This window comes from Ceratotherium simum, chromosome 1, assembly GCF_057802395.1.
Source record: "Ceratotherium simum simum isolate JZ-2026a chromosome 1, ASM5780239v1, whole genome shotgun sequence".
Classification (NCBI taxonomy): domain Eukaryota; kingdom Metazoa; phylum Chordata; class Mammalia; order Perissodactyla; family Rhinocerotidae; genus Ceratotherium; species Ceratotherium simum.
The window spans coordinates 7,543,470-7,687,648 of record NC_141900.1 but is presented as its reverse complement, the minus strand read 5'-3'; the positions used below and the strand labels follow the sequence as shown (position 1 = coordinate 7,687,648).

Sequence of the window (144,179 nt, the reverse complement as noted above, 5' to 3'; positions counted from 1 at the left end):
GGCCGAATGACTTACCCAAGTTGGTCTACAGAAGCCAAAAGGAATGTGCCATCTCCCCTGGAATACAAATCCTATACTAAAACTTTTCTTATATATTCACTTGAATTAAATCTTCAATTTTATGTGACATAATGATTAATACTTTTCTAGAAATTGTTATTTTTAGTACTACAAATCTGCAAGTCCCAATAGTTTTGGATGAGAAAACCAATCTTTCGAGGGGCCAAGAATTATAACCTCAATTTTAAAAAGAAAATATTCTATTAACCTCTGTGGATATTGCATGTTTGGGAGTACAGCAATAATCGGATGGCATATACCTTTAGGAAACATAGGCCTGGGTAATTTTTCTACCTGAGTCCAGAATTTAATAGCTGTAACATTCACTTTTTGGGAACATCTAATTCTATTAACAGGGCAGGAATTGGTAGAATCTTAGCTGTATCTATGATGAGGAGTTTAGGCTGCCTGGAGGCAGAGTGACTGTGGGATACATTTCCCATCCTAACAAAACCTTTGCCGTCTGGATTTCAGATCCAAGCCTTAGTGTGTTTCTCTTGTAGATATTATTGTAGTAAGCAGTCAGCAATTGCTCATGGAGGATGCTAATATTGGGAAATGTTTATTGTTGAACACCATGAGAAGGTAGTGATTTTCTTGTTTGCATAGGAGTTAACTATTGAGTACCTCATCAACATTCTTGAAGTCAAACCTGTAGAAGGCAACTAAGTTAGGTAAGACACACCCACAGCACCATGGTCAGTTCAGACCGCCATGGTTTAGAGAAGACCATGACAGTGGGGGGAAGGAATTATCTGTGGGCCTCGGATGCAGAAATTGGCAGATCATGTCAGCAAATACTACAGGGGGAACTCACCTCCTGCAGTTAGCTAGCTTTTCATCCAGGGATAAATACCACATTGAAGAAGTCAAGCACAGCTTCCCAGAGAGGAGACCACTGTGCTGGAGAGTCCAGAAGAAAGACTCACAGAACCTGGGAGGCCTAATGTGGAATGGATTGGCTCAGGGGTCTTCACGGATCTAAAGGGCTGTCACGTGGAAGTACAGGAGGGGGCACACGTTCACTCAGCCTAAAGCTGAGTTTGAACGCTAAGAGTCCAGGAGGTGAAGAATCGCCTTCCAGAGCAGTGACTGACTTTTCTCAGGACCACTCAAACTGCAGTATCAGGGCCGGTGTGTAGACAAGGATCATATTCGACTTTTGCACGACTCCACTAGGAGATAGTCCAGCCCTTCATCCCACTAACATCTCTGGCAAGAAGATTATATCTACAAAATAATGTATCTTGTGCTGGGACTTTTTAAACCTACAATTTGTTTTTTAAGAAGTCAACATTTGTGGTAGAATATTTAGTGGTTGTAATTAACAAATATTTCAAGTCAAGACTTCTATTTTTTTATCTCAAATTTCCGATCTCCCTCAGGAATATGATTATAGAATTGATTTTTACAAGCAATATTGTATTGAAATCATAGATCTCATCCAGTTACAGTTCTGTCTCTTATGTTCCGTGTGACCTGAGATATAAATCACTTAATGTTATTTGTAATTTGGAAATAATTATTCACGATTTGCCTAGTATTTTAAAAACTAAGAGCTATAAAAATTTTTTAAATATTATTTTAAGGTGTGAAATGATAGGTGTAAAACTACTTTTCCCCTTTCAGCAGCATAGCATTGAGAAAAAGTATTTGAGCACTTGCATAAAAGTGCACACTTCCAGTGAATGTGCAGAGACTTCGCCATCACAGACTTCAAAGCTCAAAGAAGCCAGGAAAGCAATGTTTTCAAATACTTGCAGTAAGTAAAATCCCTTTGGGAGAATCTGGATCAGATTTCACTTTTCTTTTTTCAAAGAATGACAGTTATAGTATACAACATTTCAGCAGGAAAAAAAGAAAGACAAAAATTTTGGTCTCTTAAGAAGAATCAGGACTCTTAAATGAATGGAACCCAGCCTGGAAATATACAAGGGTTTTTAGCAGAATCTGTGAGCTGATTATTTAGTGATTGTCCAGGATCTACAAACAAGATTAAACTTGGAACCAAAGGCAGGTGACGCAAAGCAGTGGTGTTACATTTATCTTGACCGGAATTTAGCATCATAGGAAAAGACATGTTTCTGGAGGCTCCCTGTGTGAAATAAAGCCACGAGAGGAGTTACAGAGGAGAACTCACACTCAGATTCTAAGAGAAGAACCAAGGATCCATTATTTATAGCAACTTAAACACAGGCAGAAATGAGGTGCTGGCTGCAGGCAGTGAGTGTATGCAAATTATTTCAGGGCAATTAAGACAGAGTCAGGCAGAAAAACTGGGGTCGTAGATTGGAGCGGCATTGAGTTTGTTCTATAATAATAAAAAAGGCCAGTGTTTACATGATTAGATCTCCAGAGAGCTCTGTTTCAATTTTTAGAACAAAATACAGTAAATGCAAAATGAAGGAGTTAGAATTCCACCCAAATTGGCTAAAAGTTTCCCAAGTTGCTCATTCTTTTAAATATTGTTTTTTGTATCTTTCAGTTTGAACAGAAATTTGGATTTACATATATTTATGTCATACAAAACAAATGGTGTGGACCTCTTATTTCTCATTTTAACACCATGTAAGATGCATGGCTTTAGCCTCACATATGTCACTGTCATTTGGCCCCAGACACACCAAATTTCAGACACTGTGCTCTCAGAGATTTCTAATTTCCAGGGGTTTTGCCCTACCATTCCACTTATTTCTGGCACAAACGGGAACTCCTGTAGCCATTCCTCTTTCAGGACACTTACAACTCTCTCCCTTATGGTAGTCATTTAGTCCACAACCAGCCTCCCCAAGGCTGGACACTGAGATAGGTGTACAAGGTTCACACATAGGGAAGGCACTCTCTTTCCCTCCTCAACGATTTAGTGGGGGAAGATGAATTTCTAAGCAGATAATTAAAATGTCAAAGTGAGAAGTATTATTATTTTTAAGATAATATTAAGTATTATGAGAGCACAGGGAGGAGAGGTCAAACTTTTTAAAGCAGGATGAGTAAAAATAAAATATGAGGGAATAACAATTAAACAGGATGATATAAATACCAGAAAAAAAATAAGTAAGGTGCATCAGATGCCTGGCAGGAGAGCCTACATATGCGAAGAGCTGACACAGTTAAAGAGCATTGCCCATTTCATCCTGGCAAGTACTTTGGTGTGACTTGAGCTCACTGAGTATTATCAAGAGCAAAAGGCAGAAAACACAGTTTGAAACATAAGTTTTGTCCAGTGCTAAGAACAGTGGAAACAGGGAGTAAAGGAAGCATTTTCAGCAAAATATCGACCCAATCAGAATAGTATTTTAGAAAGATGGAGTGAAGGATTGTGTGCCTGGAGGAAAGTAAACCAAACAGGAAACTATCATCATGGTTTGGGCAGTGAGACTTAGAAACATTGGCAATGGGAAAAAGAAGGAATGGATTCTGCAAATGTGATGTGAAGAACGTTAAAGAATTGGGTGTAAGAAGAAGGCAAGGAGAGCTTCTGAGTTTCTAAAGAGGCAATTTGCTGGGGAGGTATACCTTAATATCTCCCGCGCAGGGCCAGCAGCAGGGAGGGGTGAGCGCAAAACTCCCCTTGGGTACAAAATTTAAGAGGGCATTAAAAACTCAATAACAAAGATATATAATACTTTATGTAACATTTTTTAAATCAATATTAAGGCAAAAATCCATGATAAATGTATTAGTCAGGGTTCTCCAGAGAACCAATTGGATATATAGAGTGAGAAAAAGAGATTCATTATAAGGAATTGGCTCACATGATGATTATGGAGGATGAGAAGTCCTAACATCTGCAGTCAGCAAGCTGGAGATCTAAGAGAACCAATGATGTAGATCCAGTCTGAACTGGCTGGCTTGAGATTCAGGAAGAGCCAGTGTTTCAGTTTGAGGCCAAAGGCAGAATAAAGCTGATGTCCCATTTTGAAGGCAGTTCTATTCACTTCTATTCAAGCCTTCAACTGACTGGATGAGGCCCGCTCACATTAGGGAGGCCAATCTGTTTTACTGAATCTATTAATGCAGCAGTTAATCTCATCCAAAAACACCCTCACAGAAACAACTAGAATAATGTTTGAACAAATATCTGGGCACCCTGTGGCCCAGTCAAGTTGACACATAAAATTAACCATCACAATAAACAAAATGTAAAAATTTAAAATAAAGACAGTGTCACTATTACTGAATTTTCTTTTGACTCAGGCTCCAATATGGCTTGGTATGGCACTGCTCCTGTGTCTTTTAATATCTCCTACTTGTCACAATGTCTCTTGAAGGCAAGTACCATGCAATATTAACTCTATTCCCCAATGATTGCAACGTGTCACATACAAAGAAAGAGTTCAATAAGTGTATATTCAACACATAGTGATACAAGTAAATTTGTGTGGGAAAGGAAGACTTTCCATCATGGCATTAGCCATACAAATTTAATACCAGTAATCCAGAATCACCTTAAATATTCCCTTTGGATGTTTCATCCAAAATGCATTTACCGGAGGAAGTCAAGATGGTGGCGTAGGCAGACCCTGAACTCACCTCCTCCCGTGGACACAGCCAATTTACAACTACTCGTGGAAAAATTACCCCTGAGACAGAACTGAAAACTGGATAAGAGGAGCTCCTGCAACAACAGACAAGCCTAACTGAGGTGGAAGAGGCAGAAACTCCCTTCTGGAGAGGAAAAACGCCACCTTCACAAGCCGCCAGCTTCACGGTGGCCGGGAGCAGCGCACAGGTACGCAGCCTCCCTGGAGGCACGGGGCCCCGAGCCGGGAGCGCCCCCGCTGTGGGTATTTTGTGGACCCAGCACAATCGAGATGAGTGGCATAATACGTGACTTTGCCTGCTACTAAAACATTGGGGAGTACCCTCAGAAAAGCTGTTCACAAAGACATTAAAACCGGCTCTTAACAGGCCCACGCGCAAACTCACCCGTTTCAGAAAGCAACCTAAAATCACCAGAAAGAAAGGTGCACAGTACTTTGGTGAAAAGAGACTCAACTGATAGGCCCTGTGTGCATCTCAGTGAGAGGTGAGACCTCTCCAGGGACTGGGACATTGGCGGCGGCCATGGTTGTGGCCTGGTGTGGGCATGCGGACACAGACACCATTGGAGTTCTCCCTGAGGCCTGCTAGCCCAGGGTCTGCCCCACCTGCTAGAGCACCAATAAAATCCAGCTCAGCCAGGGCAGGCAGCCCACCCTAGGGACTGGCCCCACCCAACAACAAGCCCTCAGGCAACTTGTGGGCCTGCATAGTTGGTGACTGGATTCTCTGCAGCCTGGCAACGGAGCCCACTTCAGTGGGGCAGAGCGTGCACAAGGAGCAGGTGGAGAGTGTGGGGCTCCCGCCGTGGAGAGACTGGGTCCGCTTCGGGAGGTCGGGGCGCGCACACGAGGAAGGACTGTGTTGACTGTGTGTGTGGACCTGTGGGCAACAGGGCTTGTCAGCTGCAGAAGACTTGTGCTTCTCAAAGACCCACATAGGAGGTTTGCCCCACCTTCCAAAGCCTGAAACAATTGGGTGCTTCCATGCCTGAGGCCAGCCCCACCCAGCTGCAATCCTCAGAGAGCTGACAAGAGACCTAAAGGCTGGAGGCTATAACAATTGTAAGGCCCTGAGCCCAACAACCTGCCACGCTGGGGGCCTACTCACTTAAAAGAAATACTGCAACACAAATGTGGTATTAGAACTTGCAGCCAACTGTGCTGGGGCTCCCCACACCTGATAAAGAGACTGAAGGGCCCACAACAACTACAAGCAGCTGAGCATTACAACAGCTGGCCAGGAGCATAACTCAGCCTCCCTGGGAGCCTACAGGGAGAGCAAACAGGCCACAACAGAAGGACACACATAGCCCACAGAGCGGTCACCCCTGGAACATTGAGAACTGAGGGAAGCACACTGCAGGCCTCCTAAGGCATCACTTATATAAGGTCACCTATCCAAGAGCACAAGACGTAGCTGACCTACCTAATACGTAGACACAAGCACAGGGAAAGAGGCAAAATGAGGAGGCAAAGGAATACATTCCAAGTAAGGGAACAGGACAAAACCCCAGAAAAGGAACTAAGTGAAACAGAAATGAGCAACCTACCCGACAGAGAGTTCAAACAAAGAGTGTTAAGGATGTTCACTGATCTGGGGAGAAGAATAGATGAACTCAGTGAGAATGTCAACAAAGAAATGGAAGATATAAAAAAGAACCAATCAGAAATGAAGAATACAATACTGGAAATGAAAAATTCACTAGAGGGACTCAAAAGCAGAGTAGAGGATACAGAAGAACGGATCTGTGAGCTGGACGAAAGACTAGAAAAAATTACCCAAGCTGAACTGGTAAAAGAGAAAAGAATTGAAAAGAGTGAGGACAGTCTAATGGACCTCTGGGACAACATCAAGCACACTAACATCCATGTTATAGGTGTCCCAGAAGGAGAAGAGCGAGACAAGGGGGCAGAGAATCTATTTCAAGAAATAATAGATGAAAACTTCCCTAACCTAAGGAAGGAAACAGACATCCAGGTACAGGAAGCACAGAGAGCCCCAAACAAGATTAACCCAAAGAGGCCCACACCAAGACACATCATAATCAAAATGTCCAGAATTAAAGATAAAGAGAGAATCCTAAAAGCTGCAAGAGAAAGTCAAGTTACATACAAAGGTAACCTCATAAGGCTATCAGCTGACTTCTCAGCAGAAACCTTACAGGCTAGAAGAGAATGGCATGATATATTTAAAGTGCTAAAAGCAAAAAACTTACCGCCAAGAATACTCTACCCAGCAAGGTTATCATTCAAAATGGAAGGAGAGATCAAAAATTTCCCAGACAAGCAAAAATTAAAGGAGTTTGTCACCAAGAAACCAGTGCTACAAGAAAAGTTAAAGGGACTGATTTAAGGGGAAAAGAGAAGACCACAAATAGGAAAAATTATCTATTTAAATGATAAGAGGGTAATGGATACAAATGCACAAAAAAGAGGTTAGATATGATATAAAAAACATAAAAAGAGGGAGGAGGGGAGTTAAAGAGCAGAGCTTTCAGACAGAGGTCAAACTAAAGAGACCATCAATTCTGTATAGAAGGAGAGAGGAACAGAGAAGGACTACTAAAACACTGAGAAAAAAAAGTTAAAAAAATGGCAGTAAGTACATACTTATCAATAACTACTTTAAATGTCAGTGGACTATATGCTCCAATTAAAAGGCATAGGGTGGCTGATTGGATAAAAAAACAAGACCCATATATATGCTGCATACAAAAGACACACTTCAGACCTAAAGACACTCACAAACTGAAAGTGAAGGGATGGAAAAAGGTACTCCATGCAAATGGCAATGAAAAGAAAGCTGGGGTAGCAGTACTCATATCAGACAAAATAGACTTTAAAACAAAAACTGTAAAAAGAGACAAAGAAGGGCATTATGTAATGATCAAGGGAACAATCCAACAAGAGGATATAACACTCATAAATATCTACGTACCCAATGTAGCTGCACCTAAATATATAAAGCAATTAGTAACAGACATAAAAACAGAAATAGACAGTAACACAATAATAGTAGGGGACTTTAACACTCCACTTACACCAACGGATAGATCATCCAAACAGAAGATCAATAAGGAAACATTGGCCTTAAATGACACACTAGAACAGATGGACCTAGTAGATATATACAGAGCATTCCATCCAAAAACCGAAGAATACATGTTCTTTTCAAATGCACATGGAACATTGTCCAGGATTGATCACATATTAGGCCACAAAACTAGTCTCCATAAATTTAAAAAGATTGAAATAATACCAAGCATCTTTTCTGACCACAACAGTATGAAACTAGAAATCAACTTTAGGAAGAAAATCAGAAAAGCCACAAATATGTGGAGATTAAACAAAATGCTACTGAACAACGACTGGGTCAATGAAGAAATCAAAGAAGAAATCAAAAAATACCCGGAGACAAATGAAAACGAAAATACAACATGGCAGAATTTATGGGATGCAGCAAAAGCGGTTCTAAGAGGGAAGTTTATAGCAATACAGGCCTATCTCAACAAATAAGAAAAATCTCAAATAAACAATCTAACAATGCACCTAAAGGAACTGGAAAAAGAAGAACAAACAAAGCCCAAAATCAGTAGAAGAAGGGAAATAATAAAAATCAGAGCAGAAATAAATGAAATAGAGACCGAAAAAACAATAGAAAAAATTAATAAAGCCAAGAGCTGGTTCTTTGAAAAGATCAACAAAATTGACAAACCTTTAGCTAGACTCACCAAGAAAAAAAGAGAGAAGGCACAAATAAGTAAAATCAGAAATGAAAGAGGAGAAACTACAACAGACACCTCAGAAATACAAAAGATTATAAGAGAATACTATGAAAAGATATATGCCAACCAATTCGACAATCTGGAAGAAATGGATAAATTCTTAGACTCATACAACCTTCCAAAACTGGATCAAGAAGAAGTAGAGAATTTGAATAGACCAATCGCCAGTAAGAGATAGAAACAGTAATCAAAAACCTCCCCAAAAATAAAAGTCCAGGACCAGATGGCTTCCCTGGTGAATTCTACCAAACATTCAAAGAAGACTTAATACCTATCCTTCTCAAACTCTTCCAAAAAATTGAGGAGGGGGGTAAGCTCCCTAACTCATTCTACGAAGCTGACATTACTCTGATACCACAACCAGACAAGGACAACACAAAAAAAGAAAATTACAGGCCAATATCACTGATGAACGTCGATGCAAAAATCCTCAATAAAATACTAGCAAATCGCATACAACAATATGTTAAAAAGATTATACACCATGATCAAGTGGGATTTATTCCAGGTATGCAGGGATGGTTTAACATTTGCAAATCAATCAACATGATACACCACATCAATCAAATGAAGAAGAAAAATCACATGATCATCTCAATAGATGTAGAGAAAGCATTTGACAAGATACAGCATCCATTTATGATAAAAACTCTGAATAAAATGGATATAGAAGGAAAGTACCTCAACATAATAAAGGCCATAGATGACAAACCCACAGCTAATATCATCCTCAATGGTGAAAAACTGAAAGCTATCCGTCTAAGAACAGGAACCAGACAAGGATGCCCACTGTCACCACTCCTATTTAACATAGTACTGGAAGTCCTAGCCAGAGCAATCAGGCAAGAGAAAGAAATAAAAGGGATCCAAATTGGAGAAGTGAAACTGACACTATTTGCAGATGACATGATTTTATGTATAGAAAACCCTAAAGAATCCACCAGAAAACTTTTAGAAGTAATAAATAAATATGGTAAAGTAGTAGGATACAAAATCAACATACAAAAATCAGTTGCATTTCTATACACTAACAACGAAGTAAGAAAAGGAGAAATTAAGAATACAATCCCATTTACAATTGCAACAAAAAGAATAAAATACCAAGGAATAAACTTAACCAAAGAGGTGAAAGATCTGTGCACCGAAAACTATAAAACATTGCTGAAAGAAATTGAAGAAGACACAAAGAAATAGAAAGATATTCCGTGCTCTTGGATTGGAAGAATTAACATAGTTAAGATGTCCATACTTCCTAAAGCAATCTATAGATTCAATGCAATCCCTATCAAAGTTCCAACAACATTTTTCACAGAAATAGAACAAAGAATCCTAAAATTTATATGGAACAACCAAAGACCCTGAATAGCTAAAGGAATCCTGAGGAAAAAGAACAAAGCTGGAGGTATCACACTCCCTGATTTCAAAATATACTACAAAGATATAGTAGCCAAAACAGCATGGTACTGGCACAAAAACAGACACACAGATCAATGGAATAGAACCGAAAGCCCAGAAATAAACCCACACATCTATGGACAGCTAATCTTTGACAAAGGAGCCAAGAACATACAACGGAGAAAAGAAAGTCTCTTCAATAAATGGTGTTGGGAAAACTGGATAGCCACATGCAAAAGAATGAAAGTAGACCCTTACCTTACACCATACACAAAAGTTAACTCCAAATGGATTAAAGACTTGAATGTAAGACCTGAAAATATGAAACTTCTAGAAGAAAACATAGGCGGTACGCTCTTCGACATTGGTCTTAGCAACAGATTTTCAAGCACCATGTCTGACCGGGCAAGAGAAACAACAGAAAAAATAAACAAATGGGACTACATCAAACTAAAAAGCTTCTGCACAGCAAAGGAAACCATCAACAAAACGAAAAGACAACCTAACAATTGGGAGAAGATATTTGCAAACCATACTTCTGATAAGGGCTTAATCTCCAAAATATATAAAGAACTCATGCATTTCAACAACAAAAAAACTACCAACCCGATTAAAAAATGGGCAAAAGACCTGAACAGACTTTTCTCCAAAGAAGATATACAGATAGCCAACAGACATATGAAAAGATGTTCAAAATCATTAACTATCAGGAAAATGCAAATCAAAACTACAATGAGATATCACCTCACGACCGTCAGAGTGGCTATAATTAACAAGACAGGAAACAACATGTGTTGGAGAGGATGTGGAGAGAAGGGAACTCTCATACACTGCTGGTGGGAGTGCAAACTGATGCAGCCACTATGGAAAACAGTATGGAGATTCCTCAAAAAATCAAGGATAGAACTACCATATGATCCAGCTATTCCACTGCTGGGTATTTATCCAAAGTACTTGAAAACACCAATGCGTAAAGATACATGCACCCCTGTGTTCACTGCAGCATTATTCACAATAGCCCAGACTTGGAAGCACTCTAAGTGCCCATCAAGGGACGAATGGATAAAGAAGCTGTGGTAGATATACACAATGGAATACTACTCAGCCATAAGAAACGATGAAATCCAGCCATTTGTGACAACATGGATGGACATTGAGGGTATTATGCAAAGTGAGATAAGTCAGAGGGAGAAGGTCAAATACCATATGATTTCCTTCATTAAGTAGTAGATAATAACAACAATAAACAAACACATAGAGACAGAGATTGGATTGGTGGTTACCAGAGGGGAAGGGGGGAGGGAGGAGGGCAAAAGGGATAATTCAGCACATGTGTGTGGTGATGGGTTGTAATTAGTATTTGGCTGGTGAAACTGATGTAATCTATGCAGAAATAGAAGTATAATGATGTACACCTGAAATTTATACAATGTTATAAACCAATGTTACTGCAATAAACAAAAAATTTAAAAATAATAAAAAAACAAAATGCATTTACCTTCTCTTATATTTTAACCATTAATACTAGGTTTGCAAATGAATAGAGGCTAGTTATTTTCTCTGGATGTAATTTCAGTAGCTGTAACCACAGAAATGGCAGTCCAGGTGACTAGAAACAGATTCCCAGCAGATTCCTGTACTTGTTACTACATGCTATTAAAATTTTTATCTGTGCCGTATAGATTAGAAAACTAAGGCTCAAAGATTTTAATTAACTTGGTCTTGATTGCATATTCAGTGAGTGATGTTAACATGACACGCCCCTAGATTGTCCAACTCCCAACCTTAGGATATTTCCATTACTGCCTCCCTGATAATCTCCTGAAACATGTAAAACAGAAAGAAACCACCCAACATTATTTTCTTGAAATGTAAATACACATTTGCTTTCAAGAAGTCTGTAAACTGTATACAACTAATTTCTAATTTTGATTTGTATACCTACACTATAATGCAACAGCAATAATGATTTAAAAAAATATCTGGATGCAAATCAAGTGCCTTTCCCTAATAAATTAAATGTTACCTGAAGTCAACTTAAAATAACCAATTATTCAACAGCACTGTTCCAGGAAAAGTAACCATAGCAACATAATTATTAACTTTCACAGTTCCTCATCCCTCCATTTTGATTCTGAAAAGGCAATTTGGTTTAATTACTTGTTTACGTATTTTTTACAATCTGGCTTTCTATTGATCTGAGCTTCTTATTCAAGTCAGATATCTTTTCCCCCAATCACACATATTCTGAAGTGAAATGTAAAAATCAAATCTCTCTCCAATCAGTCCTCTCCCTTCTTTTCCATGACTCTGACTGCCTGACAGATAATTTTGTAAGCTTTGTCTCTTCACATGTACACATGGGGACAAAAATGTATCAGCGTAAAATTTTGGAATATCAACTGATATGTTTTTCTGCAGAATTTCCTGCTACCCTGTGACCTTGCTCTATTCAACAACTAGACCATGAGGCACCCCTTGCTTCAAGGAAATGTTTTTTACAAAATTAACAATAAAGTAATAAATAAAATAGGCAAATATTTGGCTTTAAACTTTCCAAAGCTGAGATTCAGGCATGAGATATGAAGGATGAGATGTGACCCACGTGAATCACCTCCCAGGGACTGACAAAGAGCCAGGATGATTTAGAGGATTTCGGCTCAGAAAAGAGATGATGAAGCCCCTGCTCCAACAAACAAACATCACTCTCCAGAGCCTGAACACAGACTTGGCTAAAGGCTGTGGTGGGGGCTGGGAAGCAGTTCAGCTCAGTGTCATGAATTTACCCAACCAACTGAGACTACATCTCCAATACTAGTGGGAGGGATTCAAAGGATATTGAGAATAAGTGTGGAACACATAAAGTAACATTTCTTACATATCTACACTTGTGGCCTGAGACTTGCATCTGCTATAACAAAAATACCTCTAACAGATCATTGTGAAGATGAAGTGAAATAAAAAGTAAGACCTTTTTAATTTTCGTTAAGGACAAATATCCATAATTCTGGTTTCCACCATAGTTTGTATTCACAGTTGAAACTATCTTTTCATTGGTTCTTGTTTCCAGCCTCATAGCCCTCATACAATGGGCCAGAGTGCCATTTCTAAAATGCACTAACCTTATCACTCTTCCCCTTAAAATATTCAAGATAAAGTCTAATAAGAAGACTCCTATATTCCTATCCTGCCACCACATGGAGCATGCACCAAGACACTGAATGTCTTGCCATTGCCCTGATCCACGATTTCACACCTAGCTGCCTTTGCACGTTTGTCTCTGTCTGCCAATACTGCCCCACCACCACCACACATGAACCACTCATTTACATGGTGATACTCTTCCATGCCTTAGCATTCCTCTCAAATATCATCTCCCCTGAGCTTCCGTGAACAAAACGCCTTCCTCCAAGATGGACGTTTCTCTGTGCTATTGGAGGACCAATGTTGTCTTCTCTTACAAGCTGTTAAAATACTGTGCTGCTATTTTAATGACTCCTTCACCAGATTATAAACTTCATGAGAATAAAGAAAAAAAGTTTAGACTTTTCTATACCTCCTGTAACTAGCACAATGTCGGACCTACAATAAGTTCTCAGAAAAATGTTTTTTAAATCAATTTCATTAAAATGTTTTGAATAAAGCAGAAAACTGCAATTGTTTCCAATGCTAGATTTTTTAAATTAGGGAGGCTACAGGAAAAATTAATGACTGTAAAATATAATCTATCCTACCCTCAGAAATGTTTTCACAAGTTTAATTTTATATACGTGACTGCAGCATTTACAACAGTCATCCTTAGGTGAGTTTAATGATTCAATGTTCAAGTTATCACAAACATTAACGTGGATTCCTAAGTGAGTTCCAATGATAAAAAGATTTTGAAAATTTCCCAACTTTAATTCTATAAAGAGATCACCCCGTTTGGAATCCTTCCATCTCATCAGTCCCCACCCTTCATAACCACCCTGTTCTGTCTCTCTCTACCCATCCTGCAGGATCTCCACTGTAACACAAAGGATACTGATAAGATATGCAAGGTTTGGGACCCACATATGGCTTCACCATTGAAGCAGAAATAAAAAGAAGCAGAGCATCTGGTGGCTGTAACTGGAAGGCTTTAATTCTTTCAAATAATTTGGAGCACAACAACATTTATGATGTTATCATTTAGTTCCTGTATCTCTGATCTTCCATCTAGACTTATTTGCCTTCAGTCTAAAGAACACCCTTTATTTTGTGTCAAAGAGTGATAAATTATCTTAGTTTTTGTTTTCCTGGAATTTTCTTTATTTTACCATAATTTTGAAGGATATCATCACTGCATTTGAATTCTATATTGAGTTGTTTTCTTTCTACACCTGAAAAATGTGATTTCATTTTCTTTCGCCTTGCATAATTTATCTTGCGAAGTTTGCTCTAAAACACTTTTGCTCTATTACACCTTTGAATTGTTTTTTCTTTCTAACTGCCTGTAAAAACTTCTCTTTTACCTTTGTTTTTATGGAGTTTTACTGTAATGTATGTCAGGTTTTGTTTTGTTTTGTTTTTAATTCTGCATGAGTTCTGTAGTAAGCCTTGAATCTGTGAGTTGATATATTTCTGTACTTTGTGAAAATACTCGGCCTTCATCTCTTCAAATGTTGTCACTGCCATCTGAGACTCCATTTACACATATATTGGACCTCTTAACTAGGGTCCATATCTTTTGTACATTCTTTTTCCATATTTTCTATTTTTTTCTTTTTCATGCTTCAGTCTGGGAATTTTCTGTTAACTTATCTTCTAGTTCTGTAATTTTCTCTTCAGCTTTATCTAATATGCTATTAAAATCATCTGTTGTGTTCCTAATTTCAGTTATTATATGTTTAATTTGTAGAATTCACATTTAATGTTTTTTCATAGGTTTCAGATATCTAATGAAACTATCTTATATCTATACTCTTGAACAGATTAATCACAGTTATTTTAAAATCTGTGTCTTGTATCATATTTGGATCATCTATGGGTTTGATTCTATTGTAGAATCTGTCTTCTGGTCCTGTTTCTACACTTTTTATGAAATACCAGACATTGTGTATAAAAAATTGTAGTTACTCCAAACAATCTTGTCTTCCTCCACAGAACATTCTCTCTATTCCCTGGGCAGGCAGCTGGAGTTGGGGCAGATCACCTTGACCCTATCAGGGACTCTCTTGGCCTAAGATCAGTTTTCAGATTGTTAATGGTTCACCCTACTTCTGTTTCAACCCTGCTTTTAAAGCATAGCCCTCTAGAGGTCCTAAGAGATAGTCTGGGGTGTGTATCAGGACCTCTCTTCTCTGGATAGTCCTGAAATCTAATTTCATTTTCTCAGAACCATGAGATTTTCAAAATCTCTAATTAGATCTTTTAGCAGCATTCTACTAGATTTTTTAGTCTCTCACTCAGTGTAGATAAATAATCAGCAAATCTATCAAGAGGAGACAAGTTCAAAAGATGCCAGATTTACTCATAACAAGAGAAATACAAATGCAAATTACACTTAGAAGCAATTATCATCTATCAGATCAGCAAAACTTCCAGAAGATAGACAAAACTCACGGTAAGGCTGTGATGAAACAGCTACAGCCACATATTGCATAATGGAATAAACCCTATAGAGGATATTTTGGCAATATCTATAAAAATTACACACACACACTTACACTCATTCTCTCTCTCACACACACACACATCACATACACAGAAACTCTTTGACCCAGAAATCCTCCTTCTAGGAATCTACCCCAATGGTAAATCTCATAAACATGAAGCATTATATGAACAAGGTTATGTTCTATGACATGGTCTACAAAGCAGAAGATAGAAAACAACTCAAATGTCTTTAAGCAAGGGACTGCTTGTATACTTGGTATATTCACACAATGGTGTGTTATTCAGCTGTAAGAAAAAATGAATCTCTATGTAATAATATGAAGAGAGTTCCAGGATATATTTTCCAGTGAAAAAGCCAGGGGCCAAACATCGACTATCTAATCCTTTCTGTGTTGTAATAGAAAGAAAACTATAAATATACCTATCTGTTTATTTTTGCAAAAAAAATAAATTCTAGGTGGATAAAGAAGAAAGTAATAATGGGAGTTAGAATGGAGTGGAGAGGAAAGGGATGGAAATGAGGCTTCTCAGAATATACCATTTTTATATTTTTGAGTTTTGAATGGAGTGAATATTTTACATAATAAAAAAAGTTGAAATCAAAAAGAGAAAAAAGAAAAACCTAAAACTGAAACAGACTGAAACAAATGATTCTACATATGTTAAGTTGGTAACAATCACACAAGAAAGAATTATTTCAAGATATTTTGTAATACAATGCTCTGATGCAGTCTTACATTCCTGGTGGGATATGTTCACTATACAAAGAGAACTACAAATAAATCTAAAATCTCATTGGATGATTTTGTTGATAGTAGCATTATTGTTATAATTTTTAAATACGTATACTGTGAGGAAAAGTAATAGTGCCAAATTGTGAGGAACTCAAATTTTTTAGCGTAGAAGAAACATAAATATAAAATCAAAGAAATTGCACAAATGTACACTACAGTGTTAAAATTGAGTTAGGAATATGGATATGAATACATTATTTTTCTACTATATATATTTCTTAGCTCTAACCACAGCATAGGCCCAGAAGCAATGTCACTTCAGTATCAGTGAACCCCCAAACATGCAGATCTTGGTTTCTAAATAACATTCCACACTAAAAAGAACCATGTCTGGGCAGAAAAAGTACAAGGTAAACTTTGCATATCTTGGACCAGAAATCAAGAAAGTACTCAAAGAGAAAAATGAGTATGTCCAAAGGATAACCTATTACTCCCTACCTTCTCATATAATACAAAATGCAATTTATAGCATGAACAACACAATTTCTTTGCCAAAAAATTTTTGAGTCTAATATGGTCTTTAGAGCTAACTTACAGTTTACGGGAAATAGACAACATGTAAGAAAAAACAAATGACAACCCAAGTAATATATACACACAAAGAGAATAAGGCAAATACAGCAAAATATTAACAATTGTTGAATTTAGGTGGTAAGTAAATGAGTGTTCTTACTATTATTCCTTCAACTTTTTTGCATTTTGGAAAATTCTTCTAATAAACATTTGGGAAACATAAATAGGTTGTCCTGGAATTATCTGCTGGTGATTTGGGCTCATTATGATATGCAGTAGAAGTTGCTGACTACTGCTCTGGTGTTGCAAAAGTGAAAGAGACACTGTAACATCTCAAGCACAACTGTTCCAGTGGTGGAGAACTGGGAGCCCCACATCAACTTCCTTTTCCATAGTCCAGGCCCAAGTCACATCTTCACTACCTAAACAGAAATCATCCTGGCATATATATCCACACAGCAATCCTTCCAAGGATCCCCATCACCTACAGAATAAAGCCCAAATCTGGAAGTGAAACAGAATCCAGTTCTCAGATTACACTTCTCCTCCCTTGTGGCCACACTCTCCGCACAATGGACCATGCTATAACCAATGACTAAGAGTCTCCCTTTTCCCTAAAACACCCTGCGCCTTCGTACAGCAGTGGCTCTGCTCATGCTTTCTAATCTGGTAAAAAGTCCTTTCTTATCCCCAATGGATTATCTCTCTACAATATCTAAAATTCATTGAGAATGTTTCTGCCTTGATTTTGTGTGCCCATTAGAAAGCACTTTTATTTACAATTAACAATAAGTCTCTCTCTCTACTTCCTAAATAATAACCTCTTCCAAAGTAAGGACTTTTTATTCTTTATATCTAGTATTAAGTATGGTACATAAATGTCCATTGCTTTCATTCTATTATATTGAACAAATATTTACCTAGCAGGTGGCAGACAAGCAGTAGGCTAGTCATTGGCAACTGTCAACAACAGTGAATGAATGAATGAATGAATGAATGAATGAATGGAGAAAATGCCCTCAAACCTGGCTCAGAAAGTCACATTTGGAATCCTATACGATGGGGCTGGCCCCATCGTATAGTGCTTGAGTTTGACGCATTCCACTTCAGCAGCCTGGGTTCACAGGTTCGGAACCCAGGCACAGACCTACACCACTCATCAGCCACACTGTGGCAGTGACCTACATATAAAGTAGAGGAAAATTGGCATAGATGTTAGCTGAGGGCTAATCTTCCTTAGCAAAAATTAAAATAAGAAAAGAAAGTCACATACCGCCCCATGGAACTTTGTGAGTGTACAATGCCTCAGTTCTTTAAGACACTCGTAGTTGTCATATCCATAATTTCTCAACTACATGTGAGAGTCATATGCAGATGACTCAAGTGCAACAGTGAATGATGATCTGAAATCAATACACCTAGTCAAAATGGCATACCAAGCTCCTCCAATGGAATGTTTGTTTCCCCAAAGAAAAGCCTTCCCTTAGCAGCACTGTTGACTTGTACAGGGATAGTGCTTCCATCCAGAACGCAGAAAATGAAAACCGTGCTTATTATTTAACAAACACAATTGGCATTGAAAATGCATATATGTAACATAGTTTTGGCCTTGTTTTTCTAATAATATCCTTTCCTTCCTGCAATGTCTGGAGCATAGCTATTTTCATTGTTCTTACCAGAATATTTCAGCATTTTTTTGCTACATTTCCCCTCACACTATCCAGCTGGCATTTTCCCAGCTCATCATTTCTACTCATCTCTTTGGATGTTCCCTTTGCATTGTAGGGTGAAAAGGTCTTCTGTTGCAGGAGAGCAGGATCGGGAAGGACAGGCACAAAACTATAAAACAAAGGCTAAATGATAGTTTTCTATGTTTGTTTATTTCAATTCAAAACAACTTTTTGAAAATCCACTTAAAGCCTCAATCTTTATAAAACATGATGCTGTGAAACGAAAAAAGAAGAGCAAGGTGTGGCTCCTGTCCCCTATTCTGGAAACAACCACATGGCAGTAGGAAAAAAAAGGAGACAACAGATAGATAATAGATAGATAGATGATAGACGATAAACAGACAGCTGGAAAATTGGAGAGAGAGAGCTGACACAAGGTGGACTGTAATGAAAGATCTAATATAGGATTATGAACAAGCTATCGAAATAGAAGAAAGGACTAACTCAGCAAGGAGACATTATAGAAGGCTTTCAAGATTTTTTTTTTGTGCCTCCCTATGTTCCATTTAATAAGATCTAACCTGTGGAAACAGTATAAATATAAGAAGACTATTGTAATAAGGAGGCTGATTCTGAAATGTTTAGAAGGAATTGGGTATTTTAGGACCACTCACAGGCCAAATCTCCTTCTGGGCCTACTCCAACTGCAGAATTGCCAAAACGTTGCATGAAAACAGTTAACAGAGAATCAAATGCCATTCTCTAATTTGAAAATAACAAAGCAATTATTAGAAACAATGAACCAAAAAGAGGTCTGGTTTTTTTGGCTACTTTTGTTTTGTTTTGATTTCCAATGATAGTGCCACAACTTAAAACATCCAAAAAGAAAATGGGCCTAATTCTCATAATTGGACCCATAAACTACAGAAGCCAGTATTGAACCTAGAATTGTTGTGTGCTGAAGCAAGGATTCTTGTGAAGCTTTTGTTTTGAGGTTGGCCTAGTTCACCTCCCCACCTGCCCCCCGCCCACACTTGAGCAGCCAGCCCCAGGGGACAACCCAGTGCATGTTGGAAAGGTCTAGGGAAAATTGGTTCAGCGTCAGAGAACAGGGGAGGGAGTCGTCTTCCTTGCTGGTCTCATTCTTCATAAATGAAGTTCTGGCAGGTAAAAACAGGAAATTGAAGACAGCTTCCAAATTCTGAGATCCAAGAGAAGCTGAAAATATGTCTAGTAGTCTAAAAGAGAAAAAGATAAAGAAATAAAGAGGATAACTTGGGCAGAAAAGCAGATTGGAGGCTCCAACTCTGATAAACCAAGAATGATCATTCCTTAGTAACAAAAAAATTATCATTAATAACAAAATAATAAAAGTTGCCAAGTTTTTTAATGCCTTTTTAGTTCCAGCTACTATTCCTTAATCTTTGAAGGAAAGTATTATTAAACCCACATTCCATACGAGAAACACTGAGGTGCAGAGTTTAAGTCACGTGCCAAAGGTCACCCAGCTGGCAAATGCAGAGCAAGGATTCAGTCTCAGATCTAGCTCCACAGTTCCTTCATGGTCTTTCTCTTATGAAACTCTGCATCTTATGAAATTATGTGTGAATGTATGTGCATGCACATGTATGAAGATTTACTTACACTTGCATACACACAGGCATATGCATTTCAATCAGTGTGTTAACATGTGAATAAATCAAACTCCAGATAAATGATTTACAGAGAGAGACTGAATTGCCATAGAATAATTGTTAAGAGAGCAGGATATAGAGTCCAGTTCTCATTTTTGCCACTTAATGGTTGTGCTATCTCAAGGAAGTCATTTAACCTCTCTTTGATTCAGTTTTTTTTTGTTTTGTTTTTGTGAGGAAGATTAGCCCTGAGGTAACATCGGATGCCAATCTTCCTCTTTTTTGCTGAGGAAGATTGGCCCTGGGCTAACATCCATGCCCATCCTCCTCTACTTTATATGGGATGCCGCCACAGCACGGCTTGACAAGAGGTGTATCAGTGAGCGCCCAGGATCCAAACCTGTGAACCCTGTGCTGCCGAAGCAGAGCCAGCGCAGTTAATGGCTGCACCATCTGGCTGCCCCCTGTGACTCAGTTTTATCGTCTGTAAAATGAAAATAGTGTTAGTACCAATCTCACAGGCTTTTCTGATTAAATGAGCTTTTGTATCTAAAATGCTTACAACATTCCCTGGCACCTTATAATTGTTATATAATCGTTAGCTATTGTTATCATTGTTGTTATTGTTGATATGTTTCATTGAAAACTGGTTTTCTGCTTCCTTTTTTCTTAGCTTTTCTTGTTTAGCTGTTTTATTTAGTTCCCTGTTTTAATTTCCATAAGGAAACTCCTGCAGGTTTTATAAACTAAATTTATGTGAAACAGTGATGGATTCAACTACCTCCCAGGATAAAAATCTCTGTTACATTGCCCAGAATAAGACCTCTTCACAACTGGCAGACCACACAATAGGGTAACGTAATTGACATAGTGCTGCATGATTATGCCATTGTGGGCTTTTTTTGATTCACCAAAGAATGGGTGGTGGTCACAAGAAAGAGGAGGGTCTGTCCGTGCAGTGTCTGCAGTGGTCATCTCAGAACATGCACTCAGCACATCTTCCCAAGGCCCCTGGCCGGACTCACAATTGACTCATAGCAGTCACAGGCACTGAGCTGAGTTTGAACAATATAAATACGCGCATGTATTATTCCAGAGTCCAGTCTATCAACTTTTATCTCCCGCTCATAAAACCTGCCAAATCTATTTTCTACTCAAGTAACTATTTACTATTTTCAGTTTCCCAATAATCCAACATATCTCAACAACCTCCTCTCAATATTTTCGACACGTGCATTCAAACAGCAGGATCTCTGGCAATCTGAGAAAGATTTGCTGAAAACTCACAATAAATTGATTTCAGCTTTACAGCATTAGAATAAGTCTCAGAAAGTGGAAAACCATGTTCTCAGCAAAAGTAGCTTTCATGATTTTCAGAATGAAAACTACTTTTAGATAAAGCAACCAGATCCAGGTGCTTAGAAGAATGCCATAAATTGGCTAAGTGTAGTACAAGGCAAAAAAAAAGGCAATTAACTGAGTTAAATTGTCCAGTCTGCCTTGAAGCTCAACCACTCTTTCCCTTGTGAAAAGGCCAACTTGATGTCCTCTGCATGCAATAAGCATAAGGCAGCCTTGATAGGTGTTAGAAGTGCATTCCTAACTACAGCCAACACACACACACAATGCACACACAGAAAGGCATGTGCCTACACACATGAACATGCATGCACATACATGTGCACACACCATTAGAGAGGGGACAGTAGAACCTACACCCTTCCCTGCTTTCCCACAATGATTTCCCAGGACGTGCTGCTTAGTCATAGTTTCTTATTTTTCCAGGGTTCCTCTTTCTCCTTCTCCCATCTCCTCTCTTGTAGTTGTAGAAAAAGTCTCAAAGACAATTTTCACATCTTTCTTTGAGGCCCAAGTTATTAATAGGTTGGACCATGTAAAAATTGCCATTTTGTAGCTAAAAATGGTTGAAAATAAGCAATTTCCACATATTATGTTGCTTACTTTCAAATATTGAAATAAAATTTACATATAGTAAAATGCACAACTATTAAGCCTACAGTTTGATGAGCTTTAACAAATGTGTAATCTGTGCAGCTAAGATATGTCAGTATGTAAAACTATTCCATCACCTCAAAAAATGTCTTTGTGCCTCTTGAGAGTCAATCTCCTGCCCTCCACAGCCACCAGTATGATTTTTATCAACAGTATTGAGCTTTGCCTGTTCTAGGGCTTCACATAAATGAAATAGCATGGATTCCTTTATATCTGGCTTCTTTTCTTCAGCATAATATTTCTGAGATCCATCAATGTTGTTGTATGTGTTACTAGCCTTTCCTGTTATTGCTGAGTAATATTCCACGGAATGGACAAACTATAGTTTTTATTCTTCTACCATTGGATGTCTAGATTGTTCACAGTTTGGGGCTATTGTACAAAAATAATAGATAAATAAAAACTGCTGCAAACATTCTTGAATAAATATGTAGATATATGCCATAATTTTTCTTGCACAAATACCCAGGTATAGAAGGGCTGAATTAAGTTTATAAGAAACTGCCTATTTCCCAAAGCAGTGACATCAGTTTCCTGAAATGTTTTGACATTCTCATTAGCACTGTGTTCAAGTTGCAGTTGCTGTACATCCACACCAACATTAAGTATTGTCAGTCTTTATAACTATAGTCATTCTTGTGGGTGTAAAGTGGTACCTCATTGCATTTCCTTCATGAATAATGATATGAACACTACTCATGTGTATATTGGGCATTTATATTTTTTCTTATATTCCATTTAATTGAGATTCAAAAAATAGCTCATTGGTTTCTGCAAATGACTAAATTAGTAATATGCAAATTCAGGAGCTGAAAGTGGAATAAAAATGGCTAAATAGTGGAAGAATCACTATTTCTACACGTGAATTGAGACTAATCAAACGGTGGTCTGCAGAGCAAAATGAATAAAGCGGGAAGTCGGCAACACTGCAGGGATGCTGACCTGACAATTATGTATTAGATTCCATTCCTGAGTGCCAGTTGTTTTCCTGAATGTGTTTTCTGTTCCACAATAAGCTTCCTTTAGTTGCTTAAACAAGCTCAAATTATTTTCTGTTACGTTCAATCAAAAGCAACTTAAATAATGCCAAAATTGTTTGACTATTAAATTTTTAGCATATACAAGTATTCATCTCTTTTATTTTCTGTGTACTGGGAGTTGCAGAAAGGATCTTTCCCTGAATATTTTACCTATCCTAATTTAATAGCAGGTTCCCTTTACTGAAAATAAATTAAACCTACATGTATGGCCACACACTCCTCAGTAATATTCCAATTATTTTTGAGGACATATCCAATGATATCTCTTTTGCAGATTTTTAGGAAAAAAAAATAATTGGTCCAAACAGAAATAGATTGAAAAATAATGATCGAAAATATTTTCAGTTCCTGAATTTTTGTGTATTTTGTTCATTTTTTATTTGTAATTGGCCATTTTATTATGTCATGGGATAGTTATGCAAATTTAATTATTTTTTGTTTAATCTTTCAATCATCTGCTAGCAAAAACAGTTTTATTTCTTCCTTCCCAATTTGTATACTTTTTATTTCCTTTCCTTGTCTAATTGCATTGGCTAGGATTGCCAGTATGATGTTGAATAGGGGTGGTGAGAGACAACACCCCTACCTTGTTCCTGATCTTAGGGGGAAAGTATCTCACCATTAGCAAGATGTTAGCTGAAGGGTTTTTTTAAGATGTTCTTTATCAAGTTCAGGAAGTTTCCTTCTATCCCTAGTTTGCTTAGAAATTTTTTCATGAATGACTGTTGGATTTTGTCAAATTTTTTCTACACCTATTAATATGATCATATGATTTTTCTTCTTTTGTCCATTGATGTAATGAATTACAATAATTGATTTTCTAATGTTGAACCAAACTTGCGTACCTGGATTAAATCCCACTTGGTCATGGTGTATATTTTTATATATATATTGTTGGATTTGATTTACTAATATTTTGTTGGAGAATTTTTCCATCTAAGTTCACAAGAGATATTGGTCTTTAGTTTTCCTTTCTTGTAATGTCTTTGTCTAGTTTTAGTATTAAGGTAAAGCCTCATATAATGAGTTAGGAAGTATTCCCTTTGCTTCTATTTTCTTTGTACATTATAGACAATTGGTACCATTTTCTCTTTAAATGTTTGGTAGACTTCCCCAATGAAAACATATGGGCTTGGTACTTTCTGTTTTGGAAGCTTATTAATTTTTGATTCAATTTATTTAACAAATATAAGCCTATTCAGATATTAGTAATTTGTGTTTTCTCTTTTTCTTGTTTGCCCTGGCTAGGTTTTTATAAATTGTATTGATCTTTTCAAGAGCCAGTTTCGGGTTGCACTAACTTTCTCTGTTGTACTCCCATTTTCAATTTTATTGATTTCTACTCTGATTTTTGTTTTTTATTCTGTTTACTTAGGATTTAATTTGCTCTTCTTTTTCTAGTTTCCTAAGGTGGAAGCTTAGATTACTGATTTCAGATCTTTTTTCTTTTCTAACATTTACATTCAAAGCTATAAATTTCCTTCTTAGCACTGCTTTCACAACATCCCACACATTTTGATAGGTTGTATTTTTGTTTTCATTTATTCAAAATATTTTTTATTTCTCTTGAGACTTCATTGTTGATCTACATGTTATTTAGAAGTGTGTTTTTTAATCTCCCAACATTTGGGGATTTTTCTTCTATACTTGTTTATTAATTTCCAGTTTAATACCATTGAGGTCGGAAAGCACACTTTACATGATTTCTGTTCTTTTACAATTGTTGTGTGTCATGAATGTGATCTATAACGGAGAATGTTCCATGTAAGCCTGAGAAGCATGTGTATTCTGCTTCTGTCAGAGGAAGTACTCTATAAATGTCAGCTAGATCCAGTTGATTGATGGCACCGTTCAGCTCAACTATGTCCTTACTGATTTTCTATCTATTGGATCTGTCAATTACTGATAGAGGGGTGTTGAAGTCTCCAACTCTAATAGTGAATTCATGTATTTCTATGCAGTCCTATCAGCTTTTGCCTCACGTTTTGACCCCTTAATCATTATGTAATTCTCCTCTTTATCCCTGACAATATTCCCTGCTCTGACATCTGCTTTGACTGAAATTAATATACCTACCTCAGCTTTTTCTTGTTTAGTGATAGCATGGCATACTTAACTCTATCCCTTTACCTTTTTTTTTTTTTAAAGATTTTATTTATTATTTTTCCCCCCAAAGCCCCAGTAGATAGTTGTATGTCATAGCTGCACATCCTTCTAGTTGCTGTATGTGGGACGCGGCCTCAGCATGGCCAGAGAAGCGGTGCGTCAGTGCACGCCCAGGATCTGAACCCGGGCCACCAGCAGTGGAGCGCGAGCACTTAACTGATAAGCCACGGGGCCGGCCCTCCATCCCTTTACTTTTAATCTGTGGCATTACATTTAAAGTGGATTTCTTACAGATAACATACAGGTGTCTTTTTTAAATCCACTCTGACAGTCTTTGTCTTTTAATTCATGTATTTAGACCATTGATGTTTAAAGTGATTATTGATATAGTTAGATTAATATCTACTATATATAGAACTGTTTTTTTTAATTCATTTCCCTTGTTTTTTGTTTTTTGGGGGGGAGTGTTTTTGTTTTTGTCTTCTACTCTTCTTCTGTTTTCTCTGGTTTTAGTTGAGCATTTTATGTGATTCCATTTTCTCTCCAACCTTAGCCTATTAATTATACTACTTTTTAAAATTTTCTTAGTGATAGCCCTAGAGTTTGCAATTCTACATTTATGACTAACCCAAGTCCACTTTCAAATAACATGATACCACTAAACTGGTAGTTCAAGTACATTATAACAAAGTATTCCCAATTCCTCCTTCCATCCCTTATAACGTTGTAGTTCATTTCATTTTTCCATATATTATAGTACATGTATATATATATACATTGATGCTATTATTTTTAGAACAAACTTCTATCTATTAGCTCAATTAAGAATAAAGAAAATAAAAGATGTTTTTAGTCTCCACTTATTCCTTCTCTAATGCTCTTCCTTTTTGTACATCTGAGTACCTGACCTATATCATCGTCCTTCTCTCTGAAGAACTTCTAACATTTCTCACAAGGCAGATCTATTGGCAACAAATTTTCTAAATTTTTATTTGTATGAGAAAGTCTTTATCTCTCCTTCACTTTTGAAAGATAATTTTTTTGGATACAGAATTTTAAGTTGTTGTTGTTGTTGCTTTTCTCAACGTTTTAAATATTTTACTCCACTCTCTTCTTGCTTGCATTGTTTCTGACCGGATGTTCAATTTAATCTTTCTCCTTGCTCTTTTATAGGTAAGGTTTTTTTGCCCTCTAGCTTCTTTCAAGATTTTCTCTTTGTCTTCAATTTTCTACAGTTTGAATATGATATAGCCACGTGCTGATTGTTAGTGTTTATTCTGCTTGATATTCTGTTGGATCCATGTTTTGGTGTCTGTCAGTAATTTTGGAAAAATCCCAACCATTATTACTTCAAGTATTTTTTCTGTTCTTTTCTCTCTTTCTTCTCTTTCTGGTAAGCCTATTACACATACATTATACCTTCTGTAATTGTCCAACAGTTCTTGGACATTCTGTTCTATTTTGTTCTTTTTTCTTTTTGCATTTCAGTTTTGGAAGTTCTATCGACACATCTTCAAGCTCACTGACTCTTTTCCTGGACGTTCTTGCATGTTGTCCACTTGTTCCATTAGAGTCCTTAATCATCATTATTTCATATTCCTGGTTTGATAATTCCAAAACTCCGCCACCCTAGAGTCCCTTCTAGGGTGCTTGTTTTTGTTACTCTATTATCTTTGGGTGTACTCAGAGACTCCTTAAATAGGGTCTGAGGCTTGCAATTCTTTTAGCTATAATCCTGTGTTATCACACGGGAGCCCATTGACGTGGTAGTAAGGTTTGGGGGGAGGAGAGAAGCACTCTGTAGTCCTATATTAGGCCTAATGAGTTACTACCATTTTTAATGAGCCTGAATTGGGTATTTTTCACCCCCCATGTTAAAGGCTACATGGAGCTGGATTTGAGTATTTACTTTTGCTAAGGTAGGTTAGGCTCTAGTCAAATAGTTTCCCATGGGGGCAGGCCTTGTTAAGGAAAGCAGAAAGTCTGGGTGTATTTAAAATTGATTACTTTCCTCCTCCTCCTCCTCCTCCTCCTGCCTGAAGCTCCAGGGAATTTTCTTCTGATCATCACTGTGAGAACCTGGTAGGGATTCTGGAGGTAAACTAAGGAAAGTGGGGGCCCCATAAGACTGTGCCCCTTTGGAGTTTTTAACTCTCATCCACACTGATCCTCCAGTGATTTGGGAATCATAGTTTAAAGTGTTCCTGCAGATTCTGGCTTTCACTGGGGGCTCTGCTTCTGGACTTCTCCTCCCCATATGTCGTAATTTGCTGCATCTTCCTGTCTGTCTTTCCAGTTTTCAGGGCAGCAATTTTCCCTGTGACCTCAATTCTCTGATGGATCTAAAATAAAAATAAGTTGTTGATTTTCAGTTTGCTCAGCTTTCTTCTCGTTGTGCGGATAGGAGAGACAGCTTCTAAGCACCTTCCACGTAGGTGGAACCACAAAGTTCCCTGTTTTCAATCAAATACCTAGAGCTATGTCTAGTAGCGCCCAGAAATTTTTTCCTGAGTTAGCATTTCTGATGATCTTTTCAGTAAGTTGACTCTACTCTCAGGTAAGATTGCTGCACCAGCCTCAAAACCAGGTCTGCCATTCCCTAAGCCAGTTCTATTTCTTCTCTTCATGCACCCAGCCCTGCTGAGAATATAGAATTAAATCTTAGAAACCAACCATTATATTGAGATGTTGGGTCAAATGCAAGTGCCAGTGGAGTAAATGCTTTATTTCTGATCAAGCAGCACATATCACTAGGGTGCTATTATGTGCAATGCATACACTCATGCAGGATCTGATGGAATGTCTCATGCAGTAAAATTAGAACGATGCCTGCAACCTATCACGATAAAGTAAGAGTGCCTCCTATTATTCACAGCCACTGTATATCCCAGACGATATTCCAGAAATTGCAACAGCAATTCACAGCACCTCGGTTTTTGCAGCACCTTTCTTTGGAAGGGGAAAATTAGGAAGGGATGAATTGACACAATAAACTGTTATTATTCATAGCCACTGTACATCCCAGAGGTCCCTGAGCAGATTTTTAGTAGAGTAGAGAAGGTATTGTTAGCTTTATCAATGTGGAGAGTTGAGGAAGAATACAAGTTATCAATCCCAAAGCGGACATATGCCTCTCAGCCAAAGTGAGCTGAAGCAGGTATACACAGCATTTACTATCCACTCTCAGAAACCTTACTCACTCTGCAACCAGGGGTCCTATGCGGGGGTCCGTGGATGAGCTTCAGGAGTCCTTGAACCCCTAGAAATTTTTGCAAACATTTTGCATGTACATGTATTTATACAAGAAGAGCCATGACTTTCATTAGCTGCTGAGATGATTATGTGATGTAGAAGAGTATAACAGTACAAGAAGCAGGGAAATGCCCCAAGAACTTGTCCCCACCTGCAAAAGTTCCCCTTCTTCCAGTGAGTAGATACAAGATATCAGAGAATATATACTCTGAGAAGAGAGACAGACAGACAGACTGACCTGCACAGATCTCATGCTGAGCACCAGGGAGCCTCACACCTTCATCTTCACAGCCTGACTCTTGAGGAGGATGGAGAACAGACACAATAATTAGCAGAGGAAGTTTTTTAGGTTTAAGTCTGTTTGAGATCTATCATTAGCTTCCTTTTACATAACAGATGATCAATTCTTCCATTTTTATTTTGACACAAAGTATCTATTTAATGTATTAAATTGTCATCAACTAATGAGTAGTCCTTGTCATTAAACAGCTGCATCACAGAGATAATAGAGAGAAAAATTCAAAATCTACAAAATTTTTATTTTCATCATAGCTGACTTAGGGACTCCTCTATGGATCCTAGCTCTGTGGTATTTTCAGTAACATTTCATGGAGGCTGATTCCTCCCTGCTTTCTTGCTCCCCCACAATTTCTCACACTCCCTTTTCTTTCCTCTTACTCTCCGGGGCAAAAAAGGCCAAAATCTCTTGACTCCTTTCACTTAGAAAGGGCAAGACAGCAAAGAGAACCAGATATAACAGACTTGAGCATACTGCTCAAGGCACTAGGAGAGGTGTTTTTGCAAAGTTAGAAGGAGGTGGGAAATCCTTATACCAGGAAAGGTCAGTGGCATCCTTAACCATGGCAGCCAAATGTTGGCTCACTAATTGGACCATTTACCTCCCAGAACTGTGACAAGGTTGCTCCTCTGCAGCTCTCAGACCTTTAAACACCTCAACTGATCAGGTGGCTTAAAAACTGAGAGATTCTGTTAATTAGTGCTAATTGATTGCACCTGACTTTACATTTAACCATCTACAGGATGCCCTCCCTCTTGACCGGTGAGGAGTGTGTTGTATATTTGGTAGGTAGCAAAAAAGCCCTGAATTAATTAGGGAGAAAAACACATGATTTTAGCAGGAAAAACTAGTGCCCATGGACTTTTTGTCTGTTGCTCTGACTCCCTGAATTTCAGTCTTTTGTTGGAACAGTTTCTCCATGTACGCCTATGAGAAGTTGTCAGGTGAAGCTAACGTCTCTTCCCAAAAGGGGAGGGGGAACCACAGAGCTTGTCGGAAAGCTTCAGCCACCATGGTCTTTGACTATTAGGCAATGTTGTTTCCTGGGAAATTAAGGTGCATATGCTATGCATATCGTATATTATTACGCATTATATATCTTTCACTCTGAACATAATATTTGTAAATTAACAGTTCAGTACATGTTATAAAACTCCAGCTCATCACAATGCTTGTTTCTCCCTCATATATGATTGAAGGCATAAGTACCATATTCTATTTCCTTGTTCTAATTCTCATATTCATTAACAGCAGTTTTGCCCACAGCAAGATATTTCACATGAGTAGAATGAATTTTGTGTATTTGGCAAATGTATCCCTCTAGCATAACTAGAAATACTTGTAGAGAACATCATGAGTGAATAGCATTTGAATAGATATTCTAGAGAAAAATAATGTAGAGATAAGTTCTCATACCTACATTTAAGAAGGCTAAAAACTCATTAGGGATCTAGACTTGTCAAAAAAACCCCACCCAGTATCCTATTATGCTGCTGATGGTCTCAGACGTAGGCAATGGCTACTCATTCATGGGGTTTGAAGTCTTCCTCTTAGTGATTTGGGGTTGAGTTGCTGTGCAGAAGCATCTTAAGGTATCTTTGGGAAATTTTTTTTTGTAAGGGCCAATTATACAAAAAGTTGCAGATTACACTCTCTTAAAAGTTTTTAAGAAGCATAAATGGACACATCTTTCTGGAAGGCAATTGACAGCAAATATCAAAATTCTATGTATGTGTATTCTCTATATATGTATCCATCTGTTTCTTTCAGTGGGTATAACTTTACCACTCAAATATATATTTTTTATATTATAATTATTTCATATTATACATTCATTATATAATACATATTAACATATGTAATATATATTATACACACACACATTCACATGTATGTGAGTGTGTGCATACTTTTGACCTAGAGAAGCCACTTGCAGGAGTTTTTCCTATAGTAGTAATTGGACAAACATGCACAGACAGATACAGAAAAAAAGTTTACTGAGGCTGTTATAATCATGCATAACTGGAAATCACTGTCCATCAACGGAAATAAATAAATCATGGTGCATCTATCCAAAAGAAAAATCTTCATCCACCAGTAATGATGACTCAGACTTATTTATTCACATGAAGAGATATCCAGAAAATTTGTTTGAGAGAGAAAAAAAGATCAAAATTCATCATGTATCATAACACAGTGCTGCATATGTTGAGAGAGAAAATATCTGAAAGAACTTTATTGAAATGTCAATCTCTGGATGGAGATTGTTTTAACTCCTAATATTTAATGTTTTTGAATTTTATTTATAATCATAAGACAATAAATCTATTTCCATTTTAGAGAAGAAATCCCCACATAAGAAGTACATAGAGCTCAAAATAGCAAAACGATGGAAAATAATGGGCAACAGAAGATTTGAAATGCTACCTACCCTTGGACGCTGCCAGCCTCACAGGCTGCAGTGTGCAAAGGCCTTTCCAGTCCTGGGCAAACAGGGGTTCTCACAGTGTGTCGTTTCTTCCCCTGCACTAAGCAAGTCAACGCGCTCCCGGAGCTGCTTAGTCGTCACATTTCTTTTGAGGTTTACAGCTTAGCAACCACTCTGCTCAGTGATTTTTCCCTTCACATTTCGACCGTGGGAAGTGACTCTCACTCCACACCTGGGTAGTGTTCCCTGTTTCCATACAGAAAGTTACACCCACCGAAAGAGACGGATGCATTATGATAAAGAACCTTCCAGGTAAGATAGCAAAGTAGGCACAGGCCTAATTCCTGCTCTCTCAGATACCTATTGAGATAACAGAAGATGAAGAGAGAGGAAACCTTCACGGATGCTGGAAACCCGGGAAGTGAGACAGGCCCCACGAGGAAATGGAAGACATTTCTGCCGCAGGCAGTGGAGACGGGGCAGAAGTGAAGAAGAAAGAGAGCAGCTTCCCGGAAGGAAACAGAGGAGACGTGGCAGAAGCCCAGTAACATCCCTGCTGGGAGAGGCCAGAGCTGGAAGTGAGGAGCCCCGGGAGCACGTCTGGACCCAGGAACAATCCGAGAGCGCTCAGCCTGGGCTACAGCGAGGTGGCCCAGAGGTCGTCCTGATGACTCTACGCGGAAAAGACTACGTCCCTACCTAACTTGGTGGTACCCTACCAAAGACACAAAGAGAATTCACAGAAATGAAGAATCTAAACAGAAAGTTCAGTTTACAGTAAGTTTAAACTTTTCCCTGTGAATAAGCAATGTGGAGAGACTCCATGTGTCCCTGTTTGAAGAGCACAGACATTCCTCCCTAGAGGTATGCCTTAAAAAGGGCCAGCCATGAAAGAAGGGGCATGTTGAGAAGCTGCTACTGAGCTCTCTGTAGATTTGCTCTGAGAAACAAGAGGAAATGTGACCCACTCTGAATCACCTTCCACATCATTCAGGCTGTGGTGTGTATGAAACCGTCACAGACAGTCATGAAGGTGGCGCAATCTGAGCTCAAGAAAGATCCAGTGGAAACGACAAGGTCTAGCTGCCAAATGTGAAGCTGCAGTGCGGGCAGGAATTCTTGACTGGATACTCAGAGGCTGAGTTAGGAAAGTAGAATACAAGTGTAAGAAATCACACTACAGCTCAGGATAAGGGTCTAAAAAGCTTCACATGTGCAAGTAGACGTATAAATATACAAAATAAACAAGAAGGACACAGCCAGAAAAGCCATCCTCAACATAATAGGAAGAAGTAGAGAAAAAAGAAAAAACAATCATCAAAACAATGAGTGCCACTCCCCTGATCCACAGCGTTCCAGTGACTTCTCCTCTCAGAGGAAGAGCCAAAGCCCCAGCCCAGCCCACAGGCATGGGCTGAGAGGTCCCACCTCCTCCCCGACCTGTCTCCCTCCTTCGCTCACTGGGCCCCAGTGCAATGGCACTTTCCCTCCTGGAGCTCCTCGAGCACGTCCCTTCTGGGGACTCCGTGTTGCTCATGCTCAGACCCTCACCTGACCCACCGCCTCTCTTCCTCCTGGCCCCTCAGACTCTGAGCTCCTGCAAGAGCACATCTTCCCGCTTTCCAGGAACCCTCTAGCCCACTGGCCTGCTCTGTGTGTCTTCACAGCACCGCTCTCAGAGAACACATGATGTACTAATGTGTTTGCTTATTTTATGTCTCGTCTCAATTCCCCCATGAGGGTAGGCATGTTATCTGTTTTGTTCCCTAGTGTAGTGGTTCTCAATTGGGTACAACTTTGCCCCCAGAGGGATATCAGGCAATGTATGGAAACAGTTTTGGTTGACACAACTTGCAGGGATGGGGGTACTATTCGCATCTAGTTGATGGGGGCCAGAAACACTACTAAACATCCTACAGTACACAGGACAGCCCCCAACAATGATAAATTATCTAGTCCAAAATATCCATAGTGCTGAGGTTGAGAAACTCTGACCCATGACATCTACAGCACCTAGACGTAATAGACATAGAGTAAATATTGTTGAATTAATGGATGGATGGATAGATGGATGGATGGATGGATGAATTGAAGATAACTTTCCTGAGCTGAATATAGCCTATGGAGATTGAAAAAGATAACAAACTATTAACTTAAAATAATGGGGGAAAAAATATACTTCCATAGATTTTCTGGCACTTTTAAATTCCAAATTTTAAATAATTATAGGCACTGAGGTAGGGGGAAAAGTTACCAGTAGATAAACAGACAAACAAGTAAGATGAGTTTCAGATTCCTCCACAACACGACTGTCAAATGACAGCTTGTAGATGTCTACAGTTTGGTGGGAAAGGACTGGGAGCAACCTAGGTTACTCCCAGGTGAGGCCACATAGGTAGGGATAAAATGCTTTAACTTTCCAAAAGAGTCAATTCTCAAAGGTGTGCTCTGGTTAAATGAGAAATAAGTCAAACCAAATCATTCAAGATTAGAAAGTACTGGCACAGAAGAATGTCCCAGAACAATGATATCTGTTAAGTATGGAGTTGTATGACTAAGTATTGTTAACATGTAAATGCAACTTAATACCGAATAAAAAGCAACCCTTGAACAGGAAAAATAGACAAAATCTGGAACAAAATCTGTGTATGAGATTATAGCAACAAAACAGGGATTGAAATCATTTAAATATAACAAACATTACGAAAGTCAGAAGAAAATATGGTCAATATTTAACAGATCTTAGGTAAGAAACAGCTTTCTAAATATCAATAGAAGCAAAAGAATTAAAAAGGAAAAAAGTGACAAACCCAACTAGACAAAATTTTAGGACCTACATGTAAGTAAATATTATAAGAATAAAAGGCAAATTACAAACTAGAAAATACATTAGCCACATATGGGTATGTGTGTGTATTTGTGACGATATGCTAATATCCCTTAAACATTAGAAACAAACCTCTTAAAAATAAATAAGGAAAAGATGAGCATGTCAGAAGAAAGCTGAACAGAGGAAATAAATGCACACATAAATTCAAATGGCCAATAAATATTCTTAAAATGCTCAACATCTACGAGTAATAATTACACCATTTTCTCATACTATTTTTCCTACATAAATGGAAACTTTTATAACAATCGCAATAATAATTATTCTCAGTATTGTGGAGTATAAGGAAATGGGCACTCCATACTCTTTCTATAAAATACAATTTGGGACAAACTGCCTGGAAAGCAATTAGGCCGCACCAGGAGAAAGCCTCAAAAAACAGCATATACTTTGATGAAGGAGTTTTATTTCTACCAATTTGTTCTAAGGAATCAATCACAGATGTTTAAAAAGATGCATGAGCAATGCTGCTCTTTGCAGCATAATTTATAATAGTGAAAAATTGGAACCAATCTAAATGGTTGCCAATAAGAAATTGGTTTTTAAAATATGGAACATATAAACTATGATGAAATTCAAGAGAATGATTAGCAGTCATGTACAAGGATATCAAATGAAATAGGGAAATGATCAGTGAGAGAAATAGGCTCAAAATAATGTACAGTGTGACCTAAATTTGGTGAAAACATAATGCTAATTTTTCATATGTATAAAATATGTGCAAGGAAAAGGGCTGAAATTAAATATAACATTAGGTTATTGGAGACTCTCTAAGTCAACTTTGCAAAAGAAGAGCAAAGTGGAAGGACCTTACCAGCCAAATGTCAATATATTACGATGTCTTGGTAAAATACATACATTTACTGGCCTTCAAGAACAGTCTGTAGGGCAATGGAATCGGGTGGAGATGCAGAAATAGACTGATTTGCTTACGAAAATTTAACATTTGATAAAAATGCCACCAGAATTAAACAGAAAAAGTATGAGTGGTCTAAGATAAGGTTGAGAAAATTGGTTCATTGAAGGGAGAAAAATAAAAATGGTTTCCTACCTAATGTCATACATAAAAGTGGACTCTGGCGAAAGACTTAAATGTAAAAGTAAATTTTCAAAGTTAATAGGAAGTGTTGTAGAACACTTTTCTGACATAGAGAGGAGGAAGGCTTATCAAGGAAAACTTCAAAGGTATACACCATAACAAAGAAAATGGTGAATTTCACTATAAAGCTTAATGAGCTGTCTTCATTTTTAACAGCTTCACTGAATATAATTGATGTACAAAGAACTGCACATGTTAAATGTGTACGCTTTGAAGAATTAGGACATGTGCAAATGCCCATGATACCATCGCCACCATAAGGGTAACAGACATCCAACATTCCCAGAGTTCTCATGTCCCTTTGTTTTTGTTTCGTTTTTTGCCTTTATTTTTGTTCTGTGGTAAGAAAACTTAACATGAGATTTATCTTCTTAAAAAATTTTGAAGTGCACAATACCTTATTGTTAACTATAGACACTATGTTGTACAGTAGATCTCTACAACTTACTCTTTTAGTACAACTGAAACTTCATACCCATTCAACAAAGTTTATAGAAAAATGTGGAATTGGGAGAAGATATTTGTAATACCCAAATGAAAGAGATTAATCTCTAGAATAGGCAATAAAATCTTGCAAATAATGAAAAAAATTACTCTAATTTTAGAAAGGGTAAAGATTATGAAGTTAATTCACAGACAAGTAAATCTAAAAGCCTATAAAAATATGAAAAGATGCTCAGATTGAATAGTAATCAGACAAATACACATTACAGCAAAAATGACATAGCACTATACACAAATTAGATCTGGAAACTCAGAAAGCTGGAAAATGCCAGTCTCAGCAGGAACGCAGGTACAAACAAGCAAGCTGCCATACTCTGCTGGGAGAATGTAGACCGGTGAAGATGTTCCAGAAAACAGTTTGGCAGCACTGAGTCAAGTTAAAAATATTTATAACGTAATCTACAATTGCTACTGTGTATAATTCCTAAAGATACTCTCACATAAATGGATAAGAAAAATATGTAATAAAGCTAGGAAAGGGCTTTACCAAGTTGCCAAGTACAGTCATACAATTGTACAAAATGTTTACAAGTAAAATTATTGAGAAATATTCAGGCAAAGGCCAACAAAAGAATGCTATTGGAGCAATATTCATGACAGACAAAAGAGAATTTAAGACAAAACGCATTTCTAGTCATAAAGGGTCAATACACAATGATAAAAGCTTCATAGAATGGTTAGATAAATGTAAACGTGTATGCATGGAGTAATATATCATCAAAATATACAAAAAAAAATCACAGAATTACAAGGAGAAATTGACAAATTAACCTATAAGGAAACGTTTTAACACATCTCCTTTAGTATTTTATAAATCAAGCAAGCATACAAACAAAAAATGCTGGAAGGCTGTAGAAGATTGGAACAACATTAACAAGTTTGATCTAACTGACGTAGGTAGAAAATTGCAGCCAGCAGGTAAAGAATATGCATCACTTCCAGGCACACACGCAATATTTACCAAAAATATGACCAACCACCAGGACATAGACCAAGCCTCAGCCAAATAAGTCCAAAAAACTACAAGGAAAAAAGGATAAAAACGAGAGACAAAATAAATAATATAGACTGGATTAGATTAGATATATTATATTTTGTATTATTTAATATATAACATATAAAGAATATATTACATATTAATATCAAATATATAGTTACATATTATATATTATAAATTTAGGTTTTTATAACAAATTTTTATTGAATATTACAGAATATCTAATATTATAGAGTAGATTACAGAAGAATGATAAGTAAAAATTTGTCCTTTGAAATAAAAAGCATAAAATTCTAGTAAGAACGATTAAGCAAAAGATCTCAGCAAAAATGAACAATATTAGAAAAAAATCTATAAATGCTGTGGTGAAAAACATAAGAGGGTATTATTGTGAGGAAAGAGTGTGCCCAGCAGATCTGCTTTTCTCAACCCTTGCCTCTCTCTGGGGACACCTGGAGCCTTGGCACTGTCCCTTGGTCAAGTCTGACAACTTCATTCCTGGACTGTTCAAGCAGTCAGTGATTAGGACTTGACTCTGTATGCCCAAGGCAGTGGATCGGGATGTCTCGGGCTGGCAGCATCATTTAAAGTAATCACCAAGTGCGTGTGGTTGGGGATCAACACCATGACTGGTCAAAGAGCTACTTTATAAGAACCTTGAACCCTAAGATCTGACTGGGCTTCCCTGGGTGGAAACATCTCACACCTGTCTCTGTGGCTTGCAGCTGGAAAGAAAAGCAACCCTCGCAGGGAGGGACTGCACACTTAGAAGCCCGCACCTGACCTTCTAGCCCGCACGTATGTATGTGTTTCTCTTGCTGTTCCTATAGGCATCCTTTGCTGTAATAAATCCTACTGTGAGTATAACTTCATGTTGAGGCATGTGAGTCCTTCCGGTGAATCACTGAACTAGTGGATGGCCCTGAGACTCCTGAAACAATTCTATATAACTTTATGACGACAAATAGGAAACCCTAGAAGAAATAAACTCTTAGACAATATAGTTTTGAAAAACCTGACTCAAAAAGAAATAGAAAACCAAAACAGTCATGTAACAATTAAAGAATTTGAATCTGTAATTCTTCCTACAAATAAAACACTGACCTGGATGATTTTACAAGTTTACAAAGCTTCAAGGAAAAGATAAATTGAGAGCCTAGAAAAGTGGGAACATCCCAAATTATTTTATGTCATACGCAACAAAGCATATGGATGTGGTGAAGCCAGACTTAAGTTATTCCAAATCTACCAAGTGATAGGTTTGTAACTCTGGAGTCATTTACTTAACCTGTAATAGTTTCCTCATCATCCACTCAACAAAGATTTATTTGGCATCTACTATGTGCCAGACACATTTCTAGGAAGTGGAGGTACACGAGGGAGCGAAACAGACAAAAGCCGTTTGCTTCACAGAGATGCTGAAGCAGCATCCTGAGGATGTCAGGGAGTGACCATTCAGGCAGAGGCCACATGTGTACAAGCCCCCGGAGGAGGCAGGGCAGACACAGACATGGACACATACAGGAATGGCAAAACAGTGTTAGGAGGTGAGGTCAGGCAGGTTACAGGGGCCCAGGCTGTGTTCGGCCTTGTTCAGTAGGAGTGACAAAAAGGAGACAATGATGATTCCAAGGTTCTTGACATGAGCAAATGGAGTAGCTTTTAAGTCATGGGGAGGATAGTGAGAGGAGCAGTTTAAGGAAATGGTCTGAAACTGTATTGTGAACATTTTGAGATGCCTAATACACATTCAAGTGGAGATCTGAGTTGACTCTTAGATACAGAATTCTAATATAAATTTGAAATGTCATCTGTATCTAGTACAGATGTGTATCACTTAACAATGGGGACACATTCTGAGAAATGTGTCATTAGGCAATTTTGTCATTGTATGAACATCATAGAGTGTACTTACACAAACCCAAATGGTATAGCCTACTACATACCTAGGCTGTATGGTACTAATCCTATGGGACCACCGTCTTACATGCCATCCACTGTTGACCGAAATGTCATCACACGGTGCATGACTGTACTTACAGATGGTACTTAAAGCCATGAGGCTCTGTGAGATCACTGAGGAGGTGAATATAACTGATGAGAGAAGGAACCCAATGACCAAGCCCTAGGGTACGCCAGCATTTAGAGGTCAGGTGATGAACAGGAAGCACTTAACTCGGTCCTAATTCAACAGACCACTAAGGTAGGAAGAAAACCAAGTGCACACAGCGTTGAGGCCAAATAATAATAAACTGAAAGATAGTGATAGCATCTAATTCAAAGAATTCTGAATTCCATAAAACATGGAAAGTAAATTATGGGTTTCTCTCCCTCTTTTATTTCATTTATGTCCCTACACAGAGATTGAGTTTGCATTCTTTCTGTATGCTTTTGTTTGTCTCTATATGACAAGGCATCCTGTTTTAGCAACAAGATGAAAGGTAAGTACTGTTTACAACTACTTTACAAATTACTATGATTCACTGACAGTATTTATCTAGAAAAATAAAACTATTCATACCTTTGAATAAGTAATTCCACCTGTCAAAAATAACTCCTGTTACAGAGAATAACTATATGTACAATATCCTCATTTCAGTATTATATATCATCATGTAAAATTGGAAAGAAAACAAAGGAAAAAATAAAGGAATGCTTAAATAAGTTAAGGATATTCACTCAGAATTAAAAATGATGATTGTAAAGACTGTACCGTAAGGGAAAAATTGGCTCAATAGAAAATGTAAAAAGCCTGGAAATACAGAAAGAATTGCCATGATGATTACCATTAAATAAAAAAATAGAGACAAGAGGCATAGAAAGAAGTTGAATGGTATTTCTGTTACCATAGTGTAAACATGGCTGGCTGTTTTTGCGTCTCCCTCCTTTAGTAATTTATCAAGCTGTATCTCTACAACTGAAATACAATCTCACAATGCTCAAATTACAATACATATTAGTTAACGCAATAAAATTCCATGCTCAAGAGACGTTTTCAGTGATGATGTGGCGTAACGGTTGAGCCTGGGTCACACCTCGCAGGAAAAGCTGTATAATGAAGTCACTGAATACAAGGTGAAAATACTTTGTTCATAAACCGGTATAAAAGTCAGACTGTGGTGTTTCAACTCTCCAAAGTCAGGAATATGCAAGCAGCACCGAAGGCCCAAAGGACATAATAGCTTATGCATGGCAACACCTCCTGCACAGTCATGTTCAGGTGAGCAATCAGGTGCAGGAGGTGCTCTGTCTCCAGGCTGACGGTCTCCTCTGTTGTCACCTCCAAGCCCGCTGGAAAGCTGGGGCAAAACCTCAACAATTTATGTTTCCAATAAAAAATCAAATTGACTTAAGATGCTAACATATTTTTAGCCAAATAAAAGGTAGACTTTCTAATTTACTTACATAAGTAATTCAAAATATAATAGTTCCAAGAAGGACAGAAGAGGATGAAACAGAAAAATAAAGAGAGAAGGCGAGCGACTTTCATACTGGTGTTGTCAGAAGCACTAATGACCTCTAAAACAGGTCTGAATTGACAGCACTTCTCCTACCGTAACTGAAAATGGCAATCCTAAAAAATCCAAGATAAATTCAAGCAAAAATACAATAGAGCCCACATATGACTTGAAATCTTTCAGTGGGGTAACAACTCAATAATTCTTCTTAAATCCACAGCTTATTTTCAAGTAAGCTCTGGCTTAGTGGATGGAGAGTTATTTTATGAAATAGGAGTTTGAATAAGAAACAGGAGACAGTACATAATAAGGGCATGTTCTAGAAGTGGGTTTGCCAGAATCAATGTTTCCAGATTGGAAGGTGATCATCACAGTGAATTCCCCTAGAATGTTGTATGACTCTGCTTTCTACTTCCCATACTCCTTTTCTTCCTATTTAAGTATCTAGGAATGGAAGACTAAAGTAATAACAAGTGAAAAAAATGATAAAAATGACTTCAAGAAGACTTGCATTAGATTTTTTAAACAAAGGAAATTTAAAGATTTTTCTTAAATTAGTATAGACAGCCATTAGTCGAGTATGATAGTTAACATTTGAGGCTTATTAGGAAAGCATTATAATATTAGAATTTGCTCCCCTGATCAAACCTCTGTATCTTGAGTAACTGGAGAAAAACAATTCTAGCTAATGTAATTCGATAAGGAATCTTTGGGAGGCTATCAAGTTCAAACAGAATCAAGAAGAATGGTAAAAAATCATCTACCATCTAGAATCACAGAAGAACAGAAATCAGGGTGGCTTCAAGAATCTTGAGAGTAAGAATTTAATAATAATAGCAACAATAACAATAGTAATAATAGCTTTTATCTATTGAGAGAATACTATGTAACAGGTTTTATGCTAAGCATTCTGCATGTATTAAGTCATTTAATTCTCATAATTACCCTATGAGATAGTTACTATTATTCCATTTTGAGATGACAAAACTGAGACATAATAAGGTCCCTACTAAAAGTTCAACAGCTTGTAAGTGGCAGAAAGTGACACTCCAGAGCCATTGTTGTTACCCACAGGGACTCAGTTTCTTTTGATGATAGGAGCTAAGGCATTAATTGACTCCAACCATTTTCTTCATTTCACCACTGCATTCAAGGCTCCACAGCCCAGGGGGACACTGGATTCTGGAGTGCAGGGAGCATGCCCCTAAATAGGGTCTAGGGTCTACTCTACTTTCATGCCTACCTTATGAGGTTACATCAAACCTGATACACATACGATTAATTGGCCTAAGCAGCTCCCTTGGTTAGAATAATGTATTAATGTGTTCAAGATAATAGATTTATTCTTCACTGAAGAAATTCGATTTCACTCATGCACACACAGAGCAGGTAAGTTGTGCTCACCAACCCGTAACCCCATCTGGCTCTGCCCAGAATGTGACCAATGAGAGATAAAGCAATGAGTTAAGGAAGTGCAACTAGGGTTCACCAGGTGCCTTGTCTACCAAGCACTGAGCATTGCGCTTCACAAAGACATTTTCATTCTGCACTCAGAAGACCTGGGAACATAGCTATGATTAACTCCATTTTACAGCTGAGGACATCCTATTTAGAGAGACTAAGAAGCTGCCCAGGATGACACAGCCAGTCAGTGGCCTCAGCATGATTTCCACCTGGCGTTCTCTGCTTCCAAAGCTCACACTTCGTTGCCCAGGTATAGCAGTGTGTGCATCTGTCAGCAGTCATAGAAAATTAATGCCACACACTACTGGTGGGACACTGGGTCACCTTCTATGAGAGAGCTGAAGCTCCAATCCTAACTTACCATTTTAATTTCCTCTACACAGAGAGAAGTTGATGAAGTCATCACAGAGTCTCAATGCTTAACCCAGATGGTCCTAGAAAAAGTCAGTGGAATTGTGCAGAGCAAGCAAATTGGAGCCAACTAGTTTTAGTGAACAAATACAGTTTAATTATCCTGGAAATAACAAGTATAACTCTATTCCTCCAGCCTCCTGTCTTTTCCCTTGGTGCTCAACACTTGCTCTGTCACTGTGCACTTTGATTACTTCTGAGACTTCTGGGCTATATTTGAATTTATCTCTCAATTCTATTTGTGGCACTCCTTTTAGATTACAGGGTGTTGACACAGACACAAGCTTAAAACCAAATTCAAGCCAAAAAATTGCATATGTAAAGGCTTCTGCATCAAAGATCCCACGGAGGTAAAGAAGGATGTGCAATTAAGGACTTAATTCACAGGGTAACTCCAGCTGAGAGTGAGGAGGAGGGAAAGGCAGTGGAGGGCTTCAGAGGAAGTGTCTGAGTGGATTCCACATGGCCAACAATGAAAGCAAAATAAGCCAAAGCCGCCATCTGCACTTGAGAGAACCATACCGACCTCAAGCCGCGAGAGGAAAAAATGGCAATAAAGTGTTGAAACCGTAGAAGTAAACATTTAAATTGAGCTTATAAACCAAACTGCATTAGGTCTAAAGTGCATCTTTCTCTCTCTTCTCAATTTCACTCTCCCTCTGGCCTTCCACTTGGGCTTTTTAAATTTAACCATAATTAGATATTTTCACTACATTTTTCTGTAATCTAATTTTTCCACAGTTCTTTAGAGCTCTTAAAAAGAATGTTTTACTCTGCAGTTTAAAGAGAAAAGTGCATACAACCTCTTCCACATGCTGATAAAGGCTCCACCAGGCAGGGTGCAAACCGTTCAGCTAGGACCTGTGGCAGGAATGTTGGGGAAGAGAGCTTGCACATGACACACCGCTGGAATTTCGCATGTGGAGTCCCCGGGGCGACTGTGGGTGGAATGGTGTACCCCGTGTCGCCTCCACCCCTCCGCGCCTCTTCAGTGGATCTTACCTACCGCTAACACGCTCATTTTCAAGGTAAACCAGATCCATCCAACACAGGACTCTCCACAACATACTTGTGATCCTGCAACATGACAAGTACTGTAGCTCACTCTGATTCAGCGAGAGAGAAACAAACTGCCCTCCCTGCACTGCAGGGCCACACCTTCCCCTCAGCTGATGTCAATGCAATTACTTGTCAGCATTTTTCCAATCATCCCTTCAAACATCTAGCCTCTCTCCTCTTTCTAGTCTCTTCTTTGCAATCCCCTTTACACATTTGGTTATTCCAGAACATTCTCTCAGCTTATTCCCTAGTTTGTAGAGAGTTCTGATCAGTTTTCATCATTGGGGATTTGTCTAAATAAATGGCATAATCATTTCTGGTCATAAATGTGGCTATTTCAACTACGGTCACAAGACGTATTAGATGGATTTGGAGAGGAAAAAAATGGAAAACCACTTATTAAGTTCCTAAAACACAGTATTTGCCTTACAATAGTTTCATACATATTGATAGTTCAAATTAAAAAAAGTATTCATGGACAGTCTTTGCCTGACACAGTTTCGCCTGGTGACTCTCATTATCCAGCAGCCAGCGCTGTGTGTTCTCAGTGAGAGGAGATTCCATGTTGAGAAAGAATCCACCCAATTCCCAGCAGAAGCACCTTATGTTGAGGGCCCTGTCTTTTTCCTTCATGAGAAAAATGCATACTCATCTTCGTAAACTCCTCCCTCCACCTCACAATACCACTGCGTCTCCATCAGCTCAGTGACTACCCAGGATTAGGGTCTCTGTTCCCTCCAAAGGCCAGCACTCCCAGAATCCTTGCTCTCATATGGCCTATGCTCTGGCCCTATCAGCTTCTCTATCCCTTTCTCACAACTTCAATCTGAGTCCCTCTAATATTTTTCAGGTGTTTCTTTCCTTCTCAAACACCTTTTGATATAAGTGGTTCTCTAGAAGGTCACTGACAGCCAGTGGGCTTCCTCTCAGCCTTGATGTACTTTCACCTTGCTTACCAAGTGTGCTCCCATATCCCCAGAGCCTTATGGAGTCCCAGCATATAGTAGGTGCTCAATAAATAGCTCTGCAATGAGTCAATGACTAAATGGATAAATGATTGAACGAATGAACAGTAGTCTTACGAGATACTCAACAATAAAAAGTTCTGTGGACAAGTGATTTGGGGACTATCCCTACCACTCCATCTTAGGACAATGCACACTGGCAAGCTGAAGAACCAGAGCAGGCCATCCCAGTCTGGTGTGCCTCCAACAGAAGCTATTGGGACCAAGACATAAGGATGCTGCAGGGTCTTAAACATGGTAAGGGCTGAACCAGCGAGTTTTCAGTGCTGCATTCACAGGGAGTCCACACTGTCCTCCACACTGCTGTGAGAACACAGAGGTATATCATGTCTCTTCCCTCCTCAGAAATCGTCCTTGTCTCCCTAGAGCCCACAGGAGAAACTCCAACCCACCTGCAAGTTGGTTTCAAGGCCTCTGGTGTCTATCGGGCCCATGTGGTAAGGCAGGACACGTGGAGGATCCGTTGTGCTGAGTGTGAAAGCTCCAGTGTTCCCAGATTTGCCTTCAGGTCAACAGCTGACTCAGGGCCCAGAGGGCCAAATGCAGAGGATGAGGCATGTTCGTACTTGGAAGGTCTGGGTATGAAAGAATTAATTAGTCTTTTCTCTCATGAGAATAAGTAGTCTACATGCATAGTACATATATCAAATAGCACATTACATAATATATATGGTATGTCCATGTACATATAAACATACATGTGTATCTGGTACATATATGTGTTCACATATATACTACATATTTTAAAAACAGATCCATGATTAACATTCTTGTTATTCCATGATTATTTCCATTTCCAAGACTAGCCAGTCCTTTTGACATTAGCAGGAGTCCTAATAGATGCTATTTTAAAAGAAACTGAAAACAGGAAAATTTGATTTTACCACACTATGATTTAATTTTTTCTCAGACAAAGGTTCTATTGATTTCAGTCTATGCAATGAACTGAACAATTCTAATATGCAGTTGGTATGGAAAGCATTGAAGGAATATACAGAAAAGTGCGAGAAGTTAGATCAATTTCAAACAAGAAGCTAAGCACTATAAGAAGACTGTGGGAAGATCAGGTGTGCCATAGTTCCTTTCTCTCCGAGAGACAGATGAGGCAAGGGAGGGTCGTTTTTTTTTAGGATTTAATTTGTAAATCAAAATATAAATATTTTTAATGTTTTCTGCTATAATCTCTGATTATGACCAACGACTGCAATAGTATCCCTATCAGGAGATAAGGAATGAGACGGTTGAGGGAGGTAGTCTGGGAAAAAAATATAGGAAAAAAAGAGAGATAGGGACAAGGAAAAGAAGATGGGGAGAGTGAGAAGCTTTCGGGAAGGAGAAACTGCACATTTTCCGTCTTGATAAAATGCTGTAGTCACTCTCAGGAAATAAAGACTATGATGATATGATCAAGACAAAAGATTTTAAACAATATCACGAAACTTTGTTGTGGAACACAGCTCAGTATGATGCTAGCTTAAAACAAAATGAGGGAGAAAGTAAATTTATTTTTATCGTGATGTACTTTAACTCTTTCAATTAATGATTTGAAGGACAGTTGTGGATAACTAATGAGCTACAGATTTCCAACTCCAAAATTGCAAGCAAGAAAAACATAGCTTATCGGTTCTTTTTGAGAAAAGGTAGGAGTTTATCTCCTCTTCTTTTCTCATAAACTCGCTGTCTTTGTGAAATATCTCCAGCTCCATCCTCAGAGAAGTAGTGTGTGTGCAGCTTTGAGAGAGAGACTGATCTGTGAAAGCCCAGACTGGTTTATCACAGCAACTCCATGCCCCGCCTCCCTCCACGAGGTGGACTCAATTCCTGGAGTGCTGAGACGGCAAGAAACAGACTTTCTTTCCTAACTACAGTTTTCTATGCTGAAATTATTCATGCCAGTTGATAATATATTTCTTTCAGGGACAAATGCACAAGCTATTTGGAAAGGAATTGTGTAGCGGGGATATTGTTGGACCATGGGCACGCCTTCAGAGTTTACCAGAGGGTTTTAGAGGGAAAAAAAAAAGCAAGCAAGAGTGGGTGGATGGTAACTCAAAGTGCTAGACTACCTTTGGATGGCTATTAATCCTCTTTGAATGCCGGAGGCTGAAAATCAAGGAGCCCACCCGGATTCAGAATTAGAAAGCTTCAACCGAACATTCTAACCAACATGCGGTTCAGAGAATGCAGCAGTGGCCACTGAAGGACCTGCTCCAGCACAGATGAACGACCAGCAGCAGTGGGAGTGCCAGTGTCCCTCAGAGGAGGCGATTTGGCTGACATCTTGACGGCCTGCGGCCTTCAGTCAGCCTTGCAAAATATCCACAGGAATCCACAGGAATTAGGATTTTTGAGACAGAGGGTACGGTGTTGTTCAAGGTCAAACAATAAAGAGAATAGAAATCTAGGTGTTCTTTTCCCCTCATGAGGCCAACATGGAAACAGATTAAAACTGTTAAATTCAGAATTACGAGGATAGCGTGACTTTTAGTGGTGCCTCGTATAACAGACCAGGGGACTTTTACAGGAGATCTTTAAAAAGCCATCCCACCGTGATTCACCAGACACTCACAGGAGATAATGAAAGTGCCTGAATGCCTTACTATTTCCAATAAACGAAATTCAAATCCAAGAGAGTCAATACTTACATTATTTATGCTTTTCAATAAAAACTAATTAAAGCTACTTAAGTTTGTAGCGATGGGCCTGGGAACGTAATTGAGCAAGTTCAGGTTTAGCAGGCCATTAATTGAGTTCTCGATAAGGACCTGAATGAAGAGTGAATCCATTGCCTCTGGATTTGAGCTGTGTGGCCCCACTATCTACAAACTGACAGGGAGGGAAGCCTAAGGTTCTGTCTTCTCCCTGTCTTCTTATCTCTCAGCCCCTGGGAGACGGAAAAACAACATTCTTTCAGAGGCATTGCTGGGAGATCTCAGAGATGGCACTTAGATTAGGTTTGTTTTTAATTTTTCAGCTGGGTCATTATTTCTTGAGAATGTGAAGGACGGCAAACGCCAATCACAGAAATTGAAAAAAGGGAAGAATTAGTCACAAGATGTTTAGGTCACTTTTAGCTCCACTTTTTTTTTTTTTTTTTTCCTCTAATGCTGCCTAGAAAACACTCCAGCTCTATTTTAAAGATATCTTTGCATTCACAAAACGCTGTGGCACATGCTTGCTGCTGGCTGCTGTGAAGGAAAATTCAATTTCTGGCAAACTGCTGCTTTCACCTGGGCCTTGAACAAAGAAGCTATTTTGCAATTCTTATTGCATCTGGGGGGAAATAAGACATACCCCAAAATTGAGAAAATAAATTTAGCTTATTGCCTAACATTCTGCGTGGAACAGCTAAACGTCCCCAGGGAAAAGGTGGAGTCTCTGTACCAACACAACATCCTAGAATTAAGATGATACATAGATCAAAAGCAGTATCTCTCTAGTGAAGCTGTGCTTGCTGGTCCAGGAAACCACGCTCTCCAGCTCTTGCCGAATGAGCACCAGCGGTCCTAACTACTCAGTGCAACGCTGGGAGTGGGGGCACCAATTGAATTGCACAGTAGTGCCCTTCAGCTCTACTTCAGGATATTCCCCCAACTAACCCAGCCTCTCCTACAGGAAAAATGCACTTAGACTCAGATCAAAACGATCTTTCCTCCCTAATTGTCCATTTTTACTCCTGCTCCATAAACAAGCACCATTGAGGACACGTCTTGCCCCTGGTAACGCCCTGTTTTCCTTGGCCCAGGAGAATGCCCTGCTCATCTGAACGCACCGGCCTCGCTATGCATCCCTCTCATTTGGAAGAACCACGTGATGACTGGTGATGTTACTTACACCGCCTTACAATTGTTAGCAACGTGCAATGCTAAGGACATCCCCACCCGCACACTTAATTGCGTGTTCAACGTCCATCCGTCCCACTGGATGGAAACAGGGAAGGAAAGGGACAGTGAACATCCTGCTTGGTGCATTATCCGCAGAGCCGAACACATTGTAGGAAAGCAAAAAATGCTGGTTGAATTTATAGAGAAGTAACTCATGAAGCTAGTGTTTACCCCATGTTTACATGTGCAATGTAGTATCCTTGAGATTACAACTATATGTAATAGCTTGTATAACTTTGTTTTATTTTTCCAAACCAGTACAATATTTTGTAATATCATGTGCCCAGAAAGTGATTTTGATTGGCTATTTAATCAAAATTATTTCTCCCATGTGATTCTGCAATTTTTTTTTTCTAAAATGGTTGTTCCAATACAGTAGTTTTTGGTGTTATAAATTCCCTCTATTTGGCAGCAACCCTAATCGTCCACAGTATTTACAATGAGAAAATGTTGTAAAGGCACAAATTTAATCTCAGTGTCTAGGAAACAGTGAGCAAATGTAGTCAACAGCCCAGTGTTCACATCTCAACATGGTTTTGTTTTTCTTATTTGATATAGATCCTCATCTAATCATCACGACAAACGTAGAGAATACAAACTAAGTGATGTTTGCAAGTCTGTTCTTGAAGATCTGAAAATATCAAGGTTCTAGTTCAGTTTGCCTCAAATGTAACCAGATGCAAAAAACTACATTCTTCAGTGCCTAACTGTTTGCAGCTCTTTTCTATGATATAGACACGTTTTGATTATTTTTCTCACTTTCAAAGAACATAAAACATGGCATACATGCAGTTGTAGTGACAAACATTGCTCAAACTAAAATAGAGTGGACATTTGTACTGTTGTACACATTTAAATAGGTAAGTCTCAAAGGGAAAAAATCCCTCTGGCTCATTAATGTATATTAATGTATATTGAATGTATAATTTAGATAATTCTGATATATGTGGTTGACCCGCTTTAGTGCAGAGTTTCTCAACCACGACACTACTGACATTTTGGGCCCAATAGTTCTTTGTTATGGGGTTTGTCATATTCCTTGTGGGATAGTTAGCAGCATCTCTGGCCCATACCCACTAGATACCAGTACCACCCTGCCCACCCACCTCGTGACAACCAGAAATGTCTCCAGACATTGCCAAGTGGCTCCTGGTGAGATGGGCAAAATCACTCTGTTTGAAAACCACTGCTTTAGTGCTGTCTTGTAGAAAGGATGCAAAACAAACTATGGCCCTGAAAAAGCAGACAGCTGTGCTAAGTATCTTATAAGTGTTACTGCCATTATACTCTATCATCCTGCTACAACTAGTTAGCAAAGAAAGCTTTAAGACCATTCCGTGGCAGACTTCTTCCAGAAGAGAAGTTGCACCTAACAGGAACAAAGTTACGTTTTTAATAGCCCATGGTTAAAACTTTTTCCTAAGCCACACTAGAACACTCAACGGTCATCACACAGTGACTACATTGCTACACTCTGTGGTGCCCTTAAAGCATTTTATTTAATTCTCTCAAAGAACTTGCAAAGAAAATAACATCAATCCCTATTTATAAATGGAAAAAAAAGTCTTGGAGAGGCTAGGATTTGTCCTTGGTCACACAACTAGAGCATGACAAGAGGGACTTAGGGTTCTGTACTGTCTGGTTTCAGATTTTGTGTTCTGTCGTTTCCATCATGTGATCTCTGTTAATCTGCAGTTGACCAAACAGGATTAAATTTATGGACACAGGTCTTGAAATTCAGTCAAGAAGATGGTGGTGAAAGCCAAGGTGTATGGCAGGACAGAGGCAGGGACATCTTTCCCCTAAAGTAGGCCATTTCTCCTTCCATCTCTCCACATGTCTGGTGGCTGCCAGATCCAGGGACTCTTCTGCTACACCCTCACCTGCCTGGAGCCTGTGCCCCTGTTTTCCTCTATGTTTTTTCTCAGGAGAAACAGCATTGGATGGTAGAAAATCATAGTCTGTAAGTTGAAACCCTGACTGTACCGGGGGAAGCGAGGAGACCTTGGGCCCTTCATTCAACCTCTTCTCCCCAGGCTCATGACAGGGCTTCTCCCCTGAAGGACAGGAGGACACTCTTGGCTCCAGAGATGCGCAGCCAGGTCAATTTCCTGATGGAAGGAAGGATTTTCTCAGTCCTTTACACTGAGTAGTTAATAACTGCTGGTGCCTGGTTTCCCACCCTAACCTTCCGTAATTCGAGTTAATGGGTATTCCTACTTTAATTTAGTGCAGTATCATCTGAATTCTAGAATGTTGTGCTAGTACAGGGACTCTACCTTTTCCCTGGGGATATTAGCTGTTCATGTAGGATATTAGGCAATAAGCTAAATTTACTTTCTAAATGTTGGGATATGTCCCCTACGGATAGTACCTGCGGAGACACAGGGACTACTAAGGAGCCCTCTTTCCAGCACCCCCAACTGCTCTGTCCCCTCAACCTTGCTCACTGCCTTGAGTTTCCCCTTTATTAGCATTTTTCTTCTTTTCACATAACTTGGATCCATTAGCTAAAGATCAAAGCAGGACTTTTTCTATTAGGACCAGATGAGGGTCTTGTCACTGTCCCCTAGGGAGGCACTGGTCTACTGAGTATCAGGGCATTGGGGTCAGACAGGCTTTGCAGCCCTGAGGAAAGCTCCCCAGAACCCGGTTCCTCCCCTGAAAGTGAGGAGGCTGGGCTTTGTCAACCACAGTACTTTCGAGTTCTGAAATTATGTCTGCAGCCCATCAGGCTCTGCTCATCGTGCTAATTAGAGTAAGCATCCCAACACAATCTGTCTGGCTAATGATGTTATGTGAGATGGACAGAGAAATCAGGTCATGAAAGGAGCTTATTAATGATCATTAGCATATGTGCCTGCAGCTGTGTACCTGTTTTAGCTGAATGCAGACCAGCTTGTGCTTCTCTCTCCATTACCTGAGCGCTGAGGGCTGCAGAGAACTCCATTAGCACTGAGTCCACACAGGCATTTAGATCGCCATAATGGGTTTAGTTCTGTTATTGCCCTTCAATCTGAGTATCTCTTGCAAATCTTTCTCCTCATCCTATGGCTGTTCTTGGAAGAGTGTAGGGCCTGGCTACTCAGAGTATACCCCTGGAGCATTGCCCTAGAGCTTGTTAGAAATGCAGACTCTCAGCCCCACCCCAGAAGTACCTCATCAGGGTCTACATTTTAGCAATGTCTGTCAGTTCATGCAAACGTCAGAGTTTGGTTCAGGCCACATGGCAGGCACATTGTGGAGTGGGGGCATGCTGTCTGTGAGATTTCAGTGGCCTTAATGCCATTTAATTCCCAATGGAAACAGTTATTATAGGGGAATTGCAATCCTCAAAAGCTCATGTAGTGAAGTCCTAACCCCCAGTATCTAAGAATGTGGACTTATCTGCAAAGGGGGTTGGTCACAACAGGTGTAATTAGTGAAGATGAGGTCATCCTAGAGTAGGGTGAGAGCAGGGTGTGCTTATAAAAAGGGAAAATTTGGAGACAGTCAGGAACACAATGAGATCACCATGTAAAGATGAAGGCCAAGATCAAGGCAATGTTTCCACAATCCAGGAACCCCAAGGACTGACAGCAAACCACCAGAAGCTCGGGAAGAGGCCTGGGACAGATTCTCAGTGCCCTCAGAAGGAATCAACCCTCCTGACACCTTGATCTCAGACTTTCAGTCTCCAGACTGTGACAGCATAAAATCTGCCGCTTAAGCCATCCGGTCTGTGGTCCTTTGTTACAGCAGCCCCTGCAAACTCATCCCACAGTGCAGGGCATTGAGTTAGAAAGTTTGAGCAAGACACAGCTTCTCTAGGCCATGATTTCCTCTCTTAAAAATAGGGACCAGAGGTTTCTTTTCCCGGGTTGCTGTGGACTTAGAGGAAGAATGTATAGAGACCTGGCCAGGTGCCTGCACACAAGACAACCCCGTGTATGGTATCTGTAATTTCTTCGCAAGCTGGACTTCTCTGGGGCAAAATCAGAACAGATGACCATTGCCTCCTGTTTGAGAATGGCAGTCTGGGGAGCAATTCCTAAGAAATCAGCTGTTCACCAAAATGTTTTCAGGCTAAAATCAACGAGTATGAATGTTAACATGTATTCATAACAGAGAGAGTTAATATCAAAACACGATAACTGTCCAGGCAAGTGAGACTATCTTTACACTCTCCAACCCGAAAGGCTCCAGGGGCCTTAACAACATCATCAAATAAAATCACCGACATGTTGTTCAACTGTGTGCAAATTCTTTTTCTGCTGATTCCTCCAGGAACTGTTTAGAACACTGGGACTGCCCTTCTCTCCGTTCAACCACCAGCACAGAGTTGCACAACTCTTTCCATAACCTGAGGGGTTTCCCAGGATGCAGGACTGCCAGTACTAAACCTGGGAGAATCTCAGGCAAAATGGAATAAATTGGTCACTGTTATGAGTGAATTGTGTCCCCCCCTCAAATTCACGTGACGAAGACCTAACTCTCAGTCCCCAAGAATGTGAATTTATTTGAAGATAGGGTTGTTGCAGATGTAATTAGTTAACATGAGTCGTCCTGGAGTAGGGTGGGCCCCTAACGTGACATGACAGGTGTCTTAATATAAACGGGACATTTGGAGACAGTCATGCACACAGGGAGAATGCCATGTGAAGAGTGGAGTTACACTGCTGCAGGCTAAGGAATTACTAGAAGCAAGGAGAGAGGCCTGGAACAGATTCTCCCTCACAGCCTCAGAAGGAACCAACCCTGCTGACACCTTGATCTTAAACTTCTAGCCTCCAGACTGAGACATTAAATTTCTGTTGGTTAAGCCTTCCAGTTTGTGGCACTTTGTTGCAGCAGCCCCCATAACCCAATGTCATCACTCTAATTGCTATAGACTCCAGAAGTCTGAGAGAGTCAAAACTTATAAACTTTTTCTCAGCAGTGCTGTACTCCATGAGTATCAGAGAGAAAATAAGAAAAAAAAATTCAAATAAAAAAAAGAAGAACAAAGCTTTCTTTCTACCGTACATTCCGAGAACCCTGTGGTCAGATGGGCTCCTTCTGAGGTCCTTCTTTGCGGTCTCCTCTCACTCCTTTCCTTCTTAGAGGTTGTGTAGGAGCTGTACTTGTCTTTCTACATTTTCCAAATTCTCATAAAGACCATTGCGACTTCAGCAGGTTGGAGCTGGAGTGGAATGATACCTGCACTAACTGTACAATATAAAGATATAATTTCACAGCCCAGGACACGCTGGCAGAACCAGACTGCATTAAAACAGGCAGCTCTATATGGTGAAGAACCTCTAATTTTACATCCCCAGCAGAGGTGCATTTTTTGCTGTGTACTCTTTCACAGTGACTCAGACCCTAATTTACTATTTATGTGGTTGGAAAGGTGCCAGCTGTTTGTCATTTTGAAACAAGAATTGTTGCATACCAGTATTGTGCTGGAGACTTTAAATATATGAAAAAAATTAATCCTTTAAATAAATCTACAAATCTATTTTTATACCCTTTTAAGACATGAGGAATTGAAGATCAATAAAGGTAAGTGAACTGCCTAGAGTCCTGGAGCAAGTGCGAAAACTTTTTGTTGCATATTTTCTTTCCCCGCCTTGTTCAAGTACTTTTGTGTACTCGTCCTAGCATCATTCTTTGCTCGCAGAAGGCACCCAGTAAAATAGGGGTCAAGTTCATAAAAATCAATGGATAACATCTAAAGGAGTAAGTGTTGCCTCCCGCATCCCTTCCAAGCCCTAGGAATGACAAACTCTCACAACTCTTGCAAGGAATGGAACGGAAGGGGACCCAGCAGTGGCGCACCTGCCATGTGGCCTGTAGGCAGATGTGGCAGTTCTGGGTCACCAGCAGCAGTAACAGCCTCAAGGGCTTTGGCTTTGGGTAGTTTTAACAAGTGACAATGAATGCCTGGACAGCAATGGGGTGGGGTTCAGAGTCAGAGGCAGCCAGGCCCCACACTGCAGGGGTCTGTCTCCTTGATTGAGGCTCCTTCTCTCTCTCTCTCCTGGAGCGAGGTGGGAGGGGGCAGGGGTTAAAGGCACAGACTTTGGCATTCCAGACCTGGCTTCAAACCTGGCTCTGTTGATATCCTAACTCTTCTGTGCCTCAGTTTCCTGGTGCGTAAAATGAAGCTACAGTGGTATCTGCATCTCAAAGTTCTTCTGAGGATTAAATTGAGAGCCTTGCAAGGAGCCTGGCCCACCGTAAGCACTCAGGCATTAGCAGTCCCCCTTTCTCCTTCTCCTTCTCCGGAGCCCCTGCCAGGACTGCCTCCTATTGGGAGGGAATTTTGGGGTCCTAGCCCCTGAGAAATTACCCCTCAGCACCCTTCCCTGGGTGCCCTGAATGCACTACACATCCTATATCTGAGGGCTTAGATCCCACTGGCTCTTAAAGAATTTAAAACTTTAATTAGAAACCCAACCTTTGGTTCACTGTGTATTGGTGATCATTTTCGCAGAGACCTTGAGGATCCAGACTCCCTAAATACCCCAACACCCCAGCCTGTTGGGCTCCACTGCCTCTCCAGCCTGGCCACATCAGGCCAGCCAGTGCCATGGGCTGCACTTCAATGGCTGTGTTTTCTCCCTACTCCTTCCAATGACCTTGAGATGTGTTCCGTTACTGAAACGTACAGAGAAGAAATGACTTATCGCCATGCTTATTACATAAATTACCACAAGCTAGAGTTCCAGTTCCTGCAAGCATTCTCTGTCGTACATATTTGACATCAGGAAACTCATTCTTCTCTTTCCCTAATAATTCACCAGCCAAAACAGGTGAGAGGCCCATGTTCATGTGGGCCTTGTGGGAGCCTTGTGTATGGTGGCCAGCAGTGCAAAAGTCTGATTTTCAAGGAGCAATGGGCAGTTGGTTTCTTAGAAAACCAATGTAATTTGTAGCATTGTTCTGGGGACCGGATTTAAATCCAAACAAAAATATAGGTGCACTTCTGAATAACTGTTGGAAGAAAACAGTGTGTTCTTTCAGATTTCTAAATCTTTGGGCATCCAGACACCAGTGTGCCCTGAGAGTGGATCAAGTACTAACTTCTCACTCACAGTATAACGCAACAATTTTTTTTTTTAATCCCCTTCTCTAAAAGAGAATTTCAATGTCAGGGTAGGATATTCATATTTATGCTTTGTAGTTACGTTTTTTATAGAACTTGTTTCCTTAGCACAGGAACATGAACTGTCGAGGCATAAAGACTCTTCTTAAGTAAAATGGCAAAAGAGAGCGTGAATCAAAATCGCCTTGACTGTTTGCCGTCTTTCATCACGGCACGTTCAGAAAACATTTTTCTTCATAGAATATATTTAAGCTTGTCAGTGGAGGGATTCTAGCAATACTAGGTATTATTGGGTTTTCCAAGTAGACGATAACTTAAGCGGAGCCAAAATTTATATCCTTTGGCTCAGCTCTAGCTGACCTGCAAAAAGTCCTTGTGTAAAAGAACAATGGTCCGTAAGATCAGATGTGTCTTTCGAAAGATCAGTTAGAACAGGCAGCCTATCTCCCCATAGTAAAATCTGTTCTCTGTGCCATATTTAGGGCTCCCTGCCCCCGTGGAAGGAGCTGCTGAACCCCAAGTTCTGGGTGCTCCGCTCTGCACCATAATCTTTACTCTGTCTCAGAAAGTGTTCTCTGTAGAGAAACACAGTGTCCTCATCCCCACATCTGCTTACGTGGGACCAGTCCCTTCACATAACGAAGTGAGATTTCTCTCTTCTTTTTATTGATGCCTTTTCTAGTCCTTAAGCAGCTACAAAGCACTCCCCCCACCCCTGATTCATTGTCACAGAGCCAACTTCTTCCTTTTTACTCAAGCTAATTCTCAGCATATCATATGCTGTCTGATGGTTGATTGTCCTCATTCCAAGTTTTCTACTTATTTTTCATCCTAAAATTCAAACTGTTGTAAAATTAATATACGACACTACCCAAAAGATGCATTCTCATTGGCTAAGCTTACCAGGTTACTATAAGGCAACAAGGCCTCACAAAAGACTCAGCATGTGGAGACTTTGTGCTATATTAGCACAGTGGGAGCACTCACATGGGAGCTACTAATACAGTGGGAGCATTTACATGGGGCCCCAAGTTGGACTCAACCCCAAAGCCATTACACACCTAGTGGAGGTGCTTGAACAGGCATTTAATCTAACTCTCAGTAGACTAAGCTTTGGAATCCATGAAATGATATATGTGAAATGCATAAGAGCATCTTTTACATATCCGACAAATCTCAAATATATTTTTTATGGATCATACAAACATAAAGTTACATACAGTGCAGCCACCTAAGGGACACGTGTGTGTAGTTCTTTCTATGCACACAGACAAACCATTCCCTGATATTTTGGATGTTATCATTCCATGACTTGTGGGGGATGGCTGCAAATGAATGAAAATCTAAACAACACCTAAGACAAATGTTACATTTAGTCAGATTTCTAAATTTAACTTTAAAATAACATTGATGTGAAATTCCCCACTACCTTCGAAACTCACTGGTAGCAACAACATGACATGCAACAGAGGTGAGCTGAAGCCTACCACTTTATAAATTCTAGCTTCCTGTGAGGGAAAATTCTTAGAAATGTAATGTGCATTCTCTGACCTAAATTTCAAACCAAATCATGTAATTAAGATGTAAACTTACATTTCTACACAATTGTTTGCAAGCCTAGACATGTATACCAATTATTAATGTTTTGAAATTAATGGGTTGGAAGATAGAAATATCTGCCAAGTTGTAATAACAGCTTTCTAAGTGAAACGCTTTACCTGGAGACAATAACTTACAAATGTCAGATTAAGTTTCTGTGCCTCTCTTCATTTGGATCTAACTGGCTGCCTCCGGCTATGTGACATTTAAAATTATCTTTCTCTCCCCTCTTAAAAAAAATCCAATGAAGGAGATACAAGTCCAATCAGAAATCTGATATTTAACAACTGTTTTTTTCTTTACCTTGTCTGCTTGTAAAAATATATATACAAAATCTGTGAAACTGTAAACTTAGGCAAAACTTTCAACGGGAAGGCATAAAACACCTGTAAATGTGACACTCAAGAACTCCAAATATCCAGTCTTTAAGGGAAGTGCAGCCCATCCTGAATAAAATGCTTCCCTCATTCCTCAGGCAACTGCTCACAAGTGTCTGCGGCACCATCAGGTAAACATCATAATCGCTCTTTAGACCTGAAAACCGATGGTAAAAAAACAGTGACACGCCTTTTTAAGAGCATAGGCCCCCCAGTGAGGCACCGTTAGGCCTCAATTCCTTCTCTGCCACTTGGTCCCATTTTGAACTTGGACAAGTTTCTTAATTTTTGTCACAGTGTCCTCATCAGTGAAATAGAGGTGCTATGGAATACCAAAACCTGGTCACCAAGTAGTTGCAAGTATTAAACAAGATGTTACACATAAAATGCTTGGAAAGTTAAAAAAAAAAAAATCTCAAGACACAGTAGCCATGACTGTAATTATCTGTCCCACGGGTCCCCTATCCATGGATGCCACAAGTCCCAGGGCTCTGTCTGTAATGATGTAGGTTTGGTTTCCTCCTCCCCTGGCCTTTCTCCCCTTCTCTTACCAAAGGTTGCACACCCCCACAGAGAATAGCTACTCAGCTCTTCCTGAACGGTCCCTTAGCCACCATGATCACCAATTGTTCTGGGCTGGAAACACTTTCCTACTCTCCACGGTGTCTGCTTCCCTGAGAAGCATGGACACGTGCCCTGAGAATAAAAGTTTAATTTTTGACATATTATTTATTGCAAAAGAAAAGCTTCTCCCAAGTAGCCAATCAGAGCAGAGTAGCAGCCCCCTCTATGGCTTCCATTCCCCACTGGGAAATAGAACTGTGGACTGGACCCTCGTAAGCCACTTGGAAACCTCAGGCATTCTGACTCTGGACCTCACCTAACACGTAGCAAACATCTTAAAGTGTTCCCACATCCTACGTTAATTAAAATTGATTTAGAGTTATATGAGTTAAGTTACAGTTAACTAGTTGTGCCACAGCTATATTTTATAGGCAGTTAAGCATTCATTAATTTTTTAAATTTTATTTAGGTCATATTGGGTTATGACTGTGTAAATTTCACATGTACATTATTATATTTCACTTTCTGTATTGACTGTATTGTGTTCATCACCAATAGATTAGTTTTTATCCATCACCATACATATGTGCCCCTTTACCCTTTTTGCCGTCCCCCGACCCTCTTCCCCTCTGGTAACCACCAATCTCTTCTCCTTACCTCTGTGTTTGTTTGTTTATCCTCCATGTATGAGTGAGGTCATATGGTATTTGTCTTTCTCTGTCTGACTTATTTCACTTAGCATAATGCCCTCAAGGTCCATCCATGTTGTCGCAAATGGCACAATTTTGTCTTTTTTATGGCTGAGTAGTATTCCACTGTGTGTGTGTGTGTGTGTGTGTGTGTGTGTATACCACATCATTTTTAACCATTCACCCGTTGATGGGCACTTGGGTTGCTTCCAAGTCTTGGCTATTGTGAATAAAGCATTCATTAATTTTGATTGTGGAGTCTCTTTTCACATTTTTGAACCATTTTTCCAAAGTATTTTTCATACATACATTTTTCCAAAGTATTTCACATTTTTTAGGACTTTGAAAAGACCACACGTCTATTGTGCCTTTGACTAGTGCTAAACAAAGGGCCATCTGCAATGCAATAAAGAACTTGTGCCAGAAAGTAAATCAATATACTGCTTCCTTCATCGAGCAAGTTTTGCCAATTAAAAAAACAAACATCAGCTGAGTTAAGCAGCGTCTTTAGTGAAGTAGCTGCTTCATATTCTGGCACAAGTTCCTCACGGCCCTGCACACTGGTGATGGATGGACGCTGGCGGGCAGCCCGTCCCCAGAACACTTGCTGAGTGTCAGTGCCTGACACAGGAGAGCTTTGCTCACTAATCAACTCTGAAACGCTCCTTGGTCACCCCAAAGCTGCTGCTATTATGGCCGGATTTTTTTCCTCACCCTGAATACACACAGGCACATGCATACTAAAGCCCTAATCAATATTTCCCAAAATTGCGTGGGCCCAAAAAGTAATTGGGGAGCTTGTTGAACATATAGATTCCAGGGCACCATCCCCTTTAATTCAGTGGGGTTGTTATAGGGCTCAGGTATTTGCATCTTTAACAGGTACTCCCAGTAACACTGGTGATCCATGAGAAACACTGCCCTTCAGGCTATGCTCTCGAAAGTGCCTCTGATGCTTCACAAACGGAGATGTCCTCTTGGTCACATGCAGAAGATCCTAGGGAAACGAGGAGGAATAGCAAAGGTGCAGACAGACCCTGAGGTCATTGAGAGGTTGGACCAATATCAGCAACCATCATCCTTTGTCTCATAGAATTCTTATTCAATGGGAAAATAAACTGCATATTGTTGTATTTTTCTGATTTTAAAACTCATTTTCTCCATGGAATCATCCCTGATTTCTCTCTCTCCACACGCTGACTTCTCACCAGAACTTTTTTCTTTCCTGCCAAACATTTTGTCACCTTGTATCATCTTCCTTGTGCTGCTCTGTTCTATGGATGGCAGTTTTGCCTTCCCAATAAGATTTTAAGTGATTTGGGAAGTATCTACACAGTACCAGCAATGTTGTAAGCACTATCTTGTATCACAAAGGCTGGGCTGGTGATCCAGTTCAAAAGGCCTGCCTCTCTCAACTTACCATGTGCCACTCTCCCTGTAGCTCTGAACACTCCAGCCACAGGAGTTTTGGAATTCCTTGGATCCACTTTGCTTCCACAGGACTGTTTCACATGCAGTGTCCCCTCCCCTGGCGTACTCTTCCTCACGCGCTTTCCCTTCCCAACCCCCGCTCATCTTCAGGTTTTAGTGTGACTTTATCCTGCTCTCAGGTTAGGTACCCCTTTCTCATATTCCCAAAGGGCATTGAATTTCCTTGATCCTATTTATCACACTACTAATTACTGGTTAGTCATCTGTCATACCCACCAACCTACACAGCTCTACCTATGAATGTGGGAAAAAATGGGTTATACATATATTTTTGACTGAATCAGTAGCCCCTAGTCCAGTGGCCGACACATGGTCCGCAATCAGTCAATGCTGAATGAAGGAAAGGATGAATGAACGAACAGTTCAAGTTCAGAACCTCTGGCTGTGACTTTGAAAATGGCACTCCGTTTCCTACCATCCTCTGGGTTTCTCCCACTCTTCAGAGGCGATATCCTTGAGGTCCAAACAGCACACTGGACCAGGTATATCTTTCTGAATACGTCTCGTGAGCCATGTGGAGCCCCAGCTGCAACAGCATCATAGAAGTAAACCATCTTTGAGGCAACAGGACTCAAGAGCACTAATAAGCTCACAATTAATGGTTCTGAGAAATGTTTCAGGGTACCCAGAAGAACACCAGTGAAACCTTTGTGTTCATTTTCCTATCACATGTAGGAAATAACCCTTTTGACTGTCAAACAGATTATTTAGGAACCTATCACTCTCACACTGATCCTTTATGACAAATATCTGCAGGAAAATGCCCCCAGTTTTAAACCAAAATCCCGTGAAACGAATGGAGGAGTTGGGGAAGACACTCAAATCAGTGGAGACCTAGGACAGTGTGGACCACCAGCAGGGACACTTGGGTCAGCAGTGGGGTCGTCCAGAGTTAGGTGACTTTGGGGAGTCTCTTCATTCTTCAAACCCCAGCGTTCTCCTGCCTTCATTTGTATGCAAGTTGTGTGTGTTGACTCAGGGCAGGGGTGGTGGAGATGGATTCTAAAAGATGTCTAAGAGCCTTTCCTAGTCTCACATTCAACAGTGTTACTCTTTATATGAATAGGATCAAACTGTCTGAACTGTCTCAACCAATACACTTTTACTTTTCTATTCTATTCCGCACACCAGAAAAGGAAAGTATGAGAGTGTCCCCTCACCTGCAGTTTCCCTTTCTGTGGTCTCAGTTACCTGTGGTCAACTGTGGGGGGAAAATATTAAAAGGAAAATTCCAGAAATAAACAATTCGTAAGTTGTAAATTGCATGCCATTCTGAGTAGCATGATGAAATCTCAAGCCATCTCACTCTGTCCCACCCAGGATGGGACATGACTCATTCCTTTGTGCAGTAAATCCACACTGTATATGCCACCCGCCCGTTAGACATTTAGCAGCTGTCTCAGTTATCAGATTGACTGTTGCAGCATCGCAGTGTTTGTGTTCAAGTCACCCTTACTTTACTTAACAATGGCCCCCAAGCATAAGAGTGGTGATGCTGGCAATTCGGATATGCCAAAGAGAAGCCGTGAGGTGCTTCCTTTAAGTGAAAAGGTAAAAGTTCTTGACCTAATGAGGAAAGGAAAAACATCGTAGGCTGAGGTTGCTAAGATGTACGGTAAGTTTTATTAGAGTATATTGTTAATTGTTCTATTTTATTATTAGTTATTGTTAATCTCTTACCGTGCCTAATTTATAAGTTAAACTTTATTACAGGTATACATGTAAAGGAAAAAACAGTGTGTATATAGGGTTTGGTACTATCTGCGGTTTCAGGTATCCAAGATCCATTAGGGGTCTTGGAATGTATACCCCGTAGACAAGATTTAGGACTACTGTAATGGCCTAAAATGTGGCAAGGCAAATAGTAATTGAGGACACTAAAAAAATCTCCCCAGTTGTACAAGTACAGATACCTTGAATTGGAATATTTTTCCCAATGATTTTCTTGGGAATACATGCAGTCTTGTGATCACCGTAGACCCCTCTAGGCAACTCTATCTTTACTCAATTTTTTTTTTTTTTTTTTTTTTTTTGTGAGGAGGATCAGCCCTGAGCTAACATCCATGCCAATCCTCCTCTTTTTGCTGAGGAAGACCGGCCCTGAGCTAACGTCTATTGCCAATCCTCCTCCTTTTTTTCCCCTTTTTCTACCCAAAGCCCCAGTAGATAGTTGTATGTCATAGTTCCACATCCTTCTAGTTGCTGTGTGTGGGACGCTGTCTCAGCATGGCCTGACAAGCGGTGCGTTGGTGTGTGCCCAGGATCCGAACCCAGGCCGCCAGTAGCGGAGCACACGCACTTAACTGCTAAGCCACAGGGCCAGCCCCTCTTTACTCAATTTTGAGCATGCTCTCCTAGAAGGGATTTGAAGCCACTTGGTTGAATAAACTTTAGAAATACTGCTGCTACCAGTGAAAGGCATTAAAATCAAAAAATAAATGCTGCATATTACCATATTGTAAATAGTTTACATATCACAGTTTTGAAAATGAAAATGTTTGAAGACCTTCTTAGCATGATTAAGAAGAGGCAAACAATAAAACACATTGTATCATAACCAGCTTCATTTCATAAAGAAGATATTTTCTCATAATGATTTTCTGACAAAATTAACTAATGCCCAGGCCAATGTATTAAGAAATAATGAGATTCTCACCATGATACTTTCTGACTAGGATAAGACTTTCAATGTGGCTTTGCCTATGGGGAGATAATTCATCGGCTGGAAAACGTGGCAGTTATATTTTCCATTTTATAATAATTAAAATTATTTTTTTGACTTCTACACAAAAAATCAATGGTATTTTTTATTAAGTCTAATCTTGTAACGAAAAGAGGAAAAAAAATCCTTTTATTACTAGACCCTAGTGCAATATGCTTCAAAATTTCCTTGAGTGTTCTTAGCACACCATGGTCAATCATGAAGGATAATAAATGGCTCGATATCAATCTCCCCCTCATGGGGCCTGCACAGGCTGGTAGAGGCATAAGTTAGCAGACAGGATTCAAGAGTGTGTCTCCAGTAACAACCCAGGGCAGTGTAATATATCAAAGTTAGTCCAAAGTAGGAAAAACTGACAGTTCAATTTCATATCAAAGTCCCTGAGGGAAACTTGATTGAGTTTCCCTTTATTGAAAATAAATACCATCTATTTTTTGTTGTATGTGTAACCAATATGCTGTACAGTCTTCAAAATAACCATAAAATTATTTTAAATATGAGGATATTGAGGCTCTGAGTAGTTAAAACTCACTGGTTATATGGGAATTGAGCCAGTGTGGAATAATTCCAGTCTCTCTGCCACTCTGGATATTTTCTGGCATGCTGATGTTGGCTCTCCAGTCCAGAGGTGAGGTGGCCAAACAATGAACTGCGTACAGGAAGAGAAGGAACAGGTTTGCCAGGAGAGGCGGAACCACGCCTCAGGTGCAGGCAGGAAACGAATACTCAGAGGAAACATCTAAGAAAGGCCTGGGCCTTTTGCTGCAAAGGAGCCTGAGATACCTGCCACGGGTTGTTCTGAACCTCAGGTCCCCGGTCCAGGGATGTTTTGGCCTGGCTCAGACTCCACATAAGGGGCCAGAAACATGCAACGTATGTATTAGATCTTAAAAGCCAAAACGACCAGAGTCTGCGGTCATTCTAGTGAGCATGTAACCAGGGAGTCTGAAACCTCATAGGAGTTAGGTTAAAAAGGAGGAGGAAAGAACTAGCAGTTCTAAACACTAATCAGTTATTGAAACAGGTTTTACAATTGCTGAGCCCTTCATCTTCCGGAGTGGGGAAGTCTTGTCTTCCCTGAAGTCTGGAGCAATTACTAGCTGAACAGGCATGATTCTGTTCTAGGAGTAGGTAAGGTTTCACATCTAAAAGTCCATTTTTCAAATTCTTTTATCAGACCCCCTACTAGATTACTCTCCTCAAACATTAAAAGAAAGAAGATTGAAACATGGAATGCTTTGCAGTCAGAAGAGCCAGGGATGAACAGCAAGGTAAGAAAGATTATTCCTGGTTCAGGTCCCTTTAAACAAGAATTCTTTTACATTATTTCTTTTCAAACTAAAAATAATACTTCTCTTTTTCTCCTTTTCCTTGCAATGAAAGCAATAAATATTCATTAGAGAAGAATGATAAAGCACATAGAATTTAAAAGAATGACAGAAATCCACATTTGTACTACTCTGATTTGTAACAGCTGTACTTCGTTATATTTTTTCTTTGTGGATCTTTATTTCTGAAAGGGGTGTGTGTGTGTGTGTGTGTGTGTGTGTGTGTATGCATTTAAAAGAACGATGAGGAAGAAGGGGATTCGTCTCTGATGATAGGGCTTGAGGAGAAATACAGCTGGAGAGAAATTCGTGGCAGCAGGAATAGCTGACAGACCTCTACAGGCAGTGGTGGCCAATGCTAAAATGTACAGTATTGGCTGCCTTATGATGTAACCTCGCCAACCACCTCCATTTTCCCCCTACCTTCAGCAAAATATTCTCTCTACAATGCCTTCTCTTAGTGATATGTTGGCTGGAAAGAAAGAGAAAGAGGCACAGTAATCAACTTTTTAGTTGAATTCAAGTGGAGAGAATTTGATGCTCACAGGAGCGAAGTTGCAGAGTGGAGACCGAAAAATCAGTGGAAAAATCATATTGACTGGAAAACTGCGATCCTCAAGGGATCCTTAATGATGTGGGGCAAGATCCTGGACTCCTTATTCTACAGAAGTATCTCAAGACAGATTTCTGAAACCATTCATGGGAGCACGGCTCCAGAATGGTGTAGGACTTGGGGAGACAAAGTTTGCTGAGAAATCTCATCTGCTCTCAAGCAGCCCCATGTTGAGGATGGTACCCTAGCCCAAAAACACAGTTCAGCAACCAAAAATAACTCAAAGTACTTTAAATGTTCATGCAGTCTTTCAAAGCAATGCCCAACAGAGTTTGAACTTGGCTGTGACCTTGGGAGAGTTACTATCTTCTCTGAACTTCACTTCCTCCTTGTGAAATGAGATGGCAAATACCACACTCACACTGTGGGTGTGTACATACACCAACTAAGGCATAAGGCAACTAGCACTGTGCCCGGCACCTGCTCGGCAACTCACCAACGTGAATCCCTCCCCTCCCTTTGGCAGCAACTGTGCTGGGCTTTGCTAAGACCTGTGTGGGTCTCAGTGGTGTTCTCAGAATAGCCATTTTCCACATTTGATTTCCTGGTGTGAACTTTCTAGTTTTATACCTCACCTCCCTGGGGTTAGATGCTCAGTGCCTTGCAAGGTGGCCACATCCTAATTTAATATGTTTGTCAGCAACAACATGCCAGTGAAAGAAGGCTTAAGCAGAACATTGGGACTCATCAGCCCCTACTTGGACTATCATTCTGCTCACTTTCAAATTCCACACTGTGGAGACATCTAGATCAATTGGAACAAGTTGGAGGGAAAAAAGCAGTAAGAAGCAGCTCCCAATTGTGCTACATGTAAAAGATTTACAGGAACTGTGCTGAGGAGCAAAGAGGAGAGAAGATTCAAGAGACTATAGAATCATTGTCTTCAAGGGCCATAACCTGGAATCGATTCTACAATATTCAGTAATTTTCCATTGGACCACAGTGACTGCATTCTGTAAGAGTGCATTACTGACTCACAGGATGGCTTCAGAATCTACTTCCGTGGTTGCAGCCCCAAGAGAAGTACAGCTCTGTCTCCCTGACACCTAAAATCCAGGGGTCCTAAGAACCAGAGGGATATATGAAATTGAAGGAAGATGGCCACTTTTAGCAATGCCCAGGAATCCATGGGGTTGACATCATTGTAACCTGTGACAAAAAGGAAGCTATACTCTAGTGGTTCAATTGGCTAGCTCCACTTCAGCAGCCTGGGGTTTGTGGGTTTGGATCCCAGGCTTGGACCTACACACTGCTCGTCAAGCCATGCTTTGGCAGCGACCCAAATACAAAACGGAGGAAGACTGACACAGATGTTAGCTCAAGGCCAATCTTCCTTACCAAAAAAAAAAAAAAAAAAAAAAACGGACCTATGCCATTACCTGACTGTACAAGGGATGTGACATGACCAAAAGAGCAGTGATATAAGGTAAATCTCATGTTGATTTTGATCCAAATTCTCTCTGAATCATTTTTATTTGGCCTCCAAATGACTCAAAACTGAGGGGGAAAAAAATCTCTCATGTGGAAGAAGGAGTAATCTTAGCTTGATCTCTATTATCTCAAGGGCTAGAACCATTGTCTTAAGGGCAACGACCATTGAGTATAAGGCTCAAGAGGACATATTTATGCTCACTGTATAAAGGAGCCAGAGAAGTGGAATGATAGGCTAAATTATCTGAGTAGGAAGTGAGTTCATCATTGGACATCTTGAAGAAGAGGCTGTGTGCCCATGTAGCAAGAATGTGGTACAGAAGCCTCAAGGGGTTCATACACCCCAGCTAGACAACCTGGAGGTTTTCATCTAAGTCTGAGAAGTTATATAATTCTAAAGGAGGGAACTCAATAGAGGAAACTTCAAAGCAGGTAGCAAGAGAAGACCACAGAATTACAGATCAGTGTTGCAGGGGTCTTTGATCTGTCAAGATCCTATGGCATCTCCTACACCACACTGCCACAGGTTATAGGAGTGTGTGGAATTTTACCTACTACTTCTATCTTCCCTGTTACTGGAGACAATATATCAGAAAGTCATCATTGGTGTCTGCTCCAGGAAAGAGACTGACTCCCCAAATTACTTGGTCTAGGAACATTAGGCCTGAAGGAGACATTTTGAAATGCACGGATCCAGACCTCCAGAATTTGTGTCCCACTGAGAAAAAAATGCATTGCGGATTCCAACATTATCCTCATATTTATATCCAGATTACAACTCCTATAGAGTAAGGAATAACGGAATATCCTGAAGAAAGGGGTACGGAGGCCGATGAACAGGCCAGGTTATTCAGTTGTCAGTGGAAAATATGAAAGAATAGTGATTTATCTCTCTTTTAATGAACAAGGTACAGGAGTCCTGATTGTTTCTCTGCCTGTAAGTTCTGTGCATTTGGATTACTCTTTAGCCTGTGTCCTCAACATTTTCTAAAATGCCCACTAAGATCATTCAGGGAAAATACTGTTCTTTTTTCATCATCAATATTTGAACAGATTTTAAGTTCAGCCTGGGCCTCCCATACTGAGGAAGGGTGGAAGCAGGGCCTGCGATCCTCCTTGAGCTGGGCTGCTCATGGGAATGCCATCTCCACTGGGAGGATTCAAAAATCCCTGACACTCAGGCCTATTCCAATTTGCCCATTTCCAAATGAATTTCCTCTGCTCGACAGCCTCCAAACGCCAAAAGCAGATGTAGGACGCTGCCAAAAGGAGGAATCCAAGACAGCTGTACGACAACCTCATGTCTGCATGTACCGGCTCACAGAAGAGCCCGCACCACCTGAGTCCTGCCCTGCTGAAGCAGACAGCTCCTAGGAAACAAAAAGGCATTTGTTACCCCATGTCGTTTTTGCATAACTCCACTTGCTCATGAAATGTGGCATGTGTCCAATTCTGTTTCCTTGTCCTTATCCAGCACGATGAATATATCATTCCATTAGCCCGCAGCTTAGAGCCAATTTCGCTATCATCATTCGTTTAGGGATAATGGTGTTTACCGAGGCTTTCACAGGGTTCTTTGTGACATGCAGCAGAAGCCAGCCTAGCAACTGTAGCTAACGGGCTTGGAGAGGAGCCGTTCCAATGCAAACTCACTAGCTAACAGCGTCTCAAGGCATTTGGCTAGTGTGCTCTGAAAAATCAAAAGGTTCTAACAAAGGAAAATAAACTGCTAGTGACCAAGACGGACGAGGAAAACAATAGGCAACACACAGAGAAGCGTGAGTGTTTTCAGCAGCCTTAGATGAAAAGGAGGAAGGAGGGGAAAGGAAATGTTGTCGCCCATTTATCAGACCACAGCAGTGGGAGTCGATGTCTGGACAGATGCATTAGCACTTGGTAATGACCGCCCACACACACCTGGTGTGATTCAGTGATATCTGAGCAGGGGCTGGAGGCGCATGTGCCCTACCCACCCACCCACCCATCCATCCATCCACCTCTGTGGTCACCAGCACCACCCTCTGCCTGAGGGGAAGGCGCCAAGCCCACCGTCTGTCCTTTCCATCTGCAGACCCTCCACCAGGCCCTGCAGCCACCCAGACCTCGTGAGCTGACTGCCCTATTCTCCTTACCAAACCACCAGTGGGCCAGGTGCCCAGACTGTTCACTCTCACCTTACTACAAATTTAAATGTGTTGTCCTCTTTACCAAAAACAGTTGGATTTCGTTTTTGTTTGTATCTCTGATGGCCTGAGGAAAGGACACCTTTCCTATCAGTGGCAATTTCAGTGGCCTGTGTTTTGGGCCGAGGCTGGGCTCTGATTCTGTGTATATCAGTGTTCAAAGTAAATGTTCATAGGGGCCATCTGCATGCCCTGAGTCCCACACAAATTAAAAAGGAGTCTTCTAGAAAACCATATTTTATTATTAGCTTTTTGTAGATTTTTCAGATGTTAGATTTGTTGTTCTTTGCTCTTGGTCCTATCCTACCCAATTCTCAAGAGACCAACTGCATCTTAGAAGTCAAGATCCGTCTAGTTCCTCACTCCTGTGTCTAATGTGATGATAGTGTTTGATTTTCAAAGTCCTCGTGGGAAGGTCATGTCCTGATAAAGGGTGGTTGTCAGGGGAGGGCAGCCCACAGTGACTCCCCCTCTCACCCAGACTCCTTGACAGCCACATGCTGGAGCATCCCAGGAAAGAGATCAACTCCCACGGGGAGGGAGGAGTGTGGTCCCCAAGCTCTCGGGTCTGCGGAGAGTTGGACCTCAGAGGTCCAGAGCCTCTCGGCTTCACAAACGCGGTCATCACTGCGTGGTGGAAGGTGGTTTCATTCCCTGATTGTGCCTAAGATCTCCCACCTGTTTCCTAGATTTAATTTCTCTGAGTTGCAGTTTCCGCATCATTAAGGTCGGAATAGTAAGAGAACCTGCTTCACAGAGGCGCGGTGAGGATAAAGGAGATAATGCACAGGCCGGAAACACGCAGCGTTGCCCGGCAGAGAGCCAGCGCCCCTGCTGGGTCAGCCGCTGGTGCTGACTGCCCTCTGTCGCGTGCCCGCGACCTGGCGCCCAGCGCCCGGCAGGAGCCACACGCCGTGCACGGGGCGCACTGCTCGCCAGCCGGGGGCTCCGGGGGCCGCCCCAGAGCTGGTCCCACAGCTGCGCGGAGATGAGCGGGGCCCTCCTCCCTGCGCCTCCTGTCAGCTGCCTCTCATCCGCGCCACGCTCAGTAATGTGCCCACAAGCCCCTTCCCACTCCAGTGTTTCAAGCTGTGCTCACCGCGCAACCTGCCGAGAAAATTCTGTTATAGGCTGACAGGAATCTCATCCTGAGGGCTCCGAGTCAGTCCTGTCTCTCTGAAGGGGGAAACACCCTGAGGATCCGGGGGCAGAAATCTGCTCCGCTGTGGCCTGCAGGCTGGGCGGCCAGGGCGGTGACGCACTGCCACCTGCAGGCGGCACGGCCAAGGAGCTCAGCGTGGCTCCGCGGCGCGGGCCAAGCCGTCAGAGAGGAGAGACGCAGTCAGCGGGCCTGAGGGGCGCGAGCGTGGAGCCCGAGGTTCTAGCCTTCCGAGAGTCTCGTCCAGGCCTCTTGAGTAGGAGAAGGTTCTAGATAGATTTTTGTGGCAACAGTAAACCAACACGTAGAAGAGAGGGTCACCTGCCCGGCCCCGCTCAGCGCGGCCCTCCGGCCGCCCCCGGGCTCTGTGCCTGCAGAGCGAGCCTCCCCGCCCCTGAGTGTCCTCGTGTGGGAATGCGGACCCGCGGAGTAAGCGGCTTCACGCAGCCAGGACGCTCCGCGGAGTCGGACCCCCAGCGAGCACTCGGGGCCGATGCAGTCAAATTCCCTAGGGCTTCACGCTCTTCCAGCCTCTGGAGGCCTGCAACGGTGCCTTAGATATGCGACAGACGCAAAAGGCCTGGGGCGATGAGCGGAGCCGCTTAGCTCCCTTAAACCTTGAGACGCCCGGCATCCATCAGCAGACTATCCAGTCCCGGTCTGTCACGAGACGCGGCTGCTTTAGTCCCCGCCGGGGCAGACGGAGCGCGGCAGGGCTGGCACTGGCACTGCCCATTCCGAAGGCACGAGCCATGAGCCGGCGGTCCCTGTGCAGGCAGCTGAGAGCAGCACTCCACCTTGAGGTCGGGCGGTCCAGAATCGGGGGTCACCGGGGTTCAATAGCGGGTGCCGCCCACAGGAGCCTGACCGTCTGAGGACCAGTCAGCAGGGGCCATTGCCTGCTCTGTCCACAACAGGCAGAGTTACTGAGAAGCCTTGAGGAGGCCTCAGGCCCCAGGCAGCTGCCCTCACCTTGCAGGGAAACTGCAAAGGTAGCTGGAAAAGGCACCGGGAAGGAGGATGGAGCAGAGGTGCAGGAACTAGGACCCAGGGCCAGGCACTGTCCCCACCAGGCACATCAGAGTTTGTGCTGGTAAGTGGGTGGAGTGGGGGCCATGGAGGGCCTGGGGTTTCAGGACTCAGCGGGGGACTGTGGCTCCCAGGAAGTGGGGCAGCACTCCTGTTATGGGCTGAATTGCGGCCCTCACAAAATTCACATGTTGAAGTCCTTAACCCCCACCATCTCAGAATGTGACTGTGTGTGGAGACACAGTCACTGCAGATGAGTCAGTTGAGAGGAGGTCATCCTGGAGCAGGGTGGGCCCCTAAGCCAATATGACTGTCGTCCTTACTCACAGGGGATTTCAGACACAGACACACAGACCCGGGGAACTCCATGTGAAGATTGGACTTACATTGTCACAAGCCAAGGAATTATTAGGAGAAAGGCCTGGAACAGATTCTTCCCTAGAGCCTTCAGAGGGAGTGTGGCCCTGACAACAACTTGATCTCAGACTTCTGGCTTCCGGGACTGCAAGACAATAGTTTCTGTTGTTTAAGCCACCCAATCTGTGGTCTTTTGTTATGGCAGCCCTAGCAAAATAATACACTTCCAAAATTGGTCCAGTGACTAAAGCTGGATTAGGGGAGGAGTGGATGAGGCCCGTGTGGACCTGGCGGTGAGAGCCTAGGAAAGGCTACCTTGGCTGGGGGGCAAAGCACACTGCTCTACCTCTTGATGGGGAGGGGCGAGGCTCTGGAACAGCACGTGGGACCAGAAATAGCACCATGGCCAGTTTTTGAAAACACCACCTGCCACAGTCTGCCCTCTGGGTTCCACAGAGATTTACATTAATGTATTAATACATTAAGAAATTTTTAAGTGAGTGAATTTTGGAAGTAGTCAGTGAAAGATTATTAAAAAAAGTAATTTTCTCTGTTAACCACACAACAAATGAAAACACATATACTACCTTTATTTAGCAAAGAAAAAAAAATGGTGGCACAGTTCTATCTTCAGGCACGTTTCCCTTGAACAATCAGCCCTCACCGTCCACGAATTCATTCAGCATTGTGCTTTATTCACGCTTGGTCTTACCTCCACCTTCCTTTTCCCTATGATCCACTATTTAAATAAATTTCCTCCTTGGTCAAATACTTTATGAAAGTAAATGCACCAGGCTGTCAAATGACCTGATTGATGTGGAAAAATTTGCCTCCATATTATATTGAGAATCAGGGCTCCTATCAACTCTGGGTATACAAAGTTTACTGTTTTAAAGGTGGCATTTTAACCATTTTCAAAGTTGATCGACCAATTCTCCTTATTATTACACTAAATTATGTCCTCTGGTTTCAGGAAGAGCGTAAAGATTTGTTTCCTTTTTGCAATCCAAGATATGGTAATGACCTAACACCAATCCCCCATGTCCCCTGCTCCCTGCACCTCAACTTTCTGAGGAAGAATCAGCCAGTGAGCAAAAAGCTTAAGGAAAGCAAGAACAGAATACGTCTATTGACTTTTCCATAGGTGTTAGATGCACATTGTGTAAAATAAAAAATACACATATAAATATTTGGTGGGACATAAACCTTCCTCCCTTGAGTCCCAGCCATCACATTCCCTTCCCAGGGGCACCAGCGTTCACAGGAGTGCATGGATATATGTATATGTGTGTGTGTGTGTGTGTGTGTTTATATATTTACGTTATTGGCAGAAATGAGGACAGGCTTCACACGCTGACCTGCTCTATGTTCATTAATTTGACACGGTTTCTTAGAAACTCTTCATTTCAGTCCCTAAAAAGCTACTGTATTTCTATTAGTGGCTGCCTGGCACTCCATGGTATGATTATAGTGTAGACCATGCATCCAGTCTCCTCTGGTGGACATTCTGGTTGTTTCCATTCCTTGTAGGGCAGCTCTTCCTTGTGGGAGTGTCATCAGTCTGAGAGGCTTTATAGGGGAGACCTTGTTGAGTGAGGGACAGGAGGCAGAATCTGGGAGGCATTTTCACTCCCCATGGAAGAGATATCCTCAGGGGGACAGTACTGCTTTGGTGAGCCCTGCAAAGGGCCCATGTTCTCCCACTAGAACTGGAGAAGAGAGCAGGAGGGAATGTCTGGGGAAAATCTTCTCACTCGGCTGCTTAATTGACCCTCTGATCCTCAGAATTCTAACAACCCCGTCAGAGATTCCACGCTCCTTGGGGAGATACTACGCACTCTCAAATCTGTTTTAAGTGGCTGAGCGATTGTCCCCCTTTGGATTAGCCTGCATGCTCAGTTAGGCACAGCAGAGTGGTTCAGCCCATCAGGGTCTGTCATCCAAGCTGATGCGGTGCCCGCAGACACTTATAAACCAGTGCCTGGGTCAGGACCTCTTTGCCATCCACTTCCCTTTGATTCCTGTGGAAAAGGGTCTGGACTCACACAGAATTATAGGTGCAATAAGATTGTGCCTCAGTTTCTCCTACAGGAAAGGCCAGAGTGAGGGAAGAACAATTGCACGCTCCTGATATGGCTCTTTGTGTAAGGATTAGTCACTACCTTGAAGTTCACACAGTGTCTGTGGGTTAGGGTCAGGGTCGGGGTCAGGGTCAGGGTTAGGGTCAGGGTTAGGGTTAGGGTCAGGGTCAGGGTTAGGGCTAGGGCTAAGGCTAAGTTTAGGGTTAGTCCTAGAAATGTAGAGACTGCACAGTGAGTGTTCTCTGATACCAAAGACCTCCCCTTCCTGCTCTGAGTTTAGAAAGATAGCAGGGGAGAATCGAGAACCAGCCTGAAACAGCCCTATATGGCATCTTTCTGAAGAAGGCATTGCCAAAATTATCCTAGCTTGGTCATCCTCATTGACAGTTGGCCCAGAGTCTTGTGAAGTGTCTGGGGATCTCTTTCTTTTCCTGACTTATTTTATGGAGCAGGTCATGAATTTAGATCCCAAGATAAAGCTTATGGCTCCTGAATTCCTAACTGTTTTTCGGCCGGGAGCTCTGCGGTCCACACTGAGCCTCAAGAGTGTTTGGTGTGTGGAGTACGGAATTTCAAGTGCCTGTCCTGCCCTGCATGGTTCACATCAGTCCCACACCCCCAGTGCATCTGCTGCAGGTGCTTTCCGCAAGCATGTTGCCTGCCTGGCATTTAGGACAGGGCTCCCCTCCTCCTGTTTCCCAGGGCTCAGCGCGCTTCCTGCAATGAACTTGGCTGTGGGCTCGAGCAGACTTGAACAAAAATGTGTGGTTCTGGTAAGTTATGTATGTGTGGGGAACTTGGGTCTCCTGGTTTGTCAGATAGAGATAATAACACTGACCCCACACTGCTACATGAGATTTGAGACGACGATCAATATCCAGGAGCCTATTCTGAGGCTGCTGTGCAATGGGGGACAGTCCATAACCGTCTTGTCATCTTCCCTCACCGTCACCCCAACAACTGTCCAAATGCTTCAAAGTGGACATCTTGTGTTCTGGGGGCTCTCTTCACACCGCACAAAGGCCTCCATGCCTCCAAGGAGAACTGTCAGTCAGGCAACTTGATACAAGCCTATGTTCTTGACATAAAGAAATGAGACTGAAGTAAAGAAATACACAGAAGCCCAACACTGTGTCCTGTGTGCTTCTTGTCCCTGGCTTTCAGCGGAAGGCCTTCTGACACGTTGTGGCTGAGACGGTAGGAAGCAGGGGAGTGGCTGCTGACATTTTGAAAGGCTGGTAAACATTTTTCTAAGCTGCCTGGCCATGCAGAAAGAATTTTTTCTATATTTATTTGATAGAAAGCACTGAGATTCCTCAGGGTTTTAGGGAGAACTCGGAGCTGTCTGTGAAGTTTCTCTAAGCCCCTGTCCAAAGGCTGCCTGTGGGGACATTAGCTCACACCAGTGTCCCGGAAATGCAGCTGGATAAGGGGACGGTGAGAGTCCTATCACAGGACCCCTGATAGGTGAATTGATTAAGTTTGGGTTCATGTGTTGTACCCAGTTTCCTAATGCTGCCAGGGAGCTTTCTTTCTAAATGAGATCTTCACCTCTCTTTGGCAGGGTAAGCTGGAACCGTCATGATGTGGCGCTGGAGCCTTAGGGGCTGCGTTAGCCCAAAGCTGGGGGTGGGAAGGTTAGAGATCAGACCCTGAGTGCCTGACCTGGCAGGGCCTGGCATCCGCCAGCATGAGAGGTGGGTGTGAAGCATGTCTCTGTCCCTGTCTCACTCCTTCTCTCACCACCGGGTGCCCTGTGACTTCCTGTGTCACCTGGCAGGGGGAGGAGCACCAATTCTCAGCCACCACCTCCTCTTCCTACGTCCATCTGACACACTCTCTCCATTGGTGCCCTCTCTCCTTCTCACCCAACTGATATTTTCCTTAGCTGCAGATTTGCAGTCTCATAACTCGATTCTTAAGGAGGCACCTTGTGCAAATGGACTTACATTGAGTAATTCTCCAATAATCCTATTTTGAGCAGCTGCTGTCCAGAATAGTGCCATCCAATAGAAATAGAATAGGAGTCACATGTATAGCATTTCAGTAGCCACATTCCAAAAGTGAAACGGAACAGGTCAAGTTAATTTTAATAATTTATTTTTAGCCAAATATGTCTAAAATGTTATCTTTTCAAAGTGTAATAAATATAAAAAATATTACTGATTATTTTTAATACTAAGTCTAAACTCTGAGTGTATTTTATGTTTACAACACATCTTAATTCAAACTGGTCACATTTCCAGTGCTCAGAAGCCACCTGTGCCCAGTGGCTGCTCTATTGGACAGTGCAGCTCTAGAAGCCAGGGAGCAAAAGGAACGGTGATGAGTAAGATGAGGATCCCTCTCCCCAGGAGCTGGCAGACAGCACAAGAGCAGCAGAGGTTAAGAACTGGGGCTTATACATCACAAGAGCCTGGATTTGAATCACAGCTCTAAGGTTGGTTAGGGACATGACATGTACCAGTTATTTAACCTCGAGCCTCGTACAACCTCATATGTTAAAGGAAGTCACTGATGGTATCTATTTCATAAGATTGTCATACGAATTCAGTAAGATGTTGCATTTCACATGCTCAGCCTTCCAGGAGTGCCTATCCCTAAGTTGAAAGGTGCCTCCACCTCTGTGCCAGTGTCCCATATCTAAGGACCTCCCTTCCCTGTCCCATCTTTCTTAGAGGTATAGGTGTGCTGTGGAAAGATAGGACCTTGAACCAGCCCCCACTGGTAGGGTGACACTGAGCAGATGACTGTATCAGCCCCCACGGAGATCTGAGACCCTCAGAGAAGATGGGCAGTCCACACCTCCACTTTCCCCATTTGCAGAAATACCTAGTTCTAGGAGCATATTTGTAACATTGTTTTATAGCTGGCTATTTACAGGAAGGTTTCCCCATGGACTTCTTAAGGGCAAAGTCCTACTTGCACTTTTTTAATTCCTTCTCCTGACCCTGATTCCTGGGAATTGGGGTGATTAGAGTTCTACCATGCTATGCAGCTCTGCTATGGGAGTGGTCACTTCTCTCCATGCCACAGGGAAGGGGCTGCTGGTCACATGGCCCCCACCCCCACGGGAGGGAGAAATCGAAGGAAAAGAGAAACTCGATGGTGGCTGGAGTGAGGACCAGGTCTGGGAGTCAGCTCAGGAAGGGGCAGCTGGAAATGAAGGAGGAGAGGAGGGCAATGAGGTGAGGGCACGAGTGTCTGCTAGAGAGGAAATAAGTGGTTGGGAGTCTAGACTCCAGGAGCTTCTCCTTCCCCGCCTTCTGCTGCTCCGTCTGTTCCTCCAGCCCTGTGCTGCGAGCTCTGAAGGCATTCTGCCCTCTTGAGATAATCTCCCCATTTATTACTCACACCTTTGATGATGTTTCTCAAAGTAAGTCCATGGCCAATCTGCAGGAAAGTCGACTGGGGCACTCCTCAAAAAGAGAATCCACCAGCATCGAGCCACAGTAGCGCTGGTAGGATTGACATATGGCGCCGGGAGACACATTAGAACAGTGGTTTACATTCTCCAGGCCAGCAGCTCCAGAATCACCTGTGAACTTTTGAGAAGTCCAAATTCTCAGGGACCAGCTCAAGACCGGCTAAATCAGGAAGTCTGGGATGGAGCCCTGCAGGGCGTGTTCACAAGGGAGTTTGAGCACCACTGCATTAGAAGGTATAAATGGCCTTTAATGGGAAGGGACAAGGACATTTATGAAGATTATTCTATAAAGCAGAAGGGAACACATCAGCCTCCCAGACAAGGTGCAGCTCCCCCAGCTCTCCATGAAGCCCCAGAGCTCTCCATGAAACCCTGTACCTACAAGGAGTGAGGAGAAGCTCCTTTATCCTCCCCGCAGTGGTTCTCTCTTCTGACTCTTTTCCTGCCTAACCTGCTGGAGGCCTTGGCGCTAAGGCCTGACCATCCTCCGCAGGCATAAGCAAGTGGTTGAGACAATTCCACCCGCTCTGTAATGTGTACTGAAAGACTGGGCGAATCAAAGGTCAATTGCCCAAGTTAGTCCCCAGCGGGCCAGGGCCTGGGGCTTGTCTGAGACTCACTTTTGCATCATCTCAGCTGCTGAATCTCAATCCCCAGGAGGAGAGACTGGCAATCTGCACTGAAACAAATTCTCCAAGTGATTCTCTTTCATGTCAACAAAAATTCCACCCTGTGCAGCTGCACACTGGGGGTGTCCTCTTCTAGGCTGTGATGGACATAGGACCCTGACACTGTGCATTGTAGAGCCACTGTTCCCCTCCTGTCTGGTCCTCACCTCTCCAAGCCCTAAATACAGGCAACTGTCCCTTTAAATGTGGAGACATTATCACTGCTAACAATAAAGGGACAACAGAAAGATTCTATTTGAAGCAAACAAGGAAATATCGGTGTCAAAGTGTTGTTTTTTGGTTTTTGTTTTGTTTTGTTTTGTTTTTTCCATTCAAAGGATTCTGCTTGTTGTTCTGATATCTCCTTACGCTTCACGATTTTCTCTTCCCACAAGGACTCTTCCTTCATCACATTGGTGGTTCTCAGCTGCAGAAATCAGAGTCACCTGGGGAATCTATGAAAGCATGGCTAGCTGGCCCCTGCCCCCAGAGCTTCTGATTCACTGTGTCTAGGGTGAGACCCAGAATTTGCATTTCTGCTCACTTCTCAAGTGATGCTGATGCAGCTGGTCCAGGGGACATGCTTCAAGAACCAGCAATAGTTCTCCATTGCACATTAGAATCGTCTGTAAAGTTTTAAAAAAAGATGCTGTGTCCCATGACTCACGCACCCAGAACAATCAAATCTGAATCTCTGGCACTGGAACTAGCACAGGTGTTGCTAGCACAGATGTGTTTGAAGCAGCTCAGGAGACTCTAGTATGCAACCAATGTTGAGAATACCCCAAAACCAATCAGTAGCAAGAGACTCTGCTCTAGACCCACCAAATTGCCCATAAGGCTTCTCCCATCTTCACAGGTTCGGTTTCATTATTATTCCTGGGGAGACAGGAAAGAGCCCCTTCAAGAGACCTAAGAGCTGAGGATGTTCAATCAGGTGATTTGGGTTCCAGGAGCAAGGCAGCTGTCACACTTGTGTTCATCGTTCTGCTCTTGGGCAGGTGGGAGGTGGTTCCTCCTCTCCCCTCCCATGCACCCACTCCAGAAGACCCTCCTCCACCCCAGGCTCCTTCCACTCCACTGAGATGTGCTGAGTCCACGAGGAAAGGAGCAGACAGCAGAAGGCCCATAAGGGGCTCTCAGACACAGATCCCAGACCTCAAACAACACAAAAGGGAAAGGGGAGAAGCAAGCAGGGAGGCCCCAGCAGCCGCCCGGAAGGGAGTGGGTTTAACCAGGACTGCTGATTTCCTCAAAAGGGCGGGTTGAAATATACCATGCCAGGCTGCACACTCTGCTCTGATTTGTGGTCGGAGGAGCAGGATCGCTGTATCTGTAGGGCATGTCTATAAACTGGGCCAGGAAAAGTCAGAGGAGGCTTGAAACTTGAACTTTTATCTTTTTGCATCTTTTCTTTTTATATCTCAAGTCCAATTACTTTTTATTAGGTTTTCAAGCAAATTTATATTTGTTAGTAGACATTGGTGTGTATCTTTTTCCTGCATCTCTTTGAGGTCTGAAATTCAATAGGACGTAGAAATAATAATTATGATTAAAACAATAACATTGCCATTTATTGGTGATAACCAGTGCATTTTGGTGGCAAATTTCTGCAGTAATAAATTTCACAGAATATTGTCAGAATTCTTCCAGAATTTCTGGGAATATGTGAAAAACAGAACAGTACTCTTACCATACACTGATTGTAAGAATCACAATGAACATATAATCATGAATACTATAAAGCAGTAGGCTCTCAAAGTAAGACGGATGCATCAGCATGAGGGAGACCTTGTTAGAAATGTAAATTCTTGGGCCCCACCCCAAACCTACCAGATCAGGAATTCTGGAGGGAGGCTCAAGTTGACAGCCACATCAAACATTGCATTCACGCATGGCCTAGGACTGAATGCCTGGCAGACCCTTCGCCTGACACTGCCCCTCATTCTCACAGCTCAAGCTCTGCCCTTCGCTGCCCTCACCTCTCAACATTTCCAGAAACCTCTAAATGTGTTGATCCCCATCTCCTCCAGGACCCTTCCTGGGGGTAATTTTACTGGGAAACATTGCGCCTCATCTCCAGAGCTGCACATATCACATGGGTGCCACGCCATGTATTTCCTACTGCATGCTTTCTCTCTTCTTTACTTTCTAGAATCTTCTCAGATATGGCCTCAAAGAGGACCAGTAAAAGTGCCTACCTGGCTTCCCTTTCCTGAAAGAGCCAATTGATTTATTTTAGTTACGCTGAGTTAAAATTTTGGATAATGCTGAAATGGGACGTAAAAGCATATAGGTAGAAAATTTCTACAGACCAAGAGATCATTTTTAAATTAACAAAAAGTGAAAAAGTGGTAGGAAACAAAAGCCCTGAGTGTTCCTCTGAGCTCTGCCCCCAACTTAGCCGATGTGGAGCATACGCTTCACTTCTCTGCTCCTCCGTTTCCTCACGTTTTAGGAGAGGAGGCTGAAACGGACCCCTGTCTCCAAGTTGTGCTCCTTGGAGCGCCTACTATTCCAAGGAGCCCCTTAGGCTTTTGCAAACACATTTGGGGAAGAAAGTCATAAAGCGAAATATAATTTTCAAGCCAGCAGGCTCTGCGATCCTTTAAGCCCCTTCCGGTATGAAATGTCTGTGATTCTGTGGAGTTTCCGGGGAGGAACCTGGTGACCATGTGTAGGATGGGGCTGGGCTGTCTGGGCTGCACCAGACAAACTGACACGGGACCGGACGAGGCTGAGGGTGGGACAGCTGGACAAAGACGGAAATAAAGTCAGGAAGAGAGCCACCGTCAGGCCAGTCTGAAGTTGTGGAGATCGGGGGTAGCAATTACAAGGGACGTAACAGGGATGCAGGGAAGCAGGGCCTGTCCCCACAGGCCTGACCTTCCGACAGGAGCTTCTGTGGAGGGCCCCCTGGCCGCCCACGGCCTCCCTGGGCAGAGGGCCAGTGACTTGACGAGCGCGTGTGTGACTGCTTCTTTGGCGTCCAGCGTCCTGTTTGTTTTGGGTGGAGGCTGAACTCTGCTGAGGGCATGGATTCATCATGAAGCTTCTTGTCTGTATTTGTCACAGCAGGCATTTATTTGATGGCTGGGGAAATTAAAGTTTATTTAAGAGGTACAAGCAAAAAATTGGGAAAACCTACATTTAAGTAACATTCTCATTGATGTTTCCGTTACTTAATGTTCTTGATTTTCCAGCAACACAAATCATTTTAACTAACTTAAATAGGAAAGAGATTTGAAGAACAGTGGATGCCTCTACAGAAGAGGCAGAGCAAAGGGCAGGCACAGGGACGGGAGCAGGGAAGCTCCCGGGCTCACGGCACCGTGAACCGATGCCTGAAGGGGCCACGCGGGGCACTGCTGATGAAGGAGTCAGCTCCACCGTCCTCCGTCTCCAACCAGTGCACACGGCAGTCACATTCTGGAAAGGGGACAGGATTGGCCTTGCCGGGGCGCCTGTCCATCCCTTGCTAGGCTGGTGGCCCCAAGCCACTAAGGCAGGTGGCATGGTTCCTCGAGAGGAGAAAAGGTGGCGATGGAGCAATTTACCAAATGAAGGGGGAAAGCTGCGCCAGGCAACAGCCGTGCACTGAAATGTTCACCTTTGTGGAAGGAAGAACTGAGATGGTGGGATGGATGCAGTGACCATCGGCTGGGCAAGTTGAGGGCCAGAGTGACGGGACAATAGGGAGATTTTTGCTGGTGTTGATTTGGGTGGCAAAGCTGGCAGAAACAGAGCCTCAGGGAACACACAAGGGAAGTAAAAGGGGCACTGACGGTGTTTCCATCTCTGCTCTGTGTTACGTGCTCAGCAGTTGCTCCAACACCTGACAAAACGCTGAGTGAAGGGGTCATCACCAGCCTGCTGTGGGGGATGGCTTCCTCCTCAGGAAGACGCGGGCGAGGGGGCAGGCCTGCCTCGAGTGGGTGGAAATGACAGCAGATGCTGCCGGAGGGGGCCCCCCAGTACTCCCCCTGTCCTGTGTAAACCAGGACACAGGGCTCCAGGCAAGCCTTTATTTTCAGACATTACTTAGTTAAAGGAAACACTGTGCCTCCACCCTCCCTCCCAAACACACACACTCTAGCTTTTCTGGGTTTTGTTGTGGGTTTTGACATTTTAAGTACTGAAATGTATTTAAAGGTTTAACCTAATATGGGTTTAACTCAACATGTTTCTTTTTTTTAACACAGTGGGATAAATATCTTTATTGGAAAATACCAACAGATTCATTTTCACCATTATCTTCTCAATACGTATTTATTTGTATCTCTCGCAACATGGATTAGTGTCCAGAAAACCATGTATGTGGAGAGAAGGTCAAGAAAGGCCACGGTTTTAAGTGGTACTTTTCCTCTCCCGGTCTGCAGGACAAAGTAACACAAAACCAGCCAACTGTCCTCTGAGCAGCCTGCCTGAGCTGGGGGAGCCTTTGCCAACGAGCACAGCAGTGGTGTGGGGACCTGAGGTCCAGGAGAGCTGCTGGTAGCCATGGGCGGAGACCAGTGCGATGGTGCACACGGCCGTAAACGGGCACTAAGGCGGAGACCCCTCTCCAGTATGGGGTCGGGGGTTGTCTCTCCTCTTCAGAGTGCCTGCACCTTGAAGGAGAGGGGCAGGGTGGGACCCTAGCCTCATTACATCAGCTCCATTAGGTGGACATACACATGAGTTCTTGTGCCACCACCATTAGGGCAAATCCATAGCAGAGCTGGACTCATACGTGGCCACACACGTCCTGTCGCTCAGTTCCCCATCTCCCACCCCAGGCCTGAAAGCTCCATCGCTCTGAGACAGAGTGACTCTACATGGCCCTGAAATAGGGGGAACCCCAGTTCTTAGCCCTGGAGATGTTCTTGAGGGAATGAGAGAGGGTGTGAAATTGTGAGCGGACTATGAGATGGCAACAGTGATGGACTGAGAGAAGTTACTTTTGCTGAGCAACTACTGCATGTTTGTGCTCTGCTGCCACTGCCCCCACGTTTTCTCACCTCCTCCTCATGATTGTCCCGGTGAGCTGCGGCATCAGCCCTTCTTGACAGAGGAACAAACAGGTGTGTGACTTGCCCTCCAGGAAACATCTGGGTCTAGAGGAAGCAGCACAGGATGAGGGCTTGGGAGGCAGGACCAACGCAATTTGAGCCTTGTCTCTGCTATTTACTAAGTGTGTCACCTACAAGATTCATTTATTTAAATACTCTGAGCCCCAAGTTTCTCAACTGTAAGACAATATATCTGTATGATAACATATGTTAACATATATCACACAAACTTGTTGTGAAAATGACATTTAGTACAGAAAATGTGCCTGGCACATAAACATTTAATAAAATGTCCCTAGGTTGGTATCAAGATGGCAGCGCAGGCAGACCCTGAACTCACCTCCTCCCACGGACACAATGAATTGACAACTACTCTTGGAACAATTACCCCTGAGAAAGAACTGAAAACTGGATAAAAAGAATCCCCACAATCAGGGACGGTCTGACTGAGGTGGAAGAGGCAGAAATTCCATTCTGGAGAGAAAAAAATCCACCTTTGCAAGCTGTGGTGCTTCACAGCCTCCCAGGAGCAATCCTAAAGTATGCAGCCTTCCCTGGAGGAGTGGGGGACCTGAGCAAGGGAGAGTTACCGCTATAAGCATCTTTTGTATTCAGCACAACCAAGACAAGTGTCATACTCTCTGCCTTTGCTGGCTACTAACAACAATGGGGAATGCCCCCAGAAAAGCTATCAGACATAAGGGAAAAAAGCTCTACTGTTAAAGGGCCCATGCACAAACTCACCCGTTTTGGAAAGCAGCCTAAAATCACCAGAAAGAAAGGTGCACAGTCCTTTGCTGAAAAGAGATGCACCTGATAGGGTCTAGGTGCATCTTGGTGAGAGGTGAGACCTCTCCAGGGACTGAGACATTGGCAACAACCATTATTGTGACCTAGTACAGGTGTGCTAACGCAGACATTGACAGATGCTATTGGAGTTCTTCCTCTGGCCTGTTGGCCCAGGGTCTGCCCCACCCACTGGAGCACCAATTTAATCCAGCTCAGCCAGGGCAGGCAGCCCACCCTAGGGACTGGCCCCATCCAAGAGCAAGCCCTCGGGCAACTTGTGGTCCTACGTAGGCTGGGTGCCTGGATCCTCTGCAGCTGGGTCAGTGGGTCCACCTCTGGGGGCAGGGCACGAGGAGCAGGCGGGGTGTGTGTGGCATTGGTGGAGTGTGTGGGGCCTCTGCAGTGGGATGACTGGGTCTGCTTCAGGGGTCAGGGCATGCACACAGGGCAGGACTGTGTTGATGACGTGTGTGGCCCTGTGGGTGGTGGGGCTTGTCAGCTGCAGACTTGTGCTTCTCAAACAGCCATATAGGGGATCGGCCCCACCTTCCAAAGCCTGAAACAATTGGATGCTCCCATGCTTGTGGCCAGCCGAACTCAGCTGCAATCTTGAGAAAGCTGACAAGAGACTTGCAGGCCAGAGGCCTACACAAATTGTAATCCCCTAAGCCTAGCAACCAGCCATGTTGGGGGCCTACTCACTTCACAGAAAAATTGCAATAGGAATGTGCTATTAGACTTTGCAGCCAACTGAGCTGGGGGTCCCCATACCTGATAAAGTGACTGAAGTGTCCACAGCAGCCACACTCAGCTGAGCACTACAACCAGCTGGCTAGGGGGACAGCCTAGCCTCCCTGGGCACCTACAGCAAGAACAACCCTGCCACAACAGAGAGACACAAGTATCCCTGAGAGGGGTCACTCCTGGAATATTTGGAATTGGTGATGAGAGGGAACTACATTGCTAGGCCTCATAAGCCATCTCTTACATAAGGCTGCCTCTCCAAGATCAGGAGATGTAACTGACCTACCTAATACATAGATATAAGCACAGAGAAAGAGACAAAATGAGGAGGCAAAGGAATATGTCCCAAGTAAGGGAACAGGACAAAACCCCAGAAAAAGAACTAAATGAAACAGAAATAAATAATATACTCAACAAAGAGTTCAAATAAAAATTCAAAAGGATGCTCACTCATCTTGGGAGAAGAATAGATAAACTCAGTGAGAATGTCAACAAAGAATTGGAAAATATAAAAAATAACCAATCAGAAATGAAGAATACAATGCTGGAAATGAAAAATTCACTAGAGGGACTCAATAGCAGAGTAGGTGATACAGAACAATGGATCAGCAAGCTGGATAAAAGACTAGAGGAAATTACCCAAGCTGAACACATAAAAGAAAAAAGAATTAAAAAGAATGAGAACCTCTGGGACAATATCAAGTGTACTAAGATTCATATTATAGGTGTCCCAGAAGGAGATGAAGGAGACAAAGGGGCAGAGAAGAAATATTTGAAGAAATAATAGCTGAAAACTTTCCTAAGCTAAGGAAGGAAACAGACATCCAGGTACAGGAAGTACAGAGAGCACCAAACAAGATAAACCCAAAGAGGCCTAGACACATTATAATTAAAATGTCCAGAATTAAAGATAAAGAGAGAATCCTAAAAGCTGCAAGAGAGAGGAAGCAAGTTACATACAAAGGAAACCCCATAAGGCTATCAGCTGACTTCTCAGCAGAAACCTTACAGGCTAGAAGGGAGTGGCACCATATATTTAAAGTGCTAAAGGAAAAAATCTACAGCCAAGAATACTCTACCCAGCAAGGTTATCATTCAGAATGGATGGGGAGATAAAGAGTTTCCCAAACAAGAAGAAATTAAAGGAGTTTATTACCAAGAAACCAGACTTACAAGAAATGCTAAAGGGAATTATTTAAGTGGGAAAGAGAAGACCACAAATAGGATTAAGAAAATTATAAAAAAAAAAAGCAATAAAATCACAGGAAAAGGCAAAAATACAGTAAAGATAGAAGATCAACCAAATATGAAGATAATATGAAGGTCAAAAGACAAAAGTACTAAAATTATCTATTTCCATGATAAGAGGGTAACGGATACATACACACAAAAAAAGAGGTTAGATATGATATCAAAAACATAAAATGTGGGAGGAGGTGACTAAAAGAGTAGAGCTTTTAGAAAGAGGTCAAACTAAAGAGACCATCAACTTAATATAATTGCTATATATGTAGGTTATTACATATGAACCTCATGGTAATCACAAACCAGAAACCTATAATAAATACATACAAAATTAAGAGAAAGGAAGCCAAACACAATACTAAAGAAAGCCATCATACCACAAAGGAAGAGAGCAAGAGAAGAAGAAAGGAACAGAGAAGAGCTACTAAAACACCAAAAAAAAAAGTTAACACAATGGCAATAAGTACATACTTATCAATAGCTACTTTAAATATCAATGGACTAAATGCTCCAATCAAAAGGCATAGGGTGGCTGATTGGATAAAAAAACAAGACGCATATATATGCTGCATACAAGAGACACACTTCAGACCTAAAGACAATCACAAACTGAACATGAAGAGATGGAAAAATATACTCCAAGCAAATGGAAATGGAAAGAAAGCTGGGGTAGCAATACTCATATCAGACAAAATAGACTTTAAAACAAAAACTGTAAAAAGAGACAAAGAAATGCAACACATGGTAAAGGGAACAATCCAACAAGAGGATATAATACTTGTAAATATCTATGCACCTAACATAGGAGCACTTAAATATATAAAGCAATTATTAACAGACGTAAAAGAGAAATAGACAGTAACACCGTAATAGTAGGGGACTTGAACACTCCACTTCCCCAATGGATAGATCATCCAAACATAAGACCAATAAGGAAATATTGGCCTTAAAAAGCATATTAGACCAGATGAACTTAGTCGATATGTACGGAACATTCCACCCAAAAACCAAAGAATACACATTCTTCTCAAATGCACATGGAACATTCTACAGGGTTGATCACATATTAGGCCACAGAACAAGTCTCAATAAATTTAAGAAGACTGAAATAATACCAAGCATCTTTTCTAACCACAAAAATATGAAACTAGCAATCAACTACAGGAAGAAAATCAGAAAACCACAAATATGTGGAGGTTAAACAAAATGCTACTGGACAATGATTGGGTCAATGAAGAAGTCAAAGGAGAAAACCTAAATACCTGGAAACAAATGAAAATATGACATGCCAGAATTTATGAGATGCAGCAAAAGTGGCTCTAAGAGGGAAGTTTACAGCAATACAGGCCTACCTCAACAAACAAGAAAAATCTCAAATAAACAATTTAACAGTGCACCTAAAGGAACTGGAAAAAGAAGAACAAACAAAGCCCAAAATCAGTGGAAGAAGGGAAATCATAAAAATCAGAGCAGAAATAAATGAAATAGAGACTAAACAAACAATAGAAAAAATCAATGAAACTAAGAGCTGGTTCTTTGAAAAGATAAACAAAATTAACAAGCCTTTAGCTAGACTCACCAAGAAAAAAAAAGAGAGAAGTCTCAAATAAATAAAATCAGAAATGAAAGAGGAGAAATTACAAGAGATATCTCAGAAATACAAAAGATTATAAGAGAATACTATGAAAAGCTATATGCCAATAAATAGGATAATCTAGAAGAAATGGATTAATTCTTAGAATCATACAACCTTCCAAAACTGAATCAAGAAGAAATAGAGAATTTGAATAGACCAATCACCAGTAAGGAGATCAAAACAGTAATCAAAAACCTCCCCAAAAATAAAAGTCCAGGACCAGATGGCTTCCCTGGTAAATTCTACCAAACATTCAAAGAAGACTTAATACCTATCTTTCTCAAAATCTTCCAAAAATTTGAAGAAGAGGGGAAGCTTCCTAACTCATTCTATGAAGCCAACCTTATCCTGATACCAAAAGGAGACAAGGACAACACAAAGATAGAAAATTACAGGCCAATATCACTGATGAACATAGATGCAAAAATACCCAACTAGCAAATAGAATACAATAATATATTAAAAAGATCATCCACCATGATCAAGTGGGATTTATTCCAGGGATGCAGCAATGGTTCAACATCTGCAAATCAATCAACGTGATACACCACATTAATAAATGAAGAATAAAAATCACAAGATCATCTCAATCAATGCAGAGAAAGCATTTGACAAGATACGGCATCCATTTATGATAAACGTTCTGAATAAAATGAGTATAGAAGGAAAGTACCTCAACATAATAAAGGCCATATATGACAAACCCACAGCTAATATCATTCTCAATGGTGAAAAACTGAAAGCTATCCCTCTAAGAACAGGAACAAGACAAGGATGCCCACTCTCACCACTCTTATTTAACATAGTATTGGAAGTCTTAGGCAGAGCAAACAGGCAAGAAAAAGAAATAAAACAGATTCAAATTGGAAAGGAAGAAGTGAAACTGTCACTGTTCACAGATGACATGATTTTATATATAGAAAACCCTAAAGAATCCACCAAAACAAACTTTTAGAAATAATAAATGAATATAGTAAAGTTGCAGGATACAAAATCAACATACAAAAATCAGTTGTGTTTCTATACATTAACAATGAAGTAGCAGAAAGAGAAATTAAGAATACAATCCCATTTACAATTGCAACACGAAGAATAAAATACCTAGGAACAACCTTAACCAAAGAGGTGAAAGATCTATACACTGAAAACTATACAACATTGTTGAAAGAAATTGAAGAAGACACAAAGAAATGGGAAGGTATTCCATGCTCTAGGATTGGAAGAATTAACATAGTTAAAATGTCTATAGTTCCTAAAGCAATCTACAGAGTCATTGCAATCCCTATCAAAGTTCCAACATCTTTTTTCACAGAAATAGAACCAAGAATCCTAAAATTTATAGAGACAACAAAAGACTCCAAATAGCCAAAGGAATCCAGAGAAAAAAGAACAAAGCTGGAGGTATCACATTCCTGGTTTCAAAATGTACTACAAAGCTATAGTAACCAAAACAGCATGGTACTGCACAAAAACAGACACGCAGATCAATGGAACAGAATCAATAGCCCAGAAATAAACCCACACGTCTACAGACAGCTAATTTTCGACAAGGAAGCCAACAACATACAATGGAAAAATGAAAGTCTCTTCAATAAATGGTGTTGGGAAAACTGCACAAGCACATGAAAAAAAATGAAAGCAGACCATTATCTTACATCTTACACAAAAATTAACTCAAAATGGATTAAAGGCTTCAATGTAAGACCTGAAACCATGAAACTTCTAGAAGAAAACATAGGCAGTATGCTCTTCGACATCAGTCTTAGCAGCATATTTTCAAGTACCATGCCTCACTGGGCAAGGGGAACAATAGAAAAAATAAACAAATGGGACTACAAACTAAAAGCCTTCTGCACAGCAAAGGAAACCATCAGCAAAACAAAAAGGCAACCTAACAATTAGGAGAAAATAATTGCAAACCTTATATCTGATAAGGGGTTAATATCCAAAATATATAAACAACTCATATATCTCAACAACAAAAAAACTAACAACCCAATTAAAAAATGGGGAAAAGATCTGAACAGACATTTCTCCAAAGAATAAATACAGATTGCCAACAGGCACATGAAAAGATGTTCAACATCATTAACTATCAGGGAAATGCAAATCAAAACTACAATGAGATATCACCTCACGCCCGTCAGAATAGCTATAATTAACAAGACAGGAAACAACAAGTGTTGGAGAGAATGTGGAGAGAAGGGAACTCTCATACATTGCTGGTGGGAGTGCAAACTGGTGCAGCCACTATGGAAAACAGTATGGAGATTCCGCAAAAATTAAGAATAGAACTATAATACCATCCAGCTATTCCACTGCTGGGTATTTATCCAAAGAAAATGAAAACATGAATGTGTAAAGATACACGCACCCCTGTGTTCATTTCAGCATTATTCACAATAGCCAAGACTTGGAAACAACCTAAGTGCCCATCAAGGGACGAATGGATAAAGAAGATGTTGTGTATATACACAATGGAATACTACTCAGCCATAAAAAAGATGAAATCTAGCCATTTGTGACAACATGGATGGACCTTGAGGGTAAGTGAAATAAGTCAGAGGTATAAAGTCAAATACTGTATTATCTCACTCATAAGTAGAAGATAAAAACAACAACAAACAAACACATAGAGACAGAGACTGGATTGGTGGTCAGCAGAGGGGAAGGGGAGAAGGAGGAGGGCGAAAGGAGTGATTAGGCACATGTGTGCGGTGATGGATTGTAAATAGTCTTTGGGTGGTGAACATGATATAATCTACACAGAAATGGAAATATAATGATGTACACCTGAAATTTATATAATATTATAAACCAATGTTTACTGCAATTAAAAAAAAATCTTATTGAGGCCGGCCCCGTGGCTTAGCGGTTAAGTGCGCGCGCTCGGCTACTGGAGGCCCGGGTTCGGATCCCGGGCACACACCGATGCACCGCTTCTGCAGCCATGCTGAGGCCGCGTCCCACATACAGCAACTAGAAGGATGTGCAGCTATGACATACAACTATCTACTGGGGCTTTGGGGGAAAAAAACGAGGAGGATTGGCAATGGATGTTAGCTCAGAGCTGGTCTTCCTCAGCAAAAAGAGGAGGATTAGCACGGATGTTAGCTCAGGGCTGATCTTCCTCACAAAAAAAAAAAAAATCTTATCAACCAAAAAATAACAATAATAATAATAAAATGTCCCTATTTCCTGCAAAGACACGTGCCGGTCAACTCTGAGCTTGGTATTAGAATTCAGCCCACCAGGCTTTGGGACCTCTGAGCTGTCCTCCTCACTCCCCAGGCTACCGTCGTCAGAGAGCAAGCTTCAGGCACACTTGGAAGAGTGGCCGTGCGTCCAGCAGCATCATCTTCAGCTTCATGGACAAGCATCTTCCTTCACAGGGCAAGCATCGCCACTGAAGATGAGGGACACGCACTGCAAAGCTGACGCTTTCTGCTCTGTGTTTACGATTTCCACAGCTTTGTATGATGCAGCCCTAGCTTCGGATTTACAGGTCAGATTACTGTGGCCCTAGATACAGTGGTAGGTACCGCAGCATCAGTACAGGAAGTTGCTAGTTCCTATGCTCAGAGACAACTGCACATGCTTCTTCCAGCTTACAGTCCATTTTATGTCTATTAGTCCTCGTAATTGCTAGATTTTTCCCCATAATATTTTGAACTTAGCACCACTGGACAAACAAAAATTAATGATTCAAAAAGGCAATTGGACACAGGCTCCTGGAGCTCTGAAGCTCAGGAGAGGCTCTGGGCTGGCCAGGTGCATATCACCTGTTTAAGTACATCACTTGTTTATACCTGTGGGAAAGGTTAGGATCTCTCAGGGAGTGAGAATAGAGAAGGGCAGGGGTCCACGGACAGGGCCCTGAGGTTTCTAATGTTTAGAGGTCAGGAAGAGGAGAATGACTGAGAAGAGACAGCCTGTGAAGTAGGAGGAAAAAAAAATTAATGATTCTTTTTCATAATTTTTAGCTGTGAACCCAGCCTTGCAAACCCTCTTGTTGATCTCAAGGTCTCCATCCCAGCCATGATCTCTGCTAACTGTAATGTAGGCTCCTCTCCTCACACCAAGACTCACATCTCATTATAACTGATCACATAGTAGGCTTCGCTTCTGGTTTCTGGTGCCTTCTCTCATCTTCTAATGGGTTTTTTCTGATCCTCAGAGTGTCCACAAACTGGAAAATGCTCTCCCAGGAAGCACTAGCTTTTACTATTCCTTTTGTGTACGCTCTGCTTATCTGCAGCCATGCTAATTTAAGTACCTGACAGCCCCACACACATATACACACATGCACACACATCCTTGCATGCACACAATTACACATGCACCCACATACACATGGACACAGCTGCACACACACACACACCCAATCCACACTTACATAGACCAACACTTTTGAGTGCATGATTGCTCTGGGTCAGTTTCCTTCTCTGCCAAAGATGTCAATGCCTGTCCTAGGAGACCAAGGGGAGGTTCCCGTGAGATGAAGAAGTAAACCCCTAACACAGTGTCTCTGTTACAGCAGGCACTCAGTTAGCTCTTTTTTTATATACTGTTCACTGTTTTCAACTTCAACTACACAACCTACAGAGTTCAGGGAACCATCAAACTCACTCTCAAAATCTCCCTCATTAAGCCTCATCATCAGACATCTCTTTATTTCCTCATTCTCATTATGCACACGCTGAACTAAAAATAATATCAATCAAAGAAAACAGAACAGGCCAGGAAGAGACATTTGCTGTACAGTGTGCTACCACAGGCAAAATTTAATTCAAAAACAAAAGCAGATGGACACAGTAATTGGGAAAGCTGACAACACACCTTTTGTTAAGTTCACTTCACAGTGAGCAATTATCTGGATATATATAGACTGAGATGAAACACTGCATGGGGCCTGAAACTGCTTTAACAAATTGCAATGGAGCCTCCTTGCACCACGTGTCATTACTCTGAAATTGATTGCATAAATGTTGGTCATATAATTTCCTCCAAAACAGAATGGCCATATGGGAATTAAGTAATATATAAATGAAGATTGACATTAGTCCTGAAAGAAGTTTCAAGAAATAAACCTTTCATTTGGTAGGCTAGGCTTCCAACAATTTTCAGTGGTTAGGAGGTAGGCAAGAAGGATCTGCTCTCCAAAAATACTTCTCTACCTGCTCAATGATGCATTCAACCTCTTTGTCAGATCCCTCCAAATCATCCTGCTCTTATTTGCAATGCTTGTACCGGGGGCTCTGCTAGTGAGTTTGTTGGTGGTTGCTATGAACTGAATGTTTGTGTTCACCTTAAATTCGTATATTGAAACCCTAATCTCCAGTGTGATGGCATTAGGAGGTGAGGTCCTTGGCGGTAATTAGATCATGAGAGTGGAGCCCTCATGACTGGAATTAATGCCCTTATAAGAAGAGACATGAGGGGAGAAAGTGAGGAAGATGGCGGCGTAAGCAGACTCGGAACTCACCTCCTCCCGCGGACACAGCCAATTTACAACTACTCGTGGAAAAATTACCCCTGAGACAGAACTGAAAACTGGATGAGAGGAACTCCTGCAACAACGGACAATCCTAACTGAGGTGGAAGAGGCAGAGACTCCCTTCTGGAGAGGAAGAACGCCGCCTTCACAAGCCGCCAGCGTCACGGCCGCCGGGAGCAGCTCACAGGTACGCAGCCTCCCTGGAGGCACGGGCCCCTGAGCCGGGGAGCGCCCCCGCTGTGGGCATTGTGTGGACCCAGCACAATCGACACCAGCGGCATAATACCTGACTCTGCCTGCTACTAAAACACTGGGGAATACCCCCAGAAAACCCGGTTCACAAAGAAACTAAAACTGGCTCTTAAAGGGCCCGCGCGCAAACTCACCCGTTTCAGGAAGCACCCTAAAATCACCAGAAAGAAAGGTGTACTGTGCTTTGGTGACAAGAGACTCACCTAATAGGCCCTGAGTGCATCTCGGTGAGGGGTGAGACCTCTCCAGGGACTGGGACATTGGCAGCGGCCATTGTTGTGGCCTGGTGTGAGCGTGCTGACACAGACACCATTGGAGTTCTCCCTGAGGCCTGCTAGCCCAGGGTCTGCTCCACCCGCTAGAGCACCGATTTCATCCAGCTCAGCCAGGGCAGGCAGCCCACCCTAGAGACTGGCCCCACCCAACAACAAGCCCTCAGGCAACGTGTGGGCCTGCATAGATTGGTGACTGGATTCTCTGCAGCCTGGCAACTGAGCCGACTTGAGCGGGGCAGGGTGTGCACAAGGAGCGGGTGGAGAGTGTGGGGTGGTGGCAGAGTGTGTGGGGCTCCTGCCGTGGAGAGACTGGGTCCGCTTGGGGAGGTCGGGGCACTCACACGGGGCAGGACTGTGTTGACTGTGTGTGTGGACCTGTGGGCGGCAGGGCTTCTCAGCCGCAGAAGACTTGTACTTCTCAAAGACCCACATAGGAGGTTTGCTCCACCTTCCAAAACCTGATACAATTGGGTGCTCCTGTGCCTGAGGCCAGCCCCACCCAGCTGCAATCCTCAGAGAGCTGACAAGACACCTAATAGGCTAGAGGCTTAAGCAATTGTAAGGCCCTGAGCCTAACAACCTGCCACGGTGGGGGCCTACTCACTTAAAAGAAATACTGCAACACAAATGTGGTATTAGAACTTGCAGCCAACTGTGCTGGGGATCCCCACACCTGATAAAGAGACTGAAGGGCCCACAACAACTACAAGCAGCTGAGCATTACAACAGCTGGCCAGGAGCATAACTCAGCCTCCCTGGGCGCCTACAGGGAGAGCAAACAGGCCACAACAGAAGGATACACGTAGCCCACAAGGGGTCACCCCTGGAACTTTGAGAACTGAGGGAAGCACACTGGAAGCCTCCTAAGCCATCAGTTACATAAAGTCACCTATCCAAGAGCAGGAAACGTAGCTGACCTACCTAATACGTAGACACAAGCACAGGGAAAGAGGCAAAATGAAGAGGCAAAAGAATACATTCCAAGTAAGGGAACAGGACAAAACCCCAGAAAAGGAACTAAGTGAAACAGAAATGAACAACCTACCTGACAGAGAGTTCAAACTAAGAGTGTTAAGGATGCTCACTGATCTGGGGAGAAGAATAGATGAACTCAGTGAGAATGTCAACAAAGAAATGGAAGATATAAAAAAGAACCAATCAGAAATGAAGAATACAATACTGGACATGAAAAATTCATTAGAGGGACTCAAAAGCAGAGTAGAGGATACAGAAGAACGGATCTGTGAGCTGGACGAAAGACTAGAAGAAATTACCCAAGGTGAACAGGTAAAAGAGAAAAGAATTAAAAAGACTGAGGACAGTCTAAGGGACCTCTGGGACAACATCAAGCGCACTAACATCCGTGTTATAGGTGTCCCGGAAGGAGAAGAGCGAGACAAGGGGGCAGAGAATCTATTTCAAGAAATAATAGATGAAAACTTCCCTAACCTAAGGAAGGAAACAGACATCCAGGTACAGGAAGCACAGAGAGCCCCAAACAAGATAAACCCAAAGAGGCCCACACCAAGACACATCATAATCAAAATGTCCAGAATTAAAGATAAAGAGAGAATCCTAAAAGCCGCAAGAGAATGTCAAGTTACTTACAAAGGAAACCCCATAAGGCTATCAGCTGACTTCTCTGCAGAAACCTTACAGGCTAGAAGAGAATGGCACGATATATTTAAAGTGCTAAAAGGAAAAAACTTACAGCCAAGAATACTCTACCCAGCAAGGTTATCATTCAAAATGGAAGGAGAGATCAAAATTTTCCCAGATAAGCAAAAATTAAAGGAGTTTGTCACCAAGAAACCAGTGCTACAAGAAATGTTAAAGGGACTGATTTAAGGGGAAAAGAAAAGAAAAGACCACAAATAGGAAAAATTATCTATTTCCATGATTAGAACGTAATGGATACAAATGCACAACAAAGAGGTTAGATATGATATCAAAAACATGAGGGAGGAGGGGAGTTAAAGAGTACAGCTTTCAGACAGAGGTCAAACTAAAGTGACCATCAATTCTGTATAGAAGAAGAAAGGAACAGAGAAGGACTACTAAAACACTGAGAAAAAAAAAAAAAAGTTAAAAAATGGCAGTAAGTACATACTTATCAATAGCTACTTTAAACGTCAATGGACTAAATGCTCCAATTAAAAGGCATAGGGTGGCTGACTGGATAAAAAACAAGACCCATATATATGCTGCATACAAGAGACACACTTCAGACCTAAAGACACTCACAAACTGAAAGTGAAGGGATGGAAAAAGATACTCCACGCAAATGGCAATGAAAAGAAAGCTGGGGTAGCAGTACTCATATCAGACAAAATAGACTTTAAAACAAAAACTGTAAAAAGAGACAAGGGCATTACATAATGATCAAGGGAACAATCCAACAAGAGGATATAACACTTGTAAATATCTACGCACCCAATGTAGGTGCACCTAAATATATAAAGCAATTATTAACAGACATAAAAACAGAAATAGTAACACAATAATAGTAGGGGACTTTAACACACCACTTACACCAACGGATAGATCATCCAAACAGAAGATCAATAAGGAAACATTGGCCTTAAACGACACACTAAAACAGATGGACCTAGTAGATATATACAGAGCATTCCATCCAAAAACCGAAGAATACACGTTCTTTTCAAAGGCACATGGAACATTCTCCAGGATTGATCACATATTAGGCCACAAAACAAGTCTCCATAAATTTAAGAAGATTGAAATAATACCAAGCATCTTTTCTGACCACAACGGTATGAAACTAAAAATCAACTATAGGAAGAAAATCAGAAAAGCCACAAATACGTGGAGATTAAACAAAATGCTACTGAACAATGACTGGGTTAACGAAGAAATCAAAGAAGAAATCAAAAAATACCTGGAGACAAATGAAAATGAAAATACGACATGCCAGAATTTATGGGATACAGCAAAAGCAGTTCTAAGAGGGAAGTTTATAGCGATACAGGCCTATCTAAACAAACAAGAAAAATCTCAAATAAACAATCTAACAATGCACCTGAAGGAACTGGAAAAAGAAGAACAAACAAAGCCCAAAATCAGTGGAAGAAGGGAAATCATAAAAATCAGAGCAGAAATAAATGAAATAGAGACCAAAAAAACAATAGAAAAAATTAATAAAACCAAGAGCTGGTTCTTTGAAAAGATCAACAAAATTGACAAACCTTTAGCTAGACTCACCAAGAAAAAAAGAGAGAAGGCACAAATAAGTAAAATCAGAAATGAAAGAGGAGAGGTTACAACAGACACCTCAGAAATACAAAAGATTATAAGAGAATACTATGAAAAGCTATATGCCAACCAATTCGACAATCTGGAAGAAATGGATAAATTCTTAGAATCATACAACCTTCCAAAACTAGATCAAGAAGAAGTAGAGAATTTGAGTAGACCAATCACCAGTAAGGAGATCAAAACAGTAATCACAAACCTCCCCAAAAATAAAAGTCCAGGACCAGACGGCTTCCCTGGTGAATTCTACCAAACATTCAAAGAAGACTTAATACCCATCCTTCTCAAACTCTTCCAAAAAATTGAGGAGGGGGGGAAGCTCCCTAACTCATTCTACGAAGCTGACATTACCCTGATACCAAAACCAGACAAGGACAACACAAAAAAAGAAAATTACAGGCCAATATCACTGATGAACATTGATGCAAAAATCCTCAATAAAATACTAGCAAATCGCATACAACAATACGTTAAAAAGATTATACACCATGATCAAGTGGGATTTATTCCAGGGATGCAGGGATGGTTTAACATTCGCAAATCAATCAACGTAATACACCACATTAATAAAATGAAGAATAAAAATCACGTGATCATCTCAATAGATGCAGAGAAAGCATTTGACAAGATACAGCATCCATTTATGATAAAAACTCTGAATAAAATGGGTATAGAAGGAAAGTACCTCAACATAATAAAGACCATATATGAGAAACCCACAGCTAATATCATCCTCAATGGTGAAAAACTGAAAGCCATCCCTCTAAGAACAGGAACCAGACAAGGATACCCACTGTCACCACTCCTATTTAACATAGTACTGGAAGTCCTAGCCAGAGCAGTCAGGCAAGAGAAAGAAATAAAAGGGATCCAAATTGGAAAGGAAGAAGTGAAACTGTCAATATTTGCAGATGACATGATTTTATATATAGAAAACCCCAAAGAATCCACCAGAAAACTTTTAGAAGTAATAAACGAGTATGGTAAAGTTGCAGGATACAAAATCAACATACAAAAATCAGTTGTATTTCTGTACACTATCAACGAAGTAGCAGAAAGAGAAATTAAGAATACCATCCCATTTACAATTGCAACAAAAAGAATAAAATACCTAGGAATAAACTTAACCAAAGAGGTGAAAGATCTGTACACAGAAAACTATAAAACATTTCTGAAAGAAATTGAAGAAGACACAAAGAAATGGAAAGATATTCCGTGCTCTTGGACTGGAAGATTTAACATAGTTAAGATGTCCATACTTCCTAAAGCCATCTATAGATTCAATGCAATCCCTATCAAAGTTCCAACAACATTTTTCACAGAAATAGAACAAAGAATCCTAAAATTTATATGGAACAACAAAAGACCTCGAATAGCTAAAGGAATCCTAAGAAAAAAGAACAAAGCTGGAGGTATCACACTCCCTGATTTCAAAATATACTACAAAGCTGTAGTAACCAAAACAGCATGGTACTGGCACAAAAACAGACACACAGATCAATGGAATAGAATCGAAAGCCCAGAAATAAACCCACACATCTATGGACAGCTAATCTTTGACAAAAGAGCCAAGAACATACAATGGGGAAAAGAAAGTCTCTTCAACAAATGGTGTTGGGAAAACTGGATAGCCATATGCAAAAAAATGAAAGTAGACCCTTACCTTACACCATATACAAAAATTAACTCCAAATGGATTAAAGACTTGAATGTAAGACCTGAAACTGTGAAACTTCTAGAAGAAAACATAGGCAGTACGCTCTTCGACATCAGTCTTAGCAACATCTTCTCAAATACCACGTCTGACCGGGCAAGAGAAACAATAGAAAAAATAAACAAATGGGACTACATCAAACTAAAAAGCTTCTGCACAGCAAAGGAAACCATCAACAAAACGAAAAGACAACCTAACAATTGGGAGAATATATTTGCAAACCATACTTCTGATAAGGGCTTAATCTCCAAAATATATAAAGAACTCATACATCTTACCAACAAAAAAACTACCAACCCAATTAAAAAATGGGCAAAAGACCTGAACAGACATTTCTCCAAAGAAGATATACAGATGGCCAACAGACACATGAAAAGATGTTCAAAATCATTAACTATCAGGGAAATGCAAATCAAAACTACAATGAGATATCACCTCACGCCCGTCAGAATGGCTATGATTAACAAGACAGGAAACAATATGTGTTGGAGAGGTTGTGGAGAGAAGGGAACTCTCATACACTGCTGGTGGGAGTGCAAACTGGTGCAGCCACTATGGAAAACAGTATGGAGATTCCTCAAAAAATCAAGGATAGAACTACCATATGATCCAGCCATCCCACTGCTGGGTATTTACCCAAAGAACTTGAAAACACCAATTTGTAAAGGTACATGCACCCCTGTGTTCATTGCAGCGTTATTCACAATAGCCAAGACTTGGAAGCAACCTAAGTGCCCATCAAGGGACGAATGGATAAAGAAGCTGTGGTATATGTACACAATGGAATACTACTCAGCCATAAGAAATGATGAAATCCAGCCATTTGTGACATCATGGATGGACATTGAGGGTATAATGCAAAGTGAAATAAGTCAGAGGGAGAGGGTCAAATACTGTATGATTTCCTTCATTAAGTAGTAGATAATAACAACAATAAACAAACACATAGGGACAGAGATTGGATTGGTGGTTACCAGAGGGGAAGGGAGGAGGGAGGAGGGTGAAAGGGATAATTTGGTACATGTGTGTGGTGATGGGTTGCAATTAGTATTTGGGTGGTGAACATGATGTAATCTATGCAGAAATAGAAGTACAATGATGTACACCTGAAATTTTTACAATGTTATAAACCAATGTTACTGCAATAAACAAAAAATTAAAAAAAAAAAAAAAAGAAGAGACATGAGAAAGCTGCGCCTCTGTCTCCCTCTCTCTCTTTATCATTCCCTCCTCCTTTCTCTCTGTCTCCCTCCCTTCCTCCATCTTGATCTCCATGTCTTTCTCCCTCTCTTTCTGCTCCCACCATGTGAGGATACAGCCAGAAGGTGGTTGTCTACAAGCCAGGAAGAAAGATCTCACCAGTAACAAAATCTGCCGGCACCTTCATCTCAGACTCCCCATCCTCCAGAACTGTGAGAAATAAATGTCTATTCTTTAAGCCACCCAGTCTGTAGTGTCTTGTTATGGCAGCCTGAGCTGACTTAAGACAGTGGTCTATGGGGCATAATTTTGTGTCTCCATTTTCTGCATCCCCACACAAACCAGTCAGCCTCCTCTGCCCTTTCCATCCACTGCCCAGGCCCACACAGGCCGATCACAACATCCCTCAGGTGGAGGTAGGCAGAAGAGTCCCAGGTGTTCAACAGGTGACTAACTCCCTGGAAGTTGGGCAGGAGGATCCTTTAGAAGAAGACACACAGTGGGGTGAATGTATGAGACGTGGCTGGCCCTGGGAGGTGATGGAGTGAGGAGAAGCACCCAGCAGAAGAGCAGAAGGTAATGCCTCTTTCAGCCAGATTGAGGCAGACCAGTCAAGAGCAAGCTGGGCTTCCTGAGCACAGAGCACAATTGGAAGTTGGTCACATTGTCAAGAAGCCTGGAGATGTGGGGGAAATCAGAGTGTTACTTGCTCATCTTGGATTTTGATTTTGTTACAAAGCTGCTGAAAGCCTATATATTTTATAACTTAAACTCACTACAAATATATTAAAACTAGTCATCACGCAAATGCACCGTACATGCCATCCAGGCAGACACTGGCGTGGTTTTGTCTCTAAACCAAGCTCCTAGCACAGAGCCTGGCACATAGGAGGACCTGAATGCACTGTATGAGCACATGAGTAAATCATCATGCATTTAAAAAGTCAGACACCATTATTTTCCTCTGGGCTCTGTGAAATAGTACAAAACACAGTAGAAAAATGGAACTTTAAGCCAATCTATGGTTGAATGGCGACCATCTCCTTATGACCACTTCTTCCTCTTGGGTGTTTTCAGCTCCATCCTCAATAATCTGTGATAGATTTTCCTGTGTCAACACCTAGCTCACTGGTCTATAATCTTCCTACTCATGAAACCATTTGGGAAATCCCTGAGAATTTTGAGTAACACCACGTAATTTTGGTCCCTTCCCTTTGGAAGTAGATTGAAACCGTAATTGTTTTTATTCTTTTTAAGTGGCGTCAAGAGCTATGTGGCACTTTTTCATAAAATAGACCAATAGTAGGAAAAAAGAAAATGTAACACAAGGGAGTTCTCTTATCAAAGTCTTTTTGAAGCTGTAACGGCGTATTTCCTGTGTTTCTTCTAGACAAGACGAGAAAAAGAACCTTGCCCCTCCAGGCCTCATGTGAGGAATGGGAGTTTTAAGGAAGGTGACCCACGGGTCCACTCCATCTGCCTGAAGGAGAAAGACAAAGGGGGTCAGAGCACTTCCTCCCACCTTTTGACACAGTTTTCTAGTTCTCCTCACAGAGCTTAAATTGGCGGAAGGCCCAACCCTTGATGTCCAGCCCTTCAGCCAATGAACAGGACAGTGTGTGGTTGTGCAAAAAAATCCCACCCTAGGCACAAGGCCAGAAGGTGTCTATGCAGTCCCGGAATTGTGCTTGGCATCGGCTCAGGGAATAGAGGGGCAGCAAGAGCCCTAATTGAGCTCTGTCTCTTGGTTTCCAGAAACCTCTTATTTCCTTCAAAATACTTCCTCCCTAATCCAACTGATCATCACCATCTGCATCCCACCACTGAAGCCCAAGCCCTCATCTTCTCTCACCTGGACTATTGAAATAGGGCCACAAGGGTCTCCTGAAGTCAGTTATGCATGCTGCAAGCAGAGATATCATTTAGAGACATAGTCCAGATCTCGTCGCTTGTCTGCTCAATCCTCCTTTGTCTTTCCATCTAACTTACAGCGAAAGCAAAGTCCCTCCCTTAGCCTTCGGGGCTCTGCAGAATCTGCCTTTCCCAAGACCCCACGGGCTTTTTTCTATCTCCAGCGAGCCCCCTTGCTTCCTATGTTGCCCACTGCACTGGTCTTTCAGTGCCTCCCACAAACCAACATCAGCCCTGCTGGAAGGCCTGAACACTTGCTGTCCCTCTCCAACACTCTCGGCCACACATCCACACAGCTTCTCCCTCACTGCTTCCAGGTCTCTGTTCAAACCTTGTCAGAGAGCCCATCCTTGGCCATCCTTCTGGAGGCCACACCCCTCACTGTAACCCTCCCCACTATTACCCTGATTATCCTCCATCTTAGCACTTACCACTACCTGACATACACACTCCCTGAAAGAGAGCATTTTATGGTTCATTCATTGTCTGATCCCCCGCAGTACTGCCTGGAACGTGGTACATGCTGAATAAATGCCGGGAGAAGGCAGGGAAGGTGAGAGAGCAGAAGGTAGCTGGAGATAATTTGCAATTGCCTGCCCAGGCTGCCAAGGGTTTGTCCCTTGTGTGGTTAAGTTACTCAGCTCTTTACTCAATTTTGTGAGCTACTCAGTAGCCTTCCATTGATTTTTTTAAAACAAAACCAGAGCCCATTTATGTGACTTGCAACCACAGAGCCCTGAAGGACACATAGCCCCTAAGTGTTCTCCTCTCCGAAGCAAGCACCCTGTCGCATCCACCACTCCCCCCAGCACATGCTTTCTTGTCACCTTGCGCATCTCAGCATCTCTCATCAAGTAATGATCCAGGCCCTTCCATCAACTGACTAAATCACCTTGGCAATCCCCCCAGTGTTTCTGGATCTCAGCTCATCATCAGTCCTGTGGAGATTTCCATAATCTCCCTCCTCTTGTTGTTCTCTTGGAGTTTATGAACACATCTAGTGAAATAAGATGTGAATAGAGAGACACTTTCATAAAGATAAAGTATTATAAAGTGCAGGTGATCATAGCTTTCATGTAAGAAAGGAGAAAAAGAGAAACAGTAAGAGAACCACAGTGGTAATTTGATTGGGATCAGTTAGATGGAATTTTCCACCTTACAGCTCTGTTTACATGAGCACACTGAAAGGCCTTCCTTTTGTCATTTATCTAAATTTTTAACATTTATACAAGACCTTAAGTCTACAATTTAAAAGCTTCATATAAAGGTTAGGAGCGTTCTTGGAGAAAACTGACACCTTTTATCGCGTTTCCTTTCAGGGCTTACTAAACAGAAGCCAATGAGGACCGGAGGATGTCTGTCTCCAGGTCATCAGTATGAAAATGTCCGTGCACCTTCATCTTTGTAGCACTTCACTTACTGAAATAATTAGTGGATTATCTTCATTTTATTTTGTACAACAGTTCCTAAGTGATCCTACCATATACCATACCCACAAAGGGTTTCTATCAAATGTGGACACAATGTCATCCATCATGAACCTTGACTGCTCACAAAAATGACGTGTTTTGAACAGCATGCCTTCAGCATGCTTGACCCAAAAACAGAAGTGGGGGAGGGGCTCTTGTTATTGGAAGAGGCTCTGAAAGGGAAAGGTGGGTCTAGCACCTATCGCCCCTCCCCCTAGTCCTACCTGGGCCGTAAGTTAAAAAAAAAAATTGCTCTCTGGACTTATTTATTAAGGGTGAATTTGACTAGAGATCACATGATATTGATCCTCTTGACCAAGAGTTGGCTCCTTGCTCTATATAGAAAGCCAAGGGGTCAGTATTGACCCCAGGGCACCAAGTGAGCTGAACAGTGAAACACACGTACCTGGATGGCCTCTCAGCTGTCCAGGGCTGCAGCCACCTCCCAGCCAGAAGGCAGGTTCCTCCTGAGCCCCTATCTCCCAAAACTACATAATAAGTGGGGAGGTTTGGTAGGGGGAGGGATTTATCTGTCATTGGCCCTCATGCTATATCTTGCTGAGGGTTGGTAATTTAGACACCAGATCTTTTCCTGGTCAGATTTTAGGAGGTGTGCCACCAAAGTTCAAGGAAAAAGAGAAATAAGAATATCCTGCACCATAAATCTCTTACACACAAACATTAAACATGTTCTACCTTTCTTTAAAGCAAAAAAGAAATGTGTTATATAATAACAAAAAGAACTTGGAGAAATACCCTCTATGTAAATCTCCAAAGCAAAGGAAATTGTCTTCCAGAGTAGGGTTTTCAATTCCCAGGAGGAATTGACTGTTGCTTCCCAGGAGGGAAACACAGGGGAGTGGAGCAGCTAGTCCAGGGCCCAGAAGGCCTGGTAAACTGATGTTGAAGCAAAATGATGTTCATTAAAGGTTGGACAGGTAAAGAAACAATTCTCCTTTCAGATGCTCTCTCAGTGTCTCCCGACTCACCCTAACGTGGGATGCAGTTAGCTCATGGAATGCAGCGGCTGGTTGGAGCTGTGTTTGGCAGCTGAAGGCAGCTCAGTCAAATTAAAGAGATGCATTTAACAATTCAATGAACAGAACGGCACTTGCAGCCAACCAGGGAATTAGTGGGAAGCCGGTGGATTTGAACAGGCCCCAGCCTTCCCCACACGGCTGGAGGGACCTGAAAAAGCCAAATCTTCCCTGGAAATGACTGGCCACAGTCCCTACACATTTCTCCCAGATACCTGGCATGCTGCCAACCTGCCATCAGAATGCTCCTGTCACACTGGGCCCAGCCAACAGACACCCAGCAGTGGGCCACGGAAGACAAGAGGCACCTAGAAATCAAAGTCCTGTTTTTGTTTCAGTATTAGCTTCGTAGAATACTCTGGACATATTGACAGCAGGTTGATGGCCTTCCTTGGAAGAATCAGAGTCACTAGGTTTGTGGAAGCATAGGTTCTGAGAGTGTGAGAGAACCAGGAGGCATCCGTCACTGGTCTGTGAGCTGCCTGCCTCTCCAGCATCCAGCCCAAGAGCTGAGGCACCACCACAGTCTTGTCTGCCTGTTCTGTAAAATTCTTGACAAGCGTCTTCCTACAGCTTTGGTGACACAGCTGAGGGGGCCCTCTTTCCTACTCGATGATCACAAATTTTAGCTTTGCATTGTCCCCCTCCCACAATTCCTGTCACTCACATGTCACCAAATGTTGGCAGAGGAAAGGAGCGGAGGGGAGGGGCAAAGAGGCACTAATGGGACTCAGGTGCAGGTGGGCAAGCCGGCCTTGCCCATTGGGAGGGCGGAGGCAGAGGAGCAGGGGGCTTGGGAGAAAGTGGAGGCCCCCATGGTGGGGTCCCCAGAGCCACCCAGTCTAGGTCTGAGCCCACAGGCAGACGGGACAGAGGAAGAAGCAGAAAGGCAGTTCCTTGACCAGCTCCAGGGGACAGCGTGTATCACAGCCCTGGAGAGGGGCACACGCTCTGCTTCTGAGAGGTCCCAGCAGCTTCGAGGCCCACCAAGCACTGGCCACACTGACCATCAGTCCAGCCCCCACAGCCCTGTGGAGACGGCAGTGGTCACATGATGGCACCAAAGGGCTGGGCTTTGCTTGGGAACATCTATGGGACACCTATGAGACACCTCTGAAGACTGTGGACGACAAACGGGACAGGGGTCGAATGGAGAGGGGACTAGGTCAGCTGTGACCAAGTGTGAGTCTGTGAATCCACCCTCCTCGTAGGCAGGCAACTTAGGGAAATCCACACGATACCGCCTGGTCTTCAGGGTCAGGCCTTGATAACGGTGTCCCTCAGTTCTTGTTGTTTGTTGGTTTTATTCTACCTTTGGGAGAAGAACAGGCGCCAAACTGATTTAAAACCCTGTCAGACCCTGTGCTGTTAGCCACAGGACATGTCTGCAGACAGCCTTAGACTCAGAGGCTCCCACCTCTTTAACCACCTGTCTGCAGGCTGCCTCTGTGTGTCTGTCACCAGCGCAGTGGAAGCCCTTTCTAACATGCTTCACTACGCCGGGTCACCGATTTCGCAATTTCATTTTTTCTCGATTTTCAGAGCTACTTTCCTCCCCCTGAAACAAGCCTGGTTCTTTGCAAAATGATCTCTCTTTCCTGTCATTCCAGTCCTGTGTGTCATTCCCCAATTCTCACTGGTCCCTCTGTGACGGGGTTCTGATGGGCATCACTGCTCAGCATAGCCCTTTATTCTCCTGGGCACCTGCATTTCCACCAGCATGAAATGAAAGTCTGTCCAAGCCTCCCACTGGGAGAACCCAACAATCTTCACCTGCCCCTAGAAAAACTGCTTACCTCCAAAGTTTCCATTTCTTATTTGTAGAACCAGGGAATTCCACTCAGTGATCCTCCAGCCAAAATTCTGTGGACTCATGGCCCACTTTATGGAAAAGACGTTCTAACAATTTCTGCCCTCCTTCCGATTTCAGCAAGCCTGCCACACAGGCGACACTGTCCCTTACTTCACCTGCCAGATTTCAACTCCCAACCCCACCTGCCAGGGCTAAACCGAAGTTGGTGACTTGGTGACTCCCATCACAAAAGGACAGAGAGAAGAAATGCTTCTGCGAGTGGTGCCAGCTAAAACATGGTGCTCGCTGAAAGGCTGCCAACTACATGAAGGAGAATTTGAGACTATCTCTGGCACCCTCGCCGGGGGCTCGCTGGTGGCAACACAATACTCTTCTAGTCCCAGAACAAACCTGCCCTGTGCCATCTCATAGTGGCTGCCACGTCGGCTCCTTCACAGACCTCTTCACAATGTTCAGTGACTCACTGTGCTTCATGCCAAGGGACCACAAAGTGCCCACCTCCAGTGGCAGGAAAACTTTACCGAAGAAAACATCTAGACATTCCAACAAAAGTAGATGGAAAGAGGTAAGCAGAAATATTTACCCAATTTCCTTTAACATGAAACATTTTAATTTCCTTCCACTTCAGAGGGAAAGGCCCTCAAGAACTGCAGTCAAGTTCTGTGTGCGGCTCTCCCACGAGCCGCCTTCTCTCTCCTCTGGGTCTCTCTCCCATATTCCTCGGGGATTCACGTGGCACGGGATTGTAGTGACACTGAGAGAGTTGCTGAGGAGGTGAGAGATGTAGCTGCAGGACAATACAGTGTCTGGATGCCTGTGTTTCTGCCATGCCCAGGTTTACTGAAGCCTTCACTGCGCACCGGCATGCATCTCGGTGCCTCAGAAAAGAAGCACGTCACAGAAAATGAATGACTGCTACGAAGGAGGCTGGAATGCTCCTTTGTGCCATACAAGGTCTCCAGTCTATTTGCAGCTGTGCCTATCAAGAGCCCATTAGCTCTGAAGAAGGCTTCTCCACCCGTGTTCCCAGCCAGGGCTTTCCGGAGAGACGGCTGCTGTGCGGCATTCACGGCCTTGGCCTCAGCTTCCCTTTCTTCTACGTTCACACGTTTCCATTCGCCCTGCGTCCTGTCCGCTGGCTTTGGCTCTTTTTAGCCAAAGAGTAGACAGCATAACATTTTCCTCCTTTGGTTGAAGATCCCCCATGGTCACATAGCATGTGCTTCCACATCTTTTTTTTTTTTTTTCCTTTATTACTGGCATTTAATTCGAGGCTTTTGTGAGGCCTTTTGACATCCCTGCCCCCTCAAGTTTTCCATGCCCCTTACAAGGTAACAGCCTTTTAAAAGCATTGCAGAGTGCTGAGCACAGTAAATGAACCATTTCTCTGCTCTTCGTATGTTTGAGTACAATGAAGGCTTGACAAGAAGCGAGCCTTTCTAAGCCTAGCATTTATGAGCAATTTCTGTGGCTGTTAAATAAGGTGGTGAGCTTTTTGGAAAAGTCTACCCACTTGTGCCTTTTTTTTTCTTTTTTTTTTTTGTTTTTTTAAACGGTACAGTTCATGGTTGCTAAGTGTTCTTTTCCAGCATCATGAATAATACACAAAGGATAACAGACTGGCGTCTTTTTTTATTGATGAATCTTGGATTTTTGGCAGGAAAATGCAGAGCTTAGTTTTCTGTAGAAGCATCACCATGGGTGTGCCTCCACTATGCCAAGGCCCACATGCAGCTCACCAGGAAGGCCTGATGCAGGGCCATGGCCTTTGTGCCTCATCCAAGAAGGGCCAAGCAGCACTGCATTCTGGGAAATCCCTAGTGATTGGTCCTCACCAGAAAGGAGTTTTGTGCAAATTTGGCAGACTAAGAAAAATAGGTGTTTCCACGTTTCATCTTCTTAACTTGTTAGAGCAAACACATTTGACTTGTATTTGAATCCACAAGCATGGCCGTCAAAATGAAGTCATGTTTTAAGAATAAAAAGCAAAATACAAGCTGTAATGCTACTTGTGCGTGAAAATTTCCTGAGCTATGCTTCAGCTGTCCACTTCTGCTGTCCAACAATGACTCAGAAACAACAGAACAACTCACGATGAATCAAAAACTCAGTCCACACTGGCTGGGACACTCATGCCCCAGATTTGGAAGCCCACCCAGCCAAACTGCATGAGTCTTTTTGTGCCTTAATTGTCAAGATAAGTGCACAATCCTTGGTTTCACTTCAACTGGCCCAAGGAAGCTGAGCTGGCAAGGTTGTTCCCACTCTCCTCCAAGTTTAGACAAACAGAGAGGGATCTGTCTTCTTGGGCTTCGGCTTGCTCTGTTCGTTGTTCCTCGGGGCCAGAAAGCAAAGCGTTATGCCAGGCTGTGTCATGACCTGCAGCTATGTGCCACGCAGCTTACTAACGCTGGCAAAATGTTTCCTTAGATATTCAAGAATTTATTATAAAAGAAGCAGTCTTGGACTGGAGGAATGAGGGAGCTGGCAGAGACCCACAGATCATCTTGTCCAGCCTCCCTCTGTAGACAGCCACTGGACTAGCCAGAAGAACATAAAATTCAGGAAAGAATTCATCTTAATCCCTCCTAATTCACCCACAATACCCCACAGAACTCAACATGTGTGGCCCCAGACTCTTAGAGCAGACACTTTTAGTTGTGAAATGGGTGAAGACATAAGCGATAGCATGGACCACCAGTCCTTGCCAGTCTCCTGCCGCTTGCCCCCCCAGGTGGCTCCTGATGTGTTGTCACCTTGATTCCTCTAGAGTCATGACAACTGATGCTAGGCCACCAAGCTCAGCTGCCTTGCAAGATGAAAAGTCAAGAAAGTTAGTCAGCTATCAAGGCAAGGTAGCTGCACCTCCAGTGTTGTCAGGACAGGGAAAAGTCTCAGGAAAATACCATGTGAAAGCAAAACTGTGAGAAATGCAAAAAAGACACTTTTTTCAAAAAAGACACTTTTTTTAATGGTGTCTGTTTCACATGCTCACTCCCTCACTCACCTTGTCTGCCCCACTCTAACTTTAAGCCCTGGGATTGCATTCCAGCCTGCTCCTCAGCAGTCCACCTGCAAATCCAAAGCCGAGACTCCCTCCTAATGGGTGTATTCTCACCCAACACGAACTCATTAGGAGCAGGTTCCTATTTATTACTGATTTGTCTGTTTTTTTCTTACTTGGAGAAACAATATTTAGTAACTCTAAAACAAAAGAAGGAAGCATATGCTGATAAGTACTAGGTTTATCTACAGCGCTTAGTCAAGACAGCACCTTCCAACGGGCACAGAATATTCTCTTCTCCTCTTTCTTTATTAGGTTTTACAAATGAGGTTCTGTGGGCACCTGGAAAATTCTTCAGAGATCAAGTTAATGCAATCCTCACCAGAAAGGAACTTTGTGAAAATTTTGAATTAAAAAACAGATTTTCCTTTAGATATGAGGTATCTGAGGCTAGTTGGCTACAAAGTGCTGGGGGCTGGCCTTCGACTCAAAGCTTTTGTCTCCAAGTGTCATACTATTTCCCACTACATCGTATTGTCCCCTCCACTTTGATATTTCAGCAAGTGCTTATAGAGTGCCTATTACGGGCCAATCCCTGAGATACGTGCTAGAATTCAAAGACAAATAAGACTGTGTCATCCCTGTCCCAGGAACTCACAGACCCTAATATAACATGGCTACGCGCCAGAGCACCACTGGGAGTCAGGGACAAATATATGTAAGATAATACTCAAAACATCCAAAACTGGAGAGTAACCCATATGTCCACCTACGTTAAAACGGATAAATAAATTGTGTTATATTCGTACAATGAAATAATACAGAGAAATGACAATAAGTAAACAACACACAACATCATGGATTAATCTAACAAAAGGAACATTGAGAAGAAAAGAATCTTCAGTGTGATTCCATTTCTACAACACAAAATCAGTGAAAATAACTTATCGTTAGCAATATCCATGGAGAGGTAATGAACTGTAAAAAAAGGCAAGGAATTGATTAACATACATGTTAGGATAGTGATTATCTCTAGTGAGAGGAAGGGTGTTGTGATCGAGACAGAACAGGTAAGTGTGTCTGTACTGTGTTTTCATCAGGGCCAGTTTCAGGGCGTGAGAGCCATGCAGGTGCACCAAGATCCATGTGGAGAAGGGCACTGCGCTGGGTTACTACTCTGCTCTGCCGATAAGTCAAACATGCAGAGCCATGGCTTCCTGGGACCTGAGCGCCTACTTCGTGGCTCCTTTTAGCAGAGTCGCAGGGCCATATGCCTCCATTTCTAGGCCAACACCTTATGTTTTATACTCCCATTTGTGCTTGGTCTTCATAGCCCCATTGCTAATTTTACTTTTAGTTCCTCTTCTTTGTGAGAGCTATCTTAAGTCCATTCTGGAAAAAACTGGGGAGAAAACACAAATAAATAAATAATTGACAAAAGAAAAATCATGAAGTTCCTAGGAAAAGAGAGAAAACGTGAAGCATTGCAGATGACTCTAGCCACCATTAACCAAGTTAGCTATTTTATCTTGGGAGTTTCAGGAAGAAGGAGTCTGAGGAAATAAGTCATGGTAGTCTTCACTAAGAGTCAAAAGAGAAGAACCCACTGCAGCAGGAGGCTCTAGATGACAGAGGGACACTGATAAGGCCTTCTGTGGATGGGCTGCCCCTGGGAGGATCCTGGAAAGCTGCAGAAGAGTTTAATCCAGCTCTGCAGGCCAGGGCCAGAGCATCTTGCACTGTAGGAGATAGAGGTGAGCGCCAGCCCATGTGGGCTTCTACATTCACCGTCAGCCTCCCTGGTTTCTCATAAGTGACTATGAGCACATGATCTTTACTCTCAATGTTGGTCCCAGCTTGAGTTTAGGCTGCGTCTACTCCTGGATCTCATGCGCGGCCAAGTCTCACGGCAGAGTGATGGTACAGTCACCCCTACACCTGTTGGGTGGACTAAACTGAGTGAGCCGAGTGCTTACTGATTTCCTCTTCATACTTTCCCCATCCAAGCTTTCTCCAGGAAACTTGGGGAGACACGTGCCTTCCATTTGGTTTGTTCAAGAGTTATTTTGCTGATCTTCTACCAGTTCGGTTCCCAGGATCTTAAAGCAGAAAACTGTCAGGAAATTTTATATGCAGATTTCTGCCTTTTAAAAGCTCTCCCTTGCTGGGCTAACTTTTAGAAGGCTGGATTTCTTTTCACCCCAAGCCTGTAGACAGTGCCTGGGACGTGGCAGCCCCTAATAAAGACACATGGAGAGGAGGAAGGTAGACCTTTTTACAAACACTGGTGAATATTTGAACAAGACTATGATTCACACCTAAATGTGGATGAATAAGCAAAAGAAGCAAACAAAAATTATGTGCATATGTGTGTGTGCCTGTGTGTGTATGTGCGCGTGTGTGTGTGGTGTGAGAGGAAAAAGTCTGCCCAAATGGAAGAGACTGGAACTCAAACACTTGAAGGGTGCGATCACTTTAACTCACCCTGTGGAGGTGGTGTGAAGTAGAGTGAAGCAGTAGGAATTATGAGTAGGAGAGAAATAAAGTAAAACAAGTAACTCTGCTATTATGGCAGTTTATAAAATTTTCTGTCTTTAACCTTTTGTGACTCTAAAATCAATTTCTGAGGAATGAGGCCACAAAGGGTAGGGAGATGTTTATTGAGCTGAGGGCCAGAAGACCTTGCTTCTCACCGGTCTAACGTAATTAGACCTCCCAGGCCACTAAGGGCAAGCATGGGTCTAAAAGGAGTGATCGTAATCGTAATAACATCAGGTCACCAAGTAGGAAAAGATAACACACAGATAACATTTAGGATCTGCCAAACCACTGTTTGAACCCTGCCTTAATTGCCTCCTGCTAAGGGCTGTCTAACCAGGTAAGCAAGAGGAAAGAGCCCGCCGGGACACACATTCTGGTTCTCACTGATTTATGACTTGGCAGGTTATTTAACTATGTTGCTTCTGTTTTGTCAACGGTAAAATGGAGATAACGGTCCATTCCTCACAGGGTTTATGAGGATTGAGCCAATACCCATAAACTGCTTAAAATGGTGCAGAGAATGTTGAGAGCGCTCAGCGGAGACAGCGCTCTTGGCCAGCTGGTCTTCTCGACCAAAGCTCTTAAACTCCAACACTCTCGCTTTCCACATTTGTAAAATGAAGTAGGTTCCAGCTCAGATCCCTTATCAGGATCTGTCTCCTCACTTCCAGCCCCTCTCAACTCCACCCTTAATGCCAACCAGACGCCAGCTGCCCCACTCTCATTTAAGGCCACATATTCCCAACACAGCCACCGAGTTTCCACATGAACAGCTCCAATGCACGCCTTAGCATATTTTCTTTCTATTTTTATGGTACTTTAGAATCTAAAAAGGAAACCTCGGAAGCTTATACACCCCCTAAAATTAAAGGCACAGATGTTAAGATGATTTGAAGTCCAAACTTTTACATTCACTCAGCCTCAATTTTCTTGTTTTGTAAATGGGATTAAACAATTATAATGCCTTTCTCATGGATTGTTCCAGAGGTTAAGTGAGATGATGCCTGTTGTAAAGGGCTTGGTAGCTGGCACACCACACACATTTGGAAGAACGTGCTTCTATCATCATCATAGTGCAGTGTCATTATCAAATGACTATCCTATCTCTTGCTACCAAATTGTTAGCTTTTCAGGGACAAGGACTGAGTCTTCCTCATTTTGATATCTATCATACTAACTAGCTTAATGTAGTAATTGGTTAAAATTATGCTTTAATATAATTAAATTGAATAATATATTTATATACTCTGTCCTATTGGTTCTCAGCTCTCCAACTGTACATTTGAATCACTATAGCAGTTTATAATAGTACCTGTGACAGCTCTTCACCCCAAGCCAATTAAATCAGAACCTCTAGGGGAATTGCAGGCATCAGGATTATATAACAGCTCCCAGAGAAGTCTGAAGTGCAGCCAGAGCTGAGAAGCACTGCTCCTGTCATTCACCCACCATTCACTCATTCATGGCTGCCTACTAGGTGCCAGGCAACAGGGACGCAGAAATTAGCAAGATGATCCTCATGCTCACAATCCACAGAGAACTACGCGTAAATAAATCATTAATAAATCCCCACGGCACCAGTCCTGTGACAGAGCCCTGTGCATGAGGAGGAGGAAAGTTCATTTAGAGGAGGAGATAGTTTTAAATGAGGGAGAAGATTTGGAAAAATGACCTTTGACAAATTGAATTTCATTGTTATGCCTTCAATGTTTATTCAAGATCATTGTCATCAGACACGTTGGTGTGGATTCTGTTTACGAAATAAACATTTTCCACTGTATGACTCAATGCCTCTGCTAAAGAATCCTCTAAGAAACTCCTTTCAGAATTTCCTCTTTGCTTGGCGGAACAGAAGTAGCGTTTGCCTCCTTCTTCTAGCTGTGATTTCTTAAGTCATTGTCCTACTCACCTTGAACTCCAGAAATTTTATAGGCAGGTTTCCGTTCATTGGTGAATTCTGTGTTTTCAATTATGGCTGAACTATGACAGGTTTTCTATTTTTCCTTTTGGATTAACAGTTTTATTTTTTTAATTACTACAAATTCTCTTTTTACAAAAGATGAAGAGAAAATAATTAAATTTAAATGTCATTGCTGTATAATACCTTTATAACAAAGCATCTATGATTTGTACTTCTTCATCCAGCAGAGTTAGAATGGGGACAGGGAAACACATATTTATTTAGCACTTATGTGTCGAGTAATTTGTAATGTGCTTCACATACACTATCTAAATTATGTCTCCCAGTACTACCATGACTTTGTTACTAACCTCGCATTTTACAAATGAGGGGAAAATGAGATTCAGCGAGGGTGGGCTCAGACAACTGGTAAGTAACGCTTTGAGGGGTTGAAAGATGTCTGTGTTAGTGTAAGGTCCATTATATTTCTAATTAGCACCTCTTCCTCTCTCAAACTTTACTGTTTGATTGTCAAAGATCTCCAGTCCCCATTCTAGTGACTTTTCAAATACAAATCCCAAGTCTTAGCCATTCCACATTATGTACATGCATGTGTTAATTTAATAAATTAAATGTATTGCTAACTGAGACCCATCCAGGGATGAATCAGAAAGAGATGAATCAGAAATGCACTCTGGTCTTAAAGGAATTTATAAACTATTAGAAGGAGGAGAACATACCCACAGTAATTGAAACCAATGCATCAGGAGCATCCCCATCCAAGACAAGGAGCCTCTGAGATGGTCTCTGTTCACCGTCAGATGGCGACAGCCATTGCCAGGTAATCCCCAGTGGGCGTCACTGTAGGGGTGGGAGCGGGTGCTGCGATGAGATCCAAGGAGGATCATGACATGGAGCAAACAAAGAGAAAGAAACAGCCCCAAGGCTGAGACAGGCGTTCAAAACTATGACGTGTACAGACCCACTGGGAATCTAGTTCAAGGACCTGTCATGATGCTCAGGCCAAGGGTGGGGCCTGAGGTTCTGCATCTCTAACAATCTCATAGGGAATACAGAGGCTGCTTATTTAGGAGCCACATTGTAAGTAGCAAAGGTCTAGCAAGGGTCAAAATTGTAAGTTCTACAATGTGAATATGGTGCCAAGAACAGGAAAAAAGCCTAAAGGTCAGGGGGCAGGACACAAAAATTGTCAAAGATGAGGACAAAGTGGGGAAGGAAGGGAAGGTGCCCAGCTCACGCCGATGAGCAGACTTTGATGCCACAAATTCACTGTCATTCCTTTCTGTGGGCTGAAAGGGTTGGGGGGTTGGTCAGCCCATTTAAATCATCATAAGGATGGAGTCGATGTCCACTCAATGCTCTTAATGTAAAATAATTAACCAACAAAAAATGGAGATGCACTGGAATTTCAGTGATTCACGCCTCATTAAGAAGCCCAAAATATTCAGGACCAAGTTAACACACTTCCACTGTTATCTCTAGGTAGTCGTTTTTTCCTTCACTTCTTTGGCTTATTGGTCATCTGTTTCCATGGTTGCTGTGGTTGAGGTTATTTTCAATCACAGAGGACTTTGGAGATGTCAGTTAGCACACTGTGTCAATGTTGTCTAAGGGGCTACTGGAAATCTATTTCGAGTGAAAAAGTTGATACAAAAGTCCTGGGTCAGAATATAATATAGAGACTTCGTAATGTCCTTCACTTGTATGAGAAAAATTGCCCTATGAGTATGATCTCAGCCCAATACCAAAAATTCCGTGAGTTTATTTAGCATTAATGCAAAATACAACTACTTTCTGGTACACATACTAGTGAGAATTTGGAATTCCAGTTTTGAATTTGCTTCCCTTACTGTTTGGTTTATACTTGAGCATATGCGCTGACTGATTTCAAAAGGAATCTGACTTTTCATTTCTGAATCATAACATGGAAGTGACAGCCAGGATAATTTGACAAAGCAGGCCCTTGCATAAACTTCACGCCCTGTCATCTGAAGTAGATTTCCAAAAGCTGAGAGAACTCTGAAAGTGGAAGCCAGGGGCACACAGATGAGAAAAGTGACGCTCCGGCAGGCCGGGACCAGCAGTGCCTCCTGGATGAGCAGTGGGCACGTGAAAGCAAACAGCGATCAGCGCTTTGCTAGTTCTGGGGAAGCAAACTTGGTTACTGAGTCTAGTTCTTTGTTCCAAATAAAATAAAAGAACAAGATGTTTGAGTGAACAAAGAAAGTTTGCCTAGTTCCAGAGACATGAGCCATTTGAATCTGTGATTTGAAATAGAAGCCACCTTGAAGAAAGGGCTCGGGAATTAATTCCAAAATCCAAGAGGGGGCCACTCCGCGGATGGGTACTTTGGGGTCCTGACCACTTGGTTAAAGTGAACACCGTATTTAACTCTAAAACCGTTTGCAGGGCCAGCCCAGTGGCATAGTGGTTGGGTTCACGTGCTCCAGTTTGGCAGCCCAGGGTTCTCTGGTTCGGATCCCAGGCATGGATTGTCACACTGCTCACCAAGCCATGCTGTGGCGGCGTCCCGCATGCAGGGTGGAAGAAGATTGGCACAGATGTTAGCTCAGCAACAGTCTTCCTCAGGCAAAAAGAGGAAGATTGGCAGCAAATGTTAGCTCAGGGCCAATCTTCCTCACCAAAAAAAAAAAAAAAAATTTGCATTCCCCTCAAATATATTATGTAACAGGGTACCTGTGTTGGAGGGGGGACCCAAATCAGTGAGAACAACACTGAGCGACTGCATTTGTGAGAATAACATCTAACATGTTAGAGCTAATAAGCTCTAACATCGACACAAGCGATGTCTGGCTGACTGGGTGAACCAGGCCCAGAATCCTACATAATCCCTTCTCCATCTCGCCCCGAGGCAAGAACAGGGTGAAGCACAGGAAAAATGGATATTTTCAGTCTCATTCCTCAGTTCGACCAGGGACCATAGCTCTCCAGACTCAGCAGATGGCAGACCAGACAGTTTTGTCTGATGAACTAATCAGCTTTCGGCACCTCATTATCACCTCACAATGGAATCTAGAATAAAAGCTAAAAGTGCAGAATGTTTAAACGGCTTATTTTAATGCAGTAAAGTGTGTTCTTTAAGTTAAATTCTTTCATCAGAAGTGGGCTTTATCTGCTCAGGAGGCATTTGAAAAGAATGAAGGTTTAGGAGAAAACTGTTAAAGTAGCATGCCTCTAACATTGAAATGTTGTCAACAACATGATGTGCCTTCCAGACGAAACACAGATAAGCCCTATTTTGAAGTAAAAAGAAACTGGAAACCAGAAGACCTGAATTCTAGTTTCATCTCTGCCGCTAATTAACTACATGGCTGGAGGCAAGTCCATTTCTCTGAGCTCCATTCCCTTATCTATGAAAATGAAAACACTGGATGAGGTAGATGAACTCTACAGTCCCTTCCGGTTCTAAAATTCCCCTGTCTTACGACACTTAGTTACAGTCAAATCTGCAGCCTTCTAAGGCACACTTATGAGATGTAATTTTTTCAGATAAAATAATTTTCAAAATTACTAAGCATTAAGAAGCTTTCTTTTTTTTAACAGAGTCTAATTGCCTTGGCAGATCCATTTGTCTCCAGCAGCAGCGTTCAACACACCACGTGCCCAAACGCATTAGTTGAGCTGATAGTGCTGAGTCTGAGCAACAGAAAGTTAGTCTATGGGGGTTAAATGATAGCCAAGCTTAAACCCCTTTGCCGGACAAGCACTAAAACGCACTGCTGGCGCCTGGGATTCCCAGGGCTGTGTGGCGTGCCTGCTGAGCGTGTGAGAAGCTGGGGGCCAGATGCTGTGCTCTCCACCCTCAATATCTGGCTCCCACCTGGTGCTTGATAATTGTTGCATAAAGACGTAAAAAGCATTTTGGCACAGTGGTTAAAATGTACCCGAGATGTGGAATTTTTCCCTGCTGGAGTCAGTGTTTTTCTGACACGACATAGAAACTTTCAAACAGCAAATGTCTCTCCCCTTCATGCTGTCAGCTCTCTAGACCTGCACTGCCCCAATTGGTAGCCACTAGTCATATGTGCCTGTTTAAATTTAAATTAATTAATATTAGCCACAATTTAAAATTCAATTCCTCAATTGCACCAGCCACATTTCAAGTGTCCAATAGCCACATGTGACTAGTGGGTAATACATGGGACAGTGCAGGTCTAGATCATTTCCATCATCACCAAAAATTCTACCAGACAGTGCTGGTCCAGACTGACCATCCCTGACACCATGGAATTCCTTTTAGGTTTGGGCTTAGAGTATCCAACCAACAGTGGAACATTCTTTTTTTTTTTTTTTTTAAGATTTTATTTATTTATTTTTTCCCCCCAAAGCCCCAGTAGATAGTTGTGTGTCATAGCTGCACATCCTTCTAGTTGCTGTATGTGGGACGCGGCCTCAGCATGGCCAGAGAAGCAGCGCGTCGGTGGGAGCCCGGGATCCGAACCCGGGTCGCCAGCAGTGGAGCGCGCTCACTTAACCACCAAGCCACGGGGCCGGCCCCAGTGGAACATTCTTTGTGTGTCACCAACACTATAAGAACTCTACTGTGGGTCATCGGGGGTGGAGTAGATGTGACTGACCTCATGGCATAGTTGAGCAATTTCTTTCATTTGTCTTTGGAGGACCACCAAAAAAGTTCCAACGTAAACTAAAATTGGGAAATCTTAGGTCAGAGTTAGGTATATTAAAGAAAAAAAATCCTAGTGAATAATTTGTACCCTTTTTATTATTTCATAACTTAAAACATTAAGCTTACTTACATACTTTATATACTGACAGCTGTATCTTTTATGTGAGTAGGTTTGTAAACTGTGCAGAAACATCATCTCAGAGGAAGAATACTCCTAAACAAATCCACAATTTATCCTCTGCCTTTTCAGTAGCCACAGTTTTTTCTTATTTCAGTCTCTTACAGCATCTTTTTTATTTATTTCCTCTAATTAAAAGGTTGGCTTTTGTTGGCCTTTATAGCTTTCTCATTGTGGAAATTTATTTTTTTTCCTTTGAATTCTCTTTCTTGAAAAGGTTAATTCATAAAGAAAAAGGAGCTGATGATATTCTCCGTGACCACTAACACTTTATCTGCTCTTTTTTCTTCCTTTGCAAGAGCCCCTTCCTGCTCCTTTATGTGGGTATTCTATTTGGCACATAACATGGCACACCTTAGTAACCTAGGTTTTGTGTAAGAATTGCTTAAAATTCCTGCAAACACTTTCTTTTACAAAAGATGGAATTACAGAGTACTGGTTTACATCAGAAATCGTTGCAGCACTGTGAATGGGCTGGTGTCCCTCTCTGAGTGTGTCACCCCCTTCTTCTAGTACCAAGTCTCTGGTTTTCTCCTGGGATCTATGCCTCCTCTCTTCTTGGGAGCCAATCAGAAAATCCATTCACCTGGACACAGGATTGGCTCAAAGATGACCCACCTGATGATCAGAACCTATTGGGGGCACCAATGACTCCAGGCAAGCCCCTCAACTTGACCTGGGAAGGACTCAGATCAGACCTGCTGTTGTATGCTGAGTCCATGAGGATAAAGCCTGATGGAGAATAGAACCAGCATAGAAGACAGAGATGATAGATGGAAGCAGAAAAACTGCAGGCTGGGGTCATCTTCTGAGCCCCTGGCAGTGGGTCTCTACTCCAGCACCCTTTTTACTCCTGAGCTCTAACATATGTATAGAATTTCAATGGAGCTTACTTCCTATGGATTATACAAATCTTCGTAATGTGTGGTTTAAATTGTGAAAATCTTTTGAAAAACATCTTAATCTGGTAATAATGCCAAGCAAATGATTTCTGAAAACTGGCAAGGATTTTAACAGAGGAAAACATTCCTCAAACTATCCAATTCGCAGTAACACAAGAAGATGGTCGTGAGATTCTGTTATAATTAATAGGCACATGGTTAACTAAATTATGCAATACTAAAATATCACCAAGGGGACAGAACTAGAGATAAGTGTCCTCATCTGGGCTGGATGAAGTTCTTCTGGGGAACCATGTTATAAAGTTCTTTAATTTAAAAAATTACAGGGCCAGCCCCATGGCTTAGCAGTTAAGTGCACGCACTCCGCTGCTGGCAGCCCGGGTTCGATCCTGGGTGCGCACTGATGCACCGCTTGTCCGGCCATGCTGAGGCCGTGTCCCACATACAGCAACTAGAAGGATGTGCAGCTATGACATACAACTATCTACTGGGGCTTTGGGGGGAAAAAATAAATTAAAAAAAAATTATAAAAAATTACATTTCCAGGGCCTAATATTGTCAGAAAGACAAATAATCTGGTTCAACAAGAAATATAGATTTAGAGGATTGTACTTAAAGGCCTAGCACAGTGGCTGTACATCATTGTCAAGCGGGAAATAGTCGAGACACAGAAGCTGCATACCTGCTTCCAGGGGTTGAGTGCTGATAGAAAAGGGATCTTTGAGTGTCTCTGAATCTGAGGTGCCTGAGAGTCCAACCTCCTGCTGATGCACTGCCAGGCATGTGTGCCATTTTAATATGGGTTTATGATTATTTAGGAATGATGAGGCCAACAGATTAGGAGATGATGTCCATTGAAAAAATGGACTTTGTGACTCGCAGCTCCTAAGAGAATGGGGCACACCACACCACGGGGGCCACATGAGGAAGCACCAGGCTCAGTGGGGAGGCAGAGGCGTGAGGGGAAAACATGAGCAAGAGCCTTGATTGTGGTTTCTGTGGGAGGGAGCCAGGCAGGGTCAGCAGGCTTAGGATTGGTTGTGTAAATAACGTCAGAGATTAGTGTAGGTTCTGCCCCTAAGTTGTCTGGTCCTTGGCCCTGCGGTGTTGAAGCAGGGGTGTAGGGCCAGAGTGTGAGAGCCCTGTAGAGGTGGTGGTTGAAGTGTGGGCTCTGGATTGGTTGGTTTGCATATGAAAGGCATGTACCTTTAGGAATTGGCTAAATTCCTAAAGGGGCAACTCTTCCTGGGGCAAGACCCCAGGTGTCAAAGCATCTTTCCCTAAAACCAACCTCAGTTTACTTCTCTATACAGAGCAGATAATAACAGAACCAACCTCATAGGCTCATTATGAGTTAATATTTGTAAAACACTCATAACAATGCCTTATGCATAAGTGCTAGATAAGCATTTGCTAAATAAATAAAAATGATTTCTGAATACAGAATACAGAAAACAAAAGGCTGGTTAATACATGCAGGGTCACTGGCCCACCCTCAATAGCCTCATGGATGACTTGTGCATGTCACTGGGGAGCCTGCTACCAAGCAGAGAGGGAGCATCCTTGCTGCCAGAAGCAACCAAACTCTGCAGAGTGAGCTGATAACCAAAGCAGGGCCAACCTGTTCACCTAGGGCGTCCCCATGACCGTTTCTGGATGAAAAATATTTGCCACTTACTGCCAATATGTTTATTTCTCTGTTCCTGGTACCTGAAATGCATCAAGGGTGTTCTCTTTTAAAATATCAATGTTGTGCGGATTCTGGAAGCTGTATCTAGGTACAGCCTTCATTCTCTGTCCCAAACCCCTCTTGAGAGGATTCTAACAATAGCATGAACTGGAGAGATGGCTGAAGTGTCCCCTCCACCTAAGGATCCCTGGCACTTTTGATGCTTAAGGTTCTTGTGAAGACTTGTAGGCCAGGGAAGGAGGCTGCCTGCCCCATTGTTCACAAGGTCTGGAAAGACCAAGGGCTCAGACAGAGCAGGAAGCTGCATCTTGGCAGAGCATGTCTAGGACCATGTCCTGGCTTCCTGAGCACCCCAGCAAGAAACTGTCCTCTCTTACACACAATGCAGACCCAGGAGAAACTTGACCCTGTTGATGCAAAATAACCAATAACCATTTTATAGATGAGAGAAATAAGGCGAGTTTTACTTGAGCCAGAGTGAGGATTAACTTAAGGGGAGGAAGACTATCCTCTACCCACTCTGAGTCCTTTCTGTCTGGGTGACAAATTGAATTGACATGAGACCGAATAGCAGGAGAAAATCAAACAAAGCTTTATAACATGTATACATGGGAGAGACCCTGGGAAACTGAGTATCTCTACAAAATGGCAGAGGTTCTCTTCTTAAATAGATGCATATAAAGACAAAGGAGGATGTTGTGGGGTGGGGGTGTCAGTTATGGGAGATTACCAAAAAAGCACAGTAAACAAGAGCAAGGTTATTATGCAGATTTAAGGCCTCCCCTTCAGCATTGACAAGTTTCTAGAGATGAGGTCATCCCCCACTCTTCCCAGTACAGCGAAGGGGATACCTTTACAAATGGAGATTTCCCATACCAATGTAAATGTTCGGTAAACAGAACTTTGATAAGAATGGGCTTAGCAAGGACTTTCCAAGTCTATCCATACCGAGAGTTATCTATGGTGATGGCCTGTCCTGGGGACAGGCCTCTTATCTTAAATTCTTTTAGGCAGTTTGGGGGAACTTCGAATGTCCTTCATGATTCTTCTGAGCCTTTATTGTCTTTAGCTGGAAATAATCCACATATCAGAGTTGCACATCTTGGGGCAACCTGCCCTGAACCCCATCAATTATAAACCAGGAAGGCCTCAGCGACCACAGCATTCCAGAGAAGCATGGTTTTCAGTACAGCCTTGTATCTTTTTAGAGCAAAGAAAGAACATACATTAAACACACCCAGGATACATTTTCAAAGTTTCTAAGAGGTATTTAGTTGCAAATTAGCAGGTCAACACGACCCTGAGGTCAGGAAAGGGACTAATATGGGCATTACCAATGGGGCGTTACCAATAGGGCATAAGAGGGGAAGTATGCATTCTTATCTTAAGAGAGCGCACTCTTTCCTCTAATGATCAAAGCAGATGTACAATGCATGCCCAACAGGCCATGAATCAGGCCTCCCTAGTTCAAGCCTAGCTAGTCCTGAACCCAAGTAGTTACTGCATATACCTCAATATGTGACAATCTCTTGTCAACCCCAACAATAGCCCCTGCCCCCAGGGGACTGCAGAATTCTAAAATGTTCCCTTCCCTGCTGCTGGGAAAGGACTGCTGTCCCTTGCTGTCATGCACACCCCTGGAGTGGCCTGAGAAGCCACTTGCTGTCCTGTCAGCCCAGGGGAGCCTTGCCCTTTTTCTCCAGATTGGGAAGAAAACAAACAAACAAAAATTAACTTTTCTCTCACTTTGGTCCCACCCCCTCCCCAGAGGCCCCAGTACCTGAGCAAAGATGCAGAAGAAAGGAGAGACCCCAAATCATACAGGTGCTCGTTAGCCTGAAGGGAAGCAGGTGCTGAAGAGACACAGAGGACACAGGACAGCTCTGCAGCAGGGGACGCGGGGCCTCCCTGTGAGGAGCGGTTGTGCCCACCCTGGGGTCATTTGCTGTCATCTGGCAAGTCTTAGAGAACAATGAAGCCAGTCACACCCCCAAGTTTCTGACTGGATTCCATGGACTGCAGCCGTGGTGTCGGGGGTTTTAAAAGCTCCCCCAAGACTCTAATGGTTAGCCAAAGCCAAGAAGCATGTCTGTAAGAAGATATTGCAAAACACTACTTCTGATTTTTTAAATGTAATAGAGGAACTGGAAAGCAGAATCGATAGTAGTGAAGAGTAAATTTGTGATCTGGAAGGTCAAAGGGGATACTCACTCATAACATAGCAAAGTGTATTGAGAACCAGAAATCATTTTTATTTATTTAGCAAATGCTTATCTAGCACTTATGCATAAGGTATTGTTATGAGTGTCCTACAAATATTAACTCAATTGCACCAATAATGAGCCTATGGGGTTGGTTCTATTATTATCTGCTTTGAATAGAGAAGTAAACTGAGGTTGGTATTAGGGAAAGAACATCTCCATAGTTCAACCTAATTCAAGCGTCCCAGCAACTGAGGGAAAGGTGCGACAGGCAGTGCAGACGGCGGAGAGCAGCACCTCTCCATCTCCAGGGTGCACACAGGAGCCTGGGTCTTGTTAAAACAGAGTGTGATTCAGGAGGTAGGGGCTGGGGCCTGGGATTCTGCATTTCCCACAAGCTCCCAGGGGAGGGAGAAGGAGAAGAATAATTTGTGCATAACAGTGCTTCCAAAGAGAACGGAAGAGGGACAGAGAATAGTAAAAGAAATAATGGAAGAAATTTTCCCTGAGCTGAAGACAAGCTTGAATTTTTAATTGAAAAAGCTTATTTTCAGTTAATCCCAGGAGGATTCATGAAAATCAGACACTTAGTGACCATGAGGGTCCTCACTGGTGTCCAAAGTGACTCTACTGCTTGCAAAATAAGAAGAATGAGACCGATGTGGAATGCTGACAGGCCACTCAAAGCTGGAACATGTCCCCATGCTGGCGGAACACATTTGGGTGCCTGAAAAGAAATGCTCATCCTTCTGAAGTTCCATCTTCTCTGTGAGTGAAAGGAAGGCATTGAAGCCTTGCAAGGACTCAGAAAGAATGAGGCCAGCTCGTCTTCTGAGGAAACTTCCTGTGGAAGTGCCCAGCCTGGGGAATAATGCTGGTCAGAGGAACAATCTCACAGCAGAAGAAACCAGACACAGCAGTGAGCTATAAAAAATACTGAAATTTAAACAGAAAGGCATAATGGCCTTGCTTATCAGAGGCAGGCAATACATATTGGCTGAATGAAGAAAATTAAATTTCATGTTTCAGGCCGAAGGTGAAAGGAGGTGTGTGGATGAAGATGTCAAGGGGCTCTTAGCTTTTTTCGTTGGCAACTTAAGAAGAGAAGAGCAGTGTGGGTCACCCGATAACAGAGGGAAGTCCATGGTCAGCTCAGAAAACCAGAGGGAGTTTCTCCAGCAGTGTGATATTGAATATTATTTCAGAGACTCGCTCCAGGGTGCAGCGCAGGCAGGGTTAGGACTTCACGGACCTTCCACACTCTGCTTTCTTCTTCTGTTGGGTTTAACTTGAATACAGTGGTGCAGGGGCACCAAGGTCCTTTCACTCCACGGGCTTCTAACAACCTTCCTCTTGCTTCAGAGGAAAGCAATCTGAAGAAACAGTCAGCTGATAACAGGCCTGACCCCAGTTTCCTGACTGATTCTGGGGACCTGACATGGTGCTGTGGCAGCTTACGCAGCCTGAAGACAGGAAGCCTCTGTGTGGCTGGACGAAGCGAGCCAGCCATAGGGAAAGGAGAGAGGTGCCACCCACATCCATGCGCACGGCCTGTGCCACCACAGTGGTCCATGGACGCAAAACACAACTCTGTCATCCACGGTAATTGTCCTCCTCAAACTTTTTCTAATCATAATATTAAAAAAGAAAATTTAGAAGTTCACCTATAATCCCACTGCTCTAGCACAGCAAATAATTTTTATACTTGCCTTTGTAAGTGTATCCACATATATACATAGTTTTTACATGATACACAACCAATTTAATTCCTTTTGTTTCATTTCACCCTTTTCTGAGCTTCCAGCCCAGTAATTACATTTAGCATTTTAATGACTATATAATGTGCATTTGTTGTGACACAATTTACTCATGTAAACCCAGGTTACTGGATATTTATACTATTTTCAAAATGGATTTTTGAATCCCTTTTGAGAGATGCAGTGACAAAGAATGAATGCCTTACTTTGAGGGTTTTGTTGGTCCTGGGAACAAGGGCAGCACAGAGTTGAGGAGCCAGTGTGAGAACACTGAGCATGAGGGAACAGGGACCAGGCTGAGGCTCCGTGACAAGAGAGAGGATACATCTGGACATGGCCAGGCCCTAAGGCCATTATCAAAGAAAATCCGGGGCGGTGGGGTGTCTGGATTTGGTTTGGGAAAGTTGGAGCACGGCCTAGAGAGCATCCCCCCTCCACAGGGCCTCCAGCAACACCGCATCTACCTCTGAACTCTGGGCAGCACGTTGCACACCAGACACAAAGACACCTGTGTGGACAGCACACGTCGGGGAGGCGCCGGTGTTCCTGCTCGGCAGCTTGAGCCGGACAGCAATGGTGAACACGGCCAGCCCGCCCCCACAGCTCTTTACAACAAGCCTTGGGGGAGTTCTTAACTCAGGATTTATGACAGTGGAAGGAGAATTTGTTGAAAATTGCTAAACCGACAAAATTGAATAAAAAAACTGGGTAGTTCAGGGTACATTCACTTACCCCTGACTATGATAATTCTTTAACATTCACAAAGGTTAGGTCCCAAGAACTTTAAAAATTCCCCACTTTATGAACACATAAATGCTTGTACAGTCTTCTAGCTTTCTCTGGAAACCTATTTCCATTAAGATCCATTTATTTCCTGGGAATTTCCACACACTGCATGCTAACAACCTTTCAACTCTCGTTAAGTTTTATCTCTCAGTTAATGAGCAAGGGGCAGAATGGGCTAGAGCTTTTCTTAGGCAGTTTCACCAATCAGCTGCCTGTCACTTGTGGGCTGGTGGCCAGAGTCATGTTGGGTCCCCGAGCACTCACAGCCCCCAAGGCTGGGGCTCTGGGAGTCCTGGCTGCTCTGGGAAATGCTTGTGTTGTAGCTTTGATGAGATGAGGGATCCGCATCAGCCAGCCTGAACCCCAGAAAACAGTCAAACCGGGAAATACTGTGCCTATGGGTAAACAAAAGCTTCCCTAGAGAGGCAAAGTAGAAAAAGAAGGCAGAATTTACAACTTAATGAAATCTAAGAGGTTGCTTCAATTCCAGCCTTTATCAAATCCACTTATACGGTTGTTCTTCTGCCCAAATAAACAACTATTTGAGTATATTAAATCTATCAAGCCAGTTTGAACTTTCTTTTCCTTTTTCACATTACTTGAAGTGAAAAGGATGGGTAAAATTTGGAAAAATAATTCCTCCCCCATGACTGGTGAATTCTTTCCTAAAACACATGGCTGCCCCTCAACCAAGCTGTGTCCACCGTGTGTTTCTAAACATGCCCACTGAACAAGACACCTCACCTGAGGATGCTGGAGACATCACAAGTGCCACATTCATCTTGGATGAATGTGAAACAAAAAGCTTCAAAAGAAGGGAGTGCCGTCTGCTGAGGGTGGGCATGCACTCTCTAGGATGTGGTGCCATACCCTAGGGAAGCTGGGTCACACTTAAAGAACCAGGCCTGACCCCAGGTAAGCAAAATGCCCAACGCCTCTGGCCTGTCTAAACTGGCCTCCTCGAGAAGGATTGGATGTCACTATCCCTGCCATTTTCTGGGAAGTCAGCCTTGCAACTCTGCACTGTACCCCTCACCACATGGTGTCTCAGGCTCTGCACTGTTCTCATTGTTGGGTCTGTTGGTCCACTGAGTGCCCCACAGGAGAAGGTGAGCCATGGACATTTTAGTAGAATAGGCAGTGTGCAGTGACCCCTTGATACCAGGCCACCCAATCTCTTTCCTTCTCAAGGCTTGGTGAGCCTCCACTAAATAATAGTAAACATAATGATAAAATAGTTAACATTTGCTAACTGCTTGCTTTGAAGTAGTTACTGTTCTGAATTTTTTCATATGTTAATTCATATCTTGAATATTTATTATTCCATTAAAAACACAACAGGAATTAGCTGAAGATTACCAGAACAGAAGATGGGCCCTAGGCTATATTCATGTGGTTGGGGGAAAGGGCGTAATTTTAAAGAGCCCATGGAGGATTTCTAAAGGAGGAAATGATACTGATTCCAGGGCCAGACTGATGTGATCAGTGATCGCAATTTCAGGAAGGCTGAAGGACGTCGTGCTAATCCCAAAATAATATTACCTTACTAAATATGTGTTTAGATAATAGCCATGATGCATACTCCAAAGGTTTGCAAGCCACAACTCAGAGCATCTGTTGAAAGTAAGAATTAGATTCCAAACACCACAGCAGCTACCCTGGGATTGAATAAGCCCCTGGGGGCCCACCCTGGATACTGATGACCTGTACAACATTGCTTTGTGTGTGTTCTGTGCTGCACAGCCAGAAGGAAAGACACAGAAACCTCTATCAATTATGCTTTTTCAGGGTCTTTCTTTGGTTTCCTTCCTCTGCTTTGACTCAAATATTGTTTTTTCCCCAAAGCTATCTCCCAGATACTTCCTCTTCCCAATTTAGATGCTCTGCCTACATGATCTCATTTATTCTAAGGTGGCTTTATATAGCTCTACTTTATATGAAAATACATCCTAAATAAATATACCCACTCCAGATTTATCTCCTGAGCTCCCAGCCTTAACATGCAACAGCTTAGTGGGCATCTCTCTTTGGACTCCCCATAGGCCATTCAATCTCATCATCTTCCCTTGAAAAGCCGTGATCTTGTTTCTGTGGGCTCCACCTTATTGAATTGCACCCACTTACTAAAGGTGGAAATCTTGAGTTGTTCTTTCCTCCTCTTCTCTATCTCCCACAATTACTACAGTCTTGGAAATTACACCTCTGTGTATCTCTCAGAGCTGTTTACTTCTTTGGCTTGCTTAAACTGCCCTAGTTCAATTTTTCATCATGTCTCCCTTCTCTACTCCAATAGCCTTTTAACTTTTCTGCTCTTTTCCAGCCTTGAGCTCTCCAAATTGCCAGAATGGTGCACTTACTAACTTGCAAATCTGCTATCCCACTCCATTTAAAATCCTGCTCTGGAAGCCCAGAGCCCTCAGAATAAAATCTGACATCCTTGGTCTGACATCCTAGGTCCTTCAAGATCTTGTCCTGATATTATCTGTACCTCACCTTCATTGCAGCCTCCCTCCTACTCTACCTTCCAACTACTCTGATAGAAATGCACCAGCTCAAACACACCTTGCTCTGTCCTACGTTCCTGCCTAAAGCTCCCTTACTAAGGGGTTAAGCTCTGGTTAAGCTCTTTTCATTCTTCAAAACCTAGTTCCCCTTTCCTCACATCTGCATTGGCTTTTCCTATAGCAATATGTGATTATGTCTACTGATGAGCAATTGAAAGCAGTTGATGAGCTAGATGGAGCAGAGAAGGATAGGAAGCAAGTCTCCCTGGACCTGAGTTATGCTTGCCTCTGACTGCCTAACATGGACTGCAGAGAATAACAAGGTTAATCCATGAGTCAGACATAATAATTTTAAACATATATGCACCTAACTACATATACTCAAAATACATGAACACTCCACTAAACAACAGCAAAATACATCTTCCTTTCAAGTGTACATAAAACATTCTCCAGGATAGATCATAAATTAGGACACAAAATAAGCCTAAAAAATTTAAAATGATTGAAATCATAAAATGTGCATTCTCTGACCACAATGGAATGAAATTAGAAATCAATAACAGAAAAAAAAATGTGGGAAATTTAAAAACATGTGAAAATCAATGAGTCAAGGAAGAAATCACAAAGAAAATTAGAAAATACTTTGAAATGAGTGAAAACAAAACATAATATGCCAAAATTTATGGGAAGCAACTAAAGCTGTGCTTAAAGGGAAATTTATGGCTGTAAACACATATCAAAAAAGAAGAAAGATCTCAAATCAATAATCTAACCATCCATCTTAAGAAAACTGAAAAAGAAAAACAAATTAAACTCAAAGCAAGCAGAAGAAAGAAAAAAAATAAAGGTTAGATTGGAAATAAATGAAATAGAGACTAGAAAACCAATAGAGAAAATTATTAAAGCCAAAAATTTGGTTCTTTGAAAAGATCAATAAAATTGACAAACTTTTAGCTAGACTGACACAAAAGAGAGAAGATTTATATTACTAACATCATGAGTGGAAGAGGAGACATTATTACTAACCATACATAAATAAAAAGGACTATAAGAGAATAAATACTATGAACAATTGTATGCCAACAAATTAGATAATCTAGATGAAATAGACAAATTCCTAAAAAGACACAAACTACTGAAACAGCCTCAAAAAAGAAAAAGAAAATTTTAATAGATCTATAATAAGTAAAATGAATAAATTAACAATCAGTAAAACTAACCACAAAGAAAAGTCTAGAACAAGATGACTTCACTGGTGAATTCTACTAAACGTTTAAAGAATTAACATTAATCTTTCACAAATTCTTCCAAAAAATAGAAAAGGTGAAAACAATTCTCAGTATTATGATACCGATATCCAGTAATACTGGTAATACTGATATCAAAACCAGGCAAAGACATCACAAGAAAATAAAACTGCAAATCAATATCCTTTATGAATATAAACACAAAAATTCTCAACACAATACTATCAAACTGCATCCAGCAGTATACAAAAAGGATTCTATAACATGATATAGCTAGGACTCATCCCAGAAATTCAAAGATAGATTAACATCCAAAAGTTAATCAACATAATAATCATTAATATAAAAAAGAATGAAAAACATATAGCTATGTCAACAGACATAGAAAAAACCTTTGACAAGTTTCAACACCCTTTCATGATAAAAAAATCTCAACAAACTAGGAATACAAAGGAATTTCCTCATCCTCAGATGACATTATCATCCTCAGGTGATAAAGCTCATCTGTTGAAAATTTACAGCTATTATCACAATTAATGGTGAAAGACTGAAGATTTCATCACTTCTATTCAAGATTGTACTAACTAGGACAATTAGGCAAGAAAAAGAAATAAAAGTTATCCAGATTGAAAAGGAAGAAGTAAAACTCTATTTACAGATGATATAATTTTGTACATAGAAAATTCTAAGGAATCCACAAAAAAACCCAAAAACCTAATATTACTAATAAATGTATTCAGCATGATTGTTGGATATAAGATCAATATACAAAAATCAATTCTATTTCTACACACTATAAATGAATAATCTGGAAAAGTAATTAAAAAAACAACTCTATTTATAATAGCATCTAAAAGAATAAATCTAGGAATAAATATTTTTTAGTGGAAAACTTGTACATTGAAAATTAGAAAATATTGTTGAAAAAATTAAAGAAGATCTAAGTAAATGGGAAGACATCCCATGTTCATGGATTGGAAGACTTGATATTGTTGGAATTGCAATACTACCCAAATTGACCTACATATTCTATGTAGTCTCTGTCAAAATCCCTGCTTTTTTTTGGTAGAAATCAACAAGCTAATGCTAATATTCATATAGAAATACAAGGAACCCAAAATAGACAAAACAATCCTAAAAAGAACAACAAAGTCAGAGGACACACTTTCCAATTTCAAAACTTACTACAAAGCTACACTAATCAACACAATGTGGTCCTGGAAAAAAGATAGATACATAGATCAAAGGAATAGAATTGAGATTCCAGACATAATCTTTTGCACTTATGGTAATTGATTTTTCAACAAGGGTGCCAAAGCAAATCAATGGAACAAGAATGTTTTTTTCAACAAATGATGTTGTGAAAACTGGATTACACATGCAAAAAAATGAAGTTAGACCCTGATCTCACACCATTTCCAAAACCAACTCAAATGGATCAAAAACCTAAATGTAAAAACTAAAATTATAAAAAGCTTAGAAGTAAAAAGAGAAGTAAATTTTTATGGCCTTCGGTTAGACAGTGTTTTCTTGAAGCTATGACATCAAAAGCATGAGCAATAAAAAAAATAGGTACATTGGGTTTCATCAAAATTCAATTTTTTTGTGCTTCAAAGGACACTATCAAGAAAGTGAAAAACAAACCCACGGAATGGGAGAAAGTATTTGAAAATCGTGTATCTGTTAAGGGTCTGCTATCCAGAATATTATAAAGAACTTACAACTCAACAATAAAAATACAAATAACCTAATTTTTAAATGGGCAATTTTTAAATGGGCAAATGATTTGAATATACATATCTCTAAAGAAGATACATTTACCAATGACAAATAAGCACATGAAAAAAATTCTTAACATAATTAGTTATTAGGGAAATGTAAATCAAAATCACAATGAGATATTACTTCACACCCACTAGGATGACTAAAATAAAAAAGACAGATGATAACAAGTGTTAGTGAACATATAAAGAAAGTGGAACCTTTATACGTTGCTGGTGGGGTTGTAATATGATGCACCACTTTGGAAAATAGTTTGGCAACTCCTCGAAATGTTAAACATGGCATTACGATGTGACCCAGAAATTCTGCTCCTCGGTATGTACCCAAGAGAATTAAAAACATAAGTCCACACAAAAATTTGTGCATGAATGTTCAAACCAGGATTATTCACCAAAAAGTTGTAAACAAAACAAATGCCTATCAACTTATGAATGGGCAAATATAATGTGTTATATTCATACAATGGAATATTATTCAGCCGTAAAGAAGAATAAAGTACTAATTCATGCTACAACATGGATAAATTTGTGAAACCTTTACTCTAACTTAAGCCAGACACAAAAGATCACATACTATGTGATTCCATTACATGAAATGTCCAGAATAAGCAAATTCATAGATACATAAAGCTGATTAGTGATTGCCAGGAGATGAGAGTGCTAATGGGTTCTGGGATTCCTTTTGGGGCGATAATTTTTTAAATTTAGATACTAGTGAGGGTTGTACAACCCTGTAGATATACCAAAAATCACTGAGTTTTACACTTTAAAAGTGTGAATTTTTTTGGTATGTAAGTTATATCACAATAAAGCTGTTATAAAAAACAGAATTTGCCCAGTAAAATCAGCACATTAACACAGGGCTGTGTGAGCCTTGGAGACAGAGTGGATCACCTCTCAGGAGGTACATTATTTACAACTTCATTGCATTTAAGATGTCCACCATGAAACATTTTTATCTAACTACCTCTGCCTACTCTTTATACTCTCTGTCCACCACACTGCAGTGCTCTCTACCTCTCCTTCCACTTCCAGTGAAATCTGTGAATCTCTCTGTAGTCCTGGTTACCTTGGGGTTCACGTCTGTGATCAGCCACTGCCCAAGTCCAGGGCTGCTCTGCGGGGCTGTCCAAGCACGCAGGTGGGCACCTTTCACTTGCACACGGACAACCGAGGTTTGAACGTGTGACTGCAGTCAGAGCCTTGGCCTTGGCCACCTCATTATACGAGTGCTTCTTCAATTTGAAGTTTTAAGCAAGGCTATGTCGCTTTTACTTAGTATTTATCATTCAGACAATGAGCAGGCTATTTTTTACTTGTAGGGGTGTTGATAGGTATAATAACATGGCCACATAGGCGATCTGGGCTTTTGTAAATGAAAGAAATACTGCAGGACGGGCAGGTTCATTATGTTGTCTCAGATTAGATTTGGCAGGTCTTTCTGGGTTGAGCATGAGACCATTATATTACCAGAAAGGGCATACGTTTACTCAGAGATTCACATAACATAGAATGAACCAGAAGCTGGGAATCAGTAAACAAAATAGTGCTTTGTGCAAAGAATCTGACATCATACGAGGATCTAAAAATAGAAATATACTATGTGAAACAAGAGCCCTGTGGATCTCAACTCAGAAGCGTCTCTCCCATCCTGTTCTGCTTCCCTGAACCATGTTATTCCTCAGGTCAGTCCTCCATCAGCCCTCACCTGGACTGTGGAAATTGCCCTGTAATTGTTCCCCTGCCTACATTTGAATCCCCCAAAACTGGTCTTCTCACAACCTCTAGAGACATCTGTCTAGAAGGAATTGTGTCCATAATCCACAAGATTACTATTACACCATCTGAGAAGCTCTTTTTCTTGGCATCCTATTGTGTCACCCTCGTGATGCTGTCTGGATGAACTCTCTTACAGCTCTGGAGCATGTCATTCATTCATTGAGCACCACCAGGCACCATGCTAAAGGCCTTACTGTGTTTAACATTTAATTGTCCCAAGAAAACTGTCCCACTTGACAGGCAAAGCTATTAAATAAATTGTCAAGTTCACTCAGATGTCCCAACTCCCCTAGAGTGAAGCCACATCCAATCCCTCAGGTGTCAAATATCAAATGTCAGCTCTCCTGTGACGCCTCCTTGACTCCTCAGAAGCTGCCTCACTGTGCCTCCGTCACGTCCTTCACAACCACGACTACTTCTGTCACTTCGGGTTGTGTGGTCTCAGAACCCATGGAGCACAGGCCCTTTCTTTTTCATCAAGGTGTGACATGCAGTAGAAAACACAATGATATTTTTTGAAGAAGTGAATGAAGAGAAGATTCCAACAATTTATCACTGATGAGACCTTTTGGAATAGAAACTTTAGCTTGAAAATCTAAAATTTGGAATATGACTCATTTGGATCAAGGAATTAATGATCCTTAAAATTAGAATGTTCTGTACAGGTCCTATGACTGAATTCTTTATAAAACATCTCTGCCAATCTGAGAATTTCCATGGATGGGCTACTCACCATCTCATAGGGCAACTCATTCCATTTTTTAAAATAACTGCTTATTTCAGTTCTTAGAATGCCCTATGCACCTTTACGCTTTGCAAGGACACTTGCTCCACCTGAGACATTCTTCTCCTCCCCTTCTTGGCCTTCTTAGTTCCCATGATTCTCCAGAGCTCTGCTCCAACCTGACTTGTCCAAGGAAGCCTTTGCAGACCTTCTAGGCAGATCAGGAGTCCCTATCACATACTCTCATAGCTCTCTGTGCTTCCCCTTCACAGAATCTGCCACAGCAGCAAACAAATAAAAGTTGTTTATAGCCTGTCTCCCCTTTCAGAGTCTAAGCAGATCTGTGTTATTCTTGTCTACCACATGTACCCCCAGGGCCGAGCACAATGCTTTGCATATTGTGTTCACTTAATGTCTTTTGAATGAAATTAATGACTAGATAATATCATCTTTATAAAGTTTATTCTTATATTGAGCTGAAAACTACTTCCCTATCGTCTCTTACTACCATGGACTGCATGTTTGTGTCCCCCCAAAATCCATATGTTAAAGCCCTAACCCCCAATTATCATGGTACTAGGAAGTGGGGCCTTTGGGAAGTGATTTGATTTAGATGAGGTCATGAGGGTGGAGGCCCCATGATGGGATTAATGTCCTGATAAAATGAAAAAGAGACTAGAACTCTCTCTCTCTCTCTGCCATGTGAAGACACACCAAGAAGACTACTGTCTGCAAACTAAGAAGAGAGTGCTCACCAGAAAGTGAATCAGCTGGCACTTTGATCTTGGACTTCTAGCCTCCAAAACTCTGAGAAGCAAATTTCTATTGTTTGCGTCCCCAGTCTATGTATCTCGTTATAGCAGCTCAGACTGGCTAAGACATGTACCATTGGTCCTATTTGTCAAATTATCCTCCAGTGGTAAAGATGCTGTGACTGGGGAGCTGGCCCTGTTGGTGCAGTTTTCCCTGAGGCCAAAGCTGGAAGTGAAAATGTATCTTGTTCTGGTTGGTGGGTATCTGAGCTGCCACTTGCTTAACCTGCAGGAATAAATGTTCTGCCTCAGCATCTGATTCACTCAGCAGGGTGCCTCCAGGCCTAAGAAGGCCAGACACCCACTGTCCCTAAACCACTGGCTTCCCCACAGGAACCAGAAACAGCTAACTCCAGAGAAGCAGGCCCTTGGACAGATATTTTGAGTGCTGGATTTGTCTATGTTATAGTGGTCCTCGTTTCAGGATTAGAGTTCTTGTTTGGCCAGAAGCTGGTAAACTGGAGTCTTCTAGAATGTATACAACTTCTTAGTTTTCCCCCAGTGCTCTAAAAGGCATTGGAGATGTTACGTGTGGTGGTAATGTAAGCTGCTTAGCTATTATTGCCTTATGCCTGGCCAACTTCACAAATGTATGTTAGCTGTGTGGCCCCGAAGCGTTCAAGGTTTTCCACATGAGGTGTAGATGATTTGGGGGACATGCTGGGTCAGAGTGACCCAGAAAGAAGGAGGCAAATAGGATTTTTACCTGATAGCTCTGAGTAAGGGGCCTACAAACTCTGTCCCGTTCCTGAAAGGAGACCTGAGGTGTGATTCCTGGAAAGACCAGAAGTCTTTGATTATCTTGGGGATCTCCCAGTCCTTAGTCCAGGGGTTACAACCCCAGGGGCAGGCTCAGAAATTCTACCTCTGGGCCCTAGTGCACATGTCCCAGGATGCTTGAAGATGGTGCGATTGTGTACCTCCAGGACTGCTTAGAAGGAGCGTTGAGGGAAGGCTGAGACCAGCGTGGGACCACCACATGGCCAATAGTAAATAAGTCCTTACAGAATCCTTACATGGGTGTTACACAGGAAAAAATACAATTTCTGACCACTGGCCCAGTCTGGATACAAAAGATCACCTTCCTATCCTCACTCTTATGAAGCTAGGCAAGATTAGAGAATCCCTAAGATGTCCAATTTATCAAGAGCTGGGTTTAACGGAATTTGTCCAAGTGGTTGGGAGCAGGGCTAGTGATCTCTGATGGTGTCCTAGAAGAGGTTGTGTTAATCTTGGCTCAGGCAACATTCTTGATGATTTTCTTCACAGAGAATAATGGAGGGAGTTGTGGAAACAATCGTCAACTTGGTGTGGTTCTGTGTCTTATGCATTTGTGGGGTTTCATAGGGCCCAGTCCAGCCATGGATTGACCACACACACAGGGCTGGGCTTGATCAGGTGGCCAGCTCAGCACCTGGGTCAGTGTTACATCTACCAACCGGCTCACTCACCTTCTTCATCAGTCCCAGCTCTGAGTCCAGCATCAGACTGCTGGTGTTCAATTTCCAGCTCTGCCATTTACTGGCTGCTATGGACTGAATGTTTGTGGCCCCCCAAAATTCGTATGCTGAAATCCTAACCGCCAATTCTATGGTCTTAGGAAGTGGGGCCTTTGGGAGGTGGTTAGGTCATGAGTGTGGAGCCCTCATGAACGGGATTAGTGCCCCTACAAGAAGAGACACAAGAGAGCTTACTTCCTCTCTCTCTTTCTCACTCCGCCATGTGAGGATACAATGGGAAGGTGGCCATTTGCAAACCAAGAAGCGAGCTCTCGCCAGACATAGGAACTGTCAGTGACTTGATCTTGGGCTTCCAGCATCCAGAACTGTGAGAAATAAACGTTTGTTGTTTAAGCCATCTGGTTTGTGGTATATTTGTTACAGCAGCCCGAACTAACTGAGACACTGGCAGAGTGATTTGGAGAACATCTTGTAACCCCCTCGCCACTTGTTTTCTCTGACCAGTATAACACAAGGTAGATCCACCACCACTCTCTTCCTAGACATTCTACTTTGCTTATGCAGTGTGAGGCATTTTAGCTTTCCTTAACAGGGTCACCACATTCTTAACTCTGAATGAGCCAAAAACCCTGTCTTTTTATATATTCTTCTGTTTTGCTCCATCTCTCTCTATAAATAACAGATCATAGGAACCTCTCTCAGATAGGTGAGCTTTTCCATTATCAGCTGTGTAATCTTGGACAAATCTCTTGAAGACTCTGACCTTGAGTATTCTCATCTATAAAACAGGAATTACAATACCTCTCCCTCAGGATCTCTGCAAAGATTAGATACGATGGTGTTAAATTGCTTAGTCCCACACCTGGCACACCATAGATGCTCAACATCTGGGCTGGACATAATGTTCCCTGGTTCCTGTTTCAAAATAGAAGTTGACACTATGGTCACTATGGTCTTGATGTCAGTTGTATACTCAGGAGACTCTCAAAAGAATTTAAGTTCCTAAATTCTTAAAAGAATTAGAAGATTAAAAGTTTTTGTTTTTAAGGTGTAGAAAAACCCCAAAGACACACCTGAGTACACATCACCATCAGTCTCTTCCTCAGGTTCCAAGTAGCTGGTGGGACCCACCAGCACATCCAGGGCAGGCTGGTGGGAGCCAGGTGAGCGCAGGGGGTCTCCAGGATGGCTACAAGGATTGTTCAAACTTGTGATTTAGCTTCTATGTTTGCCTTTTGTGTGTTCTGAACAAATCTGGCCTTGTCATTAGAATCTTAGATTATGTGAGATATCTGTTTAAAAGGGCCCTTGGACAGCAGCAATCCTGAAGCTCACATCTCTCTTCCTTGAGCTTTAGGCTGGAGGATGACTCAGTGCCGAGAGGCATCTACGGGGACAGTAAGACAGTACAGCCTCACAGCAGATCTCAGAGCCCTCGAGTCATGGGCACAGCCTGACAGGCTGCGGTGTCACAGAGAGGAACAGAAACCCTGGGCTTGGAGTTCAAACCAATACACCCACACGGGGAGTTTAGGAGTCTATCTAGGCTAGCAAATATAATTTTACATTTGCATTTCTTGGGAGTATAAAAGAAACATATTTTAGTACATTTGGAAAATACAGAAAAGGTTAAAAAAACAATAAAAAGATCATTTATGACCTACCACCTGGAAATAACCACTGTCAAATTCTATATTTCTTCCCAGTGTGTTTTTTCTCCTCCTCTTTCTCCTCCTCCTCCTACTTCTTCTTGTTCTGTGTGCATTGTTAAGGAGAATGCTTTTCTGCTGGACTACTATGTCAAAGAGGAAATTTCTGGTGGCGGTTTTGCCTGCCCTGGGGACAGCTGGCATGGCTGAAGACACTTTGGGATGTCAGGGATGCTACTGGCATCTAGTGAGTAGAGGCCAGGGATGCTGCTAAACATCCTACAGTGTACCAGACACCCCCCACACACACACACAACAGGATTTGTTTGGGCCAAATGTCAGCAGTGCCCAGGCTGACACGCTCTGCTCTAGAGTGTGCATGGGCAGCCCCGGGCTGCTTGGTAAACACAGGCTGTCAGGCTCCACCCCAGAATTTCTGCTTCAGTAGGTCAGGGTGGGATATGAGGATCTGCATTTCCAACAAGCTCCCGAGGGATGCCGATGCTGCTGCTCCATGCTTGAGCGCTGAGGAAGAACCCAGGAGGGAAACTGGCAGCTCTCTACTCACTCTCCCCAAAGAGAGGAGGATGGAGGTGCCCTATGAGTGAACGTGGCCTCCAAATCTCTGTCTTTCTCTACTGGGTGGAGCTAACGTGTTAAAATCCCCCTGCTTCAGTGCCTTCCCTCTCTCTGCCTTTAGCAGGGTTCCAAGGTGTGAGGCATCAATTCTCCTCACAGCGGACAGGGAGAGTGATGTCCTGCTCTGCAGATCCCATCCTTCCCTCAGGTGCATATTCCTGTCCCCTCACTCAATGGTAGGTTGAGGAGCAAGCCTACCTGGCCCCAGAACCCAGTCCCCACTCCCAGCCCAGGGCTACCACCACATGCTCCCAGTCCCACTCTTTCCAAGGTCATCCCATTTCTCCTGAGTTTCTGAACTTAGAGAAGAAGAGGGCTATGGCTTATGGGTCCCTTTAAGCTTCAACACAGGGATTTTGACTGGATACTGAAAAGTAAACATGCTCATGTAACCAGCTAGATGAGGGACCAACGTCACACGAGGAAAGTAGGCCTCTGTCATGGCCCGTGTGTTATGTGGGGCCTTGGGAAGTTTTACTTTCTTTCTGGGGTCCCAGCAGCCAGCTGTGGCCAGTGACAATCGGTTCCTGTTGTGCCTTCAATAAGCTACTGGCTGTTTTTAAAAGGTACAAACTTTAGTCAACCCCAGGCAAGCAACTCTTACTGCAGACTTTGACCGGAGCCTGTGGGATGAGACAGAAATTAGATGAAAGTTTGCCTCAAAACAGACAACAGGCTTTGGAGCCATTGGCGCGGAAACTATTTTTGCTCCTTTGAAAGCATTTTTCAGCCAGGACTGCAGGCCGGGCTTTAAACAGCAACGGTGGTTCCTTTTTAGAAGGTCTGAAGAGACCGGCTACTGAGGCTCTCGCCTTCAAATCAGTAATGCTGTCCGTTCACGATGCTATCTGCAGAGGTGAGCCCCAATGTCTTTGTCTTGTTTCACGTGTCTACGTGGCTAGGGAGGATGCAGAACCTGCTAACCCCCTAGTCCTTGGGGTTTGCCCTAGTGTGACACCTAAAGTCACACTGCCCCACAAGGGCTGGGTGGGATCAGATAGTTTTTTTAAAAAATAAATAAATAATAAGCTTCACATCTGTCCTTGGGTTCCAAGGACTCTGACAGCGAGCTCAGTCATAAAGGAAGGATAAATGTTATTAAGGAGCAGATAACGAGACACGTGCCTGGATTATACAGGAATGTGCTTTTTTTTTTAGTAGGATAAGTCTAATTACCAAGCCAAAATCTAAAAGAGCTCTGTAAAGAGAATGTAACTCACACATTTTCTCTAGGAATCCTGCTTCCTTAGGAAATCAATGAGAGGCTGGATTGGGTTGAAACTAGACTTTGTCATTAAAGTCAAGAAAGAAGCAGTCGCAGACAAAAGGAAAAGCTCTGATTACACTGGAGAGAAAACAGAGGCTCCCTCAGGAGAAGGGCTGTGAATTCAGGCAGGCTCCAGACACCTAGGAAAGGAGGAAGCAGGGCCCCTTCAACCTGATGGCTATGCCGTTTAACGACCATCGAGGGACAGGGTTAAGCTGCTGTCACATCAACCACATGACTGCTGTCCACAGAAATTCAACAGAAAAGAGAGATCAGGTCCCAAGTGAACTGGAATTACTCTCCTGACAGGACCCCAGAAGGTGGAGTAACTGCCTGATGGGCATCTCCGTCTCAGGAAAGTCAAGGCAGAGGCGACTGGATTGGTTTGGACCATGAATGTTTTTGATAGACCCCAAAATTATTGATTTCATATTTTTCACCTTGGGGGATCCACAACATAAAATCTAGAAGGAAAACAAATATCGAGACCTGAAAGCAAAAGAAAGGTTTGAAGGAAGAAGAGCCCTGCAATGCAACACCACATTAGCCCTGTAGGAGGGTTGGGACCGATATGTAGGGGAGGAGGAGAGACAGACGTGACCTCAGGGTTTGGCTCACTTAACAGCTTTCATCTTTAACAGCAGGCTTGAGTGACCTGTCCACATTCCCACCAGAAAGACTGCTTTCCAGGAAGGGGGACTTGAGGCTCAGCGGATCAGCAGAGATGGGAGCTGGGTTGGGGGTGAAGGGGAGAACAGGATGCCCTGGAGAAGACCCTGCTCTCAAGAGCGATAATGACCTCATACACACCACGCCCTGCCCAACACCAAGTCCTTCAGATCTTGTCCAGTATTGGGAGGGAAGGAAAGAAATTAGGATTATGGTGGATCTACAATTCAGGTTTTTAAATAGATAAGATTAGACTAGGCATTTAATAACCGTGGTGCCTAGAAATCAGGAGTATCTGCCCAGGATGAGAGGGGCATGTGATGAAGATGGGAGATGATGTCAACTGGGAAGACAAATGGTTTTCATCTTTTTTTTTGAAGTAGTTGACATGCAATATTGTATTAGTTTCAGGTATACAACATAATGATTCGACATTTATTTATATTACAAAATGATCACCCTGATAAAACTAGTAACCATCTGTCATCATACAAAGTTATTTTCACCTTTTTGTCCCACCAGGTTCTGATTGTTCGGTATGCGCATGATTCTGGAGCAAGAATTCTAAAGTGTTCTTACCACTTTCCTCAGCACTTCTTTGGATGAAGGTAAAAGGAAAAGAGGCTTAGAAAAGCAAGTTAGGAAAGTGCCAGAAGTTTGGAATAGTACATCAGGGAGATGGAAAAGGGGGCTCACAAAAGTAGTGTTTGGGGCTTGGATGGAATTTGTAAAAACATCAATCAGCGTTGTGATAGAGGTCAATCTGGGCAGGAGCAGAGCAAGACAGGGGCGTGGGCGGTACCTTTGCAGAGCGCTTGTGCTCACGGGCCGCTTACCCACGCTGGAGAGCGAGCAGCTCCATGCAGTCACAGTGTTGTTTGAAAAGGTGCCTTGAGATTAAATTTGTTGATGTGAAGTAGTTCTGGATTATTGCCTGGTTGAAGGTAACCAGGTCCTGAGAGGCAGAAGTTAAACAAAGGTGAAAATTACTACAATTCAAGTAGGTGAAGAATGTGAGTCTGAGTATTGTATAGGAAGTTCCCCTAGACATTAATGGAGCATGGCAGAAGACAGGAAATTTCCAGACTCCTTAATAAACATAGACGAGTGACCTTAAAAGTGTTTGCTGACAGGGATAAGAAAGGGATGCCAGAATCTGTGAAATGGGAAGAAGGGTTCTTTGTATAAGCAGAGAAGAATCCTGGAGATTTCACAGGGAAGCGAGGAAGACACCTTGATTCCTAGCAAGGGCTGGGTACGTACGATGTAGACAAACGGTCAGATATCTCAAAAGGACCACCAGGGAAGTGGTGTCCTTAAAAGCAATCCAGTTTCCAGTAAGGCAAGTGGCTGGGATAAGCATGCTGGTAACAAGATGAAGAGAGAAAAGAGTTGTTTGTAACACATGGTGGGAAGGTCAGGATGGCGGGATGAATCACGTGAAGGAAGTCCAGAAATGTGTGGAAATAAAGGAACAGAAGAGGACTGAAGAGCAAAGGAAATTGCATTTGGGGAATCCTCCAAAGTTTGAGGGCTGGAGGGCTTACATATTATCCACAGGCTCTGTGCTCCACCCCAGACATGTGGGATTGGGATCACCCACAAAGAATTACAGCCATGGCACCCTGTCCATTGGTGTGGGGGGAAGTGCTCAGTGTATATTTTAAGTTCACTCAAAGTTTAAATGATAGAGATAGAGTCTCGACATTTTACTTCTCAGTCTCGTAGCTACTTTCTTTCTGTGCTTCTCATCCCTGCAGCAAAAGCTGAGTGACATCCTACCGTGGAGAGTCTAGTGGTTGATGATGATGATTAGTGTTATGAGAGAACCTTCCATAGGGTGTAATCAGCTGAGTTCAAACTTACATATGGAAGGAAATTATAACAACCACGACTTCTCCATGCCTTTATCATAGAGATGCAAGTACAATCACCTTATATACAGCTTATGAATCCAAAAACCTTTGTTCTTTTTTTTCCTATCACAGTCTGTCTTTCAGAATTGCTAAACTTAACAGCACCCTTACATAAATAGCAAAATGACAACCAGCATTTACTGAACCTCACAGTTATGTTCCAACATCTGCTGTTCAGATAACCCCACAATAACCCCGTAGGAGGTAGGGATGAGTCTGCCCAGTTTACAGGTAAGGAAACTCTGTCCTGTTGTCCAAAATCATATAGCTGATAAGTGTCTCCCAACTGGAAACTCTATTACTACTCTGTTACTTTTTCTATGCATTTCTAACATGCATTACCAAAGGAACTCTTCCAACTGTAATTTGAAATAAGATGGAAAAAGTCTTTTTCATTTGAAATATAGTCAAAGCCCTTGAATGGGTTATGAAAGACATTAACCCCAGGGAAAAAAATTGATATTTCCCATCTGTTAAATCACCCTCTCGATACTGAGCGGACCTTGCCTCCCCCGCCTCTGTGCCAACTGTGAGCACAGAATTATGCTTTTAGAGAACATGAGGTGTTCTTTTCACCTCCCACAAGAAGACTTTCATATTCATTGGGAAAGTGATAACATTTTCTGCAGATCTGCTTATTTGCAAACAATGTCTTTTCAAACCATTACAGATATAAGCATCACTGTTTCTTTCAAAGTCATAAAGCCAGATGACATACTTAGGAAAGGATTTCATTTAAAAGAGCAACAAAGGCTATTCAGATAGCCCTCAGGCAAGAGGTTCATTTCTAGAATGTCTAAGATTGTGTTTATCCTTCAGTGGTTTGTGTGGCATGGAAAATCGTTGAGGCAGAATAACTACTACAAAGAAACCTTCTTTGCATTCTTCTAGGCATTCTGTCTGGCAGGATAACCATAGTTATGGCCTGATTTCAGCTGTGAAATTTTGTAAAGCACATTTCGCCCTCCTTAGTCTTTATTTTTCTAGGATTCTCTCCTAATTCTCCAACTACATAACTATATATGACTGCATCAGCCTGATGAATATCTCATTCACCATCATACCACCTGCTTAGCACTCATCCCTCAGGTCTTGAATGTGGCAGACCCTCAACCAATGCTCCTGAATGAAAGAAGGAGAAAAGCAGAACAAAATGGATACTAGGTAGCTCTGGGAATGTGTCTTACTGTGAGATTATCTGCTCAACCTCTTGGTTTTCTTATGAATGATTTGATTTGGGGGATTCATCTCCACAGTTCCTAGTGGAGTTACAGCTTTGCTCAGCACACAGTTGACTCACATTAAGTATGAATTAATGATGAATAATGAACAAATGAACAAAATGTTCCCAGTTAATAAAGAGAGAAGTTCTTGCCTCTAGTTCAAAGTGTGTGGCCTGCCTCCGGCTGCCCAGGAAAAGCTGGGAAGAGGCAGGCCTTCTGCCTTGGTCCCTCCACCACAGCCCTCCTGGGGCCCACTCTCTCAGCTCCTACATGCCTACCGACCAAGCAAATACCCCAGGTCCAGCCAACTGTGGGCAAATGCCCTGTCTCTATCTTTTGATCATCACTCTTCATTTCATAGGAATGCATTCATCACCCCAGTAAATGTATGCAGTTGCATCCAGTCTTTGCCAGATCACGTGCTAATCTAGTGAGAAGACAGGCTTCTCATTTCTCTAGGCTCTAGCCTATTGAGACATAAAAAAAGATCTTTAAACTAAATCCTGGTGGTCCATTTGGCCCTTGATTAAAATAATCCTAATAAAACGTAAATTCTTTTCCCCAATACTCATGAATATTTGTATTTTTAAAAGTACAATACAGGGATGGATGAAAACTAGACTGTTGGTGATGAGCACAATGCAGTCTATACAGAAACTGATATATAATAATGTACACCTGAAATTATGCAATTTTATAAGCCAATATGACCTCAATAAAATAATTTTAAAAAAGAAGCACAATATAGGGCCTGAGGGGTTGGGAAAAAGGCAAGTCCACATTTTGGGCATCTTTTTGCCCTGGACCCATCAGCTGAGTCCTGAGTCACATCTGAATCACAGGTGGAGGAGGCATATTTCCTCCTTGAATCACTCCCTGACTCAACATGGCCAGGAGAAGCCTGGGGAACACTGTCTCACCTCTTTCAACTGCAAAATAGAAAATGAACTAGAGCAACCAATAGGGATCCTTTGCTTGCACACTCCGAGTGGAAAGAAGCTCTGAAAGAGCCACAGTTTCTGTAACTGGAAATGGGATTCATTGCTGCCAGTGTGTCTCTACCCTTCCCCTCCCTGTCAATCTCTCCCCATCTCTGCTCTCTGATTTTCTCTGCTTGGTGTTAGTCTACAGAAAAGTTCTTTCTATTTGATGATCAAATGGTCACTAGCAGCTTCAGCATCACATTACTCCACATTAGCAACCCCAGCTAGTTGTTTTCCAATGTCTATATTAATTTATTTAACAAATATTTACTGAAAACCTCTGTTATAGGTGCTTGGACTATGTCGATAAAAGAAAAAACGAGGCAAAAACCAAAACAAAACTAAATTCCATGGGATGAAACACACTGGCCCTGCTTTTTTTTTTTTTTAATTTTTATATCATTTTCCTTATTGAATCTTCTCAACATCCCCAAGACTTAAAAACATTACACCAAGGACAAAAAGAAACAAGGCAAAGCTAATGTATGATCTTGGGGCCAAATACAGTATTAGATTAGGATTCTGGAGATTGGGAATTTAATATGCTCACTGGCCCGTGGACCAGTCCCTTGCTAAAGATGCTGCAATTGGCCAGGCCTGCATCATGTGCCCATTCCTGAGGTGAGAATTAGAGGGAGTCGCTAAGATTGGCAGCCCTACCAAGTACAAGAAATTTGGCAAAAGGAAATAAAAAATAGGATACGCACAGAACACCACCATGTTTCCTACCCCTTCCCCTTCTCTCTGGCACTCGGCATCCCTTCCTTGTGTAAATCGCACTCACCTTTTCCAAGAGCTTTAGCTCCTGCCCTCTCTCCTGACCTGACGCTGCATAACTTCAGCACCCACATGAGTGACAGACGTGACGCTTGTCTTCGGGATTGCTGGACATCCTCTATTCTTCGTCACCTGCCATCAGCACTGTAATCCCTGAACTTGGCCGTAACTCAGAATTGCCTACTTCACAAACAGAAACTTGGAAATCCCAGCCTCCAGCTTCAAGCTCCTATTGTATGCATCTGTCATTCTTATCAGCCTTGTTCCTGGAACTCCTCAAAACTTGTGTCCTAGGTGCCTAATCTAGAGAATATTCCTGGGTCAGTTTTCAAACCTACCAAACTAAACTCAAGACACTGCTGCTACTCTACCCGAGAGCAGTGCATGGTCAGGTCACCCGCCTGTTCCCTGTGTGCTCCCTAAGGCTTCTTGAGCACCATGGAGAGATTCTGGGACACACCTGAC

At 42.0% G+C, this 144,179-nt stretch overlaps 1 long non-coding RNA gene across 1 annotated transcript; it reads right to left on the bottom strand.

Moving 5' to 3' along the window:
• Positions 1 to 78,182: 78,182 nt before the first annotated feature.
• Positions 78,183 to 143,849, bottom strand: LOC147918127 (uncharacterized). Its single transcript, XR_015553008.1, has 3 exons — positions 143,722 to 143,849; positions 81,748 to 81,843; positions 78,183 to 79,840 (listed from the first exon to the last, which is right to left on the bottom strand). It is a non-coding gene; the product is annotated as an uncharacterized LOC147918127 (long non-coding RNA).
• Positions 143,850 to 144,179: the final 330 nt, after the last annotated feature.